At 35.4% G+C, this 144179-nt stretch overlaps 1 protein-coding gene and 1 non-coding gene across 3 annotated transcripts; both read left to right on the top strand.

The window, feature by feature from the left end:
* Positions 1-18762: 18762 nt before the first annotated feature.
* On the top strand, positions 18763-18834 carry Trnag-ucc (transfer RNA glycine (anticodon UCC)). Its single transcript has one exon. It is a non-coding gene; the product is annotated as a tRNA-Gly (tRNA).
* Positions 18835-40617: 21783 nt separating this feature from the next.
* LOC132707557 (discoidin domain-containing receptor tyrosine kinase B-like) lies at positions 40618-122647 on the top strand. 2 transcript variants are annotated; one of them, XM_060679457.1, is made up of 6 exons: positions 40618-40778; positions 71467-71519; positions 105468-105584; positions 105726-105831; positions 112095-113615; positions 122327-122647. In XM_060679457.1, exons 3-5 carry the CDS (start codon positions 105521-105523, stop codon positions 113560-113562), a joined length of 1638 nt encoding a protein of 545 aa, XP_060535440.1. In that variant the 5' UTR covers positions 40618-40778; positions 71467-71519; positions 105468-105520; the 3' UTR covers positions 113563-113615; positions 122327-122647. The 2 variants fall into 2 exon arrangements, with proteins under 2 accessions (XP_060535440.1, XP_060535441.1); XM_060679458.1 differs by lacking the exon at positions 71467-71519.
* Positions 122648-144179: the final 21532 nt, after the last annotated feature.

Genomic DNA, 144179 nt, shown 5'->3' with positions numbered 1-144179 from the left:
GAAATTTGTTTAATGATATTAAGTTCTTTGTTGTAATTTTCTGTTGAGAGTGGCGTATTAAAAAGTCTATGTATAAAAGAGTGAAATGCAGCCATTTTGTGTGTATAAGGGTGATTTGAGCTGTTATGTATGACTGTGTCTGTGTGTGAAGGTTTATGATATATTGAAAAATCTAATTTGTTTTGCGCTTTCGTAATAGTTAAGTCTAAAAAATTAATAGAGTTATCCTGTTCAATCTCGATAGAGATAGTGAATAGACAACCGCCAAAATTATATTCTTTAGTTAAATTACATAAACAAAATATGCCCATTAGACCGGTAGTGTCTTATTTAACGGCTCCAGCAGTTAAACTCTCAACAAAATTAGTAAATATTTTAAAGTTCCACATAGATTTTAAACCGAAATTTGCAATAAAAAATTCTTTTGAATTAATCAACAAAATTAAAGATATCAAAATCCCTTCTAAAGCAAAGCACTATTGTCTTTTGATATACAAAACTTATTTCTTAGTATTTCACCTATGGATGTGGTAGATTTAGTAGATTTCAACCTAACTAGGGAACAGGTTAACCCACTAGTGAAACAAGATTTATTAGATTACTTAATAGTATCTTTAGACCAAAATTATTTTGAATTTAATGGACAGATTTACATCTCTAAAGAAGATTTGATTATGGGAAACCCACTTAGTCCTTTGTTAGCCGAGATTTTTATGGATAATTTGGAAAATATCATAATAAAACATCCTTTAAGTTAAAGTTTTCATGTTGGTATAGATACGTGGATAATATCTTTGCTTGCTTTGTTGGAACGGACAGACAATTGAATTCTTTTTTAAATTACATTAATTCATAACATAATCGTATTAAATTCACTATCGAGATTGAACACGATAACTCCATTAATTTTTTAGATTTAACTATTACGAAAACGCAAAAGAAATTATATTTTTCAATTTATCATAAACCTTCACACACGGACACAGTCATACATAACAGCTCAAATCACCCTTATACACAGAAAATGAGTGCATTTCACTCTTTTATACACATATTTCTTAATACACCACTCTCAATAGAAAATTACAACAAAGAACTTAATATCATTAAAGAAATTGCACTGAACAATGGCTACAATCCGTCCATTATAGATAAAATTATAAATAAAAACCCAAATGCAGACAACAGTAAACTCTATTTATCCGAAACCTAATATAGAACACGAACAATTTAAAACAATTACATACATAGGAGAACATAATGAAAAAGTTTCAAAACATTTGTTAAAATGTGGTTTAAAAATAGCTTTCAGAACTAACAACGCAATAGGAAAATTTTTAAACAATAAAACGAAATGTCCAAAATCTCAAAAATCAGGTGTCTACAGGTTGAAATGCGGATCCTGTCCTAAAATTTATATTGGACAATTAATTAGATCCTTCAAGAAACGCATTAACGAACATAAAAGAGCGTTTAAAAACAATAGTCTAGATTCTAATTATGCTACACACTTAACAACAGAAAAACACATTTTTGACGACAATTTTGATATATAACATACAGCCACAAAAAGTAGAAAATTAAATTTATTGGAAGCCATGGAGACTAACAAAATGACATTCAAATGTATTGCTTAACGATCAATTAGATTTAAATACCTCTCCTTTATTGAACTTAAATTCTCACAACAACATTAATTAAGGTTCTATGGTCATTTATCTGTATGATCTGAAATGATTTGCCGTTCTTTATTTATATTTAGTTATAAATAATACAGTTAAAAATTGAACGTCCTCAAATATATTTTTTCCATTTTAAAGAATATTATTTTTCAAACCCCAAGCAAAGCTTTAGGAACCTACATATAAAACTTAAGCCTTAAGAATGTTACCTACTTCATAGTATTTATAATATTTAATTTTACTTAGTGCCAGATTACTAAACGTACGGTTTCCGTATCGATCGAGAGCAAAAAAGAAACACCTCCATTAAAATCACTTAGATCGTGATTAGACGGAACACAATGGGGCGCCAAAAACTGCACAGTCGGCTTTCCGGGACTTAATCCAGACGTCTTTTGAGCGGGACCGCATCGATGTGTCGCTAATCTTCAGTATTTAGGCGTGGGGGAGACCCAATAATTGCGCCTGGGAGGTTGGAGTGCACGCGAGTTGCTGCGAAGACGTCCTTTCCTCTCCGAAACGCTGATGGGGAGATAATTTGTTGTATGCGAATTGATTTACAATTATTCCTCGTGAACGTGTACGGCAAATCGCTTACAGGAAAGGCACGTCGAATTGTCCAGAAATACCCAACTTCCCAATGACGAGGTATAATTTAATTCGAGCTAAGTCAGGGTATAGTTAATTTCAAATGGTACAATTGAAATCTTGTCTGCTTTGGAACAATAATTATCTTTGGAAATATTTTCACTTGATGGGAGAAACTGAAAATACGCCTAAACATTCGCTCAGTGCTGACATTCATCAAATTGTACTCAGCTGTTCTCTATTTTTAGAAGTTTCCTCATATCGCGATTCCAATTAATTCTCATCTTGTATGTGATGTCCTAAACAAAGCTTCTCTGCACTGATTCAAATTTATTGATGTTGATATTTCAGTAAGGTGTACTTGATGTTTCCAAGGGAGATCTTTCGAAGCTTAGGTACTCAAATATTCTTAGCAAAAGTTAAGTCCTTATCCAACAGAACTTCCTGATGGTGTCCACCTCTTTTAACTTACACAATCACTATTCTAATCTCACAAATTATGTACCTGTTAGAATGACTGGTTTTAGTACCAAAGAAATGAATTTATTAGAATTGTGATTTTCTTCTTCTCTGACACTACAACTCATCGTGAGTCTTGGCCGCCAATATTGGCGAATTAGTGCACTGATTTCCCATTGCCTTATCTATATTTTCGTAAGGTCCTCAGCACCTTCCATCCTTCAGGCTTCACTGGCCATATGTAACTACTAGCAATAAGTGCGGTAAACGGCATTGGACTCACGAGTTTATTTGACACGAGCGGAGCCCAGCGGAGCGAGTGTTTAATATACGAGTGACTTAAAAAGTTTGCCGAACGTGTTGCGTACTATACTTTTTGTACTCCCGTCTGTAAAATACCTAATTAATCACCGATTTAGCTTGCGGGAAATGTCACTTTACCACGTCAGTTTCATTTCTCACGAATCCGAGCCACTTCGGACATTTCCGGGATTTTACCGCACCGATATGGAAGCAATCGGATGGTTTTGGAGAAATTTCCCATATGTGCGTTGTTAACACATATTCGGGTAATTGCCATCAATTTTTTAGGGATTCCTAGTTCAGTCATCGCTGTTGGGATTTTGGTACCATTAGATTTTCTACACAAAATATCTGAAACCTGAATAAATGTTGAAAAAACAGCAGTACTAGATGTGCACTCCTGTGGAATCCCAGACTGCAAAACAGGGTAGTAATAGAGAAACACTATCGACCCGAACGTGATCTTGCCTATTATCAAGGTAGCAGCCACACAATCTTCGAAAATGTTCATAAAAAGTGAAAACTTCTGCACTGCACTGCAGAGTAGATGCGTTGCATTTTTATTTACTCCATTCTGTGCATTTAGAGGCAGTCCCATTAATTCGGTTTGGACCCGGGTAAATACAAATTTTCCCCGCCCGTGTTCCAAACGCGAATCAAAAGAACCGGCAAGGCGATATCGCGAAAAGTCGACTGAATAGAGCCATAGACACCGGATCCTCATTACCGTGCGCCCGAGGGCCCTGGAAACGTGCGTTATTATTTCGCGGCATCAGTGATTCAGCAAAAACCGCGAATGGGCAACAATATTTTTCGCTCCCGTCCGTAGCGGGTGAAGGGTATCCAGCCACGTCTTTCGCGATTGCCCCCGATATACATCTTTCGAATTTTTCACACAGCATCCATTGTCGCTCCCCACTTTTTACCGCGCACTTCAATTTCGAGCATATCATGACAATAGTGACGAAAATTGTTTTGGAATAGGGGGTTGCCAAGTCATTTTATTCTGCCAAAAATAGAAGCCCAGCTTTTACTCAAGCGATTGAGGCACTGCTCGATCAGCTCTATAGTTCATTTACATATCGAGTTCAAACTCCATTCAGAAGAGAGAAGTCTGGATAGCTCTGTCCTCGACTTGAAAGAGGTTTAGTTCGTGTGTGATTTCGCGTTGACCTCATTTTAGCAAATATGCTGGATCCTCCTTGAAATTTGTTTCAGCAAGTTCTTAGTTCTAGTTCTTATACCTGGGGTGGTACCAAAAGAGAGTTTTTTTGAAGCTCTGGAAGTTGGGAAAGTCCTTTTTTTAGTTATCAATTTCTAGTTTGGGTTGATGGTCATGAAGTGAAAGTCTAGAGTCTAAAATTGTTGACTTCTGTTGACATTTACACAGATGCTGTTCAAATGGAGAGTACAATCGCCGATGTTCCTGGATGATAATTTCACTGCTTTTGGAATGAGAACGTGAGGGACACAGTAAGTTGTAATGAGCATATTTTACATTACATTACATTACATTATGTTTACATAAATATGTAATAAGTATTGAACGATATAAGTTCCAAATTTCAGTATCTGCTTACCTGAACCGATCATGGTTCGATACAAAGGGAACTGGTAGTATTTCTGAAGACAATGTCTCATTGAAATGTTCCAGCAAAATCATTTAAAAGGAATATAAAGTAATCTAATTAAAACAATAAGTAATTATTCCATTATTTTTACATTTACTGAAGGTTGTTCAAATGTTGCAGCCTAATGGAAGATTAAAAGTGTAGTCTTTAGTGTGATGGTTCCACTGAAAAGCTGATGACTCCTCTCTTAGCCTCGAAAATAAAGAGGTCTTTACTACTGATTAACACCTGAAGTGCATGCGTTCGGGTATCTCAAATATGGAAGCGGTATTCGTGTAGGTTTATAATCTGTTTCAGATTGACTTCGTAACTGTTATATCTTCTTTGAAAGTCAAAATTGCGATAAACTTGCATTGGCGATTTGAGAAATTCCAAGCAGTCGCTGTCGAGCTTGTCACACGCTGCATCCAAATCGAGATTAAATGATCGTAAATCTTCAACGCTCCGTGTAATGTGTTTACAATTAAAATCCAAATGCACCGCCAGTCAAATAAACACTTCGGGTCTGACAGCGAGGGCCCGAGGGGCCCAAGAAGTTAAAGAACTCATTGTTTACGGAATGCTTAAGACATTTTGTAAATATTTTATTATACGGTTTGCCGCTCGGGCTCTCGGAATTATACGGCGGCATCGAAAGGCGAAAAACAGAGTGTCGCCCTCTAGGTCTTTACGATACTGTAGATGTCATAAAAACGTTCGACGGAGTTGAAACAGTTTTGTTTTGAGTGTTATCTCGATTGCTACGCCTTTAATTTTATTGGTAAACATACGGCGCGCTAACAGCCAAAAGCCATGCTTGTTTAGAGCAGCCCAGGAAGAAAGATTTCGCTAACCATAACTTCGAGCTTGTTGACGACAAATGAAGAAACGGTAAGGTACACCCAACTTCCTTCTCCAACGTAAAATGAATTTTCTCATGTTTGGAATTGGTAAACGTTAGGAATTCGGTAAGCGTAGTATATCTTTTGTAAGCTATTAAATATGTGGAGAATTGATGTGAATAATTTTTCTCTCAGGATTGTTAATGAAGCTGAAGCAGTGCTCAATGCCTAAAAGCTGACAGACAATCAAAAGTCAATATAAATAAATTCCACAAACCAGGCACCTAAAATCATTGTTGTATTTGTTTATAGAAATGTTATTTTTCTCAAATAAATAAGTACTTGAAATGATATTACACTAATTCTGAATCTTGGTCTTCTGCAAGGGCAATGTTTTATATTTTATTTAAAATTGTGTTTTATTTTTTTGCACCTGGAAGTGATCTTAGACAACAAATTTTATGCTGGTACTGAAAATGAATAATAAGTAATGTTGACAGTAACCGCAGTAGTAGTCTTTCAAATACGATCGATACAAAGGCACTGCTAAATAAATTACTCATTTGATACATACCAAATTAAATGCCATTAAACCATATTGCTGAATTTCACGAATGTTACTTCAAAATTTGACTTTGAGCATCTTGTTGCACCACTTTTCGTACCTGAGTAGGTGAAGTGGTACTATTTTCATTATTTTTATTATATGTAGCACTTCTCGATTAACACCTATTATTTGGAGTACTTCATCGTTGGCACTTCATTGTTTCTCATGCTCTCTTTTAACGCCCACGATGCCTTGCAACAGAATAGACCAGACGTAACATCTCATCAGTCAACTCTCGGACTTCACAGTTAATCTTGAATGGAGTGGGGATATTCATTTTTGTTCATTTTCATTGCCTACCATAGTGTGATGGCCATTAGCACCGTATCGTCCACATATTTTCTCCGCCATTCAAATCAATTTATAATGAGATAAAAACAAAACTAAAATCGTTTGAGATTTGGAATTATTGTCAAATGTTGATGGTAAAGATTTGCCAATGAGAAAATTCTGAGTACAATGGGAAGAGTTTGAGAAATAAATTTAAAGATATTAAATCGAAAATCGACTTGTTTTGTACACACGAGAAATTGTTGAAAGTAATCAATGCTACAGGAAGGAGAGAAAATTTGCGATTCAGAAATTTGCAAGAATGCTTGATTTGAAAACCATCAGAGACCTTGAACAAACTGGAAATTGATAACGAACATCCAACGGTAGGTTGATAGGCTGTTAAAGAAGGAGAAGAAATTGCAGAAAATCCATAGATATTAAATTGAACAGATCAAGTTTAAAATCAAAAAGAAGGTTATTGATGAATGAAGTGTGTCTTAGAAAAATATTAATTATCTGCAACGACAAAATAAGACGCCCTGTTGTAAAAAGTTTCGTTGCTCTGTTTATATACCTACATATATTGTATTTTTTGTTACCTGATACTTGTGATTTTGTCGTGATATTATTGTTATCCTTTAAATTTGCCTATCCTTCTTTATAACAAAATATTTTAAGATATTAATGGTAAGAAGTTATTGGTTTTTAAGTTTTTTTTGCAAATCAATAATTCTAGCAATACCATTGTAGAATACGTCTTTCTAAACTTGCTTGCATGGAAATCGGTCCACAGTATTTTCTTTACTTTATTTATTTTTTTTTAAACTATTTATGTATCCCAAAAAATAAACATGATATTTTGAAGACAATTTAATATTAGTATGACTGAAATTAATCGCCTTTGCAACTGGAATTTTCATGTTATTCGTTTTAACTATTTGGATAGCGTTTAATTGTATTAGCCTGACGCACACTACTCCACGAAAAGCCGCTCAAGTTATCGCTTTAATCGAAAGTGGACTTCGCCAGCGAGCTGTTGCTTGACAACTGGATATGACACGCCCAATTGGAAGGGTATGCAATGGTATGAGCGGACTGGATCCTTTGCTAGGCGGCCTGGAACAGGCAGAAGGCGAATTACCACAGCTCGTGGTGACTGCTTTATTGTGTCAACAATAATAACAAATCGTCACCTTAATGCTGTTCAAGTGCAACAATAGCTCCATGAAGTTCCAAGAGTGGCTATTAGGCAGTGGGGAGTGAGAAGAAGACTGAAGAAAAATAACCTGAGCCCAAAAATAACTGCAATTAGTCCAAAACTTGCTCCAGCTCATAGACAAGCACGCCTACGCTTTGCATAGGATCATCCGAATTGGACATTGGACCAATGGAGGTCTGTTCTGTTCTCAGATGAGGCCAGAATATGCTTTCATGAAAAAAAGTGTACCGAATTCCAAGAAACATTTGCAGAATGCTGCAATGAAGAACGGAGGTCTAATGGAGGTGGCCCTGCATGATATGGGGTGCAATTTCTATGGACGCACCAACCCTGTATTCATCATGTAGGAGTGGCCGTGGTCAAGGGGCAGGAGGTTTAACAGGTGCTAGGTACATCGAGGATATTTTATCAGATCACGTAGGACCATATGTCGACTACATTACAGAAAAATTCACGGATAGTGCAAGATTACATTTCAGAAGTCGGTTTTCGATTTATGGAGTGGCCAGCATGCAGTCCCGACGATTGAACATATATAGGATGAATTAATACGGAGAAATTGAGCTAGACTTCGTGTCCCAACCGCGATCCCAGAACTTATTGTTGCAGTAGCGGAAGAGTGGCTTAACATTCCACAAGAAATAGAAGCAAACTTGATCAGATCTATGCCTAATCGAGCAAGAGATCTTATTAGGGCAAGAAAGGGTCATACCCATTTGTTTTTGGTAATAAAAAAAGTTAATTTAACTCGTGCAGTTATTTTCTATGCTAAACCTAAAAAGCAGAAATAAATTTTAATCAATTTAAACTCGTATTAAGGCATATTAAATTCTCTTTCAAACAACATATTTTCTTTTATCTGAAACTATTGATTTCTAAAAAAAAAATGAAATTGGATTCAAAAGCTCATAATGGGCCGACTTCTATGCACGCAAGTTTATTTTCGATAAACACAAAATTCTCTATTTTCAAGAGCTCGTGTTACTTGCGTATTATTTTTGTTTAACAGTAAAGAAAGTACCTCTAAATTTTCAATGGTAAATTTCTGTATACGCTTATCTAATTCTTTCCAGGAATATTTAGAGGAATCTGGGCATATTCTAACGAAATACTGCCACATTAACGGGAAAACCATTGCACTGTCAGCGACCATATTGATTGTCGAAAGCAGCATATATATAGATGTTCCTTTAGAATACCTTGGATGGTTTCGGATAGGCCTGAAATATAGGTATGGTAACGGTATATATTTTGTTTTATTGTTTGTTTTTTATTGTTTGTTTTGTTTTGAAATAAAGGAACATCACGTCAAAATAGGTCATAAGACCCACAATTTGCAAAACAATTTTCCTCTAAAATTAAGGCAACAATACCAGATGAAAAAAGAAGTAACATAGTTTATGAAATTCCATGTTCGGGTTGGGATAGTGTCTACATTGGACAAATGAGTCAGTATCTCAAAAATAGAATAAATTGGCACAAATTTGGCAAAACCAATAAAACAGCTATTCATACACACACATTCGATTTTCAAAATGTAAAGATACCGAAAAGAGAGCCTAATGCTAAAAAAAAGAACTCTAGGAATCGATAGAAATTGAGAAAAAAAAAATCCATAAACTTTAAAACCGACACAAAAGGCCTTAGTAAAATTTACCACACAATTCTGATTTAAATATAAAAAATATAATCTAAAAACTAAATAAATAAGGGTAGCTGGTATTAAATTAAATCTAAAGTAAAAAATGAAGTAAATAAATAAGATCGCTGGGAAAACAAACGTACTTTCGTAGATATGCTTCGTATGCCAATTGATATCTCAGTCCGCGCTATAGATTCGCAGACACGCGCATGCAAATTGTTATTGTCAATATTTACACCGTTTATATTTCTGTTTTACAATTGTATATCTACAGTTTTATTTCTACAATTTTAAATGGTGCCGTCGTGTGTTGTATCTAAATGTTTTTATTTCTACATCGATTTTAAAATTAGGGTAAGTTTTATTCTTCTCGCACTCATTGCCTTGTATAAAACCCTGTGAATTTTGTAGATATTTTTGAAAAACACCAAATACACCGGTCGAAACGTTAAATAAATTTATTATGAATTAGAAACTTTCTTCTTTTGTTTTACGTAACGGACCATAATATATACCCAAGCAAAAAGTCTTGATTTTAATATATATATATATATATATATATATATATATATATATATATATATATATATATATATATATATATATATATATATATATATATATATATATATATATATATATATATATATATATATATATATATATATATATATATATATATATATATATATATCCTATCGTATAGCTGTATGGTTATAACAGAAAAACAAAACAAAATATTCAAAATTCTACTCAAAATGTACTTGAAGCCCTTAAAACACCTTTTATAATTCGAAGGAAGGAAGGAAATTGATATTCAAATTTAAATTCAAATATTTTTGTTTGTCAAAGTAACATAGCAAAAAAAACCAAGTACATACGTTACTCAAAAAAAATTTTTTTTAAATAGAAGTCCATTATAAAAGCGAATTACCTTGAAGTATCAAAGAACTTCAACTAGACTTGAAAAGAGGGTTCGACGCTTTTACCAGACACCACGAGCAAAAATCTACTCTATAATAATCGTGTAGATTTCCCACGCCACTCGAAAAACAAGCGGCGCGTCTCCTTCTTACAAACAAATACCTCTCGCGAACCCGGTATTATGCCAACAAAGACTTTCCAAGCAAAACAGAAAATATACTTCGTGATCCGTGCCTTCCTCTTCGATTTATTTTATTCCTCTGCCCTTAAGCCTCGAAATGTATTATTCTCCACTACTCGAAAAAATCCTTCGCTCTCCTTCAGACTTCCTCGAGTATCCTACACACACAATAAAAAATTCCCGAAGGAGAGATCCATTCAATAGATATCCAACCCGAGTAATTGTCCGACTAATAAATAATAGATGCGACAACCAAAGCTATCTCTTTTGTGCGAAAATTATGCCCGTTGAGCTCTAAAGTATGCGGAAATATCGTCAAGATCGGTTCAGTGCCGTAACGAACTGGGTTGTGCGCATTAAGTGAGGGAAAGGTCAACATTGTAGGTAGAGAAATCGCGATAAGAATATTACCTACGAGTTTAAGTTATTGTTAAAATGCTGTCAGTAAAGAAATGTAGTTCGGATTGGAATCGAGCGAAAACATAAATTGATTATAACCCAGTTTCAGTGGGCGTGACGTCTACCTCTCGTATACCACACAATTAGCATCGAGATAAATTGCTACCCAGAAGTAAAGGAACGCCTGTTACTGCTCGTAGATGAAGTCAAAGAGTTAAATGTCTTTTTAATGACATCTACAAATTTCCTCATATAAAGTAAGAACCACTGCAAGAAGGTCAAACGAAATTAAACACTCACAGCATTGCAGGAAAACCCCAGACACGGAAGTTGATACATTGGCAAGATGGTGGTATTTACTACTGATGAGGCTTAGTACGGGCATGAATTAACATGAACTTCAGAGGCTCTTGTATGAATATCACAAGTTCAATGACTACGATCTAGCACTAAACTTGTATACACTACACGAAGATCGATCTAATTTTAGTATCGAAAAATTTAGGATTTGCTGTACCAACGGCCTAGGATGATATAAGGATCTGACTACCTGTCACATTTTGTGACAGTGGGTGCTTCTAGGAGGTCTGATGCATTCCTCGTGATGAGAAACGGTCGTGCTATATCGCCTGTCAACTATATTTCTACTCACCAGATTCTGAACTTTGTCAGAAGTACTTTTAAGTGAGTAGAGACAAATTGGTAAGCCCAGGACGTCAGGAAAATCTTTTTCTTTCCATTCTACTGGCGACGGAGATGGCAATAAGCTCTGCTATAGAATCACTTCTAACAGAAACATGTGATTGGAGTCGCAATCCTATAACAACATTTGAATGGCAACGCCTAACATATTACTATTTACAAATCTTCTGGATTCCTCCTGCGTCGGTATGTGCTTCTTCAGAGCTCAATTGAACCTGGTTCGTATTCTACTCTCTGCCTAGTTTGAGGGCGGCGAAGCTAAAGGGGGGTCAAGAACATTGTTTCAGGACATTGTTAAAGACCTGAGTAGCGGTTAAGATTGTTTATAGATTTCTATAGATTCTCGGATTATTCGTTGGTAGAAGAATTGATTACATGCAAGAATTTTAGTTTTATCTAATAAAATTTTGAGTCTCTTATATTTTCCTTGAGCCTCGTGGATATATTTCGTCGATTCTCTCCAATATATCCTTTGCCTCATATGCATAGAATGCTGTAAACGTCCTGGTATCTCAAACGGAATATTTGCAAGTCGAAGATGTTGAGAGATCTTTAGACAAGAGGTAAATCTGGTTTTGACGTTATGTATATTTCTTAAGAACATTTGATATGTGGTTAGTTATGTTTTGAATGTAAAAAATGACAACAGTGACAAGTATGGGATTGCTTAAGGCTTTATTGCTATTGGAAGGTTGTGCTGAAATGTATTTTGTGATGGAACTCTTAATATCTCTGATGTGGGTAGGTCTATATCTCTGATGTGGGTAGGTCTGATTTTCAGTTGTTAAAAATATCTGAGAATATGAGGATATTATTAGTTCTAAATTATTAGTTTTTAAATGGCTAAGAAAATTTCGGAGGGATTCTTGACCATGATGTCAAATAACAAAAGTATCACAACCGTAGCATTTCCATAATTTTGGATTCAGATGTCGAGGGCCTTATTCTCAAAGGCTTTCATGAATATTCGGGATGACGGATGATAATGGCGAACCCATAACTGTTCCCGATGTTCGTTCATAAATTCGACCGTTACGAGGAAAATATGTTCCAAATAAGCATTTTTCAATTAAGATGAGAAGGTTTGGTCCAGATTTGAGAATATTTGAAAATAGTATTACAGTGGCCTATGGAAGTTTCTTTGAAAAAAAAAACAACAAATCTCAATGGTAGCAGTGAAGCAGCGTTCTGAGTCTCGTGACACCTTGTGCAACAGAGGAATACAATAAAAACTTAATCTCATTCCCGCCGTATTAATCAGATAACGGTTTAAGTGGGGCTAAGCTGCATCCCGCGCCACTGACATTCCGAAAATTAATCGAATCAGAACTTCCCACTCCCCTGCCTCCGGGCCATATTTTAAAATTCACTTCCGGATGTCGGTTATTAATCATCCTTCTCGAGTTTTTCTCGACGTCTCCGGCGCGAGCAAACTCTCGAAATTAATAGCCGCTGTTATGATTAATTCCCCAACAATGCCTCAGATTCGGCCATCTTACTGCAAGTAATGAATTAAACATTAATATACATCAATTAGGATCGTTTCCGGGCGAAGGAAACACTCAAGAACGCGCGAGCTAAGGAGAACCTACCAGGAATAAATTCAGCTAGCTAACGTTTTTACAGATTTTCGTGTTTCGATTCTGCTTCTCATGTAGATAAAATAGTGCGCATCATGGAAAAGAATCAGAATCATTTATAAACGGGCCCTTTTTCCCAAGTAAATCCCTATTCATTTCGGCAAGCCCATTGCTAAACATCTTAATTTATTTTTTTTATTTGCGCTTAATAGTCGTTATGGTTTGGAATTGCTTCCTAACATTTAGCGCCTAGAGCTCAAGCTCAAGAGTTTTTCAGTCTCCCAAACGAGATATAGAGTTTGGTCGTCAGTCATGACATGGTATTGCTAGTGCTTCTGGGGGCATTGTAGTTTTTGGACCGGCTCAAGAAGTTTCATCTCTCAGTCAGTCCAGTGGTCTCAGAAAATGATCTAAGAATAGCAAAGAATTCTACAGATGTACATAAAAATTTAGTAAAGTATCTATGTATCCTCAGTGTGACTTGGACTATATACTCTGTTATTTTGCACTACTAACAATATTAAATTCCAGTTTTTTCCAAATCCTGTTGATATTTCACAAACTATGCAAGAATCTGTGTGCTCCTTTTATAAACTAGTCAAGTAAAGACGTAAAAATAAATTATTAAAAAAAAAATAAAAATATAAACCATTCTATCGCAGAGATAGTGAGGAGACGATCGGTTTTCCATTCAAATTTTTGTGATGGTTTGATTTAAGCAACGTCTGATCTCATTTGGATATAGCATAGTTAGTATTGTACGTGCAAACAAACAACCGGTGTGGATTTCTTACTTTAAAATATTCAGCGGGAATGCAGCGGTTATTCCCTCAGGAAATCATGTGGATTGAATTTTTATGACACTTGGTGGTGCGACAGCCATTCCTTCAAATGCCCCGACTTCTCGTTCGACCTTTATATAATAGATAAAGACGCATTATTGATATGTACTTCGTCGATAAAAGTCGGAAGATATTACGCTTTTATGTCGGGGTGGTCGCTGCAATCGACGAAAAAGGTACGGAATTTTTATTCGTAACGATGCCGATGGTTCGTCTGTTTTATTATTGAATGCGATAAAGTATCCGCGCAGCAAGAGTATTTTACATTTTATTTTATTTGAAAAATTGTGGAGAGGAAAAAAATTGGACGCTGCATGAACATCCACATATACAATGATCGAATCAACAGTCTAGCCATCAGCATGAACTAAACTACCTCAGTTAAGCATTCCCATCCTACTTATACTATGGTATGAGCGAACTACTCAGAAATTTGATACTGTTTCTTACGATCCCAGATTTGCTAGCGGAAAAATGTTGGACAATATTGATTAAAATCTTAAAGAGAAATAAAATATAATGATGATTTTAATGTTGAAGTGAAGAATCAAGCATTGCCCGATATGTTTCTCAAAGTAATCACCTAAAAATGTCTATAGGGACGCAAACATTTGATTGCATGTGATATTTAAGCGTCGCGGCTGAACTGAAACAGAGTACGTTATTGAGTATGTTTCACCTAAAAGACACAAAAACAACGTCATCATAAAGATAAATAATAATTGAATTTAGCTTTAAACTATGAAATTTTAAGATCCAAAACTTACCAAAATCCAAATTTTCCTTCAGCACACAATTTCCTATATTTAATTACTTTAATAAAGATTTTTCTACGATTTTGTGAGGTGTTCGGCATAATTTCTGAAAAATTTAAAAATAATAATCTTTATTTTCCAAGTGGACAAATGCAACGTTTTTATAGGAAATTGTCAAAAAAATTAAATAAAATGCCGCATAATCTACTTATTTAAGACGGCAAACCGTAACCTATTAACAAGGAAGGAAAAAGGCACTCTAACTAAAGTACTCTTCCACCCAGTACAGGCATTAAATCACAATATATTCTTTCAACATTATTTTGAATGTACATAATTTATCACACATTTTTATTTCCCTGGGTAAGAACCATTAAGTTTGGCATATAGAATTATTTTATATTCGTTTTTATTTTTTTGTTTTCAACATAAAACCTGATGTACTTTGAAATTCTCACACATTTTTAATCCGATATTATTCTTATTTTTAATAGGTTTTATAGGATGTTTATATGGAAATACCTGCTCCTTCTTCATTCTTGGTTCAGAAAAGGGCCATAATATATATTATTATGGCCCTTTTCTGAACCAAGAATGAAGAAGGAGAGCAACGAGTCTTAAAATTAATGTTTTTATCTATGAATATTATGTACTGACCGCTGTTTATGTGAAGCGAAAGGTTCAAACGTTTTAGTGCATTAAGGTATAAGTTATTATCATTAAACACGAAACCACATTGCATTTTTCTTCCAGCAATAATTCACACCTACCCGTCATACATTTCGTAAAGTCATCAGCAAACTTTTTCAACCATATGTTCTCGAAGTTGTCTCAAACGCTTTAAACCGTCAATATACAAAAGGAAAAGTAGTGGTTCTAATACAGACCATTGTGGGAGGCCCATTTTTACAATTGACGACTTTTTTCCAGTGCATACATTTGCCTAACATATTGTTTCCTATAAGTTAGAAAGAAGTCCGCAAATTTCAATGACTGATCACTTATACCCTTGCAAAACATTTTCCATAGCATTAAAGCTTGATCTAGACAATCGAATGCCCCGCTAAGGTCACAGAAGACCCCAACAGGACATTCTCTGGACTTTATACCATTTATAATAATTTCCAAGAATCACTTCGAAAAATGAACGGGTTTTCAGATAGTATTTTATTGTATTCAAGACACAATACAATTATTAATATTTGTTTTACTACTTATTTTATATAATGGAATAGTCTACCTATATGCCAATACAGGAAAAATGGTGGAAACCCATCTGCCAATGAAGGAGACTAAAAGGGCACTTCCCAAAAGCCAACCGTAATCCAAAAATGTGTTGCCAATGACCTTGATTGTACTGCTCATGACATTGGCATTTTTTGTTTGGTCTCGATGGACGTTAAACAAGAAAAGGGTAGGAGGGTCGTAGAGCGTATCCCACATGTTAAAAACAACATCCGAGGCCGATTTCAAAACGTTGCACACACAAACGGCTTTTCAGCCGTTCATCAAATATAGATCAGGTCATCAAAAATTTAAATCTCATTTACCTTGCCGCGAGCCATTTTTTAATCCAAAGCATCTGTATCTACAAGGTCCTCTGTATGCAAAATCGTGGGGTTCCCACTATCCCCCGGGGTGGCTTAAGGTATTAAAGAGGGAGGGTTAATTCACATATACGACGGGGCTACCCTGCCAAGAACGCCGCATCCCCGTTGTGATTCATTTAGGATGCCCCCTTTGAATTAGGCCGGTAGCTTTCTTATTGATTGATTGGATTTGGCTGTTGGCTCGTTAGACCTGGCCGGAAGGCCTGTTTTGTGCTAAATGGATAACAAGACGAGGACAAATCGCCAGGAGTCAGGAGCCAGGAAGAACTTTTAAGTAACACTCGAATGCCAAAACTTGTTCAACTGTCTGGGACCGAAATAAAGTTAAATTTGTTTGAGAATTTGCCGAAGCAAAGCGGCCTTTTTCCTTAATTTCCCGTCAGGTGACTGATCGTACCCTAGAATCAGAAGAGGGTAAAGGAAGAAAAAATCCACTAAGTATAGTGAATTATTGCACTCTGCATATTTTTATTATGCAGAAATGTTTAGTTGATGAAACCAAAAGTGACCTGGATTTGAATATTAAACTCTCAAGAAATGCTGCAATAGAAGACAATACTAAGCACTAGGCATTAGTTAATCTCTAGTTTGAACCACAATTTCGGTACACTGACTGATTTTTGAGAAGCTGGGCAACAACTTACCTTTCTGAGAAGTTTTGATCTATTTTTCATTGATTCTTTTGATGCAATGCAAATAAAAAAAAATCTGAAATTTTACTGTGACGTTCTTTCGTTATATGAAATTTTTGGATAAAAATATTTTTATATTATTTCGTAACATAATTTGAAAATATGTATAATATACAATATTATAAGGGTGTTTTTTTTCGATGTAAAGAACTTTAAGTTGCAATAAAACAACGATGGATTATTCGATTGACATGAATTTCATTTATCCGAAAGATAATCTTGTGGCATTACATTTTAAATATTATTTCTGGCATATGACCGCCACGGCTGGCGCTGATGTAGTCCAATCTGGAAGTCCAATCTGGAAGTTCAATCTGGAAGTCCAATTTTCAATGACTTTTTCCAACATTTGTGGTCGTATTATTGCTGACACGGCGAATGTTGTCTTCCAAATGGTCAAGCGTTTGTGACTTATCCGCATAGACCAATGACTTTGCAGAGCCTCACAGAAAGTAGTCTAGCGGTGTTAAATCACAAGATCTTGGAGGCCAATTCACAGGTCCAAAACGTGAAATTAGGCGGTCACCAAACGTGTCTTTCAATAAATCGATTTTGGCACGAGCTATCTGACATGTTGCGCCGTCTTGTTGAAACCACATCTCCTGGACATCATGGTTATTCAATTCAGGAATTAAAGAGTTAGTAATCATAGCTCTATACCGATCACCATTGACTGTAACGTTCTGGCCATCATCGTTTTTGAAGAAGCACGGATCAATGATTCCACCAGCCCATGAAGCGCACCAAACAGTCAGTTTTTTCTGGATGTAACGGTGTTTCGACATACACTTGAGGATTAGCTTCGCTCCAAATGCGGCAGTTTTGTTTGTTGATGTAGCCATTCAACCAGAAGTGCGCTTCATCGCTAAACAAAATTCGCTTATGAAAATCGGGAACAACGACCATTCCACGAATCTACGCCTTACCTGATGAATTCATGATGAATTGCCAAACCAAACTGAGAACAAATCACTTGACAGCTGTTAGATCGGTCGCCGTCTTGAACAGTAATGCCAACTTAAAGTTCTATACATCAAAAAAAAAACACCCATTATAACATATACAATAATAAATTGTACAACTTTAAAGTTATAAGAAGATGGATAACCATAAATAAATCAGTTCTTTTTATATAAACAATTGTATATAAACCAAAGTACTGAATTTAGAAATTTTAAACAATCTCGTTAGGTTACCTCAGAAACTGAATTGAGCCTTTCAAAAGAAGCATTCAATTAAATCAGAGCAGATTCAGAACATTAGAGATTTGAATCAGGAGCCAACACCAAGAGCAAAATGTTTTGTTTTTCCTACCGCCCAAATGAAACAGCTCTCCCACTTTCTCAAGCTTATTTCGCAAGATTTTTGGCGTTAAAAAGCGAGGAAATAAGATTTCCACCAAATGTGAATTTGTTGTCATACCTTTGCAAAGACACTCTGGTAGCGGCCAAATTATCAGACAATCTCTGAATAACTGAAGGACTCTATTGACACAGTATTAACTACTCTTTAACAATCACCAATAAAACAATACAACGTTGGTAAGTTAGTTAGATTTGAAATACTGTCAAAACATAAACACAAATATGACGTATCATAGTTTCTTCAGACCTTAGAGAATGACCGTTCTTACAATACAATTTTAGTTTGAATCTTCACGAAATTCTAAACCATCTATGAAAATGGCACAACTCATAAATCACCGCCCAGAAACTTTCCTACGAAGTTGCTACTGACGATGGGACAAAAAATTTCTACCATTACTCTTATTAGAACATTTAAATTTGGTAGAAAGTGCTTAACACTCGAGCTGGCTGTTAGGCTACGGTTTTATCTCCATAATTCTCATCGTGCGATGGTGGTGTAATGGTCAGCATAGTTGCCTTCCAAGCAGTTGATCCGGGTTCGATTCCCGGCCATCGCATCGAATTTTTTTCTCCCCTTTTTGCTCAAAACGAGAAACATTCGTTTTTTACTTTAGCATATGCTTTTCCGACACGCAAAACGATTTTAACTGGAGCAAACCGTACTTAGAAAGCCCGATACTCAAGATAGAGAAGCCGGATTACTTCCAATATATTTAAATACAATTACACGTGTTATTTGTAATGCACATACGCACAATCCGTAAACGGAATAGAGAGAGATTTTGCGGACGATAAAATTATTTTGCGCAACAAGGCAGCAGAATACCCGGCGAATGACATTTCAAACTATGGCAGCGTTACAAATCTCTCGCCTTCGGGTATAGATTTGATAAAATCTCGTAATAATTTTCTGCATTAAGCGTAGATCTGAGATTTTGCAAAATAAATTCGGTCGGTCTTTGGCGAATAAAAGCGTTTGAATAACAGGCGAGCGGAAACGATAAAATGGCGGGTACCATCCGCCGTTCTCTCCAGATTTTGCACCGTGGATCTTGATATGCATATTCTCTCTTTACCATAATTACGACTTTGTAAACATTTACCCTTATAGGTCATCTCAAATGAATAATGCTAATAAATCAAGATACGTATACGTCACGATCTAACATACTGACACACTGACGGCGATTCGTCGTTAATGTCGAGTTTATATTCAAATACTCATGATAAATCGATATCGTGCTTGGGACCCGCACGATAAATTATTATAAAAATCTCGATAACTTGGCGACGAAGATTACCTTAATTCCACAGATTAACACCGAGTTGTGTTTGACTTTATACGCGCATTAGCCATCTGGCTCGCTTATGACTTTTTAAAGCAATGTGGAATTTGCCTAGATGATACCACGGTATTTACATAACACATGAAGAAAATGGTCTTCTGAAGAAAGGTTAATTAATTAATTGGAAATCGGAATTTATGGAAAACCAGTTTACATAACACACTTTTACCGACGTGAAGTTGTTTTTTTAAAAAGTAGGATTAAATATCCGCATCAGTAACTGCACAGATATACAGGGTGTCGCACTACATGACTGCCCTAGCTTGGGAGGGCGTTGCTCGCTTGAGAGTTGACCTTTTATTTTCGCGCTGTGTATACAACACCCCCACCATACCCAACCTTGGTTAAGCCGCGCGAAAAAACAGACGGAGCGGTGTTCTGAGCTACAAGCATTTGAAATTTTAAAGACCATTCAAAAGAAACCGCTTTTTTGGATTATTACGTTCGGCTGTAAATATTATTATTAAAAAGTGTGAATCTTATGTGTACTGACAATAACTTAAATTAGTTGCTGTATACATAATCTAGCACTTCTTAGAATAGAAGTGGTAGCTCTGCTAACAGTATCGGGATCAGCACGAATAGTTTCCACAATTCTAGCTACCAGTTGTTCTGTGTTTTCAATACTTTCTGCAGAAACTAAAGTTTTCAGTCTTCTCCATAAAAAGCAAATTTCAGGTGACCTTGCTGGCGAAGGAACTGCTGAACCTCTGCCAATCCACAAGTTTAATTAATGTGCTCCATCGTGCTGAATCCACATTCGCTGTCTTACATTAAGAGGAACATCGTCCAGTATTATTGGACTGATGGCCGTGAGACTTTCTTCAATTATAAACGTACTACCAATGATGCCACATGGATTTTCAAGTGCCCAATAATGTAAATTCCTGGTGTTATTGATAGAATTTCTGGAAAATGAGGTTTCATTACTAAATAATACAATAGGACAAATCCATTGAGTTCTCAATATCCAACGACTAAATTCAAATCTTGAAGCGTAGTATAGTGTGTCAGTTGTGCTACATTGATTGTGAATTTAGGTTGATTTAGGAACTGCTATTTATATTAATTTTTTTATTTATTTTTGATTATTCTAAATATTCTGGGATATGTTACTTCTTATTGTGTTGTGGAATATAGAATAATATTTGTAAACGAAGATTTCAATTAAAACGTTGTATCTCTAATTACAGAGTCTAGCATCTTATGACTTCTTTTCACAATGTCCAATATGTACGAATAAGAGCCTATTATGCAATAGCTATCCTAAATGTTTAAATGCAGTTGACCTAAACACAATCACACCATCACTAACATACTTATAATATTATTATTATGTTATAATATGTTATGATATATGTTAAAACACTCATTAATTAGGTTTAAGTTACTTTGTGAGTTTGAAGTTTTCGGAACGCAGATTCTCCACCTCCAGACTCTGATACTATTATATCATCTTCTGTTCCGGTATTACTTCTTGGTTCTATCATATTATTTACTTTATCAGATGCTTTGGAAGATAATAACATGATGTTGCGTGTTCATAAATCTCTAACGATTTCTATCGGTTTTAGCTAGTCAACAAATTTGCGGTAGAAGACGAAATATCCAAGACCAAGGGTAAGGAGTGTATTTTCACAATAAGATCGGCATAATTTACTATGGATTCGAACTGAAAAAAACTTGCTTTTAAGATATGCTTCCAAATATTTTCAAATCTGCAAATCGTAGATACATTTGCGACCCTTATTCTACAGTTGTTTTTCGCAAGCAATTAATAAGTTGATGAACCAAATTCTACCAACCAATTTATTAATAAACTATGGTTGAACAACGTCATTGTTTGTGCCCTTGAGCCATCAGTTCGTTGAAATCAACAATTAATTTCAAGACTTTTTACAGATTTATTTATTTTTCTTCTATGGTTATCGAACATTGGCTATTATGTTCGCGATCATATTGATTATCATTGTCTTATTGAAAGCTGCACATAATAATTGCACACGAGTCAATTTTACAGATAAAGTGAAATACACTTCACCGACTATTGGTGATCTAAAGCAATTTTATGAAACAGCCAACCAGTCGTCAGGGAGATGCAAATGGGTGAACCCATAACCAAAATCGTCCCGGTTTCTCATACCTTTTAAACATGAACGTCGTTACGCGATTCCTTTTGTAGTCGTAAATTTCGCCAGAAATGATTTTAAATTAACCGAAATTATATTCGTGACTCCTGCACGCATATTGAGCACACGAAAACGGCTTATTATCGTGTCTTCCGCAAGAACAACTCCGAATACTCCATGAATTTTAGATGGCCCTAAATGTAAATGGAAGTTTCGGCAGGAGATTTTGAGTCGACGTATAAAGTTTCGAATATTGGATTTAGGCGCGTGCATGTCAGTGCAGAAGTGCGTTTTCTAACTCCTAACGACTTTATTCAACAGCGAGAACAGAATAAGTTCACAAAGTCTTGTTACTAGAGATTTCGACATTTTAAACTCAATATTACTATTAAATAAGATATCAAGCATTTTGGGATCTGTAGAAAACTAACTAAACACTCGAAAAATAACAGACATTCATTGAAAGAACATTTAGTTTTGCTGGACAAGCCTGTTGAGACATTTCAGGCTTTCCTATAACAGTATATGAATGATATTTGGGCCTTGGAGCATTAAGGTATCAGTTGGACCCTGGCCAGTGACTCTGCAGTCCAAGCTCTTTATCCTCGACTTGATTAGATAATACTGATAAAGGTGGCAAACCACTTGGCTGCGCTCTAAACATGTTTCTTCAATTTGTATCAATACATACGAGGGGTGTTCAAGAAGTAAAATCTTCGATATTTTTTTTGTTATGTTGATACACATGTCCCTAACATATATTCACAATTTCAGCCAGTTGCGCGTTTACTTTTTTTTTGTGAGACGTGTTTTGTGTGCTCGGCGATTTTCTGCTGTCAAAAAATAAATGGAACCAAGAATTTGCATGAAATTTTGTGTAGAAAATGAAATACAGTGCTGCAAAACAATTGAAATGTTGACAACGGGATATGGTGAATCTACTTTGACAGATGACCGAGAACACACCGATGACGAACCTCGCTCTGGACGCCCCATCACGTCAATAACTGATGAAATCGTAGAAGAAGTGAAATAAATGGTGTTGAAAATTCGTCGAATCACTATTAGAGAAGTGGCTGAAGACATTGGCATCTCTATTGACTTAAAAGTCGCCTTACTTTTTGAACACACGTTATATATACGATATATACGATATTGGCTGGTGTTTTTGCTGATTTAGTGACGTAGAAATGGGTCCTGTTGCCTTTTACAGCAATGTAAATTGAAAAATAATTACTGTGGATGCAACGATACATCGATTTTGGCCCCTATAAGACTATAATGCAGAATTAAGGTATCAGTTGTCTCCTGGTTAGTAACTTTGCATTGTTTTATCAGTCCAAGCTGTTTATCCTTGACTTGGTTACTTGCCACTGATAAACATCAGTAACGCATCTGGCAGTGTCATAGATAAACAGACTCTTTTTGTTCTGGTTTCATGTTGACTTGAGGTTTTCATGTAGTTTACAAGAATGTGGTGTTAGTCTGTATTAGTGTCTGTCTGAGCAGAAAAGAACCATTCGGTTTTCTTGGTTCTTCCTCATTTTAAATCGATCTTGCTCAATTCTAAACATGCTACTTCAATTCGCATGAAAATAATTGGTGCTAATATTGGTTTTGGTGATGTGTTAATGATGCAAAAAATTGTTGCTTTTGCAGAATAATGTATCTACTTTAAGTGCATTGAGGTGTTGTTTAGGGCCGTTGAAGAGGATAACACACAGGAGAAACAATAAACTGTTGTCGTGTGCTCACACTCCGGCAAGTTCTGGTCCTTCTTTACGTCAATTCAGGACCCATTTCATTGAGGACTATCGATAAAATCGTTCCCAAGTTTTGCACGCGAAAGCTTTTCCTGATCGGTGGGGGGAGAGCGCAACTGCGGTAATCTGTAAACTTTTCACATTATCGACGAAAAGTTGGCAGGAATTACCCCGGATTACAGGTAATAATTAACCCAGGGCTTGCGTGCCTCAAATAACGGAACGGGCGCTGACGCGATTCAGAGTTAATCAATCGATAGTTAACGACCGGGCAGGCTCGAAAATGTTTTAAAATCCGCCGCGGCGGCTTTGCAGGACGAACACCTAAGCAGAAAGACTGACACAAAACCGTATCGTCCTTTAAAATTTGGAAATTTGCAATTTTGGTGACGAGTTTACGATATATTACATTGCAATCCCGATTATCCGAACCGCGATTTCGCGAAATAAATTACTGAAGAACAAAAATTCATCCATATTGCTAGGTGGTTTCCTCGGTGGTTTTGTTTTGGTTATCCCACGGATTGTTACAACCGTGTAATAACGTCTGTTATTATGGCAAAAAGAGTAGTTTTATCTTGGAATATTTTTAACAAATGCAGCGTCAGAGCTGTAAACCTAAACTCCTTACAAGAAAAACTTAAAGCTGTTGAACGATTAGATAATGGTAAATTGCTTTAAAATGTAGCAAAGAATATAGTCATAGGCTTGGGTACGCTTCCAAAAACGGAGAAAACAACCGGCTTGAACTACAAAATGTTGCCCACAAGTACCTTTGCTTTAAAAACGGAAGTTCCGCAACAAAATGAACATAAGAAAATACTAATGAAGGAAATTATTCAACCGCGAAGGCAACGAAATTGCAAGAAGACTAGGCACAACAGAATTTTGGCCTAATGCTACTCAAACTGCAATTAAAAATGTCTAAATCGCTGGTACGGTTGGAAACGTTGCACATATTATATAAGGGAGATACCTTCAAGACATCAGTCCTCGCGGTGGGAAGGTAAAAGGCAGCAGAGTATCGTGATGCTAACCGCGGGACCATGAAATTCAGCTGCTCAAGCAAGTCAGGACGATTTACCGAATTATGAATCAGCTTGTATAACAAAACTTGTGACAAATACTCGCGCCTGATCTGCAGGGAGTCCATCGAAAACAAATTCAACAACTCAGTCTGAGGAACACCCTGTTTAGGATAAGATCCATGAGTTTTATAATACACATATTTTAGAAATCGCCTTTGAATGGACTCCAAGTTCTGCGAACGAACGCTATAACCAGGCGACCAGACGGCAGAGGCAATTTCGAGCGAATAAAAGCTGTAAACAAAAGCTTTATCAAGTTATGTGAAGCAAAATCCCAACCGCATCTGACCAAAAAGAGTAAGTCATGACACTACATTTGTTAATGTTAAGAGGCATCATGTTGTTGTTACACCACAGATTTAGAATCTTCAGATCATGGTGTAGTTGCAGTCATTTAAGCCATGGGTCAAAATGTGCTGGAAAATTTAAAACGTTTGCTATTAGAGCATATTTTGGAAGAAGTAGATGTTGCATATTGGATAGCTTTAGCTTGCAATTAAGTAAAATGTATTACATCTTGGTCAAAATTGATTAAAAAAAAAAAGAGAGACAAAGATGCAGCGTCCGACCATGATTAAAGTTTACAGCAATTTTTCAAGTAAAACACCAGCACGTGACAAAGTTACACAAACAGAAGTTTATGAATGGTTAAATAGTGATAGTGTAGAAGATGGCTGACCAAGAAATAATTAAAAGTGTTGTGCAAAAATGCTATTGAAATTAATAGTGACGATGAGTAAAAGGCACTCACAATATTCCAGCAGAAATGTCACATTCAGTAGGACTAGAGGCCTTGGATAAAGCGTTAACTTATATAGACCAATAAGGAAATGCAACTGCCGCCGATGTTTTTTCTATCAAAAATTGAAAAGAAAGTAGTGGCAAACTTACAATAATATAAAAAATGGATTATATGTATGTACGTAATAGTATGTCCAAAAAAATTTTGAGGACTAAAAATGAAATAAATAATTTTTTCTATATTTTTTTTTAGAGAATTCTTTAAATTGAAGTAAAATATTTCATAAATGTCTTTATGTCCATCTAAAATAAACTTTTATTTTTCAAGAAAAAAAATATTCAGAATTACGGATATTTCGATTATTCGAAATCACTGTAGCTCACATTATTTTTTTGGATAATCGAGACTGTATTGTAATAAAACATATCTCTATAAAGCGTAGAAAATAAATTAATTTAGAAAATATTTGACGTTCTAGAATTTTCTTGGTATTAATTTTTGCTCCCATTTAACGATTAACAATTTTTATTAGAAAATGGCAATATACAGGATGTTCTTACATATTTCCTTCTCCATCGGCAAGGGTGCCAAAGTTTGTTTGTTTGTGTCAAATTGAGATCTGGGATATTTCGACTTAAGAAATTTGAAATGCTTTAGCCGTCACTTGTATGAAAGCTAACTACACCCTCACTTTCATCCCGTGAAATGCCAATTATTAAACAACACCCTCTTTAAAGAGAGTGTAAGATAGACATTTTTACTTTGATATTATTGAACTAGCTTTTTTAAGAGAAATTTGATGGTGACTCGTATTTGGATACTCCCACGACGTTTTTATTTACAAGGCGGTTTCAAAATAACTACATTTTTTAGGCCACCTTCTATAGCCTCTTATGTGAAGATAGACCCGATTTCTGATATATTTTTTTAAGCAGAGTTCACTTGCCTGCACAAAATTTTTTGTACGATTAAATTTAAATTTTATTTACATTTAGAAAAACAGAATGTTACTTAAACTATAATATGAGATATTAGTATATTAAGTATATCAAATTATTATTTTTATTTTATTAAGATTAATTATACTGAAATTCTCTAATTGTTACATTGAATGTAAAATGTCAAAATTTTTTAAAAATTTTCGGAAAGATGAAATATTTTTATGTGTTTAATGTATTCCCAAAAATGTACTTATGTTGAGATAATCCCTCAACTTCCAGTCATGAGAATATCCCAATATTGTTTGTGCCATGAAATTCCTCATTAAAAAATAGTTCCATAAAAACATTTTGTATGTGAATGGAATTTAGATCCATTTTCAGTAAGACACTAAAAACTGTTGGTTCATCCGAGGAATTGTGGAGAACAAAATAAGCCAAAAGTTTCGGTTATTTTCAATAACTACTATTGGTTGATATATTGTATTAAATCGAAATGGAATAGTAAAAAGTTTAAATTAAAAAAAATGTTGTTCGTCCTCATTATGAAACCTATTTGTATCGATCAACAAAACGCTCTGTATTTACCGCGGAATGCGTGGAGAAAAATGTCTATCCGTTCGACGTTTTATTTTGGGGAACAGTTCATGCAAGAATTCCGACCATTATTTCCCGACCGTCCCGGAAAAACCGGAAACAAAAGAATGCGCGCATATAATTGTAAAGGCGGGATGTGATGTATTTCGGCTTTCAATTATCCGAACGGGAGACTTACAGACAGAAACCTTTCCATTTCTACTGTTTTTACACTTTAAATAATGGCGGAACGTTCGTCTCTGTCCAACGGAAGAGCGATGTGTATTCAAAACAGTCCGTTTTTCCGTTTCGCTAGCTGGCCAATAAGTTATCGATAATAAAAATCGAAGTGATTTTATTTGAACAATCGCTGCAACCCAAAGAGTCTATTGTGCACCCCTCCCTGGTTAGAAAGCATGATCTAGATTCTCCACTTTTGATTAGATTTCAAAGTTTCAATGATGGCTCATTGGTGTACATCGTAGCATGGTTTAGTTATGCCTAGATTATAACATAGGTGTGACCGATTCCTTCTCTTCTTGGTAGAATCTCACACTTTTCTTCCACTTCCATTAGTGTCTTTCATAGCAGAGCATAATACAGCATTGTCGATTTGAGAGTTCGAATAGGTCATCGATCATTGAAATCATGTGAAATTTGATAAAGTGCCACACCCATTGGTGGCAGCTGGTGTTCACTTCTAAACATAGTCATGTCGATTCTGATCAAACCATAAGTAAGTACTGAAATAGCAGATGATAGAAGCCTAAGCAGTTATAAAATGTTTAGATTTATTTAACCACAGTATTTACATGAAACGAAACAAAACGGAACAAGTACAATATCATCACATGTATCTCACAATAAGTGGCACCTAAATGCAAGAAGGATTTGTATGTGCCATATATATTATATATTTTATATAATTTCATACACATGTACAATAGTGCGTAAATAATACTCCCAACATCTAAATTTTTTGCAACAAAAATACGTGTGTTCAAATAGAGATTGCCATCTTTTTATGCTGGTAAAATTTTATTTACTTTGGGACCAATGCATGTATAAAATTTTAAATTTATATTATTGTAATTGGTTGGTACTTGAATATTTCTTTTTGTTCTGCCACGTGTCAAACAGTTATGGTCAAGGAAATTCAACAAAGCCTTCGTCTTATGACGATATTCACAGACAGTTATTATGTATATAGACCTAATATTTACAATCTCTTGCGAAAATAACATGTAAGAAGGATATCGTTTCTTTTATTTAAAAATAATTTTGAGATAGCATTTCTCTACGATATTGAGCTTATATAAGCCGTTGTTGAATGAGCCTCCCCAAACAAGAATCCCATACCTAATTAGTGACTCAACAAACGCTTTATAAACAATCACAACAAGTTTTTTATTTAAAAATTCTCTTAGAAGAGAATATTTGGTTTTATTAAGTTTGAAAAATATTAATCGATCAAAATTCAAGATTTCTCCTAGAATGTTTTTAGCCTTTTATCCGCTGATAACTTTAGAAATAAATTTCTGTTTTTAAAGCACTGAAGTTGACCAAAATATCGATGTCGACAGGTACATTATAACGTTGAAGCATGAAGAATCGGGTGCTGCATCGTCATCTGTGTTTTAACGCGCATTCGACATTTGCAATTTTTCAATTTGCCTCGCAGATGCAGCCATCGAACACCTGCAAAAAGTTTATTTCAAAAGGCCACAACTGCTTCGCAATAGTTTATTATCGATTAAATAACGACGGCGGCTAACAATTTTTTTTAATACAGAATTGCAGGTGCAAATATAGCGGCTAGAATCAACATGTTAAAGACGAAGAACACGAAGAGCATATACAATTTACTATTAAATAATGACGTATAATAATATACTTCAACATTTTCGAGAGGATTTAAAAAATATAAATTGTATGATATTCAAAAATACAAAAATCAGCATTTAATTGTCTTGGGGGTGTTCGAGTAGCCCCAAAGGTCACCACAAAATTTATTTTTAATTTGATGTTATTTAAATATGCTAAATAAACGTGTAGAGTGGGTGTCCGTCGGTCAGGCTGGATTCAAACTTATATGAAATTAAACAGATAAACTACAGTGAAAACTACAATAAGCTAAACACACTTCTAAAGCACGATGAATCGTTTGTATCCTTAAACTACTAAACCGGTAGCTTGGCTGAAAGTTTTTGGCTCGTTTCATTCCCTCTTCTATTCTTCTTCTGGGTCTAAAATTCTAAGAATTTTGCCTCTACAAGATCAGCTAAAAATGCTGCCTCTAGCTCTAGTGCCTGAAATCCTCGCACTTTGAATCTGTCAAAAAACGATTGCTAACTTGAATCGTTTCATGTTTCATATTATTCTGATGATGAGATCGTTCCTCACGGGCGTCCAAGCACTTAGGCCACCAGATGGGCCCGTTGTGCCCCCGGGCCGCTTTAGAGGGCGTCCAGAATGGCGCCCCTCCTATGGAAGGTCAGCAACTCCTTTACCAATACCGTGCACTGAGTCCGGATCGATCAGGGCCGTTCCGAAGACTCCCAATCTTGCCCATGTAAAGCCAGGGCACTCGGTGAGCAGATGATACGGGCTCTCCTCCCCTTCCATGCACCATCTACACTCCGGGTCGTCTCCGATGCCTAGCAAGCAAAGATGCCTGCAATGTCCTGTGTAGGCCCCTGTTAGTGCTCTACACTCCCTTCTGGTCAGTCTAAGCAGCTCCCTGTTCCGAGGAAGGGCGGGCCCATCCATCATAAGCCTCGCCTGCCTCATTCCCGGAGCAACTCTCCAGCCCCCCGCGGCCCGGTCTCTCGCGAGAGCTCCCCGCCCCAAACAGGGCTCTGGCCCTATATGCCTATGCAAGGAGCCCTCTCTGGCTAAGGCGTCCGCTAGGAAAGCTTCCATGAAACCAGTGTCAGTGACGTTGTCTCGAAAGATAAGCACGTCTTGACCTTGTTAATTGCGCCTTAATTAAGGCCTCCTCAGCGGGACTCAAGATGGTATTAAAAACTTTGTATCCTCTCTATGTATGAGAGTGGTTGTGATACTCACATTGTCTCCACTGCGACTTTTGTGATGTTATGGTAGATTTTGCACTGCAGCGTTCTCTCTTAGTTCACCAAGATTCTTTTAGCTTTAACACTGTTAAAAAGTACCTCTAGAGTTCGGTAGGAGACCAACTGTATATATATATATATATATATATATATATATATATATATATATATATATATATATATATATATATATATATATATATATATTTATATATATGTATATATATATATATATATATATATATATATATATATATATATATATATATATATATATATATATATATATATATATATATATATATATATATATATATATATATATATATAATGTGTGTGTGTTTGATATTGCTGATTGTTACTTTTGATTTATAAATCAACGTGTTTGTAAATTTTCATAGGGCTAGTTCCCTCTCAGAGCTTTTTCCTTTCCTTCCAAGCACCAAATTTATTTCGACCAGATGGCGAATGTTGGCAATGGAACCATGTTCGTTGCAAGTTGTTTCTGGAGCCATTCGTTCTGTTTGACCAGATGATTTCGCTCGGTCCGGCAATCAGGATCGAAGAACCACCTTTGCGTTTGTATTTTAATGCGTAAGGTAAAGCAACATGGGACACCACTGTTTCGAGCCGTTCGGACGCGCTTTGAGCGGAATAAAGGAGTGGGAAACCATAATAAACGTAGTTCAGCCGATTTCCCTGCAATTATTACAAATGAAATATCGCACCGTGTAAGTCCGTGCTGCTGTCGGGGACCTAAAACGACGTAAACGCTTATTGAAATAGTGAACGGTTCGGAGCCCGAACGGCAACTGTTTGCGAAATATATTACTTCGCAAGAATTTATTATTAACCGGAGGTATATTAATTTCAGCGGCAGCCTTCCCTCCATGGGGGCATAATTTGGAAACTTTGGCTCTGCCGAAGTCCCAGGAAGCCGCGGACTAGTTATTTACTAATTGGGAACGAAAAAGGACTTTGGCGTATTCAATTTGTCTCTTGCCGTTGCTTTTTCTTTTGGTAGAAGTGATAAATTATCTTACCAAAAATCTTTCAAATTAGTGCCCAACATTTGTATTGCGATTCAGTGTTTAACCCATTTTGTCCCAGTGGTGCGTTAATGCACCGCCTATTGAATGATTTTTTTTGTCACATCCAGGAAATATTTTTGCACATCCATTTAGAAATTTTATTATTAACACTACTAAAAGACATAAAACCGTAAAAATAGCTAATTTCAAGTAAATCCAAAATAGTAAAAAAATATATTTTGGATTTGTATTGGCATTTTTGTTAAGTCTGTAGCATGTAGATTACATCGCAGAAAACATACAATGGAAATATTATATTGGTTATGCTTTATTTTTTGAAAATATTTACTGGTGCGTGAATGCACCACTGGTATTATTTGTGAAATAAAACTTTGTTATTGCAAGTCTAGACAAGTCCGCCCATGTAGAATAAACATCCAACAATTAGCGTGTTCTGCAATATTAGTTTGTGCCTTGCGCAGTGGACGTTACAGTTCGTAAAATATGGCATTTCCGAGGTATTCGACTCAAAAGGAATTAGAGGCGGCGATATAGGAGATCGTGATGGATGAGGACAATGACAATAAAAGTCGTAAGTATGATGTGGATTTACGTATTCTTATGTATTGTAGCATTCCATTCCTTGTAAATTGTTGCTAAAAATAACGAGAAAAAATATTTGCAGAACATATTGACGCGGTCTATATTCCACCCGACTTGGATACCTTGACTGATGACGAAGATATGGAATAAAACTAAATCATTTAAATTTTGGATCCTAGATTAAGAGTTTTTCACTTTGTATCAGCAAAAAATCATCAAGGGAGTATGGTGGAGGAGTTTACCAGTGCTTAAAGTGGGAATGACAATTTATTTTTGTTTTTTGTACTGGCAGTACCGAATAGGCATTCAATTATTTATGTTCATGATAACATTCGTTTACCTCTTAATGTAAAACTAATTATAATGTTATTTATTTATTTATTTATTTATCTAATTACAACTTCTTAACAAGATTATCCCAAATAATAATATACTTGTTGCAGCTGTATCTTTTACCCTGATCATTTGTTATAGGTATGGCAAATCGGAAAATTTTCTCTATATTAGTACACTGGGCCACAATAGCATAATGAGTCTTGGTTCAATCCTTGAAACAAGATAATTTGTTTTTGTAGCATGCTTGAATTTCATAGATAAACTGGAGCTCACTCGATATTCTCCTCTCAGCAAACGATACAATTGAAAACCTTTCACATAATAATTGATTTGGTATCTAATTTTCTAGGTACAGGGTGGTCCAGTTAAGATGGTCATCTCAATAAGTACGATACTGAGGAAAAACAGTTAAATTTAAAATGTGTTTGAACGTAAGTATGTATTTTATTTATAGTATTTTCATGTTTACAAGGTGTCCCGTGGTGCCAGAGCGGTAACCAACTTTATTTTTTTTAATAGAATGCTATAAATACTTTTCACTTTTCCATTTTTTGTGCAAAATGTGTTTTTTACACATAAATAGCTTTTGTTACAATAATTGTCAGTTTCAAAGTTATGGCCAATTTTATTCTAAGTTTTTTTAAAGACTAATTACTTAAATTCAATAAAAATCAACATGTAATGTAAATAAATAGAACTTCTTACTAATTATAAAACATTTTCTACATAACCTATTACTAATTATAAAACATTTTCTACATAACCTCCATCTTTGGCAATGCAAAGGGTTTCAATTTTCGCAATAGCATTTCTAACCATACTACATGTTTACGGGGGTTAGAAAAACTTTTTGTAATTAGCAATAAGTTCTTTTGATGGTTATTTGTATAATTTATTTGCACCATAGAGAGTTTAAAGCACTTGGACCTATAATAAAAATTAAAAAACACATTCTTTCAAAGATCTGTTTTTCTATTTAAAAGAATGAAGTCCCAAGCACAACGCAACATATTGAACACATAAAATTACTATAAATAAAATATAACTTAGGGTCAAACACTTTTTGTTTTTAACTTCTTTTCCTCAGTGCCGTACTTATTGAGATAAGGTAAAGGACCATCTTAAATGGACCACCCTGTACTTTAAACATTTTCGTTGAATCTTTTCGATATTTCCAATATGGATGTGATTTTATTGTGAACATATACAGAGAAATGCGTAATTTTCAATGTAATTGAAATAATTTCTGATAATAAAACTCAGCATGTGTTTGGGCAGCAGAAGATTGGGCAACAATTGACAACCACCCAAAGCCTAGCTCTAGCCGAGCAGGAGAAAAATGTTCACCCCAATGGTTGGCAACCAAACTAACCAAGTTAATGATCGAGAGTTCAAACTGATGACGAGACACAAATGTATTATTTTTAATGCTTTTTAATATTAATATTTTAAATGAAAATTACAGCAATTAAAAGGAAACATTCTTGCAATTTTTTCTATTTTTCGATTGTTTTTTTACTTTTCGGTTCAGTGTACTAAAAACTTTTGTTAAATCATTTTTGTATCTTTTCAAATAATAAAATCTTTAAAGGAATGCCGAATGCCAAAATATAACGGATAGCCCCTTCCCCGTCTGTCGTTGATAAAGTGCTTGAGTATAGTGTGAAGTAAACTATACCTGAAATGTAACGGTGCATTTTTCCTCAATTTCTGCTTCTTCCGATTTGAAAAATGCATATTTAAAACGCAATTAAGTGAAGACGACAAACGAATAGTGACGAACGGGTCTGAGAGCGTCCCGTCCATTTCAAATCTCTTTGTCTCCAAAGGGAAAGTGAAATTATTATGACGGTCGTACGCTTTTGCCATCATCCATTCGCCTCTTTCTTCTCTGTCAACAAAGCAATTTCACAAAGCAGCCAGCGATTTATAAACAGGTACGGCCCGGCGTTTTTACCGGCGTTTCATTTTCTAAAGATTTGTTTTCGGTTCAAAGACAAATGAGAATATAAGAGGGGGCCCCTATTTTCTGGAACGGTTGAAAGCACAACAGAGACAATGCGCAGAATTTTTCTTTTTTGACAGTCTAGGAAAAGTTTTTGCGAAGAACGCGCTTTGTTTCTGGCCGCTCGCTGACGACAAGCGTCCATTATGGAAAGTTTTGCTCGCCGGAGTGAAATTTCGTCCACTTACAATTTTTCTCCGTACCCGAATATTTATAGATGACGTTCGCACCGCACTGCATACCAGTTATTCATTTACACAAGGTGTTATTTAATATTTCGCGGGGTTATTTCGCAAGTATTTACAAACAAAAAAGTTACTATAAGGCTCTGGTCCAAATGGTTTGGTTTTTGAGATACACGGTGTCAAAGTTTGACTTTTATTTTTGTTTTTTCGGCATAATTTTCTAAATAATGACGAGTTCTAAACGAAAATGGGTATCGTAAGGTTTTTTGACATGGCAAATTTGAATTTGGTCTTTCTTATAGCTACATGTGTTTTCTGGCTTTCAAAGGCCCAATTTTGGGTAAAATAAGTCCGGCTTGGTCAGAAAAATATAAAAAATGACTTAATATATGACGGAGTACAGGAAAATCAATAACAATTTAATGAAAGAATAAACTCACCAGCATTTGCTGTTAAGCCGTTGTATATTATAATTATAACTTAATGTTATGTAAATATTATAATATTACTGACAAAATGGCGACATTCGCTTTAACGAAAAGATGTTCCAATATTTCTCCACTATATATTATTTAATTTTAATACGGTAACACGAATTTTATTGCACAAAACTGTTGAAAGATATTCCCGAATGACCAGAGTAGAAAGCTCATCTTTCTTCAAATTATTTGGGAAGAGAATGGCAGATCAAGTTCAAGCAGAATGATAATCTCCCATTCTTAGATATTCTTATCAATAGAAAATCAGACCTTGGGTTATTTTGTTGCCACATCTCCGTCCGGTCCAAAAATCTTCGGTTATCAACTTTCTCGTAAAACTATCCCAGCCCGAGTCATTGAACCCCAAATGAAAACACCGTACATCTGCTCTCCTCTTTAATAATTTTGACATTAGAGATATTAACCGTTCCATCACAAAATAAACTTCAACACAACCTTCCAAAGACAACGAATCCGAAACCAACCCAGCACATGCCACGGCTTTCCCTCCTTACATTCAAAACATTACTGATCACATGTCAAAAGTTTAACAATTTGACACACAAAGTTCTCAACATCTTCGATACATCAAAGACAATATGCCGTTTAAGATATCAGGAGTTTACAGCATTCCATGCGTATGTAGCAAAAAATACATTGCAGAGACCGGACGAAAAATATCAACTAGGCTTAAAGAACATAAAACAGTCTTACGACTACAAGAAACAAGCTGGTCAGCAGTTACCGAATACAATCATGAAACCGGGCATGAAATGTAATCAATGCATCTACCAACGAAAAATCTGAGAATGTATAAACAACCATTCAATCTTAACCGCGACTCAGGTATTTACCTTTCACCAATATGGGAGTTAGTTATCCGAGACAATGTTCATGCCTCTTCTTTAGTCCGGCCACCTCAAACAATATATGAGTAGGTACAGAGTGGAATAAGAACCAGTTTCCTTCAAGCTCTGAAGAAGCCAACGGGATGATTGGCAAAACGTCAGCAAGTTTGGTTGATCATTTTATTGGTTGAATTTGACACAATTCTAAGAAGGAAAAAAGGATCAAGTAGTTTTGGTGGCCAACTCAATACTCAACGAAAACGTATTTACGGGTAACCACAAATGTGTTTTATTTAAATTTAAACTACCAATGAAAGGATCAGAAAGAACAAGACCATGTTTTGGTTGCTTCGTCTATTTCCACTCTTATCTAGGTAGCAAAAACAAATGATATTTTAGACGACATATTGATTTTCAAAACTTCAAAGAAATAAACAAGTTATAGTTTTTCTTCATGTCATCAATAGGCGATAGGCGATCTTGAGTTCCACGATACAGTTTTCTTGAACAATTGGATCTTGATGATGTGACAGTTTGCTGCTTTGTGAAGGTGAAGGTGACCTGCTTCCAACAGTTACGATAACCCAAAAAAAGGTCTATTTAAAGTTTCTTTTCCTCGATTTTAAACATTGTGAGGCCATAAACGTTATGATGTTACTACAGATGAGCCAAGCTCCACTCCTGATTCCAGTGGAAATAACAAACAAGGGCAGTATGACCGTCACCCATACTTTTTATAAATTGATCTTATAGATAGAGCTAGGGACCTTTGATTCATTTTAGGTTCCACTGGTTGTGTTGAAACTACTTCTAAGGGCACTAAGTCTTAAAATTCATTCTAAGCGAGCACTTGTACTTCTCCCTAGTCGCTTACGACGTATATGGTAACAATCTACAGACCATGCTGCTCAATATCGCTCTTGAAAGGACATCTCAGCCTCTCCAGATTCTGTTTTAAATGTAACCAACCCACTTTCAGGAATTTTAGTTGCCTCTACCATGTTGTGGGGCTATGAAGGTTCGGAAATGTGGATAGATAGGGGTACGCGGGATGATGGAACGAAGGAAGTGCCTGACGAACCACGAAGAACGTGGTTAGGCCGGCATTGTTGAGTTTTCCTGGTCAACGACGGCTGGTTTACGCAACTGTTTTATGTGTTAAAGAACGAAAAAAAGCAATGGAACTTACGCAACTATAAGATCTACATCAATAAATTCATCCATTAATTCGCGATACTCCAAAGACAACAAAATTCAATAGCTCAAAACTTATACATTTTTTTGTGAAACTGAATCAATCTGGTTGTTTGGTGTTACAATTTCTATGGGCCAGAGTATATAAGCGGGGGGACTCTTGCCTTGATACCATTAATTCTAGTCGTCGGATTCGTCACACACATCTCGCGTATATCCCCGGGAAACAATGGAGTACGCCACCGCGGAAGAAAGTTTCGGACGTCATAGTCACATTGTTTAAGTGTCTCGGTGTCGAAATATACTGCAAATAGAATAACTCGGCTGGCAGCTACTTTGCAAGTCGGGTCGCGTAATTGAAAAATAAAGTAGGCGAAAATAAGGTCTCCGGCTATTTGCTCGAGACGCCAGAACGGAAAATGGGATGCGATAAAGTTTCGGAACGTATAGGGCCGCCTTCAGGGCGGCGGCGAAGTAAAATCGCTCGCGTTGTTTGCTCTCGTTAGTTATCGGCCATCCGGTAATAAAAGTATCGCGATTGCCTTCGAAGTTAGCGACTCCGAAGTTTGCGTACTTATCTCGGAAAAAATTGCATGTCGATTTTTGTCTGCTAGCGTGGAACTTTTAGGAGATAGGTTCTAAAAAAGTAGTTAATAAGCTTGCAAAGTTTTAATAAATTTAAGTTCAGTGTACTTTTACTGAGGAATGTAGGTGATTAATCACATGATATCGCAATGCAACTTTGCCATTTTAAGTAACAGTAAGTAGGTGCCCAGAATATTGAATTATACTCGTATTTTAACTTTTATGAAACAAAAACTTTTATTTCGGGATTATACGTTGTTTTTCTTCACCCCTCTAACATTTGTTAAGCCCTTCCGAAGATAGTCAACTTTGTGCACATCTGTATCAGACACTTAAAAATCGTCACTATCGCTACTGTCAATGATCCGCCGTTCTCGATAAATATTTTCTTCTTTTATTACTCGAAGACACAAAAATACAAGAAGAAGAATGTTGTTAATCGACAGGCACGCAAGACAAAAATGATTATTTTCAAATTTATCTGTAAGATAAATAGAGTACAGGTAGTTTCCCTGAACTATCCAGTGAAAACAGTCTCGCAGGGTTAAAGCTCGAGAATCAGGTACAAATACATACCTACTTACTCGAAGGATCACATTCAAATACCTTCCTAATATATACGACCATATTGCAATTTAGATGAAACCCTTAAGAAACAAATCACCCGATGTTAAAATAAAGGATTCTACTTATTCGAAAATACCCCACAAAATCAAATCAAATTTTAAACGGTCTTTTTACGTTTCAAATAAAAATTTCTACCAATATTGGTTTCGGTTCATCTCGGGCAAGACCTACCTAATGCAGAATCAACATTTATTGGGATGGGTTTTACTGCGATCCTGCGAAGGTCTGCGGGTAAGGTACAGTAAAATACTTAAAACATCAAAACAATAAATGCACTATATTTTTGGTCGTACAATATCCTCTTATATTTTTAGATGTTCATTTCAGTAGCTCCATTTTTACTTTGCTCTCTACATTCAAATATTTTTCCTATATCACGTCCTGAAGAAATCTTGAGACTTGCTTGCTTTTTGGATCTTCATTAGTTGTATTAGTTTTGGTTTGATTTTTAATTTGCATCTCACCGATTCCTTGAATGTAATCACACATTTTTGTACACTTACAATTTTATTTTTCATATATCATTTTAAATACTATTTAATTTAAATTATTATTGATAATTAAATAAATATGGAGCTCAGAAAGGGTCTTACACAATTAAGTCACTATTTTCTAAACAGTTTTCATTAATTAATTTAATTTAGTTTTTTGACTACTTATTCCATGGATACCGAAAGAAAGTCATTTCTGAAGAAATGTACCTTCTCCTAAGATTGATTAACTGAAGAATAATGGTACCCAAAAATAATGATTTTTATAAGCGCTGAAAGAAAAATTGTATATTATTAACCTTTATCACACCAATTCAATAGAATCTTGAACAACAAAGAAAGTTCTTAGAGGCCTCGTTTGTATAGAAATAAGATTAAATTAACATTCAATCATAATGATTTCCTGCTTCGATCGTATCTTATTAAATTCTTGATTTTCTCAATGATTGGATATTAAATCAATATGACTGATTTTCCTTTGGTTGGCTCATTGACAATTAAATTTATATGGTACTCTTAAACTGAAATTTATGATATAACATCAGCAAAATCGGAAAGGTTTGGAAATAAATTTTGACTAATTAACCAACTGACTATGTGCATAGAACTAGAGGGGTGGAAAACTATGAAATCTTGTTAGAAATATAAACCCAGGAACTTAAATGAACAACAATGGAATTGAAAACTATGTAAAACACAAGAGTGCAGGGTGGGAAAAAAGTAATTGGTAACCCATCTGTTCGCTGTTATTTTAGTAATACGAGGGGGTACCCAAAAAAAAACCGGAATCATTTTTTATAGAGTATATATTGTTTTGAAAATCACAGAACGACTTTATCCCCTTCAAAATACGCTCCATTACAGCTAATACATTTGTCCCAGCGGTGCTTCCACATTTCGAAACATTTTTTTATATTCATCTTTGGCTATAGCCGACAGCTCATCCATCGTTTTTTTCTTGACCTCTTCAATGTTGTCAAATCGCTGTCCTTTCATGTCCCTTTTCATACGTGGAAATAAGAAGAAGTCACACCGAGCGAGATCAGGCGAGTAAGGTGCATCTGGATCCGTTTCAAGCTGTTGATTCAAAGCACGACATGTTTCAACTCGATGTTCTTTTTGCATGTCAGTTAGAACACGAGGAACAACCCAAGACAACCCACTAATCTTTGATTATTGTTCAGTTGTCTGTCGACCGTCTGTGAGCACAAACTCTCGAATATTTTCGTCGATTTGAGCAGTGGAGTCGGTCATCAATTGACTCGTCGCCATTTTTGAAGCGAACAAACCACTGGTACGCATTTTCTCTTTATAAGCTGTTTTTTATATTGAAACAGTTTCAGCAGCACTTTTACTGAGCAGAAAACAAAATTTCACAGCTGCACGTTGTTCTTTTAAACTTGCCGTCGAAAAAAACGAAATAACAAAAAAACAGCGTTAACAAAAAATGGCACTGCAAGTGAACAAAACGAGTTAAATTTAAAATGAAGGTGACGTTGAACTTCCAATAACTTGTACTATCCATAACCTAGCGGCAGAAAGATGTACTATACAAGCTCTGCGCGCGGCAATTCAATTCCGGTTTTTTATGGGTACCCCCTAGCATATAACCAAAACTACCTATTTTGCAGACCAACAAAAAAGAAGTAACTAAGATAAAATGAACTCAAGAAGTTAGCAAACCTACATCCTAAACGGATCTCCGTCCAACCGATTGGTTGCAAAAAGAAAACGCTGAAAACCGACAGGGGTGGGTTGATTCGAGGCAGCTAGGCAAATGCATCAACCGAAGTGTGAAAAGCTCTCAATGGCAAAAATCTACGCTGTTGACCTGAAATTGTGATCGAGGGCTAATGTTTGAGCACTTGCTGTGTGTAGAAGGAAGAAGGTAGGAAGGAAACAGTTATTGGTATATTTTTTAACATTTACTGTTGAGTCAAGAAAAAGAATCAAACACAAACTACTTGCGAAATGTTCCTGAACCACCCATCAATAGTTCTTTGGCAGCATTTTATATTGACCTTGATCTGGTTGACTGATACCGGTGAAGAATAAGAAAAGTCTATACGAAGATGCCGTGTAGGTACGTCGATTTGCTGATTCCGAAACAAATCAGCAAAGTGCCGAACAGGAGTAAAAAGCATCTCCGACGAGCGTCCCAGATCACCAAATTGAAATAATAATGCCTCAGGTCCAGATGAGAACGGCTGAAAGTGGGGACCCGTACCTAAGGTGGTGGGGGCGATCGGCTGTTCCCATTGGACGCGGCGTCTATACCTCGGGATCAGTTCGTCGTCGATTGCGAAGCAAAGATATTCGTCGACGTATCTCTCGAAATACACGCGTCCGAGTCTCGTTTTTCTCGGTGGTGCGCAAAGTGGGGCTGGTAGTTATGGTGCACGAAGCGGATGCTTTGGATTAAACCAGATTTTTTTTTAATTGCTAATCTCGCACTTCGAAGGTAATTAAAAAAATTATTTTATTGCTTCGGAATTAATTCAGTTTCGCCCAGGCATGCAGCCTAACCATCGCGACGTTTCGAAAACCGTATATTATCGGCACGGTCACGCGAATATGTACCAGTTTTTAATGTAAAATATGTTGCGTGCGGAATATTTTATTCGTTCGAAATTCCCTGCTGGGTATAAAGAGGGTGTTTTTGTTCTGATAAAATAGCGGTAACCGGTCGTTTTGCGTCTGTCGGTTTGCACGGGGGTTGTTTCTTTGTCTAGACTGAAAAATCGTAGCTTGGAGACATGTCGATTATTTTATGGGTTTAAGCAAAAAAATCAAAATATCTAAATAAAAATGAAAGTGTTTTTTCAACCAAGTAGCCACAAAGCAATTTAGATAGATTTTTGTTCCCGCAATTACGGTATGGACAATGCTCATTCTTCAATTTTTTACCACCTGTGTACATAATTTCCTTATGTTCTACCATTTCTACTATTTTTTCCCATTCTGGTCATCTGCTTGTCTTCTTTGGATCTATCCTCAACAACTGAAATATGATAGTCATTTTCAACTTTTTCTTTACCCTTTTTAATGTTAAATCTTCCCCTTCAAACGTTTTCTCTCTTCTTTTCTCTTGCTTTTTGCACGAACAAACTGGGAGAGGGTCAGCTTAAAATCCCAAAAGCTCCATGCAATTGTCAAACTTTCAATTTTCAATTTAAAAGGTGAATCAAGAAGGCAGTTTTATTGTATGTATAATAAAACATATTTTTGATGGCTATAAAATAATATTATTGACATAAGTTGCCCAGGAATGTATAAAAATGGAGAGACAATTAAGAACTAAACAGGACATAGAGCAGATAGGTGTTGCGAAAGTAGCATGATGTATTTAAAAAATTTTGAGTTACCGAAAAGTGCTATATAAGTGAATATTGCACCCAGTTTTTAGATTTTGATAGTTGGTATTTCATGCTTATTAAAAATATATTATGACGACTCCCACATGTTAATTGTACGTCAAGGTATAGTTGTCTCAGAATTATAAGTTTATATTAGATGTTAGATAATGGCAGCTATATATTAAACAATAAATTCAGTTTACTACTACAATATGATTTATTTTTAATAGAACGTACAGGAAAAAACAACATTTAAAAGTGTTAGTGCAAATAAAACTTACAAATAATGGAGTAGAACATTTATCTAACCGTAGTTGTTGTAATACGATGTTTCTGTGAAAAGTGTAAGTGCAAATAATGGCATAGATCATCGAGTAAGTAGGAGATCAAACTATAACCTTTTCTTCTTCTTCAGGTGATGTCCTTCCATAAATCTCTCATAGCACTTTCTTATTTTAAATGAAACAGTCGGTATATTTTTTATGGTCCGGTGCATCCTTCTTTGACTATATGGTTACTCCGAGGTAACTAGTTCCCTGGTCTTCAAGCAGGATTTGAGGATCAAAAGCATTCTACTGAGATTAGTGTAATTTAAAAAAAATAATTTTTGGCCTTCGACACCTCACTAACTGAGAATAAAACGAAAACACATTTTACTCAAAATAAAGTAAAGAACGCGAAGCAAAAAGTGAGTGGCCCAATCAAACCAAAAATTAAACATAAAACTGCTTTGACTTTGCTGTTTATTTATCACATCTTTTGGGATGAAGCAACCTACCGCGAAATTTCTTCAATATTCTAAAAATGAATTGAAATACCAGGTATTATATTTATTTAAAATTAAAATAAGGAAGTTAAGTATTATGAGAAATTTATGAGATATGCCAAAACGAATATTACTTTGAGATTTTCGAGAAAAATCGTAAAATATTATCGCATAGCGCCATCTATTTGCGCACTAAAGTCATCCCAAAAACCACCAACAAATATTACGATCGAAATAATGCACCAAAACACACACGAAATAAATCAAAACGTTCGAAGATTTACCGCGGATAAAGCGAAACCCAAAAAACGCGCACACAAAACATCGAATAATAGTAAATAGCGAAACTTCCTACGGCAAATCTGTTTACGAAGCAGAAAATAACACACTTCGGAGGCAGGGAATCATCTCCGCAGCTACTGGAAATATCTCGCCACTTCGAGCAGAAAGGAAATGGCACAGATAAGGCGGCCCGGATCGCCTCGAACCATAAAAACGTCTGCGAGACTCGCTCTTAGACGACGCTGTGTGTAGTGGTATAATTTTGTTCAATCCCCGACTCTTTTGTGCCTGTACGAATGTATGTGTGTTTTGTTAATGGCGTTATCTGTTGCGTTGCCCTTTTCAGTTGGTCGCTTCGAAGTTTTCAGCCAAATAATTTCATTTGTATGGAAATTACCTCTTTTATTGTGGACATTAAAATAACAAGAAGATAATTATGGATATTTCAACATGGTATACTCGCCTCTAAATTATAATGAAGTAATAAAATATCTAAATGTTAACTTTCAGGTTCCACATTGCTAACTAGTGAGGGAAAATGAGCTTAAACCTTTACTATTTTGACTGACTGACACTGACTTTCAGATCGGATAATATCCTAGATAATTTCCATATTCACAATTTTCAAATTGTCAAGTCATATCCATTTGCTCTGGATAATATGGGCTCTTCGACGAAAAAAATATTTTGGCCTCTACTGCTCCAAACGCCATATTTTTTCTTTTAATATTTTTATAAAATTGTGGGTGATAAAGTCTAATTGACTTGATATATTTCATTTGTTTAAAACGATGACAACCGTATTACATGTTTTTTTGCAATGATCTGATTTTTCTAAAATAGCTGTATTTCTCTTGCGATTTTGTGAATGTTCCTACAGGCTAAAATAAAAATTCATGGACTATCTTTCCACACTAGCGTTATTTAACGATTTATCTACTCCTAATATACAGGAAAAGGAACAGAAAATATTATTTTTTCCTTTTATGACCTACTCACGTGTTTGTACAACAATTGCTTATTAAACTGGCATGTTCGTGTATATGGGTTTATCTTATTAATGAGCCAAAACAGAAAACTAGCGCATTCCGCTATTACGTTACTTTTCTAGCTTGAATTGGATTCCATAGTCTGATTTTTGCCTTTTCTAAATGGTTGTTAAAACTAGACCATGAAAAATAATATAAAAACAATTAAACTATAACAATTAATATAGTTACTATAAAAAAAATATTTAAAACCAACCAAAATATTTTGCAGCTTTAGGCGTATGCATCATTTTAATAATGTTATTTAAAATTCTGCACTTAAATGGCTATTAAAATTGTTATCCCTTTAGAAACAAAACAAAATTAATTAACTTACCCCAAATTTCAGTTTTTGTTTCCTCGACTATCATTTGATGGTAAATCACCTCCAAATTCCGATGTTTCATTACGATAATATCGCTGTTGGCTAGAAAATTACACGTGGTTCAAAGTTCTTCCTTATTGCAGTTTTTGGGTCGCAGTCACTGTCAATATGGCTAAAATAACTTTGTGAAAAGTCAGTACTCACAATAGTTTGAACTTCAGCAGACCTATTAATCATTGAGTCTCGCGTGGCGGAGCTTATTATTATTGTTTGCTGATTCCTCAGCAATAATGCGACAACTAAGTATCAAAAAATATATTTTAAGACTCCGACAAATAGGAATAGTGACTTGCGTTCTAAAAGAAAAGTGACAAATTAAAATGTAACATTGGATTAAACAAAATCTGAAGCGGCATGAACCAAACCAAACATAACATAAGGTATGTAGATGACAACATCGAGAATCTGCAGAGATCGATGAACAAAATAGTTTAGTCAAAAACAATGGATTCCAAGAAGCCCAAATGTTTGGAAATGTTCATAGACCAAGAAAATAATATCCCATTGTAATGAGACAACCCATTCCCTACACCCTATACACGTCGATCAATTTCCTGAACCCTGAATAAAATGTCTTGTTAGAAATATGGGTATACAAAATTATTTTGAAAATATTGACATTTTACATCGCATGTAACAAGAAATAGACACTATATCACGCGTGGAAACAAATTTGATTCTGATTATCAAAAGCAAAATAAGAGGTATTAAAGGTGGCTGCGAAGTAGAAGAGAATTGGATGGGTGCACATCAAACGAACTAGTCAGCGTAGTTAAAAATAAACTTTAGCTACAATATAAATTAAATCGATAACCTACTGACTGATCTACAAGAATAATCGCTTACCTCTTGTAATTGGCCCCTTGATGATTGTTTTGTTTTTTCATGTATTAGTATCACGTTGTCAATTATGGTAAAGCCTCGGATTATTATGATATTTTACAGTATAACCATCCTTTTAATATAATAAGCTCATATTAAAAAATAATGTTATTAAATTAATATAATAAAAAAAATTAACAATTGATTTGCCCTTATGTTATGATGACCTCGGCAAGCACTCACAGCGTACCTACGTACAATTTGAACTGAATGTACGCCTGCGGGTATGCGTAAAAGTCCTTAATACTGTCCTGCATTGTATTTTTTACGCTGCTATGACACGATAATAACTGACTTTCTAGCGCTCGAAAATTAATTAGGCGCTCGCCGTCCGGACTTAATCGTTTCGGTACGCGCGTGTGAAGCCGGCTTAATTCCGGATGATTTAACAACAGGACCTCGCGAGCGTCGAACCGGCTTCGCGCTCACGCTTTTGAGTACATTTCGGGGTAGTATATGGAGGCAGTTTTAAGAAATGATTGGGGAAATTTTCACTTTGATGCTATTTCGCTACTATAGGGTTTAAGTGATAAAAGGAAAATCTTAGAAAAACCTTAAAATGTCGAAAGGTAAGCCTTAGAAGAATTATGGTCTACCGTTACAGAGGAATTGCAATTAATTTCAGAGAATAATTCCAAGGAATTATACGTCTATACGTCCTTCTAGGGAGTGTGGATAAAAACTATGATTTCTGTGGGAAATACTTTAAAATATTGACAAATACTGAAATCAACTTTAATAACAAGTAGTACACCACAGAGGAATTATGGTGTAAAAAAAGGAATCCCTTCTATAGGAATTCCGACTAATTGCCAGGAAGTATTTCAAGGGCATTCCAAGGAATTATAAGTCTAAAAGGAATTTCGGTAGACACTCGGGAAAGTATTGTTTGGAAACCAATATGAAATGTGATGTAATATTGTGTTGTGCTGGTATATGTTTGGGAAATACGTCAAAATGTGACAAATACTGAAAACAAGAGGAAGAGTAAATTTAATTTTTTAATCGCTCAGCTAATCCACAAATTTAACTTTTTTATACTTATTAATTATTACTTGGAACGTCAGAAATTTCGCTGTTAGGCAGGCAGCCTTGGTAATCAAACAAATATAATGCTTCTAGTAGGTTGAAAACGCGAGGTGCGAAATTTTCACGGCAATGTCCCGAAAACCGACCCTATCTGATTTTATTGTTTTCGTTATCTGTTCCCATGGCAACAGGTGTTGAGTGTGCCTTTCCTTCGTGTTGATTATCCCACTTCTATTTTCGATTATCGGTGGAACGACCGACTTCGCGCGATATCTTAAAAATAAATTGAAGTTTTCGATTGCACGAAAAGAGCTTACGTTGTTTTCAGCGTTGTGGATGATGAGGGATGATGTTTCCTTGTTGATCGTATCGGCAAATTTACGTTACACCGCCGAGCAAGTAAAAAAAAAACAACAATTAAGTCCTTTCCTTCAATCCAAAAATTCAAGAAATAAAAAGCATAAACTAAGTGATATATAGTAATTAATAATGTCATCATATGCGATAATATATCATTAAACTTGCGCATTACCATTAAAGTTCACAAAAGTCCCTTTTTACTTTATACTTCTTTAAATCTGGTTCATAACTGATTTGCTTACGCACTTATTTCTGTTCTCCGGTTTTCCGATATAAAACTCCAATCAGTTTAAGTTATTTCACCAATAATAGTCATTAATATTTATTTGAATGATTTAAAACAATCGACCAACTTTCGGTCGTATTGACCGATAAGCGCCGAACCAAAATTATTTCGAACTGATTTTGCGGTTCACTGACACGCCGATAGCGTCATCCGTATAAATACCCCTTATCTTTATTAGCTTTGGGATGTAAATATACCGTCGTCCACTTGACTGTTAATCATCCAGTAATGCGAAAAGTGCACTCCTATCTAAATGTACCTTGGCGCGTCTCTCAAACCTTGTGTGGTGCTGCGTGACGTCACGTCCGATTATTTTGGATCCGATGAACATAAACCTAGGAAATACTGAAAAAGGTGATTGATCGCTTCATTATAAACGTTTTTGCATATAATCTCTATCACTAGCGGAGCATGAGGTCAATGTTCATTTATTTCTATTAATTATAATATCTCGCCCAATTTTGAACATATCAATTTGAAATTTGGTGGGGTTGATACTTCCTAGAAGATCAGATTCTTCTACAGGTTGATACGTTTTTGGGGGTTAGAGGCTTTTCTTTACTACTCTGACATCTTTCAGTTACCGAACTAGGTAACTCGTTCAATTTAGAAGGTTTCTTTTGCTTTTCAATTTTTGTTTGTAGAAAATAAATAACCATTTTTATGATAAAGCATTAAGTTTCCCTATATTGCTCTAAAGAGTTATGCTTGGGCAACATTTCATTAAATCTTGAATGAGATGCAGAGATTAGAACGTTACCTTTAACTGATAAATCCAACGATGCGAAAAATTGGTGTTAAGACACCGGTTAATTACACTTCCGTGGTAAAACATATCCACTTTCATCCATGTTTCTTGTCTATTATTTTATAAATCAAATAAGTGCAGAATATGATTAATTCTTTGGCGTATTCCATTATTGTTGATTCTATCAAACTAGGCTTTGATAAAACAACAAACCTTTTGACTTTTGGCAGTGACATAAATAAACAAATTTTAGTTAAAATCTGTTGATTTTTTTATTAAACACACCAGATATTCATATGGATTAATACCAAATGTCGGAGTACACACAATAATGTTTACCTCGCACTCAAAAATATGAAAATTTTGAAAATACTAGATTGAATACATGAAGCATTTAACCGTCTCGCTATGAGGATTCTATAAATCTAGATTTATTAGAAGACATTCACTTTGACCAAGAGGACGTGAGAAAAACTCTTTCTGAGTTAAAAGAATATTCTGCTCCCGGAACTGATGGAATTTTCAGTAAAATCTTAAAATCGTGTGCCGCTGTGCTTGTAGAGCCTTTTAATAATATTTTGAGAAAATCTTTGGGGTCTGCCATACTGCCGACCCAGTGGTTATCCGGAAACGTAACACCGATAGTATATGTATATGTATGTATGTATATGTAAAGTTCTTAAATGCCTTATAATAAATCATCTGTTACTGTTTTTGATGGACTGCCATATTATATCTACATCGCAGCATGTACATTGACAAGCTTGAATCACTGGACATTATCTCTTGACTCAGGTGACCCGGTGGATATTATTTACCTAGACTTTAGCAAAGCTTTTGACAAAGTGCCACATCGACGCTTGTTATTCAAACTTGAAAAAGTCAGAGTGGGAGTAAACTGCATAGCGGCGATTTCAAGCCACCGGTCGTTCAGAGTTTGGTAACGCCTTTTCACTGCCACAAAACGTGCCTAGTGGTGTTCCTCAGGGATCGGTGCTGAGACCAGTGCTATTCTTAGTGACTACCGTGGATTTGCTCTCCAGCATTGATTCTCATGTGAACGCTTATGCTGATGACACTAAATTGTTTGAAAATCCTTCAACACATGCGGACGTACTGCAGAGAGCCTTGAATACTATTACCAAGTGGTGTTCAACTTGTCGATTCTCAGATGGACCTAGGTGTGGCAGTAACTAATGATCTTGCGTGGTCTGTACATGTATCAAATGTTGCAAAGAATGTTGCGCGTTATTTTTGTTAAAAAATACTTTTAAAAATCCTAGTCCTCTCATCGTTTGCAGACTTTTTACCACTTACATTCGCCCCATCCTGCAATTTGCTTCCTCAGTCTGGAACCCATGGCTATTGAAAGAGTGCAACGAGCCGGTACGCGCTGGCCACTTCAACTTAGATATACACCTTACGATGACCGTCTCAAAATACTTAGTCTGCCGACATTAAGTCAGCGTCGGCTGCGAGGGGACCTCATTCAAATGAGAAGTGCCCTTTGTTGTCTTAAGCAGTGATGAACGCAAGTAGGCGTTCATCACTTTAAACTAAGAAAGGAACAATTCAGGGCTTTTTATAAGTAACAAGACTTTTGGGAAAGGATATTGTCATTGTTAAATTAATAAATATGATAAATTATGCTTAGATGTAGTTCCCAAAAGTCATATAAAATTCCATATTGGATATTTTTAGATTAATTTGTTCATTTATTTTTTATTTAAACACTATTGGAATGTACTCAAAACTCAACATTTTAGAAGTATGTTATGATTTCATAAAGATTTCAGATAGCTGGTGCCCGATGACATCTTTGAAACGAGCGAAATATTTTATTTAATTTAATAAAATAAATGAACTTTGTGGCTGTTATGATCTCGCTACATAAGTGAAGTGCTCGCTGCGTGTCAGTTGGTGCACTTTCAGCAAAAATATCGCGCTCGACGGTTGTTTTCATTGTAAATCTTCGGCGGCCTCTTTAACATGTCCTCTCCCGACACTAAACATTGCCTCGTCGCCAGCAAACGGCAACGGTTGCAATTAAAGCTCTTTGTTTGCGTTTTCGAGCGGCGACATTACTCGTAAATTGAGACTCGCGGCAGCCAAATTGTCGAAATTACTTCCTGACTTTTAGTTTGTCACGCGCCTTGCGAGGTCTGTTAGCGTTGCCTATTGCTTTTATGATTTTTTTTCCAAAGAAAGTTCTACAAGCTACTGTAATACTTGTTTTAAAACTTCTGAGTTCCTCCCGAGTCGGTTTTGTTGAGTCGAACTAGCTAACGATTCGTCAATCATCCTGTTGGTTTCCTCAGAGCTTGATTAGAACCAGCTCGCATTTTACTTTGTACCTGCTTTTAGTTTTATCTTAGTCTTATGCTCTTTCATGTTCTTTGAACTTTGCTGATGTCTTTCGTCCGGTCTCTCTAGTGTATTCTTTGCCACATGGCGCACATGGAAGGAATGCTGGCATCTCAAATCGAATTTTGTCTTTGACGGATCGAAGATGTTGAAAGGTTTTTGGACAAGTGGTAAATCTGGGATAGTTGCACGGTTCTGTAAACAAGGGAGTTGATAACCGATGATTTTTGGGTCGAATCGTGATGTGACAATGCATTAAGGTATCGGTCTGTGTGCGTAGGTTTTCTGTATGTCCCTCATTTAGCTCCGCCCCCGTCAAACAACATAAAAGCAGATACAGAGTAAAACGCGAGCCAGTTTCAGTCAAGCGAAACGTTAGCTAGTTCGACTCAACAAAAAGCGACGCACTTAGCAACTTTTCCTTGTCCAGCTAAACCTGCTTGTTCCTATTTCTAGTGCCTACGTAGAATCCCGAAGCATGGATCGAATCGATATGAAAGGTTAAAGTTTTTTGCTCTTTGTAAAATTTATGTTATGTTAGAGTTCCCAAAGTGTTTTATAAACGAAAATTATGAATTGCGTATATTCGACCGGCAGTTATCCTTCCCACCCTTATTACCATGGTGATCCGCTTCGGGACGAACGAACATTTGATCTGCCATCGCGCCGCTCATGTTTATTAATTTTAATAGACGAGAACTCATTAAAAATCGTAAAAAAGGGATGCGCCCCTTTTCAAAACAAACCCCCCCCTGCTTTTCGACGGAGTAACGTACGTGGTTAATCGTATCGTGTTACTTGAAAACAATCGTAACTCAAAACCAACGTGATGGCCTCTTCTAACAAGTTATAGTCCGCTCTTCAATGTTACGCCGCACATCTTCGCAAATATGTCAAAATAAGTATTTTATTTTCTTCAAAATGCGAAATTGTCTTGCTTTGCTACTTCCAGTCAACTAATAATGCAAAAGCTGTAGCTAACAGAACAATGCTTGATGCTGTATATTTTTTGCGGTTCAGTTCCTTCGTTACTTGATCAAATTCTATGCATCTCAACTGACTGACACTCGACTTTTTAATTTAAAATCAGGATTGAAGTCAAACTCCAATTTTTTAAGGATCTTTTTTCATTGAGTCCAACACGAAGCGCAAAATGTAGAAGTATTATCACAAATATAAAGTAAAGTACCACTCTTACAAAAATGAGACAAATAACATAATAACATATACTTTATGCTTCTGCATTTTCGTTTTACAGTTTGAACAAAAATACAAATTTTCTCGCTTTTTCTATAACCATCCTGTTCATTATATCTGACTGTACAAAACCAAAAGGGGCTGAAACTACTGAAGCTGAGAAAGCACACATTAACTGTTTCATTATTGGTAGCAACTTTTGGCTCATCCGTTTGTGTGATATAGCGAAAACGCTGGCCTCCTCATAAACACTACAAAAACTAAGGCATTTACCAAGACACTTGTTCAGGTTCGTCTGTTGATGGTGCTGCGGTGGAACAAGTGTCTTCATACAAATATTTGGGGAGCATCATAAATGATCAATGTGATCCAAAGAAAGAAGTCAGATGCCGCATAGAACAGGCCAGAAAAACATTCTTGAATATGAGACGACTTTTCGTGAGATCAGATTTGAGCGTGGAGCTCAGGGTACGCATGGGCAGATGCTATCTTTTCTCGGTCATCACTAGAAGAGAAAGTAGATGCATTTGAAATGTACATTTACCGTCGTATACTAAGAATATCATGAGTCCAAAAAGTAACAAACGTAGAAGTTTTCAATCGCATGAGACAACAAAAAGAACTAATGCTTACCATCAAAGAAAGAAAAACTGGTTTTATTGGGCACATAATGCGAGGTGAAAAGTATGAACTTCTGCGCCTAATCATAGAAGGCAAAGTCCAAGGCAAAAGGTCGGTCGGCAGGCGCCAAAACTCTTGATTGAAGGACATTCGACGATGGTTTGGTTGCTCATCGCTCGACATCTTCCGTATGGCCGTATCTAGAACCGCGTTAGCTATTTGGATCGCCAACCTTCGAAAGGAGACGGCGCCATAAGAAGCAGAGTTCTACAATATTCTCGAAGATATATTGTAAATGTTTCCACTGCTCTACAGCATCTGAGATAGCGTTTTTTCTCTGCAAAATATCAAGAGCCGCTGATATTGGTTTTAAAATGCTTAAATATTCTGGTGCTGCATGTTTAAACCCAATATTTGACAACTTGTTTTAAATGATCGGATCAATTTGATTGGGTTTTTCATCACAGGTTTTTAATAGCGCATCCCACTTACATCTTTAAACGATCATCAAAGCTATTCGCGTTGCCTCCTGCTTGACTGAATTATCTCGAAGATACTTAACAAGTCTTTGCACAGTAAAATCACAAAGCAGCAATAAGTAACTTTTGAGTCCGTCTTTTCCCCCAAAGTTTTTCTCTATTTGCTGAAAACATTTTACCTCGCAGTCATATAGTGATTTGCAAGAAATTGGGTCACGCACTACTTCAGTCAAATATTATGAAGTATGAGGTTCTCCCAAAGTATCAATAGTTTCGTCAAGAAGGGCTCGTCCATCTTCAGTTGTTATTGTTTCACATATAATTGGGTCATTGTAGACGTTTGCTCAACCGTCAGTATACATATTTACACATTGTCCTGGCAGAGAAGAAACACATTTTGCTTTTCTCTCCTCATAGATATCATATAAAACGCTTGTCGATGACTGTTTTCTTTATGGCGGCGTATAACCAGGTCTTAACTGAATAGCTTTTTTTGCTTCGGAATTTTCAGTTCATCGAAAGCTCGAATTAGTAGCAAAAATTGCCTATGCTATTTGTTTGTTTCTTTTTCAGCTGTTGATGTTCGCATTACGAAACTAGGCAGAAATTAATCCGATTTTCCGTTTTTTTCTTTTTCTTTGTTGGACTTTGCGGAGATTTCTAATTGTAGTAGCAAGATCCACAGAAATGTCAAGCGACATTGGACTGCCTAAAAAGAAAATAAAAGCATTAAAAACATGATTTATAAATTTATATTATTGTTAATAAATGATATACCAAATACGCGCTCAATTTTCCTTCAAAAATTAGTAAAGGGTTTGTTGAACTTTATTAAATTTATAAGTTTAACTTTTTTTTTAAATACGTTGAAAATCGTGTACATTCGTTCCTAAGATAAAGAAATTATACGATATGAATACGAAGTATTTTTTTATGTATCGTAAAAATAAAAATAAATAGGTATCTAAAAATTATAAACATTAACATAAATAAAATATGCATGAATTCATATTTTGGCAAGAAAAGACAAAATAAGTAATAATAAAATTAAATATTATTTACCTACCTGTATTCGTTTCTTGCTGCTTATTATCACAAACATCATGGTATGCTTTAAGTCTTTCGAATATCCCTTGAATTTTTTTTTACAAATCGCTCTACACTCAGAATTATTCAGATTTGTTGTTTTAATGTAAAATCGGCATATTTCATTTTATTTTCTTCCAGAGTTTTAAATGTTTTCACCTAATGTTCTATTTTCCAGTATTTTATCAAATCACCGACTAATTATGCGAGATGTATTCGACAACGACAATTTATAGATAGGAAAAAAAGGTCGCTTCAGAAATTTTCTTGCAAAAAGCGCATTCTGACAAATACTTAGTGTGTACATTCTACTATATTGATTATAATGGCTTTAAAATATTTTGTAATTACAATTACAATTCATAATTATAAAAAAACAACGATTTTTGATTTTTTCTTTATGAAAATCAAAATTTGCCCAGCACTGCATTATATATATATATATCAGAATCATATCTTTTTGTGTAAATATTAACATACTGTTATTAGGTCACTTCATGATTTATTATTCAAAAGTCTCTTTTACATCACCAAATTTACATCGTAATTGGAGTCACGTATCGGAATATACTGCTCATCGGTTCTAATGTAAATAACATTCCCGCATACTCCAGGTCCTTAGATAATTTTACGGGGTTTCAATCTTTCCTGAACGGAAAACTAAAAATACAAAACTAACTAAATTTTTGCTATATTTTTGAAACCTAAATTTCAATAAAATTCAGCAAGATTTTGTCAGTTGCCACCTAATGATGGTGCACAGTTACATCTTTTCAATTTTACTGTGAAGTCACAATGGTGGATGGAAGAACAAATGACAAGGAAATCAAAAAGACTCTAGAAAAGTCCGGGGTATACCTATTGAAACTGTTAGTTTGCTTTTTTACATTTAATTAACTTTTTTTTATCCTCATTTTTTGTTGATAACATACCTGTATTTTTTCCATGTTTTCTATATTTTCTTCATTTTAATGTCAAATACAAAAAATGAAAAATAAGCAAGCAAATATGCTCCGGGACTTAATGTATTTTTTTACATTTATGTTACTACAATTTGTTATTTCGGACATCTTTTTCCTTTTGAAACTACCTGTGGTTAGAACCATGGAAAAACGGACGCCACATTCTCGATCGTTTTGTTTTGAGTCGAACTGAATGGTTTTTCAAGTAGAAACTAATGGCAAGTAATGTAAATTCTACTAAAAACGTTACATTACATATCATATCGTGAATATTCAATGTAAGTCTCACGTTACCGAAATAAATAAACATGTAGTCATCTTTAATGCAGTATTATCCAAAAGTTCCGTGCCATGGATGACACCTTTGAAATAATTTCTAGGTCTTCATTCATCATATTTGGTGACAGAAAAAAAATAAGTGTGAGTAAGAATTTTCAAAATCCAAATGTGTGATTAAAAAAGGGAGAGGGCCCTAGGAACTATGGAAAATATCAAACAAACAAACAAGATCAATTGCGCCCACTCTGTACATATACAGCCGCACTACGACGTCGTCTCTCGGTTTACACAAACATCCTCGAAAGCGTACGCACAAATAAATAATCTTGACGTATCCGACTGCAAACCGCGTTAAAAAAAGGACATAATATTTCACTCTGTTTAGTTGGTCGCCCTACTTTAAACGCCAAAGTGGAAGATTTAATACCCGCACCCGACGAATGCGCGATTACCAGAAATTTCGGGAAATTGAGATAACGCCTCTCGCATTAAAAATAAAAGCCACACACCGATTTTTATTAAGTGGCTTTTTCGAATTCAAACAATAACCCGCTTTGTTGTATTCTTTATTGACTTAATAGGTGACGAAAATCTGTGTGAAACGCTCGGACTATTGTTATTAACGGGTGACTAACGCCGTGATAATGAAAACGATGAAAATAACATTTGTTAGTTTGTACGCGATCGAGCTGACGCATGTCGATGGATAAAATCTTTTGTCTGGTTTCGTGATAAAATCGGATCGATGAATTGGCTGGAAACCAGCTTTGAGCTTTACAATTTACTGCAGTTCGCAGTTTGTATGCCAAGTTACCATGTGTATCAAAATTACCGCTAACTGCTTAAGTATTACTTAATTTGCAAGCGATTACCATCGTCATTTGCCACGTCTCTTTTCCACTGAAGGTGGAGGGGAGACCGAAGCAATCCTACTATACTTTGCTCACTTTGCTACCGAGTGGAAGCAGTAAGTATTGGGCCCAAGCAGCTCAGTTTCTCAAAATATGGGCGGGGTATAAAAAAAGAAAGTAAATAAATCAAAGGTTGGAAACCGGGGCGCCAGCTAGGACAAAACCCCGACCTATACTATAAGTTAGTGATAGTGACTAGTGTCCCTGCTCACTAGCCACCCAACAAACTCACAAAGTTAACAAAGTTCGAACCCAAATAACCAAAAACCAAAATAGATAATTAATAAATAATCCGGCACGTCAGTTTAAATCTCCATATATTGGCTCAAGGATACACTAAGCACAGGAAGCTTGGTTACGATCAATCGTTTACAAATAACTCTTACAAATAAATGTTTCTATAATTGGGTACTTTATTTTTACCCTAACTGAGCTCTTTAATTTATATTGATATTTAAAAATTGAAATTTGTATTTAATAGGAATAAAATTAACTGAAACGTAAATAGAGGCCTATCTGTGATCCTCCACTTACCAGCAACGAACGAATCGGGCAAGCTCTAAGATGGCTGTCCTGTATACTGCCTACGGGTTCACCAGTCAGTAGGATAGGCACGAATGCTTATCACTCTTGGACGAGGAGATATGCACTGCAACGTCCTGAACGGAGCTAACTTGAAGACTTGACGAATTCTTGGGTTGCAGAATTCATAACACGTGCCGTCCACGATGTAAGGAGGCACCAAATCCAATTGAACCGGAACTAGGGAAGCCAGTACCAAATGGGAAGCCAAAACCAGTCCAATAATCAAAAACTGGTTCCAAAAGGAAAACCAAATCCAAAACCAAAAACCAGAACCCTACAAAACAAAATAATGAGTTGCGGTGTTCATAATTACTTGCAAAGCGTGAAATATATTGTGAAACTTACGCCTGATGATCGTGGGTGGCGGTGAAGAGTGCCAGGTGCTAGGTTGGTTAGCTTTAATCCAGCCTAAGCTGTAATGTTCGGGACGTCCAAGCAAAATACTACCAACAAGACGACGATCCGCAACTTCTATACGATTTCAATCCGGTTTAATCCTCGAAAACGACGAGATGCCACAAACTTATTCGGATTGAAATCTTGCAACCACTTGCACCGGCGGAAATCGTAAGGCCCAAAGAAAGAAAGATCGATGAAGTTTCACAAAGTTCCAAAAAAAGAGACCGATGGTGCTGGCAATACGATGTTCGGTTCCGACACCACTAGGGTCAATGGACCAATAATGACAGAAGTTAATCAACGCAAGGAGACCAAATATTACCTAACTACTACCCGCTATTACCAATAATAATCAATTATTACACACACATGAATGAGATTACACAGTAACGTCTTAGGAAATCGAAGACGAACGTGGGCCAAAGGTCGAGTGCTTAACTGTACTAATGGCCTAGTGCATTCGCGTTGACAGAGGATTGAAATATAACCTCTCCAAAACAAGTTTAAATAAATGAATGCAAGGGACAAGAATAGAAATTGCCGTTAGTTCGGAAATAAGAAGGAATACATGACGATCATCTCGTGCAATCCAACCGCATTCCGCCGTAACATCTCAAATTGCAGCAAAAATGCAAGGACTTACACTTATTTACATTTATTTTAGGACAGGCAAACCACACCAAGCAATTAAACAGTTACAGTGTGTTCGAACAAAATGAAGTAGTGAAGAATAATTAGCAATACCAGTAGCTTTGAGGATTAAGACAGTGTGTAATTGTGAGAATAAAACATTAGGTAGTCTCCGAGCATTATTAACCTACATGTGAGAAACATAAGTCGAAGTAGCTAATGACAAATTGAACCCGTTACACACTACCAACCATTTCCATTGCAATGATCTTGTTTCGGCTAAATTAATGACAGGTAAGTAAAGAAAACTTCGAGGACACTAACAAAAATAACATGAGCAAGAGGAAAAACGATATCAGGGATCGAACTCATTGAAAGTGTAATCTTGCAAAAGAAATTTCCAAATAATTGATTAATTTATAAAATTTCCTCAAATTACCACAACCCCCGACCACTGTTATTTCGCTAATGATAAATGATTACCACTATACCTCCACTAATTATCACCCACCGCACTAAATTACAACTACAAAAACCTCTAGCTAGATTCCCTCTTAATTTATTTTGATACTAAGGAAATTTGTCATCCATTCAGTAAAATTTTAAATCGACTCCAGGTTATAATATTTTCGTGTATAACTGTATTACTCAGCACCATATAGAATAAGACTTCAGTTTCACAGCTATGAGAAGCACAGTACAGGGTTATTTATAATTTATTTCTGCCACACTACAAGACATATTATGGTATGTATCCAATATGACCACTGTGCGTTACAATACAAATGTCGAAACGGTGGCTCATTTCTTGCCACACACTAATCAGCTGATCGTTGGTTATGGAATTCACTGCTTTATAAATTCGATGTGGTAGATCTTCGAGGGTGTCAAACATAGGAGGCATAAAACACGCTTTTTTACTTAACCCCAGAGATAGAAATCGCAACGAGTGAGATCTGGAGACCTGGGAGGTCACAGTCGATACGAGTTAATCTTCTGCTCCTCCCTCCTCTTCCTATCCAACTAGAGAACTAAAACGTCTAGAGAGAAATGAGGCGGCACATCATCTTGCATAAACATTAATTAACCTGAATCATCTTCAATTTGGGGAAATAAACAGTTTTGAAGCAAATATGTTAACACGTACACCTTGGCGGCACGGAAGTATGATGTTTAGTTGCCCAAATTCTAACGTTATTGTGATGTATTTTACCAGAAAGATGAAAAGTGGATTCATCAGAAAAAATAAATCGTTCAGCGAAATTTTCTTCTTCCATATCGTCTAACATGCTACTGCAAACTCTCGTACGTTTTGTTGTGATCTTCTGCAATAACTGCAGTTTGTATGGCTTTATGTGCAGACGATGTTGGTCGAGGAATGGTAAAATCTTTGCTTGCTCGCGATGTGAATTTCTTTGGGATCCTTTTGTAAAGTGTACGAATACGCTCTACATTTCGTTCGATGCCCCTCGTAAATTTCCTTATGATGCGGAGATTGTTTATTAAATTGATGGCGAAATGGTCATTGAACAATGGAGTGTAGAACACCAAGAAGCTTCTCCTGTGGTGTCGCCATTTCACTAAAGCTTGCAAATAAAACAAGACCAAACCTCAGCGCCAATGCGGCCATGATTGAAACTTTTACCGTGGTAATGACAAATTTTACACCTTCCTCCATCTTAACTTTAGAATCACATCACTTTTCCATCTTTTGTAGTTTGAAAAAATAAATATTTGAAATCTGAAAATTCTTTTTGAATTACCCTGTGTATCAACTTTTATTTTTATAGTACCATTAGTTAAGGTTATGCGCACAGCATGGTTAACTGATAATCAAATACCTACTTTTTCGAAACCACTGTATCCTAAAGCCAAATATAACCAGGGGCGAAATAGATTGCCCTAAATGGAATACAGCCGCCAGAAGATGTCAGGCAAAGTTATTTATGTGAGTCGGTTCCTGTCTCGCTTCATCGATATCGTATCGATAACGAGCCATTCGGTAAATCAAGACAAGAGGCGTTGCAAACGGAGACACAATGACGGTAGCCTTAAAGCGACTTCTGGTGACGTGGCCTCCAGAATCTTTTTCGCTCGTTTATCGACGTACTCTTCGTCGGGAGTGAGGGGTGTTTTGCTATGCACTTGCAACAGCGGGAATTACCAAGGAATTATCGGAAATTACATGGAATTAAATACAATTATTTAGTAACAAGAAATTTATGCTCGTGCGAAAGTTTTCGTGAGAAATTTCACTTAATGAAACAGCTAAAACTAAAAAGAATTGTTATTTTATATTTTTATGTTTACAAAGTGCAGAAACGTGAAAATGAAAGGAAATAAAATTGTAATCCTATGTATTTTCCGGATTATTAAAATAATGGTTTAGTTTTTCTGATTTTTCACTTAACCAGACTTGAAAGGGAATGCAAGATAGTCCATTATGGATGCTGAAGATTTAGCACAGAAAGAATGTTTGTCCTAGTGAAATTTTGGTTTTAGGCTGGGGATCTGTTATTGCTTTGACCCGTATGCTGCGACTTATACCAGATTACGGTTTTTGTCAATTCCTTAACATTTTAAGATGGGATTCCCCATAGTATTAGTGAATTTGGTTAAACGAGTACAGGAAATCCCAATCCATGTTATGTGTCTACGTGGTTGTATTTTATGTTTACCCTATAATACCTAGTTTGGTGGTCATGCTATAACTGTATCAGATGTTGATATATTATCTAATGGATATGAATATAATCATTGGAAGAAACGCTTGGAGCCTAGGACTGACAATTGACCTGGACAGTATTTATTTGCCAGTATTCTTATTTTCATTTTAATTATCTTACATTGCCTTAAAATTGTAATATAAGTGTACTATAACACCTAATTGTTCAAGATTTGTTCTAAGCGAAATGGTTTGCATTTATTTTTATATAGAGCCGCGCCTTGTGTGGCGTCGGGTGTAACGCTAGATACGCGCCATCTGTCACATATTCAGCGAAACGATTTAGGTTAGAAATTTACGGTGGTACAAATGTGCCGCTCGCTCGAAACTGTAAAGATTTCCATGAACCATAAACTCCAATACAGGTTGTTAACTGTCTTTTAAATTACTTTTTTGATGGTCGCGGAACACAAAAATTTTACCGTCGTGCTGCGTCGTGGTTCGTTAGGAATTTGAAAAATTGTTGTTGCAACGTCGATCGTATACTTTTATTGCTTGTAGTTTTCGTACGGGAACGATCGGTGCCTTCTAGGAATAGAATTAGACAATATAACCCAATTGTGGTCAAGTTTTATAAGGTCCAGTAAGTCAAATCACTAAGATTTCAAGTTTTGGTGGGTATGGTTGGTTCAAATTACACCGTTGACTAACACTAATGACATAACTAGAAGCGTCATTAAAAATGATTGCAGGACTGGCTTAAGTCAATTTCGCTAGATTTCTTATTAAGGGTTGAATATTGCATATGACAATGAAAGCAATTTGTTTTGTCATTCGTCAGCTTTTTATTAAGATAAAGTAATATATACAAAGTAAAAAAAAAACACTTCAAAGGAAATGACCAAGATATCATAACGAAGGCACATGTCTATAAAAACGTTAAATTTCTTATCTATACATACCTTTACAAAACAAAAGATGTAACCAATGGCGTCTGACTGTGAGAATGCCTGTAATTCTACATTTATTTTGTTTTAAAGCTGTTAATTCGTAGACGTAGAACATATGTGCGCAGTATTATAGAATCACAAAATAACTGGCAATAGTTATGCGTTTTACAAAACTTCTGGATTCCTCCTGCGTCGGTTTTAGCTTAGTCGAAATTGCTGACGTTTCGCCAATCATCCTGTTGGCTTCTTCGGAGCTTGACTGAAACTGTTTCTAAGCAAAAACCGACGCAGGAGCAATCCAGAAGTTTTGTAGGAAGCATTACAATAGCCTGTGGAAGTTTCTTTGAAAAATTAAAATGGCAATAGTTATGTTCAAAGTATCAAAATAGTTGTCACAATTCATATATACATAATTTTCTAGATATTGGAAAGATATATTTGTACTAACCCTTTGGAACACTCTGTATTTAGTGCTAGAAAAATCTAAGGTTGAGAGCAAATCTTCACTGATCAGCAGTTTGAAGTTGGTTTAGAAACCTGAATTTTTACCTAGTTTTTACCTATGGATAGCAATGTTTAGGTTTGGAAAAAAGTTGAACTATAATAAATGAATTGGAGTGAGTTTTGCATAAAAAAGCATTTTAAATGTGGGCAGAAAATAATCCTTGCAAACTGTCGTCAGCTGTCAGAAATTTTAACATTTTTTATATCACAATAACGGTTAATACTCTCTGATCCGAATTTAATTAATGACCACTTTGCTACATTTTTTCAGAATATTTCAAACTGTGACCAGCAGGTTAACTACAATAATAATCATAGATGAGATAAATCAAATTTTAAAATATTATAGTCCTTTCATAGATAAATATATAACACATATTTATAAAATGCTGCTTGGAAAAGAGTTACTTCCCTGGCAAAAAATTAGGTGTCGATATAATCAGTGCATGTGACAAAAAGTTGGTCAGCATATTGGTACTTTTAGATTTTTCAAAGGCATTTCACACCATTGCTCACAGTTTGCTTACAAGTAAGTTAAAGGTTTATAGTTTCTCATCAGCATCGTGTAGTTTAATTAGATCATATCTATCAAACAGATTTCAAAGAATATTCGCTAATAAGACATATTGCGATCAGGTTGTTTTGCTCTCTGGGGTCCCACAAGGCTCCATTTTAGGGCCATTGCTCTTTTTAATTTTTACTGCTGACATTTTGAACTCCGTTCTGTGCAGTAGGGCATTTGCCGATGACACGCAGCACTATTGTTGTTTTGATCGCGATTTACGTATTATATTTGACCTTTCTAGTGGCCGCCATAATTTCCGTAAGTAAAAACAGAACAATGCCTTTAGTGGGTAGACTTGATATTAAAGGTAATGATACTAAATTAAAATTTGTAACTGCCGCAAGGACTCTGGGGGTTGCAATGGATACTCAGCTTCAGTTTAAGGAACATTTAAAATCTATTTTCAAAAAAACCCATTGCTCACTAAAGATGCTTTGTAATAACAGACATATAGTAGGCAAAAGTTTGAGTCGAAATTTATGTGAGTTACTTGGCTTGTCTAACTTTAATTATTGTGATTTTGTCCACTACTAACCAAAACTCATGTCTCAGTTTTCTCTATGAGATTCGAAAATTTGATCATACTTTTCATCTTATAAATTGGCTGAAAATGGATGCTCATAGAAACCTTGTTTTTTAATTTAAATTATTAACGAACCCCTTGCCTAACCTCTACGAGTGAGCGACCAATATTTCATTTTAACGTACATAATTTAAATATTCGAAGAATTATCAAACTTGCAATGGTGGGACCGCCGGTGCGTTGTTACAATTCATTACTCAAAACTGTTTAATCTTCAACGTTGAAACTTTCAAATACACAAAATTATGTTAAATTCGGTTTAAGCTAACAATAACATTTTCATATTGGTAAACTGTTTATGTTTTTTATAGTAATTTTTTTAATTTGGTACTGACCCTGAAAGCTGTTAAAGTTAAATGTCTTGGTTAAACATGTCCACATCCGGTTCAGTAGAGTAGCTTTTAAGCTGCGCCCGAGTTGTGATAAATTTATGGTAATATACTCTTTTTGATGATATATTACACAATAAAAAGCAAAATTCTTCTTTTTGCAATCCTTCCTTTTTGCACCCGCAGTTTAAAGGATATGCGAGACCGTCGCAACGCACAGGAAACGCCAACTCTGAACGCACTCGACAATTCAAAACAAAGAAACGTTTCGTTTGGTTACGGCGTGCATGTCAAATCGCTCGGCCCGGTGCGAGCGAACGTATCCATAATAAAATCTCCGATTTTATAGCCGTCCAACGCGTTGAACCTTTCAATGGGAACAATATGCGACCCGATGACCGAATAGGTGTCGCGAATTCCTTTGTACGCGTTCCACGCGGGGTGTCTCAAACGTACACAAACTCGCTCGAGAATTGGTCGCGGTCGGCCGGCCAGAAAAAGAAGAAGAAGAAAAAGGGGGGCCCGACGTTCGCGAGGGAATGTAGACCTCTCCTCGTCCGCCTATAAAGTATAAAACTTTTCCCATATAAAATACTTTGTGAAATATTTATACCACTTTTAGGCGATATACGGGCGAATAATGTCGTCGATCTCCATAAAACCGCTGCGCGAGTAGAAAAATATTCATTTGAAGGCGGTCTAATATAGCGAGAGTTTAATATATCCTTAACCCACGCGAGTAACTTAATCCGCCACGTTAGGGTTAGTTTTACAACTATCCGCGTAAATAAACTTTTACGGGCGGTTTTGTTTTGAGGTTATTTTTATATATACATACACTAGGCTAAAGATAATTAAAAAGGAAAAAAACTTCTATCCTCCAACACAAAACCCCCCTCGCATTCACAAAACGGACAATAAAAGGCTGGTTCTTGTTATCTCCCCTTTTACATGAACCTTTTTTAGATAGAGTGGAGGAAGTTTTATATCGAACGTAATCCGCTCTTTAATATATATACCGTTTCCCTTCAATCGAAGCAAATACTTTCCACGGAGCTACGTTGTAAAAGAAGATAATCAGCCTAATTGATTATTAGGCTTCCGATAAATCGATTCAGATATTTTTCTGATCCTTAGTATCGCTCATGGCTTTAGTCATTGCATTACAGCCAATAGAAGGCACCTAGATATCTCCAGCCCCTATCAGTTTCCTGTCTTCAAATCTTTTTGAAGAAGATTAAAGACGATCGGCAAATCTTCTCTATTTTGTGCTTGCCTTAAATGTGTGTAGCCAGTCTCTGGTGTTCTTCAGCCAAGAGCATCTTACCTTCTATTGTGAGTTGAAGAAAATTGTATTTATTATTTCTCATAAGCTGACCGAGATGCGCTGTTTTTCTTTTCTTTATTGTATCGAGCAGCTCGCGTTCTTGTTCACTCGATCTAGAAGTCCCAAATATTAAACATGATCAGTCCATGGTATCCTTAACATTCTGCGATACACCCACATCTCAAAAGCTTTCGGCTTATTCATTGTACTTACTTTGAGTGTCCGTGACTCAACACCGTAAAGAAGTGAGAAGTTCTCGCAGAGTAGGTTTAGTCATTGCATTACAACCAATAGAAGGCACCTAGATATCTCCAGCCCCTATCAGTTTCCTGTCTTCAAATCTTCTTGAAGAAAATTAAAGACGATCGGCAACAATTATGGCAAATCTTCTCTATTTTGTGCCTGCCTTAAATGTGTGTGGCCAGTCTCTGGTGTTCTTCAGCCAAGAGCATCTTACCTTCCATTATGAGTTGAAGAAAATTGTATTTATTATTTCTCATAAGCTGACCGAGATGCGCTGTTTTTCTTTTCTTTATTGTATCGAGCAGCTCGCGTTCTTGTTCACTCGATCTAGAAGTCCCAAATATTAAACATGATCAGTCCATAGTATCCTTAACATTCTGCGATACACCCACATCTCAAAAGCTTTCGGCTTATTCATTGTACTTACTTTGAGTGTCCGTGACTCAACACCGTAAAGAAGTGAGAAGTTCTCGCAGAGTAGGTTTAGTCATTGCATTACAACCAATAGAAGGCACCTAGATATCTCCAGCCCCTATCAATTTCCTGTCTTCAAATCTTCTTGAAGAAGATTAAAGACGATCGGCAACAATTATGGCAAATCTTCTCTATTTTGTGCCTGCCTTAAATGTGTGTAGCCAGTCTCTGGTGTTCTTCAGCCAAGAGCATCTTACCTTCTATTGTGAGTTGAAGAAAATTGTATTTATTATTTCTCATAAGCTGACCGAGATGCGCTGTTTTTCTTTTCTTTATTGTATCGAGCAGCTCGCGTTCTTGTTCACTCGATCTAGAAGTCCCAAATATTAAACATGATCAGTCCATGGTATCCTTAACATTCTGCGATACACCCACATCTCAAAAGCTTTCAGCTTATTCTTTGTACTTACTTTGAGTGTCCGTGACTCAACACCGTAAAGAAGTGAGAAGTTCTCGCAGAGTAGGTTTAGTCATTGCATTACAACCAATAGAAGGCACCTAGATATCTCCAGCCCCTATCAGTTTCCTGTCTTCAAATCTTCTTGAAGAAAATTAAAGACGATCGGCAACAATTATGGCAAATCTTCTCTATTTTGTGCCTGCCTTAAATGTGTGTGGCCAGTCTCTGGTGTTCTTCAGCCAAGAGCATCTTACCTTCCATTATGAGTTGAAGAAAATTGTATTTATTATTTCTCATAAGCTGACCGAGATGCGCTGTTTTTCTTTTCTTTATTGTATCGAGCAGCTCGCGTTCTTGTTCACTCGATCTAGAAGTCCCAAATATTAAACATGATCAGTCCATGGTATCCTTAACATTCTGCGATACACCCACATCTCAAAAGCTTTCGGCTTATTCATTGTACTTACTTTGAGTGTCCGTGACTCAACACCGTAAAGAAGTGAGAAGTTCTCGCAGAGTAGGTTTAGTCATTGCATTACAACCAATAGAAGGCACCTAGATATCTCCAGCCCCTATCAGTTTCCTGTCTTCAAATCTTCTTGAAGAAGATTAAAGACGATCGGCAACAATTATGGCAAATCTTCTCTATTTTGTGCTTGCCTTAAATGTGTGTAGCCAGTCTCTGGTGTTCTTCAGCCAAGAGCATCTTACCTTCTATTGTGAGTTGAAGAAAATTGTATTTATTATTTCTCATAAGCTGACCGAGATGCGCTGTTTTTCTTTTCTTTATTGTATCGAGCAGCTCGCGTTCTTGTTCACTCGATCTAGAAGTCCCAAATATTAAACATGATCAGTCCATGGTATCCTTAACATTCTGCGATACACCCACATCTCAAAAGCTTTCCGCTTATTCTTTGTACTTACTTTGAGTGTCCGTGACTCAACACCGTAAAGAAGTGAGAAGTTCTCGCAGAGTAGGTTTAGTCATTGCATTACAACCAATAGAAGGCACCTAGATATCTCCAGCCCCTATCAGTTTCCTGTCTTCAAATCTTCTTGAAGAAGATTAAAGACGATCGGCAACAATTATGGCAAATCTTCTCTATTTTGTACTTGCCTTAAATGTGTGTAGCCAGTCTCTGGTGTTCTTCAGCCAAGAGCATCTTACCTTCTATTGTGAGTTGAAGAAAATTGTATTTATTATTTCTCATAAGCTGACCGAGATGCGCTGTTTTTCTTTTCTTTATTGTATCGAGCAGCTCGCGTTCTTGTTCACTCGATCTAGAAGTCCCAAATATTAAACATGATCAGTCCATGGTATCCTTAACATTCTGCGATACACCCACATCTCAAAAGCTTTCAGCTTATTCTTTGTACTTACTTTGAGTGTCCGTGACTCAACACCGTAAAGAAGTGAGAAGTTCTCGCAGAGTAGGTTTAGTCATTGCATTACAACCAATAGAAGGCACCTAGATATCTCCAGCCCCTATCAGTTTCCTGTATTCAAATCTTCTTGAAGAAGATTAAAGACGATAGACAACAATTATGGCAAATCTTCTCTATTTTGTGCCTGCCTTAAATGTGTGTGGCCAGTCTCTGGTGTTCTTCAGCCAAGAGCATCTTACCTTCCATTATGAGTTGAAGAAAATGAAGCTGACCGAGATGCGCTGTTTTTCTTTTCTTTATTGTATCGAGCAGCTCGCGTTCTTGTTCACTCGATCTAGAAGTCCCAAATTTTAAACATGATCAGTCCATACTCCCACATCTCAAAAGCTTTCAGCTTATTCGTTGTACTTACTTTGAATGTCCGTGACTCAACACCGTAAAGAAGTGAGAAGTTCTCGCAGAGTAGGTTTCGCATCTTTAGGAAATTTGTTCTTGCTATTTCCGTACTTGCTCCTATTTCTACGTCCGGATATCTGAACTTCGAGACTCTTGCTATTCATCTTCAGTTGTGTTCGTGCGTTGGTTTGGATTTATTACCATAACCTTTTTCTTTTTTCTTATTATCTTAAAGCCCATCGAGTCGCTTACGGTGAATATCTTATCTGACAGTCTTTGTAGGCCTTCAGAGCTATCGATGACCATGACTATGACATCGGCCTACCATTTACAAAGGTAAATAAATTAATTTTAAAATGTTGGGAGTTTAGGCCGCTACTTTTAAGAATGCTCAACGCTTCTCCAGAAATACTGACAGTGCAAAAAAGGCTTCTCTGCTTCCTATTCCCTCACGAAATCCCTGCTTGCTGTTCGTTCATATCTTGTTCACATTTTTGTCGAATGTTTGAAGAACAATTTCCAACTTTTACTCATTAGACCAATTAAACGAAACTGGTCGCATCTGCTGAACTGTCCCGAAAATTGCATAGTTTACATTTCATGTCTATGGCTAACTAGTAAGTAACTAATAAGTAACTAAGTAGTTCTTTTTTATTCTCTAGAAAGTATAAATCTCGTTGCCCTCAATTCCCATAACTCAAAATTAAAATAGCATCACGGTACCCATTAATGCACTATAGCTATGTACAATTAATACCTAACACCAGAATATATGCTTCATCATATAATTTTGTTTCTTGCTGTTTAACAGCTACACCATAAAGATTTGAAGACTGTTGTGAGTGTAAGATATAGAGACGTTATGGAAAGTACCACTGACATAGATCATAGTTCTCCTTTTTCTTTATTAGTGTAAAAATAATATTACCATCAGATATTTCACTTTTTGCGAATGTCAAGCTACTTGCTTTTAGCATCAAGGGCAAAACTGTTAGTGCACTTTTCTAGCACTTAGTGGAAGTAAATGACTTTAAATGATTTTAGGAAAAGTTAGAAATCTTGTCCACCTTGACCACCGAGCTAGTCAGCCTATTTCGACAGTTGTTTTAGTTGATTTGTAGTGAACTAGGTGTTCAATCTTTCTTTTCACCCTATGAAACAAGATAATCCAAATCCCACAGAAAATCAACGAATGATAGAACATTCTACCTAACCAAGAGTAACCAAAACTAGTGTTGTAGACTATTTGATTCTAAAACCTGTTGGTAGGGAGTCACTTTACTATACAATATATACAATTTTGCATAACCGGATCAAGTTACATTTTGAAATACATTCGACGCGGGACTAAGGCCTACATAAAAAAAAACTATTCACCAGGCAAGGTACGTTGAACCGCGCAGGGTTAATAAGACCTTTTGTAAAAGTAGATTACGTTACTTTAAATATTAGGCTTCCCCTTCGATCGAAGGGAAATGCCTTTCAGGTGGAGACCGGGCGATTTGAATACCAAATCCCATCAAAGGAATGCCGGGAAAGTGTATGCTTCTCGTTTTATTTCGAAATTATTGAGGAGGTTTCGCGCATAATAATGAGGCGGATGTTGGCGAATGTTTGGGGAATATTTCGGTGGGGGATCGGATGTATATTTCGCGATGTAATTGGAACTAATATTTCGAATGTAAATATCGCGGCTCCCCCCACTTTAAAAGATGGACGACGTTGGGAGAGTAATTTTCTTCTTTTTCACTTTGGACGAGATTCGTTACGAAATCAGTTATTGAATACTGTTCCCGTTTGAGGTTGCCGATGGTTGAAGTAAAATCAAAAATAAAGAAAGCAAATCTTGTTATCGACAGTTTGATATTAATCCTAGACAATATTTGCGACTATCACAACATAGTTTTGGAGCATAAAACTTCTAGGAAGCTTATGTCAATTTGCAACATTAAACTATTTTTAACACCTGACCACTGAATTCATCATTATTAGCGATATTAAACTTTCAAAGTACTATCACTTCATCGTAGCATAAATTTTGAATTTCTGGGAAAGTTATGTGTTATCTTTGAACTAATTTGAACCGAGAAGGGTTATGGATATGGAAAATTTGTCATACATTTTGTTTTCATTTTAGATCTTTACTCCTGGAAAGTTACCAAATTGGGAAGGCGGACTCTTAAATTTGTTTTTCGAGAAGGCCTAAAAACTGCTCAAACTTGTTCCACACTAAGAGTGCGATTCTTTATATACTTGTGCCAGGTGCAATAAAGCTATTAACTAAACAATCATTTATTTCAACTGCATCGAACTTTTTATTTTACCTGCATTCTCAATTTACAACACATTAACACGACGCTCTCATTTGGGTATGAAACTTATAATTTAAGTAATCGTTATTCTAAATGATTAGATATTTTTTCCTGTTTTTTTAATCACCTTTGTTTTTCTTCTTTATTAGCAATTAGGTAAATTTTATATTTTTTAATAGATGAATTTAAAATGTTGTAAGGTTATATACTGCTTAACAATACTGCAATTATACTTCCCAATACGAGTCCAAATATAACCCTAAAACACTTTTTACAAAACTTCTGGATTCCTCCTTCGTCGGTTTTGCTGAGTCGAATCAATCATGAATCATCCTGTTGGCTTCTTCAAAGCTACCTGCTTATATATTGTTTGAAGGGGGCAAAGCTTAACACCGCCTCGGATGACTGGTTTCCAAATTGCATTTCTATAAACTCTCCGATTTTTCGTTGGTAGTAGAATTGATTCGTGATTGTGTTCGGTAACTGCTGATGAGTTTATTTGTCTTAGTCTTGAGGCTCTTTCGTGTTCCTTGAGCCTGTATTGTATTCTTTGCCATTTTTTTGGACAAGTGGTAAATCTAATTGTGGCGTTATATTTCTTTAGAACTTTTGATATGCAGTCAGTGATGTTTTGAATGTAAGGAAGGACAGCAGTGGCAAGTGTAGGATTGTTTTCAGCCTCATTGCTGTTGGAAGGTTATGGTAAAGTGTATTTTCTGATGGAATGCTTAATATCTTTAATGTGGAAATTATTAGAAAGAAGAGCAGTAGTAAGGTCTTTTAATTCTGCGTTCAGTGACTCGGACTGAGATAGTCTTACGGCTATGTAAACAAGAGAATTGATAACTAATGATTTTTGGCCGGATGGTGATGTGGCAATGCATTAAGGTATCGGTCTGTGTGCGTAGGTTTCCTGTAAATACAATGACCCAATGTTAGGTCTGATTTTCTATTGATAAGAATATCTAAGAGTGGGAGGTTATTAATAGTTTCTAATTCAATGGTAAAACGTATGTTAGGGTGTATAGAGTTTAAATGTCTAAGAAAATGTACTAGGAATTCTTAGCTATGAGGCCAAATAACGAAAGTATCATCCAAGTAGCGTTTCCGTAATTTTGGTTTTAGATGGAAGGTGTCCAGAGCTTTCTTCTCAAATTCTTCCATAAATATATTCACGCTGACTAGTAATAGCGGAGAACCCATAGCTGTTCAAGACGTTTGTTCAAAAATTTGATCGTTATAAGAAAAATATGTTCAATTAAGGTGAGAAGGTTTGGTTCCAGTAATAGGACCCTAAAGAGTCATTCTACGTCCAAACTAACCAGAATATCCTGTGCTTTTTAATTGTTCAATAAAGTGAAAGGTATTAATTAGGAAATTATCAGTTTTCCCTGTAAAGGGTTTTAATAGGGAAACTAGCTATAGAATATATTGGAGAACCAATGGTGCTGACAGATTTTTCTTCTGATAGTGAAGACGCCTTAATAACAGATGTAAGGTTGCGTTCTGTAAGAATGTCTTGAATCTTTTCCTGTTGTTCATTTATGTTCATAACCATCGTAGCATTTCCTTTATCTGCTTTTAGGGTTACGATGTCGGTGGATGTTTATTTGAAAAAATAAACCTAAAATTTTGATTAATTTCAGAATTTGGAGTATTGGAATTTATCACGAGGGTTGTGATTAAAAAGTGAATAAAAATAAATGTTTAAGGTTAAAATAGATTAAATCAACTAGAGTAGAAGATTAGCGATCCTGGTCTTAAACGAACCATTGCGCATCAATCATAATGCATAATATTCCGACGGATTAGCTTTGCATCGGCACCTTTCAATATATGACGCCTGTTATCTTATCTCTAAAGTTAATAAATCTCATATCATCGGTTGTTTTTATTAGGATTTTCCAGGACGTGTTTCGTCGCGTTCCTTCAAAGTACGAAGGCAGTTGCGTGTTATTATAATATCGACACCCTAAACTTTAAAACCAGACTAAACAAACTCCTTGTGCCTTCTAAACACATCATCCTCCATAATTCGTATGACGTTTGTATATTTTGTTGTATATTTAAACCACCTTTTTTTAATGTGATCGCGGTTCTTGTGTAAACGGCTCTCTTCAAAGTTGGGGGGGGGTAAGTTTTAGACTACATAAATTCGAGATTTTTAATCCACCGATAGTGGAAACTTGGGCCAGACGGCGTAAAACGGCCCCCGAGACCCGTGCAAAATTGCTATTTTCGCAATTTACGGCCACCGTCCGTAATGGTGGAAATTTTCGCTTGAAATGTGGCAAGCAAATTTCGCGAAACTGAACTATAACTCGCGCGAAATGAAGTTGCGCAAGTTTAAAATAACATGTTTTTTTTTTCAATTTTTTAGACGGGAGCGACGGGGTTGCGGTTGCCGAAATATTTAGCTAGGTGGCGTTAAAAGTAAGTATTCATTTTATTTACTCGATATTTATACATTGTGTCACAGTTGATATTTTCCATATCTTAATATGAAAGATTATTTAAACATTTTTTCATTGGTACTTTTTAACAGAAAGGATATATAATATTATATGTAGTACCATTAAAATTTTTGGTAATACGGCCCGGTCGTGTTTTATTACTATTTCATGCTCTCTGTTAGGGTAAAAGTGGGATAGACGCCGCCCCTTAAAAACAGAGAATTTAAAACCAAGTTGACGCTCTAGTACCAAGTTCCTCGGACAAACCTCGCACCGCACAGCACAGTCTGCGCACGCGTTTCGACAGGACTGCACGTGTCGCCGCCTGAGTTAAAAAAACCTTGCAAAATTTTACCGCGCTTGCATGATTCTTGTGACAGTGACATTTTGACGCGTTCAGAACTTTCGTTTTCGAAGGTAAGTTTTAAGTGTGTATTGTTATTTGAATAGTATGTATCATTTATATTTATGGTGTGTTTATAAAATTATGAAATTATTTAAGTAATTTTATTTATTTGCTGGGGCGTCTATTCCTACTAAAAAGCATAGAGGCCCCACTATTAACTGAGTATAGACGCCCTTAGAGGCATATATCCTCTATGACTTATTCACAGGTACTTAGGCTATAGGTAAGTTTTTTTTAAATAACCTATTTAGTTAATATGCAACTTAGTAGGAAAATTGACTTTCCAGTTTATTTATGAGCCGTTTATAACTTTACATGTCCGTACTTCACTGTACTTGTAAAAAATAATGCAGCGTATCACCAAATTTCATTTTTTATTTTAGTCAAAATGCCGCGAAAATATAACAGGAAAATAGGGGCACCCGTTCGTGCTGCTTGGTCTGAAGAAGCCCTTTGCAAAGCTTTTGGGAAAACTCCAAGTAAATATCTTAACGAATGTTCACCTATCCCGAAAATTCCTGTTCCATTGTACAAAAGAGGCAAGCAAGGTGCTGCCGTTTTAAATTCAGAAGAACATATTAACTCTAAGAAAGCTAAGTTGAAAGATAAAGCTAACAAGCGAACACCAGACAAACCTAGAAAAAACAACCAAAAATCAGTTCCTAAAAAGAAAAGACCGAGGTTTAGCTCTGAAAGTGAACAAGAGTTCGATGAATCAGATTCCGACCAGACTAAATCTGATAAAGAAAATACTCAATGCAGAGAATGTTTCGATGACTATGCAAGTACCAAGTCCACGGCGGACTGGATTGAGTGCCTGATGTGTAAACTCTGATTACACCAAGATTGCACTCTATATGGCGATTACTATAATAGATGTGGACACAAGAAGAAGCTTGCAGCTCTAAAAGCTAACCTGGCCAAAGTGAATTCAAAGAATAAGTAATCTTAAACAGTATCTCTATATTTGTTGATTATTTGAAAATTTTGATTACTGTTAGTTTTTTTTAAGAAGGAAGCTTTGTTTTTTGTCCAAAGAAGTCCTAAGGGATTGATTTGTTTTAAGTTTTATTATTCCTAAATTTAGTTCGGTAAAATTTTAAATAATTTTTAATAGACGTTGTTAAGTTGCTAAGTTTACCCAAAGAATGATTGAAAGACTGAGCCATTTGTTCCTATAAAAGTGCCATTTACTTTAGTTTTACGGTATATTTGGATAAGAAAAAAATTTTCTACGAATTTTTTTCTTTATTACGGAGGCATCTATCCCATTGTAGGGCATCTATAGTCATGTCGAAATTTTGCCATGGGCAACTACCCCATACAGTAGGCGTCTATCCTCAAACAATAAGTTTTTTTTAGAGATAAATATCTACAAATCTACGGTATGCATTGAATGATGATATGAGTAGATAGTAAGTATAAGGATTATAGTTGTTACAAATAGTTAACTCACTCGAATAGTGCTTTAAAAAAAAAGTTATAGTCAGCTTACAAAAAGTGGGGCATCTATCCCACTTTTACCCTACACTTATAATAAAATTGTTGTTTATTATTAAATATTTTTATAATTATGTTTATTAATTATTGTAAATGTATGTTATAATAATACATAGCCACAAATTACCATTTTCCAGTATAAATAGCTTTATTGCTACCATAATATATTTTCATAACTATTTATCACACTTTCGTTGAACACATCGAATCATTCATTTTATATTCACAAAACCATACCATGACCGTGTTACTAAGAATTTGAAAGGTCATATTTTTTGAGATAAAGTATCTCGAAATAAACGCAAATAAAAGGGTTATGTATATATTAGGTCTATATTTAAGATTCTGAAGCAGATGAAAGTCTTGAATAATCGAACATTTTAGTTCTATTAAGTGCTGTTAAGAAGTTACAATGAATAACAATTTACAAAATGACAATATCTTTCCCATTAAAGAAGATATGGCAAATTTAGAATTTTAGAGTTATAGAAACTATATGTGTTCTTCAAGATTTGTTTAATCAAAACAAGACATCGGAACTATTACAATCTGTTTTGTGGTAGTAAGAAATCTCCAATTATACGTTTGTGACGGTTTCATATTTCAATGGTAAAATTTAGCATTTTTAAAGTACAAGTGCTGGCACATTTGCGAAGTAACGGGTTTATTTTGTTAGTACCTTGCAGAATTAATTGTACTGTCCATTTCCTTCACCTTTTGCTGTTTGGCGAGTGCTTCTTAACAATTAAAATTCTTGTTTATTAGGTTCATATCGATTTTGCGATTTGAACACACGTTCTTTTGTAGACTCGGTTTCTTTAGTTTCGGACTTGTACTCCCCGGCCAATTGTGTTGCCGAACCATAAATATTTTATGCTGCAACGGTTGTGTGCGTGGCCCCTTGTTCGCTTGGTTTTCTCTTAAGTGACACCGGTTTACTGAGAGATACTAATGCAAAAAACAGAGTATTAGTTGCGAATTAGAAGGAGTCATAACCATTACCATCTGTCACCCTATGAGACTGGGGACCACATTTGCTTTTCATTGCTTCGGTATCCCTTGGCGAGCCTAGTAAACATTGTTTTGTTTCTTAACCTATTCTTTCTCGATTTTATGTGACTGGCCGTCCGGTCGCCACCATAGATAGCGTTCGGGTAGTTCGATCTCGTTGACGCAACCTCGATTCTTTGGCACGGGCCATAAGGCCATCACCACAGATATAGTTCGATTGTTCGTTCTACTGGCGGCGTACCGTCGACTAGGTTGGCATAAGTGGCGTTTTCCCTCTAATTTTTTTGTGCCCGTTTAGCCTTTTAATAAAACTGGTTGTCTGAATTGTCCGGCATTTTGTACGCTAGCTTTTGAAGCTGGGGTTGTGTGGCAGGTTTTCTTTTGTGTGACCGATTTCTTTTTGAGCCGATAGTGCTACCCCAATAAGAGGGGGATATGTAAATTGGTCACTAATTTATGATTTCCCATACTTTTGGATCTATTTGGAGTTTGGAATGGGAATCTTCCTCAACGAGGGATTTTGAAAAGAATTGTCATTGCCCCACATTTCTAGAAAACCCTCGAATCGAGGTTTTTTTTTTTAATTAGTATTGTACGTATTGTTGCTCCGTTTCCCGCAAACCTTCCACGTGGTTTCTTCTTTCACCGGAATACCAGACCAGACTTGGTGTCTTGCAGTGTATGCTGTCTCTTGGGTACAGTTGTGGAGTTTCCCCTATCGAGCAGCGGACTTTCCGGACGGACTTTGCTGGGTTAACTGGGACTGCCCACCTGCGGCTGTCCCATTGAGCCACCATTCCATCTTGGCTTGGTTCCCGGGATAGTGACAGACAGCTGCGTAACGTTCGGGACAGCTTGAGGTTTGGGTAGCTTAAGTGGCTTGTTCTCTTCAAAAACGGTTTGCGGAACTTATAGTCTTAAATTATAGTGTCTTACATTCTTTTGCACCGCCAAAACTTGAAGGTGAGATTTGACACTCATACCTACCACCAGGTTGGAGGAAATAAATTATTGTTCGTGATTCACTTGTTTATTTCCTCGGGTTGATAAGTTTACCTTTTTCGAATCACGTGGCGCCTACCTACCACCTTCCGGGACTGACCGAGGTGCCCTTCACCGCCTTCCAACTTGGCTTTGATTTAGTATTTTTTTTCCCTACTTTATTAACCCTTCTTGATTGTTAATGAGCTAGCCTCGGCATTGTCTTACCTCACTATTAAATTACGAATTTAATTAATTAATGCGTTTGTTTTTCACGACCCTGAGATTGAGAGGTAAGACGTTACATACAATTTGTGGGACAATGACATAATATACATTTTATGAATTGGTTTCCAGGTACCTACAAATATGTGCGTTTGATATTATTGATCCTTTAATAAGCATAATTACATTTAATATTCTTTTCCAATCCAATAATCACAATAAAATGCCTTTTTTTTTAATAATTACAAAAAACATTTTGTGAAAAATACGCAGTTTACAGAGGTGCCTCGAAATGTAAATGGGTTGCAATGTACATCAAAATGACTAATTTAATCAAAGCATTCATTCGTGCGATGGAAAGGACAGTAAGCTTGTGTCACAATGAAAATTTGTTCTAAAAAATTTACCCTCATTACCCTAAAAGAAAATGTACCTTCTACCCATATAATAATTACCGCGATGTTTGTAATTTTTATACCTTGTTTTAAATGAAGAAATATTAAATAATATGTATAAAATTATTACATGGTAATTGATAGGGTATTGAATTTTCTGCTGTGCACCATCAGATAACGTATTTTAAGAATTTTGGTTCAACCTTCTAAATATTTCCCAATGTTGACATTATGTTATGGTGACTATACTCTAGAGGAGGACTACTGAATTGTATAGTGCGAAGTGTAGTGATTTTATGCATTCAATGTGCTTGTAAATTGAATCCCCCAGGAACGCGACAGAAGGAAACAAAAACTGCAGATAATTTGGGGATTGGAGGAATAGAGTTGTTGTGTTAAAGTTAAGCTTATCGCGTGAAGTACCGTGTCGTAGAAGGTATAGGTTAACGCGAACCATGTGCATCGCAGGTTTACGGTGCTTAATCATCGACAGATAAATACCCGAAAAGAGGCGTTCAGTACGCACCATTCCTTTTCCTATTAAACCCGCTCGTAAAACCGAATCGAGATAAATAGGAATAATTAGAGATTTTATAGGCGTCACAGTTTATTGCTCATAACACACTGTGGGTGCATAAATCAAGCGGCGAGCTAAAAGCACGAGGGAACAATAAAAAGTGGACCCGGCCAAGTAGCGATCGTTGCGACGTCTAGACTTCTTACCGACGTAAACTTGTTATAAATTAAAGTATGAAGAAAAACGAGCTGCGGTCACTCTCGTGAAGTGGTCCAGATGGATTGAGCAATGTCTTCCAATTTAAACTCGACCGATCCGCATTGCGCTCTTTAAAACTGTTTTTGCTTAATACGGCATAAGGCAAGACATCACGACTTTTAGTATTCATTCCCTACAACGTCACGGCCTAACAAGTTCTGACTTGGCAGTGGTAAGAACGCCGACCTACATCGTCACTGACTCCTCATTTATAGAAGAATGTCTAATGAATTGTATTCGTTTTTGTAATATTCGATACTAATCTAGCTAACCTGTGGAGTTGGCAAGCATTATATTTTTCTGAAGCTTTGTTCAAGAGATCATGACGGTGGTGTCAGTCAATCCAGTGATTCTTTTTAGCTTTGCTTCTGGCATCAGTGACATGTAAAGTTAATGTTGTAAAAGTCTATTTCTAAATGGTGCGGGGTGATAAAACAAGGAATTCCGTTCAGCACGAACAAAATTAAGGGTCGTTCTCGGGCTTAGCTAGAAATTTAGCCCACAGGGAGTACTTCATATTAAAATATTTTTTATCCTTGAACAAAAACATCTTTGTTTTAATTACATTTGAAAAATATATTCGCTTAAATGTGATAATCCTACTTTTATTTTGCAAGAAACCTCTAAAAAAGTCCAAGCAGACCAAGAAAAATTCTTCTCTTGTACTTATTCTTTTAATAAGTAGAAAACATCTATGGAAAACCTTGAGAAGCCTGAGAAGCATAACTTTTTACCTGAGAGCTATGTAATTCTTCGTCAAAATACTTTTGGTTTGGCGCAAACTGATATTTTTTATCGTAATGAGACATGAGTAAAGTGGATTATATAGTACAAAGAATACGGTAAGCTAATAGTGTTACTAGTGCGACCAATACCTACAGGCTTTATGGTGGGTTAAATCAAAAACATATTGTGGCCCCTGTATTTGATAAACAGGGGCTGTTATCAATGTGAAAATATTGCATTTGCTTAAATTTTTGGTGGGTCGCCTTGTTATATTGTTGTTCTATGGTGTGTGTAGTAATTAGTTTCCCAGTTGATGAAAGATTCTTTTTCTCTTTTCAAGGGTTTCCTGCTTCATTTGATCGGGCCTTAACTCAAAACACTGTCACTCAAGAAATCATTTCTCAACTCGGTAAACATGTGAACTAACTAGCTTCATTTCCGAGATACGCAGTGTCTAAACTTACTCAAATTACTTTGAAACCTTTTGGCTGAAAAAATTGGACGCGCTAATTTGTCGTGATAAGGGTGTAATTAAAGTAAAAAAAAAGATAAAAATTAAAAATCTCTTCCTCGCAAGTTCCAGGACTCTCGGCAGAAATTGATTTTTTATTTGGACGCCATTTCGTCATTGTTGTGTCAAAAAATTGCCGTGAAATCCCGTGATAACGCTGCTTCTCATTTTGCGGAGCAAATTTTTATAGAATAATGTTGTTTTGCTGAGATTGCGGTAGCTTTTTCAATGAAGTCGATCATGGGCGTTGCTTGGTTTTGCATTTAGTAGGGACATCGATCTCGATGCGTCGTGGGAAAAGCAAAAAAGGATCCCCGCGAGGACGCCATAGGGGGAATCGTTCTTAAATCTTTTTAATTACAAAAGGTGCCGTAATGAACCCTATAGATGATAAATATTAATAAAGGTCTGAGGCGGGCGTGGGCCGGAACACAATATCTCCCCCAAAGAGCGTATGTAACACAATAAGAGCAGATGCGCCCGGCGATGACTATGCAACCACCTCTTCCTCCTCCGTATCATCATAAATTCGATATCCGAAGGCGCCTCGTTAATAAAAAAATGCCCGGGACGGGGTGCTTAATCAATCTAATTAGCTGGAAAGCCAGCCGATGAATAATTCAAAAGGCGATTTCGATTTAAAATCGACGCCCAAGGAATAGAAAATGGTATGGCTCGTTCAGGTGTTAATTGTTCGGTGTAACAATGCGTACCACGCAGTCGTGAGCCGATTTGCCACGGATTAAGGGCAATGACATTTTTGAAGAGTCTTTTTATTTCGTATCGCCGGCGCGTCTGGATGTGGTTGGATTTTGTTTGTTGTCGCGTCGGTAGTCAGCTAAGGTCTACTTAAAAATGTTGTGATAATTAAAATATCTTAATGCCGCCAGGGTCAAACTCTTTAGCCGGTTTTAAATGTGAAAATACCTGTGTCGAGGATATAATTTACCATTTCCTTTTTTTAATTAATACAACTATTATTTTATAATTGTAATTTCCTGCAGCGCTTAGGCCTACCCTGATGAGGAATGGCTCTATGCTCATTCTGATGACAGTAATGCTAAGAATACTGAAATAATGATTTACACTGAATTGTGTAAATTATCATTGGAAAATAATCTTACATTAAGTGTAAGTAAGTCTTAGGCACTATTCTTTGGTGCAAATAAAAAGGTAGCTGGAGCTAAGCAACAAATTGAATTGAAAGAATCATCTTAGCTTATTAACTTAAAACTTTTATATTCAAGCAAACATTATTCAATTCCGTCTTCTTCTTCTCTCTCTCTTCTCGTGGTTAAGTTAAGCTTTTAAAACTTCGCCCAACTGAAGCACTTTGACTATTTATGAAATGTAATTTTGAAAAAATGTAATTAATAAAAGACGTTTTCGCCAAAATTATAATTGTTAATCAACACTCTTGGATTTGACACTGATTTTACCACACTGGCTTTGGTAGGTGGTTCCAATGATTTCGGCTCGATAAGCATTTGTTTTAAAACAAGCAAAACACAAGATACAAATAAAACAAGAAAATTTAAATATAAAAATAACAACAGTTAAAAGGCCAACAATAAAACATGCAGAAGTAAAAGTAATATAATAAATAACATTCATTACTATCAATGAGAAGGATGAAGTTGTCAATTTTAAAACAACAGATCATTATAATTTAATTCTATGCTTGTTAATTTTAATTTGAGATGACCTTCGCATTCAAAAATCTGTTCGGTTTTTGAATTGACAGCGCGTACCGTTAACCCGGTACCATAAGACATTGAATTCAAAAAGTTAAAATCGAGGCTGTGGTTTGAACACCATCTACATACACTCACTGAATGTCTGAAATTTTCGAATTTTGCAATCCCATTCTGTATTAAATTTGCACAAATAATAGCGTTGTCGAATGATATTTGTTCAAATATCTCACGCCCCGTATAATTGAAAAAACCTGAAATTCTCTCTCGACACGGTTTACGATACTGTTCAAATAAAATTATCCCATCTTAAACGGTTTTTCATTTATCGCCAATAATTGAGGCACAAAAACGGAAAATTTTCAATCATTGTTCGAAGTAGAGGTTATAGCCCTGGAGTTTCCACGTTTCCTGGTTCAATAATTTTTTGAAAATAGTAAATGGTTTTCGAGAAAATAATTTTTTTCTGAAACCATGCAGAGCGCTGTAATAATCAATGACGTCATCGCGTCTTGACAGCTCCCGAAATAACGATTTCAATATGCCCTTATAGCCTTGATGCGGCCAAGACACCGTTTGAACCAATTAGCCATATTGTTTAATAGGATGAATGAGTATGGAGGAAAACATATTTTTCTGGAAGATAAAATTACCAAACAAAAAAAAATTCAAACATTTTTAATAAATACTTGATAAAATTTCATTGCCCCCAATTTCTACCGCTTAAATGTGGACACAGACTTTTACTTCCTTGTTGAATTTGAAGTTGATATCTGCCAGTTTAGGACAGTTAACTCATTTCTCATTTAGCACGAAATATCGGGAACACCCTGTACAATAGGTGAAAAACTTAAATACAAAAGTTTCTGCTGTCTATGCGGGTTATATCAATAAAAAAGAAAGTGAGATTTGAATCATAGCCTTGACTCTTGCACGCGCGATTTTTTATTTTTTTAGAATTCCTCCCGTCCCCGTCCCCCCCATATTCAATAGGTTTCGTCACGAGACAAAGCTGCATATATGTGTCAAATATGAAGTCGATTGCTTCAAAAAAACACTTATCGTGTTTCATAGCAAGGTCCAAAAAACAGTTGAAAATCGCGAAAAAAAAAGATGGATACCGGCGTCGGATAAGGGCCATTTCTTATAAGCCTATGTGCCTCGTGGAGGGTTAAAAAGGAGGAAAAAGACGAGAACGGAGAACGGACTGAAAAAAAAAATTTTTTTTTTCCGTTATCGAGATATAAAATTTTTATACGAGGGCAGATACTTTCGAAAAATTCCACCACCAAGTTTGATCTATATTCTACATTAGTGTTACATTATCCTTTGGAAGTTTCTTTGAACAAAAAGCTACAAAATAAAATAATAAAACCTGTGTATTTTTTGTGAAATTTCAAAAATCTTAGCAAAAATTTTTGCAATATTGTTTTTAGCTGTCATTTACCGTTTCGCAAAATTATCCCAGTCGGATTTGCCTCGTCTCGAATGTGGGTCATAGGTTTGCGTGTTTCGTCGAAGAAAGAGGATCTAAACACAATACTTGTGCGATGAGAACGTCCAGCGTTCCACGGAACACCTCGAGCAACAATTAAGTAAAATTGACACTTGCAGCTAGTAATATTAATCGTGGTCGTGGTCGTAGAAACGCGATGCGGTCTTTGATTACGACCCGTGAAAGCTATAGGGTTTCTGCGTTTTCAGCAAGTCGCGCGTCGGTGTTGAAGAAACGGTTTTCGAAACAGGATGTGGAGATTAGCCGCGTAGTTCAACGTATCCGAGCCGAGAACGAACGAAACGTGACGATATCTTCGAAATGACAAACAATTTTCGGTCGGGTGAATTCTAAATCTCAACGTTCATTCGTTTTTTTATTTATTGTGGTTTCAATCGCAATTCTTAAATTGTCCTTCGAAGACTGTTTGGTATAGTATATGATGCGCCAAATTTAATAAACTCCACTTTAGTCACAAGCTTAAGTTGGCATGAGCGTAGCGACTGTTTAATATACAAGTGTTTCCATAATTCTATGATAACGAATTCAATAAATATTACATTTTCCTTTCCTTCTATGAGTGATCATGGTAAATAATGGAAACTGCAATCCAGGTTTAATTTTAAACATGTTTTTTTTCAAATCGGGTCTGTTTGGGAGTATTTTTTTTAGAAGTTTAGTACTTATTTACAAAGAAATGCAAAGAATTTGCCAAACAGACAAACAGCTTTGATAATTCCTTCTTCTCGAGTACCTACAAATTATTTTATTCGACAAAAACGAACTAAAAAAAACTAAAGATCTTAGTATAATATAGTTCCTCAGATAAAGGTATCTTAATAATTCAGTTGCGAAAGCTGTTAAAATATTTAACAGACGCCTGGATTAAGGCATATCCTAAAGCTTGGTGTTAAAGCTCTGGTTTGGTTAGTCAAATAGAAACATTAAATATACTAATAATCAAGCCTGAACACCCGACAACTTTTTATTGCCGTTCCAGTTCCACGACATTATTACAAGGAGTTCTGAGCGCATAATTTTTTGTGTCCAACCTCTGGGCATTGCTGTTATATAATCAGCACTGATATATTTTGGGGAAAATCTATATATTGTTCTATTTGGTGCTCTAATAGTTGCAAATAATGTTCTCCAGTTAACTTTTGATCTCTAAATACCATACCCAAAATATGCCCACCTATGACACCACACGTATTTTCATCAGTCGATAAAAGGTTTTTCAAAAAATTGTTATTCTCTTATGTCTTTCTAAAAAATTCAATAAACCTGCATCGTCCTTTGACATTGTTCCCCGTGAAATATCGGTCTCTTCATATACTCCTTCATAGAATCCTAATATGTTTGCCTTATTTTCTTCATTTAAAACATTATCTTTCCGGCATACCTTTTTAACATTTAATACTATACCTTTTTCTGTAAATTTCTTTGGCAGCCTTGCAAATATCTGTTTTGAAGCGCTCTGGGTAAAGGCGACGAGCTGTGGTCGCACTTTTATATTAGTCCTTTCACGGATACAAAATCCGCGAAGAACCATTTTAACAATAATGACTTGGACAATAATTTAACCATCGACGTTGTTTACGTTTTATATGTCAAACATTAATATATTAACTGTGTTACGTCATTGTAATCGGAGTAAGATATTCCATTAAACACATATATAATATACAAATATTTCTAAGTAAAAGGATAGAGTTGTCCATTGATTATTGAAATAGAAACTTCAGAATGGCTGTAAAATTAAAATTCTGCAGATAGGTTTCTGAAACTACTCGGCTATTATATTTATTTTTATTTTTAGGTATCTAAAGCAGGCAGTTGTCCAATAAAAGTATGTAGGTAAAAAGGAATGATAAAAAATTGACAAATTGACTTAAAACGACCATAAAAAACATCTATCTGGACACTCTTAACCTAACTAACCTTATTAGTGTACAAATAAAACTAATTTTGATGAACAAAATAGTCGCACAAACTGTTTTTGCGCTACTATTTTGTAGATCTTCCACTTCGTTGGTCTGAAAAACAACTAACCAAAATTAACCAGAAGCCCAACTTCAGGCCAGCCGCATTTGCCAGAAAATAAAATTACTCCAGGCGCCATATGCCAATCTGCTCACTTCTCCCCACTTGTCCGGTTCTTTGTTTTAACTTTTCTTTTATCGGCGTTTTTATTAATCTCAAACGCACGATTACATTTCTTATTGTTTTTTACTGAAAGTTAAAATTGAACTAAACGAATTATATAATGAATTCTGTAAAGTTCATTTAGTGCTATTAGCTGCTCTGTGGCTGTAACTAGTTTTGGAGCCCTACAAGGTTCCCATTTATGTCAAGTTTTGTCTTGTCAGCCATTACTACTAGTACATGTTGTCGTATACAAAACAGGAGCTTTTAAAGTGCTTCAATTTGGAATAAATCAACGTGGCTATCGGACTACAAGACGTGCGAGCAGATAAGAGCAAATTAATAACCTGTGATAACGCCTTTCGTGTCGAGCGGGGAGTTTTATTTTCGGAAAAAGTTGTTTGGTGCAAGATGTAAAGTTGTTACGCCTCACTAAGAGTGACAGTGAAGGATAATGCTGTCGAGCAACTATTTCTCTTATACTTATAATTCTTTGGAATTGTTCTAATATTCCCTCCTACTATACATATAAAACAGAATACGATCAATTCTATTTACTAAAATATCTTATGTGCCCGACCCTATTAGTTTTTCATACGTCATCAAATTAGGGTTGCACCGAATTTTTTTGTGTCAATTTACCAAAATAATTTTATAATAATAATAGTAGTTTATTTGCTTTAAATATTTGCATAATCAGCGTCTACATCCCATAACCATTTCTACAACCCGAAATTCAATTTAGAAAAGATTCTAGTTCAGCCCCCAAAGTAAACTATACCCAATGTCTATTAATGTTGACAACGCCAATTACAGGAAAGTTCTAAATCCTCCACGAAAAACATACTGTACGTAAAAGAAAGAAAACAAACAGAGAAAGAGTCACTCGTGCAATTTCCACTTAAAAACTGTATATAAAAAAGCAAACAAAAAAAAGTCACTCATATAATATTAACTTAGAAGCAACTGTTGATATTGATATTTATATGGGCCCACTGATAATGTTTTTAAGTTGTGAAGAATATTTTTAAACAAAATATAAAGATTACTGTGCTATACGTAGAGATTTAACGGTTCGGAAAAAAACTGAAACATTTGGAAAAAATAAGGGTTTTTTCCGTTTTTTTTCCCAAACCTCGGAAAAATTGGAAAAAAAGGAAAATTTGACTTTTTTTAAATTAAATGCCAGACAGCTAAACGAGCTAATATATTATGATATAAATGTATATATAAAAAAGAAACAAAAAGTAAGATACCTACTTTATTTCAAAATAATTAAAAAAATAAAATAAGAAGTCTTTGAAAAACATAAACTCTAGAATACATAATAAACAAAAAAAAAATGTATACAAAAAAAAAGAAGAAGAACTGACAACGCAAGCAAAATGCAAGTAAAAAAACGTCATTTCTGCAAAGCCAGTACACTTAAAGGGGTTTCATCGTCAAGGTCCGAGTCTTCGGAGGAAGAATCCGGTTCTGATTCCGCAGCATCGCCGTCCTGGACATTCCCAATTAATTCGATATCCATTTCAGCCCTCCGCAAAAGCGGAACTGACCTAGAATCGTAGGTCATTTTCTTCTAAATTTAAGGTAGACTGAATTGCAACAAGTTTTTGTACCTTATTTTGAGTCAGTCTATTTCTTTTTTTAGTATGAATAACACCGTGCAAATGCCAGTTTCTTTCTGACGACGCAGACGATGGAGGTCCATTTAAAATTCTGGAAGCAATTGGCATAAGTGCCTGCGAGGTACACAACCTCTGCCACCATACAACTGGATGGGTACTGCTCGCAGATTCCCATAGAGAATTCCTACTAAAAAATCCCGTTTCAGTTCTGAAGTGGGCTAAATTTGCCATTACTTCTCCTGTATTTAAACGTAATAATTGAGACATTTGCGAAATAAAATCAATTGCCAATATAACTTGGTCTTCATTTAATTGCTTAAATTGAACTGAGGTGACTTTTACTTGATGAAAATTCATTTATCAAAATGAATAAAACGGGAATCAAGAAGATTTGCTGCAAAATTAATAGGTTTACAACAAAATTCGAAGCGCTCTTTTACACATTTTAATAGGTTTTCTCTAGTCAGGCAGGACAGGCCATCAGTATTTGCGGGAATACCATATATTGCATCTTCTATAAACTTAGAAACAAAAGGCATTTCTGATAATGGGATTTATCGGACTCAATCAGATTTGTTTCGCTGAAATGTGTAGGGGATTCACCGGTAAACAAGTTGTCAGTGTTGTTACACTGCACTTATTTTTTAAAATATGTTTGAAAATAATTGTATTGAATAATATTTAACACATATTAAAATGCTTTTGGATTTCGTTTCCAGCAAAAATTCAATTTTTCCCAAATTTTCTGTTTTTTTCCAATTTTTCCGGGAATAATATTTAACACATATTAAAATGCTTTTGGATTTCGTTTCCAGCAAAAATTCAATTTTTCCCAAATTTTCTGTTCTTTTCCAATTTTTCCGGGAAAAAACCGGTTTCTTTCCGACAACCAATTTTTCCGGAAATTTTGAATCACTAACTATACGTATGATATCGAATTTTATTTGTTAGATACGATAATTTTATGAAACAACACAGCTGAGTGTAAAGTTCTGCGCTTCTCCATTAACGGCCATTTCGCTTTCTTTAATTTATATGAGACAAGTTCTCTGCGGCAAATGTCATAGATGAATGGAAGTTATGCTTGCTGGACGCGCTGTATTCTGTGGCTGTCTATAGTAAGGAGGCAGATCCCCTATACAACATCCTCAAAATTAAAAAGACTGTAAGAACAAGTAAAACTGTCAGTCTGATCTTGCCACTCTTAAACAAAAGCCATTTGGATACATTAGTTTACGTGAGATTTAAATCTTAACTCAGAATCGAAAATTAACCCCATATTCCTGCTGTGATTGGAATATGGAACATCATCGTCACTAATCATTATGTGATCCGAATAACCTAAAATTTTAATTTCGTTTCATTTATTAAAAAGTGATGTCTTTCAAAAAAATGCACCAGATTCTTTAAGTCCTCCCTAATGAAATATATATTTGTGTGTCACGGGCCCAAAATTGATCCCTGTGGTACTCCATAAATTTGTTTAGTGAGCATTGACACACCAACATTTTTCTCTACATACCGAATTCTATCCACCAAATAATTTTTAATTATTTTAATCGAATTAGGGTGAAAACCAATATAATTCAAAATTGCTATTAGTGATTTAGTCGATCCAATGCCTTGCTGAAGTCCAATAAAATCAAGGCTGTAGCTTTGCCTTGATCGGTTGCATTACTGATATCGTCATTTATACCTACTTAAGAGAGCAGTGGAACAGCTGAATCCTGAATTCGGTCAATATATTCCGTCATTTGATAATTCATAATTTTTTCTGTTACTTTCGAAAGTATCGGTGATATACTTATCGGTCTTAAATCGATAAAACTGTTTTTTTTCTTTTTTAAAAATACAATTGAATTTATATTTATTTATTTTGGGCGTTCCATCGCCATCGCGTCGTTCTGAGAACTAAATAGAGCGGATGTTTTTATTGGGTTTCCCAAAATCGCTAAGTATTGTATTCGGGTAGGTATTCCTTGAAGAGCGTGATAGGTAAATTGGACATCAAAAGGGCATAATAATTTATTATAAAATACATATTGTTATTAAGTGATGATAGATACACTCTACAATTTTTATTTTAATACATTTTGATCGAATTTGATTAGTCAATGAAGAAGTGGTCAATTAACCAGCTTCAACACTACGTCAAATATATGAAACATTTATACTGAAAATTTCTCTCTAATATTTGAGACACTATGTATAATGCTAATTGTATTAACTAGAGCGTTGCTTCAGCAATAGTTCTGCCAAAAATAATGTCTGCATTACAATGCAAATTGTTCGTAATAATAAACATAACAAAAAATATACCTTTCTTTATTTACACATTTATCGGACCTGTACACATGAAAATTATACAGTTGTATAATTCTATAAATATGCCAAACTTTTAATTCCGCGTTCAGCAAACAAAAACAGTTTTAATAAAATCGAACCGTTCGAGCAAACTCATTAATTCTTATTAATGTGGGATTAAGTCGTGAATCGATAGAAACTATCCCCAATAAATATGTAGCGAAACCTAGGTGGCATCGATAAAATATGTCAAGTCAATATGTATATATGCCGGAGCGTATTATATAAATAATGTTTCCACGTCAGCGACTCTACACACATACGCCAGGCCCCAACAAATTTATAAGGAATTCGTCGATGACATTCGAATTTTTCCTGCTTTCTAATTCATGAAGCAAATAATCAATTTGTCCGACACCGTTCCCTAAGCAGACACAAACTATTACATATTTAATTTTGTATTGATTATATTCTTATCTATTCCAATCTATGTCATCGTTAGTATAAGCCTACACATCTCAATTATCATTCTACAGGACGGTCCGCTTTGGACATTTAGAGCCAATTCATGTTTCTGATCATAGATCAGTCTATGAGGAGGCAAATTTTTCTATCGTAGCTCTACATTACAATCTATTTCTTTCTCTCCGAGTAATTCTAGACGCTTTCAGGCTAATGCTAGGCTGATTCTATTTCCTCTGTGTTAAATATCCATCGGCATTTTACCAATTTATTTTTATTTACTGAACGAGTAGTTTAAAAGAGACTGTGGTGTCTAAGAGTTTTTTTCAGCTAATGGTACACATGTGGTTAGTTCTCTATTGTATTGTGTTCTTGCTGTTGTACTCTCAGGGATTTTTGACCTTGTTTCCAAACGAGCTGAAGTGTCTGTATGCCGAAGAAGCATCCAAGAAAGTCATCAAATATAGCATTTCTTAGCTTCTGCCTGTTAAAATTATCCCTTGAGTCTCTGCTCTATACTCAAGTACGACTCTATATGTGTTTTTGGAATTTTGAAGTCTTGCTTTAATGTCCTCTTATAACGTTTGCTGTTGCCTTTGTTAAAATGTCATTATTATTTATCACAAACTTTCGCGATGTTATCTAATTACTAATACAGCGTCTTCAAACTCGTTTTTTTCTCAGTCCAACCTGTATCTCGAAATCCACCTAATTAACTCTTGTTTTGATTTAACAAGATATGCAAATACTCTCAGATTATGTTTGGAGCGACGCATAAACTTAATTCGAAAACCGTGTTGATACTAATTAGAATTCCCCGATTGATTAGTTTGCATATTTACCTAACTAATAACCTCTCTCGCCCGTACAGAAAATAAAAAAACGAAAACAAACGCAAAATCTTTCGGAATATCTGCCGCCGTTTACGCTACTCGTATTGGCGCAGAAGAAATTGATTTGTTTGCAGAGAGACGCACGGATGGCAAACGTTGTGTTTCGCGGTCCTTGAATATTGATCGCCCATCGCCAATAATTCTTTCATCTTCAAGCGCCAATTACAATTCAATCTATATCCGCTATTGTATGCACTAAACGAAACACCTAACAAGACAAGAATGCGCCGAACAAAAGGCCCATTATGGTTTTATTATCACGTAGGTTCGTATCTGGTCGACCTGCTGGCGGCCCGTGGGTTTCCTTTTGAGTTTGCGTCGTTGTACCGACCTAGGCACTTGACGTACGAAAGCAAACACGTCAAGTGGCTACCGTGGTTTTGTGCTTTTGGGAAAAAGTCGCACGACAATTAAGAGCGGCGTTAATCTGGAACCAGAACTGTTTAACGTAAATAGATGCCAAGGAAGCTGATGGTCGTGTTGCGGATGGAGGCTGGAGTGTGTTTAGTGTTTATCTGACGCTGCGTTCGTTGAATTCGTTTGAATTTATTGCGGCCATCTGGTAGGCTGTAGCTGGTGTCTTTTGCTTGCAAAATTCGTGACCATTGTTTTAGATATGGAATTATCAAAAAATCGGGAGTTACTCGAGATTTAAGATGTTTGAGTTACTTTTATCTCCGGGAATTAATGAAAATTGTTAACGGATTTGGTCTTACAGATCAGTAATTGCAAAGTACACAGATATAGCTTCAAAATGTACTAGTGTAGTACTTGTGGGAATAGTTAGAAATTAACAATGACGTTCATTCGAGTATTTTTTCTGATTTTTGTTTATTATGTTATTACGTTGCTAATTAAATATAAAAACTCTACGCTTACATGTAAAATGACGCTATACCAAGTTATTTATGATTTAATTTATATAATGCTAAATGCGAAATTGGTAAGCTAATAACCAAGGAGAGGAATGCATGTTATTTTAACTAAATCCATAAGTATTTCTTTATAATTATCCTCGTTCTTCAGAAGTCCTATAAATTTTTACTTATACCACAAACCTGTTTGAACATATTTAAATAAAACAAAAAAATCGTAATAAAAGTTTTGTATTTTGTATACAGACATGACACCAAATTGAAAAACATAAAAGTCTTGCAATGGTTTTTCTTCAAGACAATGTTGTATTGTTTGCTGGGAGGGTTCCATTTGTTGCAATTTTCGCCATTTGAGCTGGTGTTTTTTACTGATTTGACATGGCGATCCACAATGATTTTTTTATCTGCATGAATCTGTAAAATCCAAAAAATCAATAATTAATTTGCTTTTACATTATTTATATAAATGAATTATAAAAAAGAATCTTTCCTACTTCCGCCAAATTAAATATTTGAATAAAAAACTTTTGTAAATACATTGAAATTGATAATATTAGCTATCAATAGTGTCAAAAGTCAAAATTTCCTATGTCCAAAAAAAAAAGTATGAAAATATGGTTTATAATTGCAATTTTCGAACAAACTGTACAGAACAATTTGGTGCCATCCCAAACGAGCTCTTTCTCAGGAAGACACAGACCCAAGTCACTTTACTAAACAAGGCACCTTTTGCTTTTACTTGGAATAGCGTATAGTGTGCGTATAGTACATTCTCTATAATTGGAAAAAATGAACGTTTTGTACAAAACAGATAAAAAATGCAAAAAATCCATTTTGCCTTTTCTCCGCTCCTTACTATTAAGAAATTAATAACTAAATTGTTTATTTCTGTGGGTTTACATTAGTTTATTCATGATTTACGGCAGCTTCCGAAATAACTCAAATCAGAAGGTCGGTTTCGCTCGTGACTTGGACCTGGCTTGGACTTGACTTGAATTTTTAACTTAATAAGGAAATATTGATGATTTAACCGAATTTTCGGGGATTTCTAAGCAGGTATTGACAACTTAACATTTATAATGAATTTATTGAATGAACAAAAAACCCTTCGCCTATTTTTAAACTTGAAAATAATAGGAATAGGAATACTTATTTAACTAATAACTAGGTGGATATTTTTGATGGTTTAACGGAATTTGTGGAGGATTTATGGGGAATTATTTGTAACTTAACGATATTTTCAGAGATTTATTAGGAATTATTAATTAACAGTCTGTATTAAAATTAAAATAAAATCGCCGAAACGCATTTGTTTATTTTATTTGACAGCGTATGATCGCGGCCAGCTTTCGCACTTTACGAAACTCATAAAATTAAAAAGGTATAAGATTTACGGGACTGTGGGTGATTGTATAGTCCCGAGTCGTTCAAAATCCAATTCGATCGGCCGACAAAAAAATAAAAACGGTGATCGTGAAAGCCCGAAGGTCGGAAGCATTAGCTCGACCAGCCAGACCTAAAATTAAAACCGAATTGTCACTTTCGAGCTGTGGGGTCCATAGTTTACCCGGATTATAGTACGTTTTAGTGGATTCCACTGCCGAATATAGAAGAAGCCGTGTAGACATTTACATGTCGTTAATATTCATGAGATCCACGATAATAGTTTACATTGTTGCCGCAGTTTTGCTTTGTTCTGACCGTAATTAACGGACGATTTTAAGAAAATGTCGGATTGCGACGAAATGGCCATATTTGTCCAAAGGCCGGCAAAGCGTTTACGTGCGGAAAACATTTTCCTCGATAGAGAATAATTATGATTTGTTTATATTGCAATGCTTTTATAATACACCTATTTGATAATATTTACAGTGACTCAGCTTAAAAGATTCAGTTTCAGATTAATTAATCAAAGAGCCAAAACTATCATAAATGTGTTTGTTTGAAGGTTCTCAATTATTTTAAATAAATCATTGCGGTCGTAGTAAAATTGTATTTAGGTACCTCTTACTCGGAAAATTACATACGGCGATTATCACGAATCATAAAAGGTTAATAAAAAACGTGTGCCCAATTGCTCTCACAGCTAAAATTATTTACGATTTTTAAATTTATTCAATAAGCAATATGATTTTGAGGATATGGTTGTCAATTAAAACGTTCAAGAATTCAAGAATCAAAAAGTAAAAGTTACCTAAGTAGTTATCAGGATAAAAAGTATGAAAAAATTGAAATTGCATTAAAATTTTAGAAAAGAACATCGCAAATTACTTAAAGATACCAATTTTGAAAGGTCAAATTGTAAAATAAAAATCCCTTTGGTGCCAATGAAATACTTGTAGGTAGGTAGCTACCCCTTCATTGTAGTATTTTTAATAGAAGTTGTTTTTTTTTTAGCGTAAATTGTTGTTCTTTATATCATGTCCAATAACCTCTACATTATTTTGTAAACTATTAATTTTATTTTGTTTGTAAATACACTCTACAGTGTATAATTTAACCGCATTTATAAATTAATTTGCTATCTGAGCCGTGTTTACTCTCTTTATTTGGATAAATATTTTGGCTCCTTTCGGGTGTTCGTCGCCGGTGCCTCAGGTGATTTGGACAAATGCACATTATAGCATTTGTGGTTTTCCCGGTTGCGACCTAGTCGGGCAAATGCGTCACATACTGGAGTCAACAGAAGTCGATCCCATTTCCGTAATTGATATTGCTAATTAGAAACATCATACGCCCGACTTCGAAGCGAGTCAAACCAATATCAATACGAACCGCGAAAGTCGACTCCCATTCGCCGGAAATTTCGAGGAAACGCAGTTATTAGGTGGAAAGGGATAATATTAAACTCTGTCGGAGAGAATTATTAACGGTGCCGCGATCAAAAGGGCAGTCAGTCGCTGCGTGGTTTTCGATGTATGACCTAATCAAGTAGATGCTCCTCATAAATTATATAAGGTACGATCAAAAAAGTCGGGTACACGGAGAAATGTTTTCAACGCGGATACAAGGTGTTTCAGAATGCGCAAGGGTCGCGACTATTATTATTGCAAAGGGGATTAACGAAAACTGATGCCGCCATCTCGGACTCAGTTTATATAGAAAAATCCGTTAAGAGGAATAGGATGTTTTTCGAAAAGAAACATTTTTCGAAACACTGGAACTTTTCTGCTATGCAAATATTTGTGGTTCTACAAATACATCTCCAAAACAACTTTTTAATTAAACGGACGGATTTTTATATGGGACATTCTGTATACTTTTTAATCATTAAATGGAACTTACGTTTCGAAAAATGTAGCACTCTGTATGTTTTGATAACATCTCAAATATTTGAAACAAGGTTCTAGTATACTATAAAATTACAAGTTTTTCATTATTGTCGTTTGTCTTAATATATTTTGCATTTTATTTTTAATTATTCCCTTCATTTTTTTTTTATTTCTTTGCTCCTTTTCACTTTTGAGTCTTTTTCAGCGCCCCTGATGTGCAACAAAATATCTGCTTCTGAAATTTCTTCTGTTACTTATTTTTTTCCAACGTTAGGAACACATGTGCCCAACCAACCAAAATTGTTAGAAATTGACAAAAAGATTAGAGAATTATTCCCTTACGTTTAAAATAAAAAAGTATTTTAAAGTAAACAACATTTGAAACAAGGTTCTAGTATAACATAAAAGTTTTTTATTATTGTCATTTGTCTTAATATATTTTGCATCTTATTTTTGACTATTCCCTCGTTTTTTTTTTTATTTCTTGCTTTTTTTCTGTATCGGGTCTTTTTCATCGCCCTTGATGTGCAACAGAATCCTTGAAATGTCTTGTCTTACTTGTTTTTTCCCATTGTTAAAAACGCTTCGGGGGATTTGTTCGTTTTTAAATTAATTTTCCGGTATTAAAAAGCATTAAAAGTAAAAAAGGAAAAATACGTTTAAAATAAAAAAAGTATTTTAAAGTAAACATATAATAATTATTTTTTGGAGCCATTATAATTAGATACGTTTTGTACATAAAACACTATCTAATTATTTCATTTTTCAAATAAATAATGTATATTTAATTAATTAATAACAAATTAACTACTATATTGTTCATTTTTGTCTGTTCGTCTTAATTTATTCATGATGATAGCTTAACGGAATTTTCGAGGTTTTTGATTGACTATTAACGATTTAATTTAATTTTTGGGGATCCATAAGCAAAACTTTGTGGTTCTCTGATAACATTTCTAAAACAAATTTTTACGTAGAATGCTTTTGTTTGAGTTTATATTTTTCGAAAAACAACAGTTTAATGGTTATCAACAGACGGTAGCTGACCCAATAAGATTTATGCATTTGAATAATAAGTTTTTTTTTGCATTTTATTTTTGATCATTCCCTTCTTTTATTTTTTTTCCTCTTTCTCTTTTTTTGAGTCTCTTTCGAAACTTTTGATATGCAACAGAATCGTTGAAAATATCTCTTTTTTCAAGTTCTATTTATTCTTCTTTCTTTGTTTCTTTTATTCTGAAGTTCTTGGTCTTTGTACCCTTAGCAAGGTCTGCGTTTCTCACGACTTACTGCTAGAAAAATTGACTAAATATGGTGTTCCATTGGATCTTATAAAGTCATCTAGAAGACAAGACAAGATCGATGTTATTCCTTGAACCCCTATATATGCATTTTTTGTGCTAGGAGATGCTGGGAGGGCTGACTTAGTAAAAGATTAGGTGGAGAAGGGATGTTATTTGCTCAAAATTGCCTAGCAATTAAGGAAAGATCAAGAAAACTTTGATTGGTCTGCTTGTTTAACAGCTTTCCTCGCTGGCACTTTTAATTTAACACAAAAAAAATCGTCGTTTGTGTGCCATCACAACGATGCATACGTTTTTTTCACGCGCCCTTCGCGGTTTGTCAAAAAAAAAAACATCAAAACAACGTTACCCGATCCGTAACACATGTTCGACCGCATGTCGGAGATATCGGTCGATCTTAATTCGATATGCGCTGCTCGAGGCGCGTAAAGTGGGTGTAATATGAGGTAGCTTGCGTTCTTTCGCAGTTTGCATCGATGCGGTTTTCATTACGCGATTAATATCGCCTTTACGTTGTATTGGTTAATAACAACGTATCGATATTGCGGCGGAGCCGTTGCGGTCGAGAATAAATTACGACGCTATTAGTATAGATTTGAATGATTGCGCGTCCACCTTGTAAGCGCGGACTACCAAAACTGCGCAAACTGGTTCACCGGGTTAAAAAAAATACATCTCGCACTAATGTGAAGAGGAAATTTAAAGAAAAATATAGATTTACACTTGTCAAATATCTAAATGCAACCAAAGGTTGGAATGCGTGTACCAAAATGGGGAGAGGCTGAACTCATCTTGGCACCCAAAAAAGGAGGTCGCTGTCTAATGAATCTAAAATCGCTACGCTGGGATGATACCCAGATTTCCAGTCCAGAAATCCCACTGCACTTAACCTCTCGAAGAGTGCAAGTAACATCGATGTCGAAGATAAACGCAGGAAGACAAGGAGGCATCTTCATCCTAACTTCGTAAAGGATACCTACAGCCAGAAACCGAAGGCTTTATCGTAGTTGTTGAAGATAACTTAATTAAAACTCGAAATTACACAAAACATATTCTGGGAGCCGATAAAATAAACAATTATAGAACATACGATAACTATAGAATACGTAATTGAAGCGTGTGAGACGATTATTGCAGAAATATTGCAGGTGGCAGAGATGTATTTCAAATATTTACCTTGTCCTATCCTAGAAAATGACGCAGCTGATCTTTATTGGGATCGAGCAATGGTCCATTGATAAATCAGCAAACTCCAACCGCACTCATAGATTTTTGTGGAGAAACGTGGACCAGGAATGGAGCATTGAGATTGGCCTACTGTTAACGTACAATCTAAAAGACCTGAGCAATCTGAGCAAATTCGAAAATATCTGGATCTAGTTCCTTCTCTTACGTCTTCGGAAGGAGTCGGGCAAGTGAATCTAAAAGAAATCGTATAAAAGTTATGTACTGTAAGGGAGGAAATGGGAAAAAATCAAGCTTGTCCCCACTGATCCAGCCGTACCAAATAATGCCTGAAAATAAATTTAAAGCTGAAAAAGCAATGCAATCCAATTGGTTTGAGTTACGGGCGATACCTCTTCTCAGACATATATTTAGCTCAATGAAGCTCAACCGATCTTGAAGTCCTGACAGGAAAGGAGTGTGACAATGTCCACCCACTACTCTATATTCTCTCTCTAGCAGCGGATACCGTGGGGATCAGAGGTCGGAGGACAGCGGAGGTTTTAGTCGGTAGTAATATGAGTCTACACAAGCAAAACAGCTAAGCCCAGTCATACCTAAATTTTCTTCGCTACACCAGAAAAGTCCTAGATTCTCAGTCGCTGGCTTATATGTGTACGGGAAAAAATGGTATAGGCGTCATTAAGATGAAAGCATAATGCAAAAAAATAAGTACCCTCTCGATCGCTCTCTTCGGTTTCTGGTACACGATGATCTTATGGCTGCAACTTTTAGTTCTGAAAAATTACTTACATAGACACAACGATTAACCAAACATGTGCAAAGAAAGAAATATAGTTGACCTTAGAGATGTATAAAATTCTCTGGGACCAATCAGAAGGAAGCGAACACAACGGAGTCTACATCTTCCCGGTTCGGTACAAAGACCATTACTCAAATAACACCCACAGTCCACAAACGTCAGAGTTATGAATTTTCCTCTATCTTCCTGTATTAAATGTTTTAAACGTTTTCCAAAAATGTCTATTCTTCCATCAACCATGAGTAAACTTTAGACTGCTGTAGAATCATAAGCAAAATGTATTATTTTTCCTTCAGTTGGAAAATATAAAAATTTCCAAGGAAAAAATATCAATCAAAAGCGTCGCTACTTTTCGGTACAAGTGACAACACTGCGACAGATACAACAGAGACAACAAGATATTTTGGGTGGGAGATATTTTTACTTTCTTGAAACCTCCAATTCAGAAAATTGCGGGACCTTTATTCCCTAAAAAAAAGCTCCCCCAAATTGCCAATTATTTAAGGGGAAATGCTGATTGTGCGACGCATGCCGTCGCGAGCATCACGTGCATGTATATGTGTGTGTCAGGAAACGGTATATGGCAGAGCTCTTTTCGCAACAATCTCGGTCAGTCATCGTGTCTGCGTCTGAATTCCAAAAACGATAAAATCTGAGAAAACAGTGGCTTCCTTTTATTTAGTGCAGCTGCGCGCGGCGGGAATTTTTAATTACTCCGAGGACCTATTAGCAATTTATACATGTGACGCACGACGCCTCATTTGGCATGGCGATACGTGGAGCTTTGTTAGTTGACCGCCAGAGGGGCTGCGAGATTTATTGACTCTGTGTCTTGAGACCGAAAGCGCAGAGTGACTAAAATTTCTGATAAAGTAGCTTGATTATATCTTCTAGATGCAGCAGAAATTCGCGGTCGTTATGTCAACAGATGACGTCGTTGAAAATGAATTGATTTACACGTTATATGAACTGGTCGTATTAGAATTTTAAGGTCAAGAGTAGTTTTCAGAATGTAGTTTCTTAAGGCAAAGACTTATTGCATACAGATTTAGAATGCAAAAATTTTATGCCAGATCAGTTGACAATTAATCATTATTCTCCTGGTCAAGGAATACCACATCATGTGGATACTCATAGTGCACTTGATGAGCCCATTATATGTTTGTCATTAAAATCTGGTATCGTGATGGAGTTCAGAAATGAAAAGAAACACGTGTGTGTTTTTTTACCTCAAACATCTTTTCTTGTAATGTCTGTGTTTGGTACAGATCAAACTAATTTTTAATGATGGAGAGATATAATTTTTTGCGTTCCTACTAAGGCGCACACACACAACACATCCATAGGCACACCAACAACCAGGATGATATTTGGGATTGGACGGCGCAATATCCAGTGTGTCTAGTGTCAAAACTTGCGTCTTAACCCATTTTCTTTCTGCAAAGATTAAGTTTGTCAAGTAGCAGACTCAACCGATACCCAAAATTTACGACACCCTACAAAATATATAGCCAGAAAGCAAGTTTAGTTTTTAAGAATAATGTAATATTTCGAATATTTTGAATAAGTAAAAAAAATAAAGCATCGATCGAGTAAATAATGATATCTTGGAATTTCTGAAGCAGATGATATTAACATATCAAGGAAACAATGGGAAGAGAGAATTTTAGCAGGGACGGAGACATTCTAAGAACGTGGTGAAACATCAAGAACAAAATACATGCAATTGGTGCACTAGCCTTGCCTGTTGTACAGGCTTTGCTATCGCCAACTGAACTAAAAAACTCGGAAACTCGAAAACTCTCAACAATTCTGAAAACTCAACTCAACAACAAAACTCAAATTTTCAACACTTTTTGTACAAAGAAAGAACGAGGCACTTCAAAATCTAAATGGCATGTTAACTCAAAATGTACAGTATTGGTATTGGTATTAAAGGGGGGCGCCCTCGCAGCGTCCAAGTACTTATGCCACCAGATGGGCCCGTTGTGCCCCAGGCCGCTCTAGAGGGCGTCCAGAATGCCGCCCTCCTATAGAAGGTCAGCAACTCCTTTAGCCCAATATCGTGAGTCCTGATCGATCAGGGCCGTTCCGAAGACTCCCAATCTTGCCCGTGTCAAAGCAGGGCACTCGGTGAGCAGATGATACGGGGTCTCCTCCTCTTCCATGCACAAATGTACAGTATAGCAAAGTACCTACTAGCAAACGTCCAATCTAACCAATTAGCAGTGACTCTATCACGGGATAATCAAAAGTAGACAAAAAGACCCTTTAGTTACCTTAACGAAACCCTGAAAAGCTGTAATTTCCAGGACGTGACAGTTGTCATGTTATATTCTTGGCTAAAAACACTTCTAACTGCTATCCCTATGAACAAGATATAAACTAGAGTTAAATTCTAGTCCACACCATGTCCGCCTATGCCTATATTGACCGACATAACGAGGTATGCCCTTTGGTCACTTTTAACTGTGCAAACATTATTAATATGAACTGAAGGCTCAAAGAATGAGAAATAAGTAGTAACTAATGACTAAAGGAAAGTTACAATTATGTACGAGTGTCCCATACGAACAGACAGATCGATGTCCAATCACGAAGGTCAAAGTGGGTCTGCAAATTCCCCTGACATTGTCATCAGAGAGGCCCAACATACGTGCTTTATTGCATATAATCTGCAAAGAAGTCCAGAAGAAACTGAAAAATACATTGCTCGTCATCGAAATGTAGAGGATGTGAAGCAACAAAGTTACTGTTGGGCCAATCGTTATCGGGTGCACAAGCTATGTATCCAAGGGATTGTCTGAATACCTGGATAACTTCGCTAGCCTCGAAAATAAAAGCCCTGTTGAAAACTGAATTAAAAAAGTTCTTACCTAGTTCAACGCCGCTAAAATCTTTTGACCTAGAATTCTGTTGATTCTGGCTGGAATGATGTAGTATTGCTGAACAGTTGGTGAGGATAATCGCGGACACTTGCCACCATAGATAATAGACATGGGTAACCTCAAATGGGAACACGAGAACTGAAATAGACTTCTTCATAACAACAAACAAAAGACATGTAACATATAACTGTATTAAATCAATTTTGGCATTGGGAGTGATCATAGAGCAGTGAGAGTCACAATAAAGTTAAACTTAAAGATCGAAAGAACCAGACGGATAAAGAAAAGGAAAATGTTGAAATAGTGTTCACCCAAAAATAAAGAAGAGTAATGAAGAAGCTATAAATCGAGTCTTAAACCAACCCTTTCCGTCGGATATTGAAACCATGGATAATAAAATGAAAGAAGCGTTAAAAGTTACACAAGAACAGTATTGTGTTAAGGCAGGCACGACAGAAGAAACACTAAGTGAAAAAACTAAAGAGCTAATAAAAGAAAGCACAATTCAGGAAGGACAGTACAAAGCAGACTTAGTTGAACTTAGAAGCATGAATAGAGAAATCTCGAAAGCAATACGTGAAGATCAAAGGAAATACAATACTGAGAAAATACAACAAAGAAGGAAACTTAACATCAAATAAAAGGAAATAATGGAGGTATCAAAAATCTTCTACGAAGAATTATTTAGAAGTCAACAAAAGAAAACACAAGTTGCAAAGTTCAAAGTAGTAAACCAAGGATCTGAACTTATGCCAAAAATTAAACTGGAGTAGATGAAAAGTAGCATACAAGAAATGAAAAACAACAATGCACCTGGAGATGACAAAATAGTAAAAATAAGCTATTAAAGTTGGAGGAGAGAAACTACTAGAATAAACCAGTTATTTAATTTATGTTTGAATCAGAGTATTGTCCCCAAAAACCTGGAACAACGAAATCACTATCCTACACTGTCTTCTCATATTTACAAATGGTTTACCAATATCATCACGAAACGGTTAGAACGCAAATTATATTTTTATCAAACCACTGACGTTGATATTTGTGGATTTCAGAAAAGCTTTTGATATAATGGAACTGTCTGCAATATTAAAACCATTGCAACGAACCATAGGTATACGAAGTTGTTGTTAAACTCCACGATTTCGCCGAGAAATACAGGCAGGAGGATACTATCTCTCCCAAATTGTTTACGACAGTCCTGGAATATGCTTTTAAGAAACTAAATTGGGATAAAATGGGAATAAATATTGATACCTGAGTCATTTGCGCTTTGTCGATAATATTGTTATTACAGCCTAATGTTTAAATGAAACCCTCGAAATGATAAAACACTAAAACAAGCAATAGAAAAAGTCGGTCTTAACATTAATTTTCAGAAAACAAAATACATGACCAATCCAGTTCCAAGTGAGAATCTGTAAATTGAAAGGTACGACATACATCAGGTTGGGACATGTGATTATAATAGGTAAAGATAATCATATTTGCGCAACTTAACGCTGTATAAGTATGAGATGGGCGACATTTAGTAAATCGCAACATTTTCTGATTGGGACCTTGAACTTTGAGAAAAAGTTCTACATGCAATGCATATTGCCAGTAATCACATACGTCTGGGAAACGCTTAAGTTCCTAAAAAGTCCCCAGATAAGTTGAGAGTAAATCAAAGAAAAATGGAACGAGCAATTCTCGAACCTACAAGAAGACACAAATTACCAAACAGCTAGTGAGACAGAGAACTAAAATAACAGATGTCATACAAAAATTACTCAAGGCAAATGGAGATGGCTGGTTATATAGTGCGCTTGAGCAACAATAGGTGGACCAAATGATTGATAGAATGGAGAAAATAAGTGAAATCAGGGTCGACTTACAACAAGATGGGAAGACGACCTGGGAAAAACAGCGGGGAACTGGAAGCAGAGGGCACAAAACAGAATGCTGTGGAAGGTAATGGAGGAGACCTATGTCCAACAGAGGATGCAAGACGTTGGCGGATGATGATGATGATTCACCATTTTCAATTTGCATTTCAATTCATGCCTATGCCTATATCTTTTTATTTATTTATTTTTATACGCTATAACGTCACCATCGACTTTTGGTTTGGAAACCTTTTTAGAAGACGCCAACCTTTCAAAATTTTGCACAGTTGTGTTATAAGTTACGGAAATCTAGAGAATAGAAAAGTCTCGTATTGAAAGAGGACTTTCCTGCCGATGTGCCCGGAACCGATCGTCGTTAATTTTAAACCGAACATCGCGTCGCTTTATGCGCAGTAATAACCGTTTAACGCGGCGTAAATATAAAAGCCCGGGCCGACGATTATAAATCGCGGATTCCCATCATTTAACCGAAAAACGTGTTTAATATGGCAGCGACACCGCATTTAACAATTATACCGGGAAATTTACAGTGGTCTCGTCTCGCGCGGAGCCTATTAATTTCCCAACAATTATTTCCAGATGCGCGCGGAACCAAGAAAAATACTTTAGTCCCGAATTCCTGCGACGGGTATTTTTCGGGGACGCCGAAACGGCACATTCGTACGTCAAACGTCTCCACCCTGTCCCTGTTGCTTTCGCTTGTTTTCATATGGTTGGCACGTGCTATCGCGCGGACGCGTGTTAATTGCCCCGAGGTTTCGATGCGGTTTTAGCAAGACACCGAAAAGGAAAGAGTTTAACTTGATACCGATCGCTGACGTAGTAGTACGTTATTTTTTATTCGCAATACATTGATTATTTGTTATTTCAGGTCGTTTATTTAGCGGTTATTAAAGAAATATAATTTAATTGAATATTTAAACCGCTTTATAATGGAAAACGGCGATCTTCAATGGAATAATATTTGTAATGAGACAAATCTATAACATGCTGACATATTATCCGGGGGTGAAAATGCTACGGATGAAAGTGATGGTCAGATTTTCCAATTAACTTCAAAAGAAAAATAGAAAACTTTTACTTACTGCAACTGATTCTGGGACCAGCGGTTCCGAGGATACGTAGTTTGAGAACGAAATAGCATCACGCGGTGGTCAGTAAATAATGGAGATATAATTTATCAGTCATCAGTAATAGCTTAATTTTGAAATAAGTTTGAAATAGCTTAAAAACAAAACCTTTCAAAGGAAGAGGCAATCATATTCTACCGAAACCCACTAAGTTTCTTCTAGACTACAATCTAGGAACTATGACCGACTATGGTACGTTTGTCAGAATGTTGGCCGAACCTAATAAAAGTGATAGAAACCGGTAAAATAAATTGAAAGACTGATGAATTGATAAGAAAAACAAAGAGTACTGTGGATTACAATATACACAATGTGGTAGTAATTCTTCAAATGGACATTTTGGTACACAAGGAACCGAATCCGACAAAGGAAATGAAATTACCTTTTCCCATTGTTCAACTGATACTGTTTGTTCAGTAGTTACAGTTACAGAGCCTCTAAAGGTGCCTTTCTGGAGATACACCCACGTGCTTATGGAAATTCATAGTTCAGGGCAAAAGGTTTCCTCAGGAACGTTGCAAAGTCTGCAAGAATCACGGCAATAGGGAATGCAAAAACTTCATAAAAACGATGCGAATGCCAGATTGTACACTATTAGTGATTAACCTGTATTGCTATCAACCTCTAAATGTCAATAAGGTTAGATAAAGTCAGTAAAAAAATTATATATTTAGTATAAACGGCACCTGGCCCAAAATATTTACTGCTTTTGAGTGTTCCAGTTGCAGTGAATGAAAAGGATTGTAAGGGAACTTTACAGAAAGTATTTGAGGACATGTTAACAATCATGAAATGGAAGATCATTTTGTAGGCTATGGAAGTCATTAAAATATCTTGTAAAAAAAGTTTATTGAAATTATCTTGAATACTTCCTTTCTTAAGAAAGAGAAAAAAAAAAGTTAAGTCCTCTCTTTAATTACCGCTCCAGTTCCAACAAAATTAGTTATGTACTTTCTAAGTGGTCCTTAACGATTTCTACAAGAATTTACTCCCGTCCAAATCGAGATTCTATACCGATGATATATTAAGGATCATTACTATGAGCGAAGTGTTCGTATTTGCGTCATATTTCCTTTTGACTGGCTACACACGCTACCTACCAAAATCCTGGACCTACCGCATCGACGCAAACCTTTTCCTGTCTCTAGGAAACGTACTAAATATATTTCGGTTTTATTCTTAGAGCCATTTTATGCCCGTAATGCAGTTATGATTTATGCGCACAATTTCAGCGAAGTCGAATGTTGTGCTTTTCGATTTGTCCCGTTGTGATTTCCGTCTTGATTGGCTTAAAATGTTCTTCTACGGTACATAGAAGCGAGGACTGAGGTTCACTATTCAAAGTTAAAAATGGTTTGTTAGTAGCCTTAGATAACAATCTAAGTTTAAACCTTGCTGTATAGGTCCCATCGCTTGTTAATCTGGGGAATGACAACGGACTAATCTAGAGTCTTTGTTAGACACGAACAACCATTAGAATAATTAATAGTCTAAAGCCCCTGTAGGACCTTTCAACATCCTCAAGTACTAACGTTGCTTCTATTCAAAAGTATATACCTCAATAACGGAATTTACAACTTTCAGCAGCAAAAGTTACTGCAAATATGTATTTGACCAGATACGGTGAGCATCTCGCTTCAAAAGAGCTACATTAGAAACACCAGAAAGGTTTACAATTCATTTTCCTCGACGTAGGGACTTTCCCCTAGGTATTATTTAATAGAAAAAAAAGGGTTTATTGGATTTGGCTCCTTACCCAAAAGTCAGTATTTCACTAATGTACTAAAATACTAATCTTGACGATTTTTATGTTTGCAAAAAAAGAGAACAAAGTGTATATATTTATTATTATTGAGCAGTCAATACTCGCATAGATCGTGGGTCAGATTATATATTTTTACCGGGTTATCCAGTTATATATGAATATGATAAAAACACAAAAATATTACACAAATTATACAATACTAAAAAAAAAGTCTAAAAAATCAAAATTGGAACACAATATATCAAGAAATGAAGTACAACAAATAAGCCAATTTTTTTTAAATATATTTTACTACTGCTGTAGCTGAAAACAGAACAAAAAAATAAATAGTAATTCCAAAAAGAGAAAACCACGAATGAAGAAAAACTGTTTTTTCTTCTTCTTTATGTCATTTTCGTGTAATAAACGCGGTTTACTAAATTTTAACGCTAGCTATACAAACAATAAACAATGAAAACCATTCAATAAAGTTGACAAAAAAATGAAGTACTTAGGAATAACAATGCGTACACAGTTCTAATGGAATAAACATTTACAAACAGTAATAAAGAACCCAAATCCACTGATTTACAAATGAAAATTTCCTAAAAACATTTTAAATAAACAGCAAATACTGACACTTTATTATGCATTAGTGCACCTTTACAATATGGTATTTTGTGATGGGCAGGAGTACTATATGTACGTTTCAAAAAGTTGGAAATTATGCAAAAATATTTCCTAAAAATAGTTTTCCAAAAAACTAGAAATTATTCTTCTGTACAACTGTTTAGAGGGTCGAAAGGTTTCACGGGAAGGCAGTTATTTTTTTACTACGGTTTTAAATATTTTCAAAAGCAAAACCGAACTACAAAATATAACTCATAGAGAAAAGGGAAATGTGATAACAAATAAATGTAAAAAACAAATAGGCCAAAGGTCTTACGCATTTTTGCAGGGTCATTTTTATAATTTCCTAGATGATCTAAGGCAAAGATTCATAATTTTAACATCATTTTAAAAATCATCTCAAAAAATTTATTCTGTCTGTAAGCATCGAAGAAATAAACATCTTCATAAATATGAATGCATAAAGAATAAAAAGTTAACGAAATATTATATTTATTTACATCAAGATCTCGAGGCTGCTCATCGCGGTCTAAAGAGTGTATTTTAGTTATTATTTATTAGTTATTATTATCCAAACTTAGTGATTATGTTTTTGAAGATGGATAACTAAATGTTATGAGTCTAGTGACTGGGGTGCTCCAAGACTCTATTATTGGTCGTCACCTTAACTGAATAGTTAAGTTCCAAAGAAGCCAACCGACGAAAGAAGAATCCAGGAGATTTATAAATACTATATTAATATATTATTAATATGTATCTAAATCACTCAATTAGCTATTAAACTAGCTTTTCCTGGAGTTCTTTTTACTTTTACCTATTATTTTTATATTGTTATAAATTATTAACAAAGCAATAAGTTAGAATTAATCTGACTTACTCAAACTCCATTTTTCCTTTACGCCAACATTCGACACAAAAAACCTTTGCAACAACTTTTGCTTTTACTTTTGTATTTTTTTTTTGCCGCCCACACACGCGTGAACGCAAAAAGACCTCTTAAATGTATGCTAAACACGTTTGGTTTACGCCATTGTTAACGCCGTTTCCCTTTGTTGCAGGATGAAGTCATAACTGCGTTCCGACATAAGGCATCCGAAAAGGCAAAAGGAAGATGAAAGAATTCTTGGCGATCCTTTGTCTAACCTTCGTCGGCGCAGCGCGAAGCGTCGAGCCCTGTAAGTCCTTATTTTACAAAGAGAAAAAGCGGCGTTCCCGGAAATTTACATACGCTCTCCCTTTTACCTCGGATTCCTATCCCTTATTTACATTTTGCGTTTATTAGTGCCCGTTAATTATATCCCTCTTTCTTTTCGCAGCCCAATGCATAGCGCCGTTGGGAATGGAAAGTTTGGCGATCAAGGACGAGGACATCACCGCCAGTTCGTCCTTTGATCACGGCAACGTGGGACCTCATCATGGAAGGTAAGGGATGCATGTCGTTTCTAAATATGATGCTACCCTACATTAATACATTTTAATCTATTATGGTTTTCACCTTCTCTTAGTAAACTTTTATACTCCATTGAGAAGTTCCGGTACTCTCATTAATCTACCTGTTAACTCTCACGATATGGTTGTGACTTCTTAGCTCTGGATATTGCACAATGGTCAATTCAACCTGGAGTTGTAAGCCTTCTTGGAGACAGTCATAACTTGCTCGGCTGTTTATAACCAAGAAACTAATACACTGCGATATTAATTTCACGTCATATCCATCTTCCAAAGCATCTCAGGATTTTTACTTTAAAAGATGGCAAAATAAATCCCTATATCTCATTGCGGAGGCATTATACGGAGTTCGTATGAACAAGCGCTAGCATTAGCATGTTTAAGTAAAAGCATAATTTTGTCTGAAAGTCAGCACGGTTTCAGAACAGGTAGATCAACCCAAACAGCGATCCATTCATTTTTGGAGCATACTATCAACTATATTGAGTCTGGAGAGCACCCTGCTGGGATATTTTGTGATCTTAGTAGGGCGTTTGACTGTATGAAAAACGAAATTCTTTTGAATAGGATGGAACGATAGGGAATTCGTGGAATAGCTCTGAACTGGTTCAGATAGCTCTTAACAAATCGTAGGCAGTATGTTGAAATAAGGCAGGAGAGGGGCAGCTTGTATCAAATTAAAAAATCTCAAGTGAAATCTGTAGATAGAGGCGTACCGCAAGGTACAGTGCTTGGCCCTGTTTTATTTATCCTTCTTATCGATGAACTTTCTGCTCAACTACCTAGTTTGGGTCTATCAGAGTTCACTGACGACTGTTCAAGTTTAGTCTCCAAACACTGTTATCAAACTCTTCAAGACAGAATTAGTTTAGCACTTGTACTACTAAATAGCTGGTTTAACACCAAGGAACTTTTTTTGAATGTCCGAAAAACAAGAGTACTGATATTCAAATTCCCACAAAACAAAAAAGATCTTTCTGTGAATGTCTGGTCGGGCGGGGAGGCCGTTAAAATAAATTTTTAGTACTAGAGCTCGACGAAACTCTATCTTGGGAAACTCAATGCCAATTATTTTCTTCAAAGCAGCATAGTTATTGTTTCCTAATAAAAAATTTAAAAATTGCTTTGACCGGAAAGTGCATGATAAATTTCTACTATGCTCACATCTATTCGAGATTAGTCTATGGGATTCCCTTTTGGGGAAATTCAAGGTGAATTGCTGGTTTAGCGTGTATATAGATATTAGAAGTTTGTTTGTGGATTTATAAAAATAAAAATACCTTACAAAAAAACGAAGATTTCCACTACTATAATACACGTAACAAAGACTGTTTCTCCATGAAAAAAAATGTATTTGACGAACACCGGTATTAGAGTCTACAATAGAACAATAGAACAGAACTAAAGAGCAGTAGTAATGTAGACATTTTTAAATGCAAACTAAAGTTTTTCCTCCTAAAAAACTGTTATTGTAATTTAAGCGAATATTTTACCTATTATTGTTTGTCATCACTCTATTTCATTTGCATGATCTATATTGACCTACTTGGCGAAATCCGTAATACATTGATTTTATTCTAAATATGTGGGATAATAAAGATATTATTATTATTATTATCCAATCCTTTTAGAGTCATGGTGTAAGATGGGAACACAGTCTCTCTTTTGGTACGAATAAAAATTATTTTTCCTGATGCAAGTTTTAACCTCCAGGACATGCCATGGCTTCCAATTTCACCTTGAAAGAAGGAGCTGTTTCGGCAACCTTCATAAGCTTTTCGAAGTGATCCAGAGCACTTACGTTGGTGTTTGTGACCAAATCTGGAACCACTATTACCATTTTTTTTTAGACTGCTGGTTAGATCAAATAAATAATAATATTCTTAAAGGTTATAACTCTTGGACATAAGAGCCGTAAGGATTTACGGCCATCCATAAAACAGAGTTCGAATTTTCGATTTTCCGTCGGAAATATTTCATAAACCACGCCCTGTGCACGGCACGATCAGTTTACAACATTATATCCAACTATCCTGCATTTATTTCGCAATTGCCGGTATAAAATATCGGTCGTAAAATGCATGTGTTTAAAAGTTAACTTAATAAATTGTTTTAACTTGGGTTTACGGCCACCCCAACGCTGTTACGTTTACGATTATTTCGGCCTCGTCAGTCGTCACATCAAGATGTGTTACGTTTTATGAAACGGTTATATTGGCTTTTTATTTTTGATTTATTCCCCCGACGTAGTCGAGGTATAAAATACGCGCATTTCAATCGGACTACAGAAGTTATAGACACAACGAACTCATAATTTACTTCTCGAACTTTTATGGCATCAGATTTATATCCGATATTCCTGCGATGATCTTCGATGTCGTAAATTCTAGCCTGGAAATAGTAGAACGCGGTAGGATATACCGACTGTCGTTTTCTATTGGCTAATCCGAACATGTCGAGAATTTATTATTGGTATTAAGAGCTTCCAGGACTTTGCTACAATGTTTAGGTCATTTATGTGCTCAAATCAGCAGTCTGAAATGATAGACAGTGGTGGTTTATATTTAACGATGGAACTGATTCACAATACAACTTGGGGTCAAACTCTCTACCAAATCTTAATAAGATCCGACCTCACTAATATACTGTGGACGGTTTAGATTTCACTATAAAGACTAAACTGCGCAGGAGAAGTCCAACCAATCCTGGAAAGGTTTTTGGAAAAGAATTGACTAAAGCAATTGACGCAATACCAAAAAGAGAGATAATTATCATATTAGGTGACTTTCATCCACGAGTAGCCAACGCAATAATACCAGGTAAACTTAATAAATAAATAACACCTTTTAGACACAAAGAACAACATAAATATGATAAAAATAGGGTAATACATTATACGCAAATACTAGATATAAGATACTTATATTCTGCCAACGTAGGGAGTGGCCACAATTTTGTTTTAGGTAAAAAAAGAATGAAAATAAACAAATATCAAAAACTAATATAAAAGTTTGGGGAACAAATATTAAACTAGAAAAACCACAGGATGAATCAATAAAGAATCTCTATCAAATAAGATTGGAAAACATAATAAACGAAAACTCAGTAATAGGAAAAGAAGATATAGAAAATAGCTGGAGAGAGATTTGAGAAAATATCAAAAACGCGCTTGGGGAACGTAAAACCGTCAGAACATCAAAAAGAATAAAAACTACACCTTGGTTTTGTGACGAAGTAAAACTGAAATGTGAACAGAAATCAAGAGCCTATCTCAAATATAAGCCTACAAAAACAGGAGAAGATTATGAAGAATATAAAAGAATTCGCGATGAAACAAACTCACTGGCAAGGAAAAACAAAACAGAAGATTGAGAAAAATTCTCAAAAGATATGGAACACGACTTTTAAGGTTTGCAGAAGGAGATCTAGACAATGATACGTGAACAGCGACAAGAAATGAAAGAACTGATAGAAGTAAAGTATATCGAAAAAGAGACATGGACAAATCACTAGAAATAAATAGTAAAGAAGCACTTAAGTAAAAAATCGAAGATCGGCTGGCAAAGATGGAATACAGAATGAGTTATTGAAGTACGGAGGTCCCAAGCCAATTACAGAACTAATAGGGTTTATAAACAAGTTAATAACTATCGAGGAATGAACCTCCTATGCACAACTTCGAAACTGACAACAAAAATTATTACCAACAAAATAACTCCACTTGTAAAACTCTCTGAAGAACAACAAGGTTTAAGAAGTGAAAGATCTTGTAATGACGCGGTATTTGTAATTAGACAAAATATAGAAAAATCAATTGAGCACAATAGGCCAGTGTTCTTATGCTTCATAGACTTAAAAAAAGCATTTGATAGAGTGCAGCTGCAGGACGTTTATAACAGAAATATCCCATTTGATATAATCGAAAATATGTACAAAAGAAATCAAATAGAAGCAAGAGTAAATTTAGAGCTAACGGAGCCTATGGATGTAACTACAGGTATTAGGCAAGGAGACTCACCAAGCCCCTCATTATTTAACATTATATTAGTCGAAATAATTAGAGTACTAAAAACAAAAAAAGGCTATAAAAATGGTAATAAAGAGATGCGAGTGTTGTGTTACTCCGACGATACTGAAATGAAGATGATTTGCAGTTATTACTACTATAAATGCAAAGAAAAAAACTAAATTACTAGTAATCTCTAAAGAACCAATTAGATGTAACCTGGAACTTCAAAACCAAATTATAAAGTAGGTAATGAACATCAAATATTTAGGAATTAGATGATCGTCTGATAATCACATAGAGGATGAAAGAAGAGAAGAAATTGCAAAAGCCAATAGAGTAGCAGGATGCCTAAACAACATTACATGGAAAAATAAATACTTAAGAAACGAAACAAAATTCCGCATATATAAATCTGTAGTTCGACCATACCGCTGCAACAAGACCGGAAACATCTAAGACTCAGAAATGCCTGGAAACAAATGGAAATAGCAGGGAACACACTCTGGGATAAAAAAATAAATGAAAACATAAGACACATATGTGGTATTGAGAACGTTAACACCTGGATAAGAAATAAAAAGCAATGATCGAATCAAGAATAGAATGTCTGAACAACGGATAGGGAGGATATCAAGAGATGAATCGCCTGCTGGTCGGAGGAATATAGGACGCCCACGAAAAAGATGGAACAAAAACTTGTGATAAAAATTACATTAAACTACAACAGGTCAAAGTACCTAATATAGAAGAAGAAGAGAAGAAGCCGAACATTCACAGTCATCCTATTCCCAGTTTAAATCAGCAGACAAGAACATTATACAAATGACATTAATCTTAGAAACAGACAAACAAGAATCAGATAACACGTTGTTTTTGTTATACCACTACTCAAAAAGGATTGCACTTCTAAGCGGTGGTTATAAACTCCAAATAACGAGTGCTTGCTTCTAAAAATTTTTGAATATTCCCATCTATGTGATATGGAATTTTCATAGAACTAAATGAATGAACTTACATAATATTATTAATAATCTGATATAACATATTGTCCTCGATCTAGATCACGACTGACATTATCGCCTCATAGATACCATCAAGACATGGATATGACGCCAGTTTAATATTAGTGTGTTTTGGGTCTAGAGGTTGCATGTGCTTTTCTTGTATCTTGGTCATTTGGTGTCGTAGAAATTCATAACCATATTCACTAGAGTGACATAGGATGGCAACTGATTTATTTTGCACCACTTTTCTCAACCAAGTTGTGAGTGCCTCCATGAAGATAAGCTCAGAATTGCCGCTTTAACTTACCTGTACTAACGCCAATGAGAGAATTAATAATGAACTGACCAAGGACGCTAGTAGGAGCTTTGATAGAAATCTGGTATCTAACAAGGCATCCCCATATCTTGCCACAGCACATTTAGGATGTATTTATAGGAATAGAAAACTCCAATTTATCTTATAGGTAGCATACCATTAGAAGGAAGGAGATTAAAAGTGTTGGGAGATCAACTTATTGCACCTGAAGAATTATCGTAACTTCTGAAGAGAGCTTTTTGAAGAGATAAGGTATAAAGGGCTAAAATTGAATGCAGTCATAGCTAAAAGAAAGATAAGGACGTATCGTAGTCAGAAGGTTTTTCTTCTTTTCATACTATTGGTTGATTCGTTGAGGACCATAGAGCTTCACCTAAAGATGTCTTCGCGGACAGACTGTATTTACGCAATCCGTTCGATTTTTTTCTCAAGTCTGCGAACTTCCAATAAGTTTGTTACTTTGGAATAAACTTTTAATGCGCAAACTTACGAGGAGCGTATTTCTAAAGGGGTTTTATTAACTCTAACTAGGCAAGCTGTCGCGGAATACTTGCTTTATATGCAGAACGCCTTGGGGATTTTTACTATCTAATGCGAAATTTTAAAGAGTCGTAATTTTTGACGATTATTTTGCTCGTAAAAGTTTTAAAAGGCCGAGAGAACGGACGATGTAAAAAAATTATCTGGCGACCTCGTTTTCGTAGTCGTTCGGTTTCGCGCACGCACCAACTGGCCTTGCCGGCAGTATCAGTGTTTTCATCTCTTGAATGAAGAGCGCCGATGTCTGATGAATAATACAAATAACTTTCGGATGTGTTGTTATTTATGAATGACATGAAATCGTTTAGAAAATTGATTATTATAATTATCATTACTGTGCCTTTTAACAATTGGTCCATTTTTCCAGAGTGCGCAACGAAATCAACGGCGGGGCGTGGTGCCCCCAAACCATGGCGACGCCCGATTCCAAAGAGTGGCTCGAGATAAACCTCCACACGGTTCATATGATCACCTCTACGGAGACCCAAGGAAGATTCGGTAACGGCAACGGCGTAGAATTCGCCGAGAGCTACATGTTGGAGTACTGGAGGCCCAGATTCAACAAGTGGGTACGTTATAGGAGCAAGACGAACGGAGAACTCCTCAAAGGGAACATCAACACGTATCTCGAGTACAAGACGCAGTTGGACCCACCGATATGGGCCAGCAAAATACGCTTCATACCGTATAGTAGCCACAAACGGACCGTGTGCATGAGAGTCGAGTTGTATGGGTGCAGATGGTCGGACGGTATCGTGAGCTATTCCATGCCTCAGGGTGACAAGCGAGGCAACTGGGAGTTTTACGATTTGGCGTACGACGGACATTGGGACGGAGAGAAACTCAAGTACGGGCTCGGTCAGCTGACCGACGGCCAGATCGGACCCGAAGACTTCAAGCTCGCGTTCCACCAAGAGAACTCCCAGGGCTGGGTGGGTTGGAAGAACGACTCGCGCGAAGGCAAACCAATAGAAATCATCTTCGAGTTCGACAAGATTCGCGAGTTTAGTGCCGTGCACATCTACACGAACAATCAGTTCACCAGGGAGGTGCAGGTATTCGCCGAAGCAAAAGTCATGTTCAGTGTCGGCGGTAAACGCTACAAGGGCGAACCCATCACGTTCGATTACATGGAGGACTGTATCTTCGAGACGCCGCGCAACGTTTCGATCAAGCTTCACCATCGCGTCGGTAGGTTTGTGAAACTGCAAATGCACTTCGCCGCCAGATGGATTCTGCTCAGCGAGGTTACGTTCGACTCCCTCCCGGTCAGCGGAAATTTCACCGAAGAGGAGGAGATTGAGGAGCCGGTGTTCCAAAAGGACCAAGTGCCCTTAGGGACCGATAATAAAAACGTAATCAGTGCCGTGAACCCCTCGGGTGGCATGGGACAGTACTTGGGTATTATAGTTGGTGTCCTCGCCGTGCTCGTGGTGTTCATGATAGCTATCGTTCTCTACATCGTAATCCAGCAACGGCGGTACAAATCATCTCCGCGACCCTCTCAAGTTCCTGGCGGCTGCGACAAAGCTGCCCTCTATAGAGAACCCAGCCTGGGACGGCTAACGAGTTCGTCCGATTACGCTGACGTCAGAGACCCCGAGTACGCGGTACCCCTGCAACCGCCGCAGACCCCGAGGACCCCTCCGACGCTGCAGAACTTTTTCCCGAAGCCGCCGTCAGTGCCGCCCCCTCCGGAGAAGTACTACGCGGCTACGGAGATTTGCGGCGGCGGTTTCGTGCCGCCGCCTCCGCCGCTGAGCACTCCCCCGCCGGTCAGGCTGGGCAGACAGCCGAGGTACGTGGCCAACGCTAGGACGTACGTCGGACCTTAATTCTGTGATATCGAGCTGTAAGACGAGGACGGATTTGGTCAATAAAATTTTGGGTGAGTTCAGTTTTGTTTGGGGTGTACAGGGTGTACATCGGTTTTTTATACGTAAAAGGCATAAAATATTTGAAGCATAGTGATTCCATACGAGCTTATAGGATAGAAACAAATAGATGCTAGTTTTCGAGTTCAGGATAATCTTCAAATGTAAGCGCAGCTGAAATATTTTCTGTTGCCTTAATTTGACATGAAATGAAAAAATATCCTGTAAAGAGAAGAAACGCAATTATGGAAAGTGTGTTGTTAACGTTGGTCATTTTCATTTTGTTAAAAAAATAATGGCGCCAGAAAAAGATTATTTTTTTTTTTAGCAATTTAGCAAAATTCGCATTAAAAAATTACAATATAAATTACGCAGTTAAATAGATTCCTTGGCTGTAACCAAACCATCAACGGGTGCCAATAGCGGCTACTGAATTTAGTGTGGATTGTGGCGCATTAGAAAGTGTTGGAAAAGAGAATGTATTCGTGTTGTTTGGCAAAAATGTACCCAAAAACTAACTTAAACTAAGTTTAACAAACTACGTTTGGTAAACTTTTTAAGATAAACTTCATTGGATTTTGACTATCACTAAAAAGTTACGGAATGTTAGGCTAGAGCGTTTTGTAGGAGCATGGAATCTAGCTTTCGTCTTGTTTTGCTAATCAGAATTGATTTTTTTTTCTATTTTTCTTGTATTTCGTAGTAGTACATTAGGTAGGCAGATTTATGAACGACACTTTACTTGCGAGTGTTGTTTTGGCAAAACGCAACGGACAAGATGTCGATGTGTTGCATACTATACTTTTTCCACGATTTTGGGTGCAAAACAACACGAAAGGTGTTCACGGATTTGATATTAAACTTGTTTTTCTCGTTCCTCCCCACCTCACATCTCATATAACTTTCCTTATTAATAAATGTATTGTTTTATCAATCAATTATGGAAGAAGTCTTAAGTTATCCCAGTAGCTAAGGTTCCCTCTCTACATACTCTCTCTCACTTGCGGTGAATTAGCATATTGTGTTCTTTGTATTAGAGAGAGTCATAAATGAACAACTAAATGAGTACTTGAGTACCCACTCAATCAGGTTTTCGTTCCGGCGTTAGCACCGTTACGGCTCTTTCGTATGTCGGATGACTTGCTGAGGCAACAGAACATTGGCAAAAAATGGTACTCTTGGACTTCAGCGAGGCGTTGGATACTCTAAATCACATTGTACTTCTAAAAAAGCTTAAATTATTGATATAAATGTTGCATGTCTTATCAATATGCTGATGACATGCAGGTTTAGTATCCATTTTGTAAAGATAACGTAGGTGGTGTAAACCATTATATAAATTCAGACTTCTTTTTGGCCCTAACAGAGAGAATGTCTTATAATTTTAATATAGTTTCAAATAATGTTAGGTTAGTACCTATGGACATTTGTAAGAAGTTAAGAATTCTGATGGATGTGTGGCAACATTAATAAGAAATCAGTTTTTAAAATGAAAATGCCGCCATGTTTCAGAGATATTAAAATTTATAATGATGTCCCCGCTATTGTTAAAGTCTGTTCATCTGCTAAGTCGTTTATAAATAAGTTCAAAGATGTAATGTTAATGAGTCCTTTCACTAAGTATATAAATAATCAATCGAGTTTCTTTTTTTGATTATGTATTATTGTCAAATTATAATTCTTATAATGTTTTCTTAATGGTGGTTAGATGAGCACCTATGCTGGATCCTGCACTCAAGTGTCTTTACTTATTGTATATTGTATCCCTCAAGTAACAATAGACATTTTGAATTGAATTAAATACATCGAATTCGTTCGATTGAAAGTATAATATGCAACAACTGGATAATCTTCTTCAGATACTCGCTCCGCTGCACTCAGCTCGCGCTTAAAGAAACTCGTGACTAAAGTGTCATTTATGTGTTAAAGCGGAGACACTGTATCTAACTTGTACCGATATATACGCTCAACTACCATTGACATTACCAAAATTCAGAATAATTTCAATATCTGAATTTTTTATTGGGAAAATGCCTATTTTTACCCACTACATATCTCAGCACATATCCGTAACGGAATGTTAAATGGTACAATAACAATCTCGGTCTGGTTTACCAGCCGTAATAGCGTCTAATACCAGCATTATTTTCAATTAACGAAATCTGTTTTAAATTACACTTAACGTAAAGCTGCAGATAAGACTTAAAATAGGCCTCTCTCTGTGTACCGGAACAAACTGAGAAATGTGTATTGTGGCTATAAATCATCGGCCTGGCTGCCGGCTGACTGGCTGGTGTGGCGCTTTTAAAAATATTTCGTTGTAATCTAAAAATACTTTATGGCCCAACGAAATATATTGTCTTAAGATGGGAAATGGCTAAGCGCTCGCGTAATTTATAGAGTGCCGGTACAGATAACGCTCTGTCGCCGCAACGATCTCGATAATGTTTGTAAACAAATCGACCCCAGTTATTTAAAACAAAATTTTCCAGATTTATTGTGAAATTGAGTGGGACAATAATTTTAACATTCGATATGAGTCAGGGGAGCTTGTAGAGGTTCCACTTTAAAACTATGAATAACTAAGTTTAACATTAGATTTGCATCAAAAGATGGTGTGTTAATTATCTAAAGAGTATTCCAAACTCGTCAGCCAATTAATAGAGAATTAAAAGAGATATTGCTCAACTTTTGGTAGCGGCCATAGCAGACTTTGGTCTACGTTATAAAAACATTCCCAATGTTGCAGCGGTGCCAGATCTAACTAACAGTCGTAGGATTTTTGGAATTTTAAAAGCACACCCTTCGCAAAATTCCAAATTTGTTGCATCTACGATACGTTTTTAAAGTTATTAATTAATTTTTAAAAAAATGTCCCTAAACACGGTTTACAAGTTAGCAAGTTTTGCCTTGGTAAAATAAATCAAATGTTGCCACAGTTCAGAATGCTGAGCTAATAAAAATGAGATAGTTTAAGTTGCCATAAAACAGTTATATATTTACGCTTGCCACAGCGGCCATGCGGTTTATTATTTGTTTTTTAGCCAAAAATGCACATTCAAAGCATCGTTTCCAAAAAAGTTACTGGGATTTTTGACATCTTGAAAATGTGATATTTTGGATGTAGTTTATCAAGGGTGGATACATGTATTTTTTCTGCGTTGGGATTTTCCTCTTATGGTATGCATGGGAGTTTTGAAATGTGTCCAATGATGTGTGTGGTATATAGTGACCGCCAATTGACTACTTCTTAATTGACTAGTCAAATTCGATAAAAATGTTTTAAATCTTGCAATTGTAGAGTATTATCTATCATTATTTAATAATAGTATGTATGTTATAATAAATTATTATGCTATTGTAATATCCAATTTACCTATACCCAAATACGATAACATGAGACATTAAAATGACGGCTTATTGGTTGTATGGAATAGTGGGTCATGTAACATTTTATTTTTAAGGTCTTTTTATCCCTAATTCAAATCTTGGTTTTGATGAACTTCGATGTTTCGTTTTAATTTAGTTTAACTAGTTTTGTATTTTTTCTTATCCAAACCTATTGTAACTAACAACTAAATCACGTTGCAGAACTTATAAATAAAATAAACCAAAAAATAAATTAATGCTAATAATAGTAATACTAAAAGTCTCGCACAAAAGTCACATGTGCCAGTACTCCATAAAATAAATAAAGAATTGTCTCATACAAATTTTATGGCAAAATGATGAATTTAAAAAATCACTGAAAGTTTTCTGATTCTAAACGCTATATATTTTGTAAACTATTTTATTAGTCAATTATTAGAAATAGTTACCACTCTGAGGTAAAAGAAAATTTTAGTAATAGTATAGATGGCGCTGGAGTAGAAGGTATCGGTGTGCTGTGTGTCCTCAAATTTTCTTGATTTATACTGAAAAAATTTAATTTCGCTACTAAATCAGTGTTGCTTTCTTCTGAAGCACTGTGGTGGAAGTTGCTTTGTCATTTCTATCTTGAGGGCATAAGTGTTTTGTTTACCGTGCGGTTGCTGTACACCTAACCTATACAATGGTACTGTTAAGGAATGATATTGAGGATATTCGGAAGATTGTTGCGGATCAAATTACCGCTACAATTCTTGGTGACGATTTTCAAGACCGACTTATTGGCTCTCTTCTTGCCAAACTCGAAGAAAAAATTATGTCAAAAATAGAGAGGGTTGAGAGCGAAGTGTCCAATTTGCGCAAAGAGGTGAATAGGATGGCGCAGGAAAATAAGGATTTAAAACAACAGCTTGATCAGCAGGAACAACATAGCCGCAATCAGAATATTCGTCTATTCGGTGTCCATTTCGAAAAGGATGAGAATATTTTGAACACCGTAAAGAAAGTATTTCAACAAAAGATGAACATTACTATTGACAACAATGATATAAAAAACTGCTATAGAGTAGGAGCAAAAAATCCGATAGTAAACAAGCAGCCGGCTATTTTAATTTAGTTCCATAGTGCTGACGCTCGTGCAATGGTGTTAAAACATCGTAAAGCACTTAAAAACTCTGGCATCGTAGTTAAGGAGGCCCTTACCCAATCACGGTTGCACCTATTTAAAGTGGCGGTTAAAAAATTTTCCGAAAAAAGCGTGTGGTGTCTTAACGGCAATATTTACATTAAATGCTGTGGTGAGGTGTATCGTGTTCAGGATGAGGACGACATATACCAAATCACCGACCAAATCAAGGAATAACTGTATGTAGCTACGTTTCACCTCACTTCACAGCTATTTTTTTTCTTTCCAACATTACAGAAATTAATTGTGAATCAAATTATAATAGCTTGCTTTTTTTTTCTTCGTTATTAATCTTAGTGATAAGCAGTGTTAACCTCACATTTCTCAGCTTGTTGTAAATACTTTAAAACCATGAGATTAGTCAATTATAATATACTTTTCGAAGAATAGTTTTATATCTTGTAATTTAGGTATGTCACATATGCCACATGTACGATACAGGCTTTTTTCAGTATTTATATGTTTCTGTGTAATACACGAACTTCAAATTAACTTTAAGTTACATGCAGCACCAACTTTATTGGTTTTAGTACCCTCGTACTTTCCACTGCTTGTTTGAATTTGATAACTATTTCCTTCCTTCCTAACCTTCCCTCCTTTAGTTCTCAATGGATCTTAATTTTTGTGCCGCACATCTTAATGTAAGGTCCTTGCTGACCAATTTTGACTCTTTTCTAAGCCAATTATTGAGTAACAATTATGATATCGTTGGTGTATCTGAATCGGGGCTGGGTGCGGGGGTTGATCAGATGGTAGGCATTCCGAATTATAATTTTCTGCATCACAATCGTCTGGACAGGCGCGGAAGCGGTGTGGGAGTGTACGTTAAAAATAATTTAAGGTGTGAAGTTTTGGCCTATGCTTGTCTTGAGCATATTGAATACATACGGGTTAAAGTACTGTTAAATAATCGAACCTTTATGGTGGGTACTGTTTACAGGCCACCTAATACTAACGTATCACAATTTTTTAATACCCTTGAGGAATCCTTGTTTAATATATAGTCGGACTATAATAACTTAATATGCTTTGGTGACTTCAATATCAATATGCTTAATTTAAATACTGATCTTGGAACTAGATTAATTTCTGTGTTTTCTACTTTCAATATGGACCAATATATACAAGAACCTATCCGCATTGCATTACATTCTATGTCGCTCTTAGATTTAATATTTACCAACGTAAAAAAAGGTGTCTGATGTAGGAGTTGTCGACAATAACATCGCTGATCACTTTTTGACATACACAAAATTCAGTCTAGACTTGCCAGATAATGAACCTGTAAGTTTTTATTATAGATCATTAAAAACCATTAATCTTCAGGAGTTTAAGAGGGATCTACTAGATTTACCGTTAAATAACTTACTTTATTTTTGTGACATTCAAGAAAAGCTAAACCTCTTAAATAGTTGCACATTGGAACTATTTAATAAGCACGCGCCGTTAAAACGCTTTAGGAAGAATAAAAACTATAACTATGCGAGTTGGATAACAGAAAACATAAAACTGCTACAAAAGCTGAGAAATAAAGCGCTAAAAAATTTAACCTGACTAAACTTCCAGCACATTACGAGCATTACAAACAATTACGTAATTATACAAATTCGGCCAAAAAAGCTTATTTAAGAACTAAGTTTTGTCATGGTAATGCCAAAGAGAAATGGAACGAACTAAGGAAACTTAATGTTGTAAAATGTAACAGGGGTACTTTGCCAAGTCACTTAGATAATGTCGATCAAATTAATAACTTTTTTATAAACAGTGTGGAAAATAATGGTAGCCCCAATCAAGAACTGCTGAATTTTTATTATAATAATAGGTTAAATGACAGAACGGATCACTTTGACTTTGTATTGTCCACGGAAGATGAGATTCTCAACATTCTGAAAAATATAAAATCTAAAGCTGCGGGCCATGATGATATAAATATATCATTAATACTTCTTTGCTGTCCATATATTGCCCCATACATTACGCATATAATAAATGAGTGTATCTTAAATTCGTACTTTCTGTCAACATGGAAGCGGGCACAAGTCATCCCCTTACCGAAAATAAACAATCCAAGCGAATTTAGTCACCTGCGGTCAATTAGCATATTGCCTGTTCTATCTAAAGTACTTGAAAGAATTATGAACTATCAAATGGTAAACTTTTTAAATTCTAATCATATTCTACGAGAGAAACAGTCCGGTTTTAGACCCAATCACAGTTGTGAGAGTGCCATGCTGGACATTACTGATGACATTTTTAGAGCGACTGACGATGGAAAGATAACGGCTTTAATATTGTTGGATTTCAGTAAGGCATTTGATATGATAAATCATTCAATTCTCTTGGCCATTCTCCATTACGATGGTTTCTCCGAAGGTGCTCGAAAGTTTCTGTGTTCCTTTTTGTCAGGTCGGACACAACGGCTTGTCTACAATCAGCAGCAGTCATCGTTCCTAGGTGTTCGCATGGGTGTTCCACAGGGCAGCATTCTTAGTCCCTTGTTGTACACTATTTTTACTTTTAACTTCATTGGAGCCCTCCACCAATGCAACTGTCATTTTTATACGGATGACACTCAAATTTACTACTCATTTTTTCCTCCAGAAATAGCTACCGCGGAGGATGTCATCAATACTGATTTATCAAATTTTTTTAACGTTGCAACAGATCACCTCCTAAAGCTTAACCCTAATAAATCTTCAGTAATACTCTTTGGAAATGATAATCATTTAACCCATGCAAAGTATAACATAACAATTACACTTAATAACATAAAATTGCCACTCTCTGAGTCATGCAAAAGCTTGGGTCTTGATTCGCAGTTGCGTTTCAGAGAACATATTACTAATAAACTAAGGGTTGTCTATGCTAATTTAAAATTAATTTATGGCAATAGACATGTACTTTGTCAGGGAACTCGTAAGTTGCTGTGTGAATCACTTGTTCTGTCACAATTTAATCACTGCAGTGCTGTGTACGGACCGTGCCTGGATGCGTCCGATCGTTATCGTGTCCAGAAGGTTCAAAACTCTTGTCTAAGGCTAATTTATGGGGTAAGGAGGAGAGATAATATCTCCCCGTACCTTGTTGCGTCAGGGTGGCTTAATATGCACCTTCGATGCCAATTACGAATGAGTTCCCTTTATTTCAACATCCTTAAAACAAAATTACTTTTTATCTTTACAGAAAAATTACTCTTAACATATCAATACACAATTTGAATCTGCGTGGAAGACACCGACTAATTATACCCCGTCACCGCAAAGAATTATTTAAAAGATCATATTCCTATAATATAGCCATTTGCATTAACTCTATTACTAATTTTGATATTAATCAGTCCAACTCGACGTTTAGGAACAATTTCAAAAAGCAGTTGTTATTAAGCTCTTCTACAAAACATGTGCCCCTTTCCTTTCCTTTCCTTCCAACTCCATTTCTTCTCTTTTCTTTTCTTTAGAATTATGTGTATCTACGCTTGGCGCTTTCAAATAAATTCTATGAAATTTTTTATTATTATATTTTCGCTGTTAAATGGAAGCCTGAACAGTATCTAGAACTTCTAGATGGCTGCCCTAACAAGGCCTATTGTTGACCATTATTTCACTTATTTAACTTTGGTTATGTAATTATTTCTATGTAACTTTGATGGTTATAACAATAAACGGTAAACGGCATTAGTTAAAAAGTTTACCGAACGTGTTGCGTACTATACCGTTTCGACGACCGTTAGTTTTTGAGTACATTTTCGTAAAACAACACGAATACATTCACTAGCATGACCGTCAGAATTGACAAACGTCAAAATTCAAAGCGTGGGAAATATCCCCGAAAACATCCGATCGCTCCCAAATCCGTGCGGTAAAATCCCGGAAACGTCCGAAGTGGCTCGGATTAGTGGGAAACGAAGTTGACGTAGTAAAGTGATGCTTCCCGCACGCTACATCGGTGCGTAATTAGGCATTTTACAGACGGGAGTAGAAAAAAAATCACTAAAGGTCATGAAATTTACCGGCAATCCTGAATAAAGCAAATTTTTTTTGAAAATTCAATTTTCTTGGATTTTGACGATTGAAAAAATATTACGAAATTAATTTCTTAAACGTTTTTTTAGTAACCAAAATTTGCACTGTGTGTATTGTATCTGCTTCTACAATATTCTTTCTTTACTTTCAGCTCCGACAGGTGGCGCTGGCGACTTCGAAAGTAATCCCACTTTTCCCCTCACACAAGGCTGAAAACTACCAAATGCATATTCGCTTAATTTATTGTTTACTTTTGTAGGATACCGTTTTTTGTCATAACGCTCTGGCAATGCTTGAATTAAGACAATCCGTATTTGTTAATAAATGGTACCACGTAAGTATTAAGTGTATATATTCGTAATTTTCGTATTCAAATATTTTAAATTATATTGTTTTTACGGTTTTGTACATATCCATCGACAACTACGAGTATTGTATATAGCCTAGTGAATAAAAATATCATTAGTGTAAAATGAAGAAATAATATTTCGCCTTTCATTTTTTCTAAATCCTGCCCAATAATTTGCGTACAAAAATATAATAATTATCCCAAATTTCCTCTTAAATTCCACTGTCATGACATAAATAGTCCCTAATATAATGGACAATTATTTCAAAGACAGACTCTAGATCTGAAAATTTGAAAAAACAATTCCGTCTTGTGTGGATTATTTGAAACTTACCAAAGACGCATCGAGATACTGAGAAGAATTCTGGTGCCCGGCAATGTTTCACTAAAAAGACAGGTGCACATGTAAAAAAATGTGTTCAAAAACAGTTGCATCGGGAAAACTGTACGCCACTGGTGCTGGCAACAATTTGTGTCACTTCCCGAAACTAGATTAATTTTGCTTGGAAAGTGAACTACCAGCAGTCTAGTTAAAACTAATATACTCCACGATTAAACTCCAAAAACCTAGCGTAAGTTAAATATTCGAAGGAGAAACTTTTAAACTAATTTTTAAATTACCAGACTGTTTAAAAAATAAGGAAATACGTATACATTTAAACGATTTCCACACAATCATCTTGCTTTGCAAATGTAAATACGGCGAGGTCTTCGGTTTAAAACAAAAACGTAATGACCAGTAAATAGAAAACAAAAACACGAAAAGAAACGGTGAAAACCAATTCTCCTACACTGTCAATTAATGCAGTCATATGTCATATTTGGTGTCGGATTATCACATCCTCACAGGTCTTTATTACTTCTAGTTATTCAACACCTCTGCAATAGTGGTATTAGTGATCCTACAGTAAAGATTCGGCAGTATATTTTAATATTCTCAAAAATTCTACAACATTTTTTTTACACCCACAATCGCATTTAACGCAAAATCATAGCATATGGTTTTGCTTCTGGATGCGCACCCGAATAACAACGAATTAACAGAAAAATAAAAACGACACGACCGCAGTCAGACAACAAGCCCACTTAAGCGGCGATCTTGTATTTTAAATTGGACAATTACCCGTCTTGTAATGTTAGTCATGCACAAATCGTCTCCAAAATCTTTTGTATCTCCGGCATGCTTCACGTTTTAACAAGCGTTATAATTGGATTGACCTTCCCTCGGTCATAATAGGGAAACGAAGCAATTTTGGGTAGCTAATTGCTGGCTGTAGTGTTTTTTGGATTTAAATTTGCGGCACGCCTGGAGCTTCATACGCCCACGCGAAACTTGGAAGTAATTGATCAGGTACGTATGTTCGATGGGGTTAGGCATATTTAATTTTTATGTTAAGTGCAACGCATTTACCAAAATGACAAGTGGGCAGGTAGTTTCCTGTGCGATTGGATTTTTGTTCAGCCAACAAAATCCGCCAAGTTCATTCTGGGAAGGTCTGGCATATTTGAAATATCATCTTTTCTACTTATTTAAATAAAAAAGATGTATTTATTGTCTACCAGTTCTATTTATTGTGACAGTTACATCTAAAAAACTGATAGAACCATAAAAATAATGTGATGGTAATATATCATAATAATGCATACAGGCGGATGGTCGGACGCCCTGTACAATATACGCATACCAAATATCAAAACAAAAAAAACCCAATATTTAAATAATTCAATTTGTGACACCCGCCTATTCCTTTTAAACGACACTAATTGCACGGGAATGATCGTGACGTCATACCGCTGCTTTTCAATCGATACGGAGACATGTTATAGGCCGATAATTATTTTTGCCTCGTCAAACGTGTGTTTGTATTTAATCTACCCCGACTTGTATTTGTGCTTAATGTGATTTACATAATACTAATGAACAGAAACAATATTACAAATCATGCCATCGCGTTTGAGTACAACCCGTAAACTTTTTATTCGTCTACCAGAAAATAAAAACCGTTGTTTTTTGTTAACACTATTCTATATCCTATTGCGGTCTCCATAGGCTTCCTCATCTATATAAAATAAAGAACACTCTAATATATATATATATATATATATATATATATATATATATATATATATATATATATATATATATATATATATATAGTTACAAACATCGTTTTTGTGTTTTTTATTTGACAAACCATTTGAATTTTAGAAACTAGAAAACTTTAAGCTGGTTACAATATTATATTGGTTTAAAACTTGTGACTGAATTTTCTATGAACATACCTTTTAGCTTGAACGCCGTGAACCCGAGCAAAAGAAAAACTTTCGGTGTTTTGTAAGTAAGATGTCACCATAAAGATATCTATTAAAGGTAAATTGTCAGATTTCGTTTTCGGTTTCGATCATTTTCAAAACTTTTAAATACTAAACGCAAGATAACAAAACCAAGCTACAAGATCAAGACTAAAATTAAAATTAAAACCACCAAGAGAAACGCGTTGTCGTTCTCTAATGGCTTCTCTATGCTACCCTCCGGTTGGTGCGTAGTTTAACAAGCGAATTGACGTCACAACCGGTCACAGCCAATGACAGCGCGTTTCAAAGGGAATTAAATTTTACCATTTTTAATTGCTTATATTTGTTACATAGAACCATGAAATTATTTTTTTAAGAACTGTGGTTCTTTTAATATTACAAACTCATTTTTGTTCCCTATTTATCTTGTTAACATTTTGGCTATAACTTTTGTTTATAATATATAATATATAATATATATAATATAATATATATAATATAAAACGAAATGGATGGTTATCAGCCAAGTTTTTGTCCTGAATAACATGCTAATAAGATAAGTTATTGTCAGATTTATTATTATTAGATATTAGACTTAAAGAGAAATTAATACAAGCCGGTAACTTATTAATTATAAAAAAATGTTTCCTAGTAAAGGTGTTTTAAGAATGAAGAAATTAAAACAGCCATATTACAGTTCCTTGACGCACATTCGGTTTCTTCTGTTACCAGTTTATCAGGAGGCAGCTATTTCTCGCAGTTCTTTCCACTCAGTTTTGAAGAAATATAATTATACTGCATTTAAATTTCGATAGTAAATAACAATGATAATTTATGAACTAATGAAATTTCGTTCACTACAAGAAAAAGCTATAATTGACAAAATACGCCATACCAAGCCTGTAAATAATACGAGGGCAGCGCTAAATTTTCTCGGCCTGAATATAAAAGAAAAAAAGTATTATTTTTCAATATAATCCGCCCTAACTTCAATACTCTTATTACATCTCTTTATTAACAACTCAATCCTTTTAAAAAAATATTCTTTTGGTTTGTCTGCAAAATGAGCTAAAACAGCCTCTTTTAACGCAACTTCGTCGTTAAACCGCCGTCCTTTTTCAAATAGCCAAACAAATAATAGTCGCTGGGGGCCATATCTGGACTATAGGGAGGATGATCTATCTGTTGGAACCCACACTTTAAAATGGCAGTTTTTTCAACACCAGCAGTATGGACAGGTGCATTGTCGTGCAAAAGACGCACGCCTCTGGTTAGTTTTCCTCCACGTTTCACACGTACGCAGTCGCGCAATTTATGCAATAATGTTGCGTAATATTTACCATTGACAGTGGTATTAGTTTCTTTAATAGCTATCAAAAGAATTCCTTCACAATCCCAAAAGACTGTGGCCATCACCTTTTTTGTTGACTGGCAGACTCTGATCTTTCTAGGAGGTGCTTCACCCTTACGACGCCACTCCATTGATTCTTTTTTCGATAGAGGGTCATAATAGAAGAACCGTAGTTTCATCTCCTGTCACAATAGTTTCTATCACAGGCTTCGGTTCCGACCCACAGAGTTCCAAAAAAGACCGCGCACACTAGACACGGCATTGTTTTTGAATAGCCGAAAGATTTTTGGGAACCCATCGTGCACCAACCTTATGCATACCTAAATGATCATGCAGGATTCGACGGACACTTGTATCAGAAAGCTTAGTATTTTCTGAGATTTCCTTGACCTTTAAACGTCGATCACTCAATACCACCTCTTCCACACACCACTGCTCGACCAGTCCTTGAATTATCTTCAAGGGACTCCTGTCCCATTCGAGAACGTTTTGCTCATTCTTTCACTACAGAATACGAAGGAGAACTTTGGCCGTACACACCATTCAGCCTTTATTTAATAATTTTAGGTGCTAACCCTTCTTTTGTCAAAAACTATATGACTGCTCTATACTCAATTTGCGTTATTTGCGACATTTTTTCGGACACGTCTTGTTTAAAATGCTGTCAATAAAAAACTATTTGACGCAAGACTTCAATTTTTTTTTCGCAGCTTACTAAGATATATATTTAAAAGAAGGCAAAGTTTTATTGTGATACTGGAGCTGCATCTATGTCAGGCGGGGAAATTTTGGCGCTAACCTCGCACATGGAGTAAAAACCTGAGGATAGCAGTAGCTTAATGTTTAGTGTGGTGTTATTGACACACATATATTGAGGTGATGATCATTACTCAGAAATATATGAACGCAATTAAGCAAAGCACAAAAGTAATACCAAGATGTTGCGCATACTCGCAAAGCACCAGGATCTGAAATTTCCTTTTTAAACATGGAATATCTATAACTGTTGGTGGGTTGACACATCAAAAAGCGTTCTTATCTTTCATTTGTTAGAATCTAGATACAAAATATCTGTGGAATCAAATATTGAGTATGTTTTATGATTGTAATCAGAATAACGTGTTCTACTATAGTAATAGTAAAACAATATACATTTTTTTTACATATTTTATAATGTTATTTTCTCTTTATCTTTGTTAACATTGCACAGCTTTTCGCCAAAACTCCGGGGTCACTATCGCTTTATCTAAAACCATTACGAAAAAAAAATTTATCTGCAAAGTAATTTTCAAAATTCTCTTTCATCCCAAAACCGGATTATCACGCCCACGCTTTCACATTTAAAACAATGAATGTTTCTCTCACTGATAAGGAAGAATTATTACAACGTTTTTCATCGAAATGAATATCGATGATTTACTCGCCATTTTATTACTGTTGACACTATATTATATTAACAGCACATACTAAAATTTTTAATTTGCCATTAAAGTATTTGTCTATATACATTACCTGCCTGAAATATTGGCCAATTTATATGGTTTTATGGGTTGATTTTTCTATATACGCCCAGTTTTATTACTCCGCGCCATTTAGAAACAGGCTTTATATGAAATAAAATTAGCAACTGCAGGGTTGTCAGTAACCTAGAACAGTTAGGATATTCCTTAAAGGTCAGCGAAAACCATTCTAACGATTTGTTTCGTTATGCTCTTTGTTATTATTCTGTGTACAACTAGAAAAAATGACACTCACTATAACGTCTCATTTTAGTACATTTTTTAAAAAATTAATTTGTTCATAGCATAAGAGTCATGGAAAACATTTAAGTCAAGAATTTGTGGCAATTTCCTAGAGCCTTTAATACCTTAGTTTTGCTAAGGAATATATATTTTGGCTGCATGTTTATAAAATAAATGTTAATCCAACATCCAAACCTCAGAGGTCCCCGCTATCAACAGCTATGTTTCCGCTCGGCAAACTTTTAAAAGTCCAGTGGAGCCAGTACGTCCGACAGGAATGTAAGCTTTTTAAGGCGATTGTTACTGACGGAGCTTTCCACGTGATTATCTGGTAAGCCTTGACATAATCGGATTCCAAATTCTAACCATTCCAATAAAAAAAGTGCCTTCTTGCCATTTTTGCAATTAACTAATTCGGAATATCAGCAATCTGAGCGCCATTATTCAATAAATTCTAAAACTAAATTTTGTTGTCATTGGTTTTATTTTCAACATTTTCTCCTTTAGTATTTTTTTATAAAATGCAATAGCACTTCTTCAGAAGCTCACAAAACACAAAAACAGCCTTTGTTAATATTTAATTAAAAAAAAACAAAATTTAATTGAGTTACTCCTTAAAACAATTAAACCACATTTTAAAAAGTTACTTAATCTTTCGATACTACGGTAACAATGTTTTTTTACAAATCGCCTGATATACTTTTCGTTGCATTTTTTTGGAGTACTATAAAGAAGGAAAATAACTTTCGCAAGAATGCAGGGAAAACCACAAATAAAACTTTAAATAGGTTACCATAGCAACGGATCTCTCTAGGTTAAGGAAAACGGAGTAGATATGTTAAAAAACAATTCTTCCTCCTTCCTCGCTGTTTTTTGTGGGGATAATTTTAATGTTTAAAAAATAATAGATTTTTTAACGTTTTCCATATCAAAGGTACTCTTTTTTGAAGCCAAAAAAATATATACTGATTTTAGAGTTATTTTAGATTTTAGCAAGTAATGCTGATACAATTAATATATTAAAAGTGGATTAATTATTAATTAAATAATTAGTAATGATTGTATCAGAAGTAACTATGAATGCAATGAATGAATGAATGAACGTAAGGAACGAGAACAGTGGGAAGTGGGGGACTGACAAGGGAAGGACAACAGTGTAGGACAGCACTGCGAAATTTCAACAAGGTCCAAAGAATGAATTATTGGTTGAGATGTCTTTGTCTTTGTGCCAGCAACAGAGGAGATATTGGTCAAATTATTTTCTCCAATTCGCTTTGCTATTAAAAATGTATTTGGCTTCTTCGCCCTATAATTCATTATAAAATATTTATCAATGAAAATGAAATTTTGAAATTTAGGCAAAAATATCATAAATCCTTTTATAATGACCTACTGAAGGTTAGCTGATAATTATTTTTCTTTGGAAAAAATGATTTCTATTAAAATTAGGTACATAAATTTCATCCAGAACCCTTTTAATTTCACGTCACATGACGCCGTTTTGTGACATCGCGATGCATTAATGTCAGCAGGTGGGAATTGGTAAACTAACCTAAACTCTTTTATTTATGGATTCTATGGTATTGTTTGTGAAGTCTGACGTGATTTTTTCGTTATTTTAAGCATTTTTAATTGTGACTGAAGCATTATTGAAGACCCAGTCGGATATGGCGAGGTTTACTTCGTTTTAATGTTTTCCAAATTATTTAATAAATATTTAAAGTGATTTTTAGTGTACGTCGTAGGTTAGTTTATGTAAGTTATAAGTTATGTGAATTTTTCAAAGAAACTTCCGCAGATTACTGTAATACTTTTTACAAAACTACTGGATTCCTCGTGCGTCGGTTTTTGCTGAGTCAAAGTTGCTGACGTTTCGTCAATCATCCTGTTGGCTTCTTCAGAGCTTGACTGAAACTGAAGTTGTAAAAAGTATTGGTTATGTATTTTAAACGCGTGAAAATGGTGTGACGTCACAGTGAATTATGTCGATTCTCATATATTTATTCAAAATTGTTTGTCATAAATCTACTAATAAACATTTCTATACAATAAAAAATTATGTGCTAGTAACTTATTATTACCGTGCGGTAAGTTCATTTCGCGTCTAACATTTAAATTCTCGAAAATCCCTGTCCCGTATAACAATTAAAGTAAAAATAAACAAACCGAAAATCTTACACATTCCAAGTCAAACAAAATTATCTCGGGCGTTGGAACCTCAAGAAAAGATTAATGGTTGAAAGTAAACCGTACAATTAAACCCTTAATTCGAAAGATACACACTTCCGTTTAAAGAATAGCTCTCCGTCTCATTACATTTCCCCTGACGATTTAATACTGAATATTTATACGCGGCGGATGAGATTTGTTTACATGGGAAAATTGGGAAACCCGCTTAAATTAACACAATACGATTGTTATTGGAAAATTACTTTTTTTGTATTGAGCGTGGGGGTGCTCGCCGGTTTGCTTTTCTTTGAAGTTTTCCTTTAATTTTTAAATTTGATTTAAAAATCCGCATATATACCGATGAGGAATTATTTCTTTCGCCAATAACCGTACGAATTATCAGCATTTATTGATCAATTTTATTTTTAAACCGTAACCATAGATGAGCGGTTTGTTTTATTAATTAAACTTAATTACATTTATTGGGTATCTGTCGGCCGTCTTGGATAAGGGAGAAGAAGATTAATTGTAACTAAATAAAGCGTTCGTCAGGGTTATTCTAAGACTGTTACTTCTATCTATCTGGTTTTTATGTTAAATAATTTCACTTCTAAAAACCTGCCAATCACCAGAAAAACCAGAAGCAAGAAACAACAGAAGAATTGACGAAAATGAACGTAAAATTAGATGAATAAGAGCAGTGTTATTATGTTATGACGACCCAGCAAAAGATATAAGTATATCGTCGCAACAGGCTTTGGACGCTCAAGATCGTAGGAGGACGATAGATGATGCAGCTTAGACTGTCCAAGAGTTTTAAGACTTAAGAACTTTGCATAATGCCTCGAATTACCTATTCTTTTATATGTTGCTGATGATTTTGAATGTTATTTTGCAATTTACTCTCGGAAAGGCTTAAGCTCCAATCCGAACTTCAATGCTCAAATACTAACTTTCTATGCTTTATCAAAAAACCTAATAAACTGTAATGGTCTTGACAACCACATTGGCACTGTAGTTGCTGCAGATGTAAGTACAATCGGTTTCATTAACCAACGACTTCAGATTTTGCCAGTGTTTTCGTCATTAGATTATTGTGTTGTAGCCTTGTAAGACTTATTAGAATAGTTTTCATCAGCTGGGGATCATCGATATACATGTCACATTCATAGACAACCACCACCATGGTCAGGCCGAACTCAACAACTATTTGAATTTCTTCACTTGTCAGTTCCATCGGCAGATACATATTTAAAACCTATTTAATGGGATTCAGTAAATAATATTTTATATTTTGTCTTTTACCGCATACAAGGTGCTTCAATACTGAAGAGTGATAATTCTCAAGCTAATTTTAAGAAAAACTTTATTTGAGAATATGTCCTAACGTCTTAACCTTTGAGATATAAGATGTTTCCGATTCCGTATTCGTATAAATCATCATATGGACAGAATTCCTTTTTAATGTAAATAATAGAATAGAAGGTCAGTTTCGGGACATTGAATAGCAAAATGGATTCCGAGCCGGTCTATGCTGTTTGAATAATACTTTCGTAATTCAACAGCTTGTGGAAAAGCATATGACAAGCCAATAAGCAAATTGTTCGCGGCATTACATGACTCTGGAATAAACAAGACATATGCAGGAACATTGCAAAACATACCCACTCTCTTATCATAATAAAGGAAGGAAATGAAATATCATCGCCGTTCAAAATATCAAAGGGATTTAAACAAGGTTGTTGTAAGGCCATTCAACAACTGAACTCCATTTTATGGTCAAAAAACATCACAAGGATAACAAAAATCAACATTTACAAAGACATCATTGAACCCATTGCCACATATGGATCAGAAAATTGGCAAATAACATCTAGAACGAAAGAACGATTCAAAGCTGTAGAAATGAAATTTCTGAGACGAGCATCCAGAATATCCAGGTTTGAACATATCTGAAACGAAACAATTAGAGAAAGAGCAGGCATAAAAGGGGATAGAACGCAGACAACTGATATGGTATAGCCACATAAACAGAAATAGGTGGCCAAGAAGGCTCCTGGAATATACACCGACAAATAGGAGAAAAAAGAAGACCCCTGAAGTTTTAGACAGAAGCAATTGAAGATGCCACGAGAAAGAGAGAAATGAACGAAAAAGATTGCCGCAATAGAGAAATCTGGAGATTCAAATGAGGGAAGCGACTACTTCTGTCGGACATCCGCCTAGATATTAAGCACATTTGACAAGGCAAACTTTTACACAGAGAGAAAAGTATATATAAAAATTCAAGATTCACTCACGTGCCTGATGTACAACGTGCATTTACCGATTTTAAAAAGATATCTGGAGTCATTTCTTCGATAATATAAAAACAAAAGTATATTTTTTCCTGAAATCTCTACCACGCTGTTGCTCTCAAGTTAAAATAAATCCGACAGCTATTCCCTCAAGTATTGACGCCTAGCGTAAATTAATGTCGCTTCGGAATATTTATTTTATTTTCGTATTTAAAAGACGATTTGTCGACTTTTACTCATTACACGTCAAATTTAGTACGCCAGATACATTCGGGCCGCGATGTTATCTCGCCGAAAACCTACAGAAAACGTCGAAATAATTTACCCCCGAGAATGCCCGCGTCGAGGCCGTTGCCGTCATCTGTTGCTGTAAAATTAACATAATTATGCCCCCTGATATTAATCTTACCGCGCCCCGGAGACCGGGAAAAATTAAAAATACCAACAAAAACGCAATTAACAACAATTTATTTAACGTCGGCCGTAAAGAAAAACTTTTCTTCCTTTGCGGCTCGCGATGCGCGCGCTATTTATATAAAGATTTACAACATTGCATCGTCTTTAAACGGTGGCATTACCCCCCCTAATTAGCCACATTAATTTTTATATTGCGATTAAAAGCATTTAATTCGGGAGTTCCACAAAAGAACCAACCAGTGTAAGCACGTCGACTTGTTTAACAGCTATAAAGATTTTCTTGTACCATACATACATGATGTTTCATTACAGATGGGCAATCTCAAAACTGGGGATACTTAACACAAGTATTTAATAACATAAATGAGCTCAACATGAATCTGAAGAATATTATTGGTTCAGCACGTTTAGAGCATTCAAAGTTTAAATTTTATTCTGCTTGCATTTTGGTCCTCGCTAAAGAAGTTAATTGCAGCAGAAAATATAAGGTGTCGCGAATATCCTAAGAAATAATAGAGAGTAGAGAAACAAAGGGACTTCGTCCAACATAACCTCACTTTTTTGGCCCCGAGGAGGGTCTTCTTCTTCTTTTTGCGTCCTGGCCGTTCGCCCACGGGCCGTTAGCCAATTAATTAATACTAATATTCATTTTCGAGAGTGCATTGTAAAATGTATTGAGGCATTAGTCAATAATTCCAACATATGGTTTGAACTCCTTTATTCTAAAATATTGTTTTGAATTGCCCTTTTCGGAACTTAATTTTTTAATTTAATTTTTCAAAGAATCTTCCACAGCTTGACTGAAACTGGCTCGCATTTGACTCTGTACATAAAATTTTATTCGATAAGACTAAAATTCTTGCATGCAATCAATTCTTCTACCAACAAAAAATCCGATAATCTATAGAAATCTATAAACAACCTAATCTTAACCGCGACTACCTATCACCAATGTGGGAATCAGTCACCCGAGACGGTGTTTATGCCCCTCATTTAGCTCTGCCCCCGTCAAACATAATATATAAGCAGGTACAGAGTAAAATGCGACCCAGTTTCAATGAAGCTCTGAAGAAGCCAATAGGATAATTGGCGAAACGTCAGCAAGTTCAACATTTTAGGTACAAATAAGTCAGAAATGTTTTCAAGATGACGACAGTCCTGGCTATGTAGCAAAGGGGTACCAACTTGCTTGCTTTAAATGGAACACATTATTCCATTTTGAAATTCCTAGGAAAATTTTTAACTTATTTCATGTATTAGCGAAGTTTTACTGTTCAAATTATAACAATAGCACTTAATTTAATTTAAATATTAAATATAAATCATATGAAATATTTGCAGAGAAAGTAAAAACAAATCTTAAAAGTACTATTATTATAACTAAAAAAAAAGAAAGAAAAGGTCAGTCGGATAACCCGACGCCAATCGAAGTTGCCTAAGTATCGCCCGGAGAACATCATAATATAAATCACAGCGCGATGATAGTTTGTTAAAGATAACGGTGTGGAAGAAAGTTGACTGATGTCTCTTTTCCAGCCTCGGCACACGAAACCGTACTTGTTCTAAAAGAAATGAACAATCGTTTTTGTAATGAACTAACGTGTAGAGATATGACACAGATTGCATACCTTTGTGTAAGCTCAACGAACCGTCTCAGTAGCAGATCATGATCAACTCCCCTCGCAGGTTAGGAATCCTCCTCCCTAAAGATTAGATACTTCAGTGGACTGAACTCTCAATGGACTGAGCGTGGCAGTTGGTGACCATACCACCTAGCAAAAGTCATGCTTGAACTTAACGTGACAGTTAAATAACAATGTAATAATAACTGAGCTACAAAAACATGACTATGAAAATTCCAAAAAAAATTGCATTGCAGTGCAATTGCAATTCATTTTAGTAATGCGAGGTACAAAAGAAAACGTCTGATCAAATAAAATCCAGATATCCTTTACAGTAGTGGCAAGTCCAGTCACTTGGTGGTCTTAGTACACCACTCACTAACAATATTAATATTGATCTGGAGAGTCACTCCAGAAACCGTGCCGGTTTTAATGCAGTGATAGAGTTTCAAGACAACCGCATAGGCAAGCTTGTAGCAGATGATCAATGATATGAGGTCATCTATAAATATGTTGAACAGAAGTGGTCCAAGTTTAGAACATTTAGGCACACTAGAAGTTGGAACAAAAGAAACAGATCTGAAGCCTTCAATCTCAACGAATTGTCGACGGTTTGCCAGATAGTAAACGCTTTTTCAATCAGTAAGTGATAATCTATCTGGTCAAACGTTTTGTGTAAGTCAGTGAATATAAGTTCAATTTGAGCTTGCTTGTTTAGGGAGGCACAGACATAAGAAGACAGGGAACATAATTTGGTGTTACATGATCTCTTTGTAGCAAAGATAAATTTATAAAAATTACATCATTACAATTTTCAAATGCGGAATAGGGTGAACTTTGGCAAATTTCCAAGGTTTTGGATAAACACCCGTTTCAAGTGCCACCTTAAAGATGTGACAAAAAGGAGCACGCAGAGCACGGGAACTGTCTCTCATGATAAAACTTGGTATGTAGTCATGACCGGCGGTCATTTTGTTTTTGAGTGCTTTGCTTGCTGATAAGACATCCTGGATGGAATGGTTAGGTATTTTGATTAGATTCGAATTAAAGGATACGGTTGAGGATGAACATAGATTTAGCTAGGATCCGCGAAGCTGCCTTCATACTCTGAATAAATGACCAGAAACTGGTAGGACTATAATGTATGCTTAACCCAGCACGACGAACAAAATCGGTATAGGCAGTGCGCGACTGGAACTTATAAATTATACTTATACAGACGGAATTCCTAGAGACTGAAAAATTCCACAATTAGAATGTAGGGTATTGAATATATTCGTCGAATGGCTCCTATCAAATTTATTAAAACCCAAAATAAAATTCCCATAACAGAATTCCGAACACCATGTATGTATTGATTAGTTTTCAATTCCAGAAAAAGGTTATAATTTTATTAATATAAATTTATTATTACGTACTGATCATCGAGTTGCTTGCACACTATTCGCTCAATTTGGTCGTTTGCATTGCTTTAGTCACGGGTTTCGCAGATTTCGGTAGATTTTAAACACAGTTTTACAAAAATGTAACTATACTATAATAGATATATCTAACAGTTTGTGTATGGAGTTAATATTATATACATAAAAATTTTAATTTCATCTATCGAACGACAAAATGAAAATTTGTTTTTTTTTGCTCAATAATGGTTGCAGATATTAAAAATGCCTCTAGAGAGAGAAAAATCTGAAACAAATTTATAAAGGAAAATGTTACCTTACATTTATATTAACTTAATATTTTCGCTGCTGTGCACATTACCGAATTCATCTCATCACATGATAAACCTGATGATGTATCGACTCCTCTTCCATATTCGCTACTTGTACTTGTACTCATTGAAAATTTAATTTTCTCTGCAATGTTCGGTATTAATTGTTTTGTTTCAGCTGAATGCTAAACTCATGCTTTTCAATAAAATAATTTTGTTTAATGTCTACATTATCAATTATTCTAAATATAAGTCGACAAATATCTCTCAAACGGCTTTTGGTGGCGATATTGACCAAGGCTAGTTAGACTACATACACAAAATTAATTAATAAGAATAATTAAAAATACTGCTACAAAACATTATTTAAAAATGTTCAAATAACATGGCTTACATGATATTATAAATTCCTGCAACATTCTAAGGCAATACCGTTCTGCAAGTGGTTAAGATTTTCAAATTTTACATTTTCATAGATAACACTTTTCAAGTGACCCCACAGAAAGAAGTCTTTGGGCGAGAGGTCAAGTGACCTGCATGGCTGCTAATATTAACACTCCATGCGGGAATTATGGGTGGGATAACCATAAGTCTGGTATCAGATTTCCTCATCTTCGCGAACAACTTTTCTAGTGCGGGTTCCATTTGATTTTCTAATAAGACCAAACAAGTTTCTGCCATGAGGTTATAGTCTATAAAAAATGGCCCGATAATATGATGTCCGCAATTTGCCATCATAACATTCATTTTTTGAGTATGAATAAAACGCTATTCATTGTCTTGGCTTCAATACCGACAGTTTGGAACATTTGGTCCGTTGTTGGGTGTGAATGTACATTCATCAGTGATAGAAATATTTTAAAAAATCCCTAACATTATTTCGTATTTATCGCAAAAATATTTGTTTTTTTAATATGCGTAACATTGCGATTTCAAGTTTATTTACAGCTTGTCCAAGCATTTTGTTTTCCTCCACATGCAGTAAAATGTTCCAATTTCTATTGTCCCTTTCTTCCGCTCTATTATCGACTTTTTCAGCTGAATATTTGCAGTTATTTATTACGGTACATTTGGACTCGAATTGGGTAATAATACGTCTAATTGTTGAAACCGTAGGTATAGTTTTAGCAGGAAAATAAAATGAAAACATTTCAGACTGTCTCCTCCATAACACCACGTAATTATGGTTACATTTTCTTCAATTGAATAACGCATATTTAGCTTGAATTATACGGCATTTAAAAACGTATAACAATTACAAATAAAAATATTGTTACTGTCACGAACTTTCTTGTTATTATTGTCAAAATATATTTTACTTGTGTTTGATTTACCACCTAAATTTTTAAAAAATTCTAATTCCTACATGAAATTTAATTCAATAGCTGAAGATTGGCCTACTAAAATTTATTCAAACTCGACACACGAGTTAATAGCCATAAAATGTACTCAGAGTCAATATTTGGCCACCTAAGGATTGATATGGGATTTCCAATGTTCCGGTAGGTAATGCATCACCTGAGTGTACCCATTCTCATACAATTAATAGCTGTGTCTTCTTGACGTTTACCACCACAACTTTCTTATTTTAATTTATGACAATTAGGGTCTTTCTACGGCGGATTAACAACATGACACCCGGTATAACGACGGGTTATACGGGTTACGCAAACGTACGTCCCGTGGGAACATCCGCCATTAAAAAAATTATTTCGTCCGCGGGAGAAATAAATTAAAAAACACCCAGCTCAGCAAAACACAACGTCCCTCTTGAAAAAAAGACGCCACCGCCGCAATGTCCAATTGCACCCCGCCAAATTATTTGCTGCGACAACAATACTGGCTGGGATTGAGACACGTGTCGAATTTTACCCGACACGTGCGTCGCAACCACCGTAGTCGATGGAATTGTTACCGATCGAAGGGATGAAGTGAATTCGTTTCCACTGTCAATGATGAATTTTATAGTTTTTGAATGCGTAACTTAGCGTTACTAGTGTTCAGTAGGGTGCTTCAAAAAATTTTTTTAATTTTTTTTTAGCTCTTACCGTCGCAAATGTTTCTTTTTGATATAAAAAAAAACCTTACCAAAGATGAGCACTGTAGCTCAACTATAAGGGGTTGTTGTTTTTATTTTAGTTTTTAATTTAATTAACATGAGAAAAATTCTTTAAAAGAATTAAATTTACTTATAATGTTCGCGATTTTTTATTTATATTGTTACAGTTCAGTCTTTAAGCTTTCCAAAATCGTATAACAAAGTACAGCCATTTAAAAATTACTAAATTTTGAACTTTTCAGAAATAGCTTCCAATAATTTTTTATCTACATAATTTCACAAATTTGTTATCCTAATTAATAGTCAGTATTTTATTTCTATGATTTCAAATTTTAAAATGGTTGACAGTATATGCATGTATTCGGTACAGTTGACAGTGTCTGCAATACAAATATTAATAAATTACTGTGTATTATCATTCTTTAAAGCTCTCAGTAATTTCAATTAATATCAGTAAAATGGCAGAAAAGAAAATTTATTTGGTTGGTTTTTCATGTAGAAAATGAAGTGAACGAAAATGACCGAGCATCAGAAAAGTTTTACAATTATTTTTTTACAAGCATACAGATTCTAACCTCACAATTCATTAGAGTCTCTGTCTTGAAATTACTGAGAGCTTTAAAGAATGACAATACACAATAATTTCTTAATATATATGACAGACACTGACAATTGTACTGTATGATAGTGCTGCCACCTACACTACGTACTGACAACCATTTTAAAATTTGAAATCCATAGAAATAAAACACTGACTGCTAATTAGGATAAAAACGTTGAGAAATTACGTAGATAAAAAATTATTAGAAGGTATTTTTGAAAATTTCAAAATTTAGTAATTTTTAAATGGCCGTAATTAATTTTCTTTTAATGATAATCATACTTTGTTATACGGTTTTGGAAAGCTTAAAGACTCAACTTTAACAGTATAAATTGGTTTTTCCCATGTTAAGTAAATGGTAAATTAAAATAAAGATAGCGTTAGAGTGAGAGTTGAGCTGCAGGGCTCATCTTTGGTGATGATTTTTTTAAATCAAAAAGAAACATTTGAGAGGGTAGGAGCTAAAAAAAAAATATATTTTTTTGAAGCACCCTAGTGTTCAGTCAAAGGAGAAGCCAGTGCGTTGAAATTCTATCATCGTATTATGAATATGAACCGTAAAGAAAAGGAAATCTAAATTTTAAGAACAATAAGGCGTAAGTTTTTTTTTATTAGCATTTATCAAAAAGGCATTCAATATATTTAAAAACGGACATATTATTTGACTTACATTTTAATTTGATATGTTATTTTTATGATACTTATTGTTTTTAAATGAATTTTGAAAAAATATGCATAAGGTTGATGAAAATTTTTGCACCTTAACGATTGCCTTTCTATTTCAATATATAATTATTTTCCATAAAATCGATACATCAAATTCGATATTGTCCAACTCTAAATTATCATAAAATTTGCCTTCAACTTATGGGAACCTCGTTACTATCAATATCGTCTGCGTTTTAATTATATGACTTTAAAAAACATTTTACTTCTTGTAAGGTAACATCTATAATGTAAATTTGGGATTTTATTCTCAAACAAACTTGAAATGAACCCATGTCTCTATTGACTAAAATGATACTCTAAAATTTTTTACCATATTTGCTAATTCTTTTTTGAACTAAACATTTTTCCATCCGTGAATCAATACGTGAGAATACATATATATATATATATATATATATATATATATATATATATATATATATATATATATATATATATATATATATATATATATATATATATATATATATATATATATATATATATATATATATGACTTTGACTTTACTTTCTCTAGGAATTTATCTTTATTTTATTCATTAATTTTAAAAAAATCTTTCCTAATATACCATAAAACATGTAATTGTTTTCTTTGACAGGCCAGGCAATTTTTTTATCAATATATTATTTTAGGGACATAATTAAATGAAGGTTTATTTATAGTCAGGTAATATTATATAGTCAAAACCAAAAAGCTAATTGTTGATCAGATCTCAGATCTTAATGAGGTTTATTATTATTTTAAACTCTTTCACGTAGTGGTAATATCACATGCGCGAGTCAGTTTTCTGTAGTAATACTGTAGCTTAAAGAAGATATTTTTTAGGATTAGAATTTTATATAAAATTATATGTAATGTAAGATTTATTAAATTTTAATTATCTTTAAAATTCCTCCTACAATTTCGAAAACCTCAGTATTTTTTAGATGATTTTTAATATGTTTTGCATTTAACACTCTTTATCTGTTTTTTCAATAATGGCTATGTATAAATCTGGTTTTCTTTTTGTTAGACCTTTTGATATATGGAAATAATTACCTATTTATACGAGCTCAACTTTGTACTTTCTCTCTTCGCATTTAACATGAAAAAAAAAGGATTTTAAACATGAACTACAATATAGAAAAAGCTAAGGCACAACCGGAAAATCTATTTAATTATAATACACAATAGGTATTGAAAAAATCAAAATGATTCATAAATATTTTATTTATTATAAATCATGATAAAAAGTGGGGAAATCAGCTTCATAGACCCACCAAAAATAGTAATAGTGTTTTGAATTTGGAAATCTCCCAAAAAATGGACATATTGATGCATATGTCAAACCTTCTTTTTTCGCAAAAATGTCGGCGACAAATACTACTTCTGCACTTTTTTTATAACGCTCTTGGTCTCCAGTATATACGGGTTTTGGGCGCACTCTGTATACAGGTCTCGAATCACGTTGGGGTCTCTTTTGTTGCGTCGCTTTGCAAATTACATCTGGGACGTCGTAAAATTGGTTCAGGAAAATGGGGTTGAAGGGGAGGGTGGTTTTTAATCAACATTTTTGTCCGCCTGCGAAGTCGGATTTAATAGACGAAATCTAGTGCTAATGAATAATATTCTAACACTAATCCTGAACGAACGGTGAACAAACCGTGGCACAAATTTTACTACAGTCGCTATAAATTTCCGGAAATTCTTTGTCCCATGTTCGATTATGCGAACAATCAAAATAAAAGAGTGAGACTCCACCGGAGAGCCGGAGATATATTCAGGTTCTATCTGCCAAATTGGCTCGTAAGACAAATAAATGCGATCTATCTGCGAACTTGGGTTCATCGATGCTTCTTATTTTTCGGCAGTGAAGACGCTGCCTCTCCGGTATCCGTTCATACGTAAACGTAATGGATAGGTAGGTATACGGTACGTCCAAGAAATAAATAAATAACTTTTATTGTATCTACTTTACGCTGCCAATTAGAGCTTAGGTTATATTGAGTTGGTAAAACTGCTGACTGCAGGAGGTTCATTTTGATATTAGAATTTATCCAAAATCATAATACACGTACTTAAAATTAACAAATATTCAGAAAATATAATATCAGGAAGTTTTATCGTCAGAGTTAAAATAAACTACAAACTAACTTGAAGAAGTGTTTCATCCGCAATGCTGTGCCTTTTCTGACAAAACTGGTGAACTTTTAACTCCAAGTAATAAAATAGCTGGCAGTTGCTTACTTCATCAAGAAGCAGCCTATTAATTTTTCGACGAAACTTCCGCAAATTACTGTAATACTTTTTTTCCAAGAAACTTCCACTGGCTACTGGCTTCTAAAGATGAACTGAAACTAATCCTCATTCTAGTCAGTACCTGTTTATATACTTTTTGAGGAGGTGTATGAATGCTGTCTTGGATGAATGATTGCCAAATTGGTGACCTGAGTGGTAGTTAAGATAGTTTGGTTGCTTATAGATTTCTATGGATCCTCGGATTTTTCTTTGGTAGAAGAAATGATTCTATGTAAAATTTTTGTTTTATCGAATAAGATTTGATGGCCGGTTTCACGATTGTGTTAGGCAACTGTTGATGAATTTGTTGTCGTAGTCTTGACGCTCTTTTATGTTCTTTTAGTCTAGCTGATATTTTTCTTCCTGTTTCTCCAATGTATATCAAACAACTGCTAAATCTGGTTTTAACGTTCTTAAGAACTCTTGATATGTGGTCAGTGATGTGTTGAATGTAAGAAAGGACCACACACGATGTCGTTTGGAGTTTTCGGGGTTCTATCAAATAAAATTCGACTAAAACGTCCATTGCAAAAAATAATCACCTAGACAGGTAACTGTGGATTTAGACAAACTCGGCATTGGAAAATTTAAGATGTCCAACAGCGCCTTCTGGACGGAACTTCTCCTGTTATCGTGGTTACACCAATAACCAGCCTAATCGCTTTGTTTTGTTTTGCTTGTCGATAACTAACGAGTAAAAATACTACGCTAGCGAAATGTCAAGCAATATAACCAAAGATGTTTCGGGGGATGTCTTACAAAAATACACTCAGCTTCAAGAGAAATACGAGAAGAGTTGAAATCTCAACTCCATATAAGACATGACTTGATTTTTATTTGGTATTTTAGATTTATAACTGGGAAGAAATTACGAGCATAGTTGTACCGTTACTTATTTGAAACCAATCCATTGAGGTATGATTCATGGATAATCAAGTAGTATTATTGAATTTTTTTAAAAAGAAATAAACTTTCATTATTTACTTTGTGGAAATGAAAAATAGGCAAATGGTAAATTTTTTAAATATGAAACCGTAACAGATAGTAAAGGATATCTTATATCTTATGGACCCCCTTCTTCTTCGTCTCCTCTGAAAAATTAAAACAAACCATAGTTCGGATTTTCACAATTTATTGGTCTATGGTAGCCGTTTTGTTGCCATAATATTACTCAATATCTGTGTGTGAACGATATCTTATATCAACTTCCTTCTGAAGAATAGACACTTTTTAGAATGAACGATAGTTCGGCTTTTCACAATTTACTGATCTATGACAGCCCTTTCCAATGTTTTATAATATTTAATTCTTTTTGAAATCCTATCTGTGGATAACGAATCATTTAATTTGTTTTGCGATTTAGTTGTAGTTCAGTTCAGGAAGTTTAAGCAAGCAGTGAAACAAAGAAACCTGTCAACCACAGAGGACGTTTAGGAAAAGACATAACTGAGGGGTCCTTTTTACTCATCCATAAATTTGGTTCTACATGTGTTGATGCCTAATGCATAAGGTTCCATAGAATTGTATCGACAGTATATCCCGGTTATTAATGTCTACTTTGTGTTGTTGTTTTGTTTGCTGCTGTTTCATTCCAGTACAAGTTTGTTGTGATTCTGAGGTCCCTATTGTCAATGCATGTATGTTTTATAAGGGCAAGGGTAAGGGTAATCTACCAGAGCTGGGGCTGCTTTCCGACTCACTTTCATTGGAAGGTTGTTGTGAAGTGTATTTTGTGATGGTAAAGTGAAAATTATTTGAAAAAAAGCAGGTGTAAGGTGTTTTAGTTCTGGGTTCAGTGACTTGGATTGAGATTCACGCACTCTGCAAACAAGGGAATTGATCACCGATGATTTTTAAGTCGAAAATGGTAAAACGTATGTTATTGTGTTTAGAGTTTCAATGGCTAAAAAAATCTAGAAGGAATTCTTGACAATGACGCCAAATAACAAAAGTACATTTCCTATACTATCGTCAACTCAAAAAAGATCCTACGTCATCTGTGGAAAGCAACCTTAAACCTGTTAAACCTTTATATTCGAATAAGCGAAAAAATCATTCATGAGGACTATAAAATTCCTTGTTCTTCAACATATTCTCCAGCAAAATATCTAGCTTCTACATTAAAACCCTTTACTGGAAAACTGATAGTTTTGGTTAGTAACTTACTTCTTGTCACTTCATTGAACAATTTAAAACCATTACATTGTAAATACTATTCCATAATGCTATTACTAATTCTTCTGGATTCATCCTGCGTTGGTTGTTAATAAATCGAACTTGTTTGCCTTTCTCCAATTGGCTTCTCCAGAACTTAACTGAAACTGAACATTGAAACTGGTTCAGTTAAGCGCGTGGAAGTGTCTTTGAAAAAATAATATGCTGAT

Source organism: Cylas formicarius, unplaced genomic scaffold (assembly GCF_029955315.1).
Source record: "Cylas formicarius isolate icCylForm1 unplaced genomic scaffold, icCylForm1.1 PGA_scaffold_9__14_contigs__length_23061073, whole genome shotgun sequence".
NCBI lineage: Eukaryota > Metazoa > Arthropoda > Insecta > Coleoptera > Brentidae > Cylas > Cylas formicarius.
The sequence above is the reverse complement of the archived record's forward strand: the minus strand, read 5'-3'. Positions and strand labels throughout refer to the sequence as shown.

Excerpts from the sequence above, each read along its gene's own strand:
- LOC132707557 (XM_060679458.1), top strand. The coding sequence starts at position 105,521 with ATGAAAGAATTCTTGGCGATCCTTTGTCTAACCTTCGTCGGCGCAGCG. Across the intron at positions 105,585-105,725 it reads AGCGCGAAGCGTCGAGCCCT|CCCAATGCATAGCGCCGTTG; the intron begins GTAAGTCCTTAT and ends TTCTTTTCGCAG. Across the intron at positions 105,832-112,094 it reads GTGGGACCTCATCATGGAAG|AGTGCGCAACGAAATCAACG; the intron begins GTAAGGGATGCA and ends CCATTTTTCCAG.